At 44.5% G+C, this 142598-nt stretch overlaps 6 protein-coding genes and 2 pseudogenes across 9 annotated transcripts; 4 read left to right on the top strand and 4 right to left on the bottom strand.

The window, feature by feature from the left end:
- The first annotated feature begins 1757 nt into the window (after nt 1–1757).
- LOC100592144 lies at nt 1758–2766 on the top strand (annotated as a pseudogene).
- A 36901-nt stretch (nt 2767–39667) lies between these two features.
- APOBEC1 (apolipoprotein B mRNA editing enzyme catalytic subunit 1) lies at nt 39668–63374 on the bottom strand. 3 transcript variants are annotated; one of them, XM_012502332.2, is made up of 6 exons: nt 63357–63374; nt 50407–50428; nt 45876–45903; nt 42525–42922; nt 41626–41744; nt 39668–39960 (listed from the first exon to the last, which is right to left on the bottom strand). In XM_012502332.2, exons 2-6 carry the CDS (start codon nt 50420–50422, stop codon nt 39811–39813), a joined length of 711 nt encoding a protein of 236 aa, XP_012357786.2. In that variant the 5' UTR covers nt 50423–50428; nt 63357–63374; the 3' UTR covers nt 39668–39810. The 3 variants fall into 3 exon arrangements, with proteins under 3 accessions (XP_012357786.2, XP_003273842.3, XP_012357787.2); XM_003273794.2 differs by lacking the exon at nt 63357–63374 and having other exon boundaries at nt 50407–50458; XM_012502333.2 differs by lacking the exons at nt 45876–45903; nt 63357–63374 and having other exon boundaries at nt 50407–50458.
- On the bottom strand, nt 60858–67195 carry GDF3 (growth differentiation factor 3). The gene is made up of 2 exons (XM_003273795.2): nt 66863–67195; nt 60858–61769 (listed from the first exon to the last, which is right to left on the bottom strand). The coding sequence occupies exons 1-2, from the start codon at nt 67128–67130 to the stop codon at nt 60943–60945; spliced, it is 1095 nt and encodes a 364-aa protein (XP_003273843.2). The 5' UTR covers nt 67131–67195; the 3' UTR covers nt 60858–60942.
- Nucleotides 67196–79649: 12454 nt separating this feature from the next.
- On the top strand, nt 79650–83508 carry DPPA3 (developmental pluripotency associated 3). The gene is made up of 4 exons (XM_003273796.3): nt 79650–79872; nt 81147–81391; nt 82147–82188; nt 82923–83508. The coding sequence occupies exons 1-4, from the start codon at nt 79788–79790 to the stop codon at nt 83031–83033; spliced, it is 483 nt and encodes a 160-aa protein (XP_003273844.1). The 5' UTR covers nt 79650–79787; the 3' UTR covers nt 83034–83508.
- A 6241-nt stretch (nt 83509–89749) lies between these two features.
- CLEC4C (C-type lectin domain family 4 member C) lies at nt 89750–100006 on the bottom strand. The gene is made up of 4 exons (XM_030804336.1): nt 99975–100006; nt 94642–94752; nt 93225–93370; nt 89750–89773 (listed from the first exon to the last, which is right to left on the bottom strand). The coding sequence occupies exons 1-4, from the start codon at nt 100003–100005 to the stop codon at nt 89750–89752; spliced, it is 312 nt and encodes a 103-aa protein (XP_030660196.1). The 5' UTR covers nt 100006.
- Nucleotides 100007–101574: 1568 nt separating this feature from the next.
- NANOGNB (NANOG neighbor homeobox) lies at nt 101575–121437 on the top strand. Its single transcript, XM_030804335.1, is given in 6 exon segments — nt 101575–101630; nt 109500–109596; nt 117845–118180; nt 118304–118383; nt 121384–121390; nt 121393–121437. Coding segments are annotated over 6 exon segments (621 nt in total).
- Nucleotides 121438–135060: 13623 nt separating this feature from the next.
- NANOG (Nanog homeobox) lies at nt 135061–141999 on the top strand. Of its 2 annotated transcripts, none has more exons than XM_003273797.3 (4): nt 135061–135631; nt 139138–139400; nt 141205–141291; nt 141427–141999. In XM_003273797.3, exons 1-4 carry the CDS (start codon nt 135481–135483, stop codon nt 141841–141843), a joined length of 918 nt encoding a protein of 305 aa, XP_003273845.2. In that variant the 5' UTR covers nt 135061–135480; the 3' UTR covers nt 141844–141999. The 2 variants fall into 2 exon arrangements, with proteins under 2 accessions (XP_003273845.2, XP_003273846.1); XM_003273798.4 differs by having other exon boundaries at nt 135481–135631; nt 141475–141843.
- LOC115832887 lies at nt 138848–139057 on the bottom strand (annotated as a pseudogene).
- Nucleotides 142000–142598: the final 599 nt, after the last annotated feature.

The raw sequence follows: 142598 nt of genomic DNA, 5'->3' as shown, positions 1-142598 counted from the left end.
TTATGCAGCCCACAGACACATGAAAAAATACTCGTCATCACTGGCCATCAGAGAAATGCAAATCAAAACCACAATGAGATATCATCTCACACCAGTTAGAATGGCAATCATTAAAACATCAGGAAACAACAGGTGCTGGACAGGATGTGGAGAAATAGGAACACTTTTACACTGTTGGTGGGACTGTAAACTAGTTCAACCATTGTGGAAGACAGTGTGGCGATTCTTCAAGGATCCAGAACTAGAAATACCATTTGACCCAGCCATCCCATTACTGGGTATATACCCAAAGGATTATAAAGCATGCTGCTATAAAGACACATGTTCACGTATGTTTATTGTGGCACTATTCACAATAGCGAAGACTTGGAACCAACCCAAATGTCCATCAATGATAGACTGGATTAAGAAAATGTGGCACATACACACCATGGAATACTATGCAGCCATAAAATAGGATGAGTTCATGTCCTTTGTAGGGACATGGATGAAGCTGGAAGCTATCATTCTGAGCAAACTATCGCAAGGACAGAAAACCAAACACTGCATGTTCTCACTCATAGGTGGGAACTGAACAATGAGAACACTTGGACACAGAATGGGGAACATCACACACTGGGGCCTGTTGTGGGGTGGGAGCAGTGGGGAAGGATAGCATTAGGAGAAATACCTAATGTAAATGACAAGTTAATGGGTGCAGGACACCAACATGGCACATGTATACGTATATAACAAACATGCACGTTGTGCACATTTACCCTAGAACTTAAAGCATAATTTAAAAAAAAGAAAAAAGAAAGAAATATGTCTCCTTATTAAGAAAACATAACTTTTATCCAAGCTTATTCTTCTTGGTTAAAAAAAAGGAAACACAACTTTTGTTGGAATCAATTTAAAGAGAATATATGCATCGATGGTAGACTGGAAAAGAAAATGTGGTACATCTACACTATGGAATACTATGCAGCCATAAAAAGGAATGAGATCATGTCCTTTGCAGGAACATGGATGAAGCTGGAAACCATCATCCTCAGCAAACTAACACAGGAACACAAAACCAAATACCGCATGTTCTCACTCATAAGTGGAAGTTGAACAATGAGACCACATGGACATAGGGAGGGAAACAACACACACCAGGGCTTGTTGGGGGTTAGTGGGTGAGGGGAGGGAACCTAGTGGATGGGTCAATAGTGCAGAAAACCACCATGGCACACATATACGTAAGTAAAAAACCTGCACATTCTGCACATGTATCTGGGAACTGAAAGTAAAATAATTTTTTAAAAAGATTGGGGGAGGGGATATATGAGCTAATAATAGTAGTATATTAAGTTGGGCTCCTATCTCACGTGATAGCATTATAGCCCCAGCAAGCAATTTGTTTCCAGGTTAAAGACTTTACGTGTGTGTCAACAGTAGGTATGTTGTATCTCTGAACAGAATTATCACCGGCTTTTTAACAATTGTAATTGTAATATTAGCATTTTATACTTTCCTTATTTCATATTTAAGACTTATGCATGTTTTTTAGTTGTCTTAGCTGAGGGTATCTAGAAGGAACTGGAAAGAACAGGTATAAATACCTGACATCTTTGGTCTCAAGATATTAGGACTGTTTATACCACCTAAAGTGATAAGCATTTTCAGTGCAACCCCATCAAAATTCCAGTGACCTCTCTGCTTCTCCCATTTGACAAATATCCAATTTTCTTATGCAGCATCAGCCCTCTTCCTGAGACTCCAGAGTGAAAGTGAAGGCAGGAGTAAATGGATTTGGCCATATTAGGTGCCTGTTCATGAGGGCTGCTTTTAATCCTGGCAAAGTGGATACTGTTACCACCAATGGCCCTTTCGTTGACCTCAACTACATGGTCTGCATGTTCCATTATGATCCCAACCATGGCAAGTTCCATGGTACCATCAAGGCTGAGAATGGGAAGCTTGTCATCAATGGAAATCCTGTCACTATCTTTCAGGAGTGAGAGCTCACCAAAACCAAATGAGATAATGCTGGTGCTAATTATGTCATGGAGTCCACTGGCATCTTCACTACCTTGGCGAAGGCTGGGGCTCACCTGGAGAGGGGAGCCAAAAGGTTCATCATCTCCATCCCCTCTGCAGATGTCCCCATGTTTGTGATAGGCATGAACCAGAAGCATGAAAACAACCTCACAATCATCAGCAATGCCTCCTGTACCACCAACTGCTTAGATTCCCTGGCCAAGGTCATTCATGACAACTTTGGCATCAGGGAGGGACTCATGACCACAGTCCACAACATCATTGCCACCCAGAAGACTGTGGATGGCCCCTCCGGGAAACTCTGGCATGACAGCCATGGGGCTTTGCAGAACGCCATTCCTGCATCTACTGGTGTTGCCAAGTAAATGGGCAATGAGAGGGCAAGGTCATTCCTAAGCTTAATGCGAAGCTCACTCGCATGGTCTTCTGTGTTCCCAGCACCACTGTGTCAGTTGTGGAACTGACCTCCTGTCTGGAGAAACCTGCCAGACAGGTTTCTTCAGACATCAAAAAGGTGGTGAGGCAGGCACCCAAGGACCCCCTCAAGGGCATCCTGGGCTACACTGAGCACCAGGCTGTCTCTTTGGAATTTAAAAGCAATACCCACCTTCCACCTTTGATGCTGGGGCTGGCACTGCCATCAATGACCACTTTGTCAAGCTCATTTCCTGGTATGGCAATGAATTTGCCTACAGTAACAAGGTGATGGACCTCATGGTACACATGGCCTCTAAGGAGTAAAATCTCCCAATCACTAACCCCAAGGAGAGCACTGGAAGAAGAGAGGGACCCTCAGCTGCTGGGGATTCCCTGCTGCACTCAGTCCCCGACCACACAGAAGAAGGAGAGACCTAGGGAGCTGCACCATGTCACTTACCATTGATAAAGTCCCTTGTATTCAGCCAAAAAAAAAAAAAAAAAAAAAAAAAAAAAAAAAAAAAAAAAAAAAAAAAAAAAAAAAAAAGATATTTCATAGAAATAGAAAAAAACAATTCTAAAATTTGTGTGAAACCACAACATACTTCAAGTAATCAAAACAACGTTGAGGAAAACAAAGTCGAAGGCATCACACTTCTTAATCTCAAATTATATCACAAAAGAGGCATAATGAAGCAGTATGAAAATAGACATAAAAACAGACATATAGGCCGGGCACGATGGCTCATGCCAGTAATCCCAGCACTTTGGGGAGCCAAGGTAGGTGGATCACCTGAAGTCAGGAGTTCAAGACCAGCCTGGCCAGCATGGTGAAACCCCATCTCTATCTACTAAAAATACAAAAATTAGCTGGGCATGGTGGCGGGCGCCTGTAATCCCAGCTACTCTGGAGGCTGAGGCAGGAGAATCTCTTGAACCTGGGAGGCGGAGGTTGCAGTGAGCCGAGATTGTGCCACTGCCCTCCAGCCTGGGCAACAGAGTGAGACACCGTCTCAAAAAAACAAAACAAAACAAAACAAAAAAACAGAGATATAGACCAATGGAACAGAAGAGAGAGCCCATAAATAAATCTAAGCATGTACAGTCGATTAATTTTTGACAAAGCCACCAAGAAGACACAACGAGGAACAGATAGTCTCTTCAATACATGGTGTTTGGAAAACCCGATATCCACTTGCAAAAAGGATGAAACTGGACCCTTGTCTTATACTGCACACAAAAATAAACTAGAAGGATATTAAAGACCTGAAACCATTAAATTCCTAGAGGAAAACAGGAAAATCTCAATATTGGCCTTGACAAGGATTTTTTTGATATCTCACCAAAAAGAACAGGTAATAAGAATGAAAGAAACAGGTGGAATGATATCAAACTAAAACACTCTACACAGCAAAGAAAATGATCAAAATTGACAGCCAATGGATTGGGAGAAAATATCTATGAAGCATATACCAGAAAAAGGGTTGAGATCCAAAATATATAGGGAACTCAAACAATTCTACAGCAAAAGAAACAAATAATCCTATTAAAATGTAGGCAAATAATCTGACCAGATATTTCTCCAAAGAAGAAGTACCAACAGGTGTAGCAAAAGGTGCTCAACATCATGAAACATCAGGGAAATGGAAATAAAAACCACAATGAGTACCTCACATCTATTAGGATGGCTACTATCAAAAAGACAAGAGAGTAAACAATGTCGGTGAGGATGCGGAGAAAAGGGAACCCTTGCACACTGTTGGTGGAAATGCAGATTGGTGCAGCCATTATGGAAAAAAAATTGGAGGTTTCTAATGGAATTTTTTTAAAAAGCCACCATGTAACCTAGCAATCCCTCTTCCGGGCATATACTCAAGGGAAATGCAATCATGACCTTGTAAAGACACTGTGCTCTTGTGTTCATCCCAGCATTATTCACAACAGCCAAGAGGTAGAAACAACCTGTCTGTCGATGGAAGAAAGGATAAAAAACATTGTAGGACACACACACACACACACACACACACACACACACACACACACACACAGGAATGTTCTTCAGCTTTAAAAAAGATCCTGCCACTTGCAAGAAAATATAGGTGAACCCAGACGACATCGTGCTAAGTGAAAAAAGCCAAACACAGGAAAAATATACCATGTGAACTCACTTACATGTGGAAGATTATTTTTTAATTACAAAACTCAAATACATAGAAACAGAGAGTAGAAAGATGGTTACCAGGGGCACAGGTAATGGTGGGGAAAATGAGGAGATGGAAGTCAAAGGATACAATGTTTCGGTTATGTAGGATAAATAAACCTAGAGCTCTAGTGTGTGGCATGTAGACTGTAGTTAATAATTTGGTATTGAATACTGGAAATTTGCTAAGAGATTTTAGGTACTTTAGCCACAAAAAAGTGAAATATGAGATGATGGATATATTAATTTGCTTGACTGTACTAATCATTTCACTTGTATATGTATATCAATACTTCATGCTGTAATACTTTAAATATATACAATTTAAAAATTAGGACTGTCTAGATCTATCCAGTGTTTGAAATTGCATTTTCTGTCCCACAAGTTATCAGAAAACTACTAGAATAAAATAATATATCTAAGAACAAATGTCTTAGTTGTGTAAGGGTGACATAATCATTTTCCTCCCTTTTCTCTGAATAGTATTTCTGTGATTTTTCCTGGTAACTGGAGGTAACATTACCTGAGAATTTGCAGGAGATTTGAAAATTTTGGATAGTACACCAAAGGGTCAAGATCCACTGCTCAGACCTGTACTTCAGCTCAAATAATGTTAGCTGCCATTACCCAAAGTTTTGTTATGTGGACTCTAGCTAATTATGCATTGTAGTATTGGGTGGGTGAAATCATGTTTGACACAATAACAATCTTCTATTTTATGATTATGTTTATAATTGTCTCACTAATCTCTCATCCTTTTCCTACTCTCTATTTCTGCCTCAAGAATACAAAGTCTGTACCTATATTTACCTGAGAAAACTGGGAAGTCACCATTCTGTTTTCTCTGGTTTTGAAGGAAACCAGTATGACTGGTTTCCTGTTGAAAACTATGATACCAAAATTACTGATAGGTGGTAAAAAATGAATTGAAATGTGTCCACATCTTGTATGAATAATGGGAATGAGTTATAATTTTCAAAATATTCCATAAATTGAACATGTGAAGACCAGACAGTAAGCATTGAATGGCAATGTACTTAAGTCCAGCTGGGGTGAAGTAAAGTAATATCCTCCAGAAATTGGAACTGCATAGGAAGCAGTGCCGTCAAACTGTCCTCCCGCTGTAGATATGAGGAAGTAAACATGAGCAAAACTTATATGTACATATATAGTAAGACAAGGACTGTCAACATGAAGGGCAAGCAACATCTAAGGAAAGGAAGGAGGCAGAAAAATCGTTAGATGTTTTGACATTCTCAGTAGGTATACAAATGTTGTGACCTTTATGAGACATAAACAAACACACACGGGAAGAGAGCAAGATAATATAAACATAGTAAGAGTTGTAATGGGGGCTTGGTGAAGTTGAAAAGCCTTGTGGAACATTAAAAACGTAATACTATAATTAAAATCTGTATTAGAACAAGCAAAGATAATTGACAGTCCATAAAAATAAATTTATAAAAGGAAGATAAAACTGAGAAACTCCATTACACTATTGAGGAGTAAGACAAAAATAATCTATAGGGGGCAGATAAGAATAATACAACCAGAGGAATAGAGCTCTTCCCTAAGTATGAATCACAGTAAATGGGATAAAACAAATAATCAAGAATTTGATTGGAATAACAAAAGTTTTCTAAATGGAGAAAGATAAACACGTAGATTTAAAAGGATCATTGCATTTTGGGAAATAAATAATGAAAAGAGACTCATTCATATTATTTGGCAACATTTTAAGTACACAAGAAAAAATCTGAGGAAAAAATCATAAATTTTAAAAACAGGTAAACTATAATGTAAAGAAACAAAATTATTCTGGCCTGAGACTTATTTTCTGCAACAGGTGACAATGAATATAGAGTAATGGATTATTGTAAGAAAATGTTTATGACCCAATAGTTATCAACCAACCTGTCTGTCATGTGTGAGGATGGTAGGACATTTTAGATTTGTAATGTTTTAGAAAATGTGCACCTGCACACAGTGTCCAAAATTACTTCAGAAAGACAAAAACATAAGTGACTAAGAAAGATATGGGAAAGCAGAACAGGGAGGAAAGCAACAGGAGTGAAAGAAAATGTGTGTCAGCAGGACATACCAGGCAAGTCCCTTTGGAATCAGCAAAACAGTGTGAGAGGAAATGCTGAGTTTATTATTTAGGAGAATCTGAGGTTGCATTTTTTCCCTCTTGCCATGTTCTTCTTCCTTCCCCAGTCCTCCTTCCCTGGCTACTGTCTCTAGGGCTAGCAAGGGAAGGAGAAAGTAAGCATGAAGAGGAAGTAAGTTTAGAAGGAATGAAGAAATGTAGTCATTGTGAGGCCTATGACCTTTTCCTAAACAGTGCAAGGAAGTAAATTCTGAAGTACAGCAATGAAAATGAGGATTTCAGTGTGTTCAGTAAAGTTCATATGATTCAGAAGGCTATGACTTTGAGTAAAAGGACCATTAATTTTCTGTGTCAGTTTTTGTCTTTGTGACCATGATGCTTAATATTTGTTTGACCTTACTTGAATGCTAGTGATCCTTACACAGACATGGGGGATAAAAAAGAAATGGTAACTAGAGTTGTATGAGAGATAGATTAAAACTTTCACGGTCTTTCAAGCCCTGAACGCCTTATGGTGCTCTTCCACATAAGTAATTAAAAATAATTAAGCATTCCAATATGAATAAGGAAGTCCAACAAGATTCTAGATTTAAAATGTGGTACCTATACATAATGGAGTACTATATAGCCATAAAAAGGGAACAAGATCCTGTCATTTGCAATAACATGGATGAAACTGGAGATGATTGTGTTAAGCGAAATAAGTCAGGGACAGAAAGACAAACATCACACATTCTCACTTATTTGTGGGATCTAAAAATGAAAACGATCAAACCGATGAACATACACTGTAGAAGGATGGTTATCAGAAGCTGGGAAGGGTAGTGAGGGACTGGGGTGGAGATGGGGATGGTCAATGGGTAAAAAATAATACTTTGAATAAGACATACTATTTGATAGCAAAACAGGGTGACTATAGTCAATAATAACAATTGTACATTTTAAAATAACTAAAAGCATGGAATTGATTTGTTTGTAACACAAAGGATAAATGCTTGAGGGGGTGGATACCATATTTTCCATGGTGTACTTATTTCACATTGCATGCCTGTATCAAAACACCTCATGTAACCCATAAATATATACACCTACTATGTACCCATACAAATTAAAAATAAAAACATTTTAAAAGATTCTAGATTATGTCCCAACAATTACTCCTTCAATGGTTTATTGTTATTTAAAATATGAAAAGTTTCCCCAATTGCCTTTGAATGCCATAATTAGACATTCTTTGTCTTTCTATTAGATAAGCTTTCACTGATGTTGTAGCTTCTGGGTCTCATCTTGTCAAACACCTGTGTGTGTGTGTGTGTGTGTGTGTGTGTGTGTGTGTGTGTGTGTGTATGTGTGTGTGTGTGTATCCATGTGTCCATCTCTTCCTTGATTCTTACTGGTGTAGCTTCCTATTGGTGTAGCTCCCAACAACTATGCCTGCTTCATAACTTTCTTCTTTCTCCAGAATTTCCTTATTCTTTACCCACACTCTCTTATGTTTCCCAGTTGATGTATTCTGCCCTCTTTTGCACCTTTCACCTTCTTCACTTCTCAAACAGGTCATACTCCTGTTATTTTCTTGTGTATCTTGGATTTATTCTATACAGGCTTGTTTACCCCTTACTTTACTCTCTTAGACCTACAAAAATTTGACTTACCAGTGAAGGTAACTTGTTTTCTGCCTCCTTTTCCATATCTATGTCTAAATGAGAGAGATATTAATAAATTGACATTGTCCTATACTGGTGCTTCTCTGTATCATTCCTGCTTTATTGAAAGTCTCTTAAGATTAAATGAGGCAATATTTATAAAATGCTTACTACGTTCTCTAAGACATATTAGACAAGCATTAAACTGTAATCTTAATTACATTTTAAGAGTGATATTGGAGATATTGAGGAAAGTATAAGTGTTATATGCCATTGATACTCTCCTAGTTTTGTTTTATATACCCTTTATACACTGTATATAAAACAGGGTTTATGGTCAAACTATAAAAAAGAATAATGCTGAATTCACAGAGAAATGATTCAAAACTAACCTTTGCAACATCAATAATTAAAAAGTATATATCCTGAAAATTTAAGAAATTTACCTATTTTACTTCCTTTCTTACCTCCTCACCCTATTGCATTTTTGGTTTCTAAAATAAAGATCTCTGAATCACACTGTTATTATTATTGCTGTTATAATCACTAATTTTCTCTAGGTTTTCAATTTATTTTTTTAAGGATTAGTTATTACATTCATACTGTTTTGTAAGTGTGTTAGGTTAATTAATTTAGATTTAATGCCCATGCTTAACTGGTTTTATTGTGCACCTTCAAATCTTGGATAATTTTTTTCTAGATTTGTATGCTTCTTTTTTACTTTAGTATTTGGTTGACCCAAGTGTACCTTTCAGTTCAGTTTTTAATTATTCAGCTTTTACACAACAATACTTACACTTTATATAAAGTCATCAAGTTCTCTTACTCATATATCAAATATATTTTTATATATAAACCAATAATTGAAAGTATTTCATGATTATACATCCTATTAAGTACCACAGTCAATGCCACTAGTTTCAGATATATACCTTTGTTGGTACATTTATTTAAATATTTTTCAGCAATTTTCTTTTATTGCATTTATGAGTCCAAACAGAAAAAAATTGATGATAGTATCAATGTGTATAGGTCTCATAAAATTACAGTTAAGACCACACAGGCCGGGCACGGTGGCTCATGCCTGTAATCCCAGCACTCTGGGAGGCTGAGGCGGGCGGATCACAAGGTCAGGAGATTGAGACCATCCTGGCTAACACCGTGAAACCCTGTCTCTACTAAAAAAATACAAAAAATTAGCCAGGCGAGGTGGTGGGCCCCTGTGGTCCCAGCTATGCGGGAGGCTGAGGCAGGAGAATGGCGTGAACCCTGGGGGGCGGAGCCTGCAGTGAGCTGAGATCGCGCCACTGCACTCCAGCCTGGGTGAAAGAGTGAGACTCCGTCTCAAAAAAAAAAAAAAGACCACACATTAATTGTGCTGAAAATGATAAATCTGTAGCTTCAACTGGATATTCATTGCTATTAAACCACTTGGATCTGTGTTTAAGTGTGAAGGAAAATAATTAATATAAAGGTATTGCTTTACCCACTTCCCTTTTCCTTCTTTGGGATCTCTCCTTGACTACGAGCACTGGCAACCTTCTTGCAACCATGAGGATTTGGCAGAGACACAAGTAAAGTGCCATGACATCACTGAGTCACTACATAGTTCTTGATTTTCTCACTTCTAAAGTTCCTCCTGTTATATGTAAAAGTTAAATCTCCTCATTACTTTAAAAACAAAAAAAGATTGAGAGAGAGAGAGAGAGAGAGAGAGGGCCAGGTGCGGTGGCTCATACCTGTAATCTCAACATTTTGGGAGGCTGAGGCAGGCGGATCACAAGGTCAGGAGATTGAGACCATCCTGGCTAACACGGTGAAACCCCATCTCTACTAAAAATACAAAAATCAGCCGTGCATGGTGGCACGCACCTGTAGTCCCACCTACTCAGGAAGCTGAGGCAGGACAATCGCTTGAACCCGGGAGGCAGAGGTTGCAGTGAGCTGAGATCACACCATTGCACTCCAGCCTGGGCGACAGAGTGAAGGGCGAGACTCTGTCTTAAAAAAAAAAAAGAGAGAGAGAGAGAAAAAGAGAGAGAGAGACCATAACTATAGAGGATCCACAAAAATATAGACCACATTGTTTCCATTTCCTCATTATTATATCTTCAGTATCTAGCAATAGTAGGTAGCAAACAATTATAGAATGAATCATACAAAATGTTTAATGTAAGTTATAAAAACTGTGCCAAACAGGTAAGATATAATTATGAATTCTTTCATGACCTATAACGTGTAAATTGCACATCTGAATTTCATATTTATTTTTCAAAAATACGTTGTGTGAGACTTCTACTTTCTGGTCTAATATGTAAAAGGTTGAGAAATCATGACTCTGGTCCTCAGAACAAGAAAAAAATCTGACAAACATCTCTTCTTAGAGCCATCAGAGAATTGAGGTCACAGGAAAAATTGCTGCCCTAAAACTAGAGGCTGGAGGGCAAATACTGAGAATCACAACTTATCAGGAGCAGAAAAGTCCAGAGCAAAACTAGCAGCTGGAGCCAATATTGGTAGAAATACTTTAAACTGTAATTGATGAAATTCTGGAAGCTCAGTGTAGATTCACTTGACAGTTAAGACGTCTGAGGAAGTGAGTCTTGACGGTGGCAGTTGGGGGGATGAGTGGGGATTGGCAGGGGGTGGGGGAATGCTTTCTTGAGTTTTAGGTTCTCATGCTAAGGACCAGAGAAAAACCCTGTTATGCATCCAGTAGCGGGAGGAGAACAGTAAGGATTTTGAAATAGGCCCTGAGCTCTCTGTTCTCCTTAAGGTCTGCTCTTCAAGGGAAACAATTTTACCACACAACTCCAGCCCCATCTAGCCCTTGATGTGGGGGAAGAGAAATACCAACTCAAGCTCATTAAAAGACTAAGACAATCTATAAAATTATTTCCCTCCCCTGACACCTTACCATCACATCAATAGGGCTCCTCTATAAACATTGTGAATCACAGCTAAAAAATGCTACAAGGCTCACATCCTATTTAGAGTCTCTAAGAAAATCTAAAGAAAATAAGGAGTCAGTAATATGGCCATAAAGGGAAAAATCTTAGCTTCTGACACTACATTACAACACATAGTAAACAGGCTAATTCCTAGCCAGAAAAATGTGAACCTTCACATTTAAGGCCTATTTACTTCAGTTCCTTTTACTTGCTGCATTATGTCCAGCTTTCAACAGCAACAAGAAAAGTATAAGGCATGATGAAAGGCAAAAGCACTCTAAGAGACAAAGCAGGCATCAAACCAGACTTAGCTATGGCACAAATTTTGGAATTATTCGACTGAGAATTTAAAATAATGATAAATAATATGCTGAGGGCTATAAATAAAGTAAATAATATGCAAGAAAAGATGGGTAATGTAAGAATAGAGATGGAGACTTTAAGAAAAAATTTAAAAGAACAATTAAAATTCAAAAACACTGTAACAGAAATGAAGAATGCCTTTGATGAACTCATTGGTAGACTAGACATGGCCAAGGAAAGAATCATTGAGCTTGAAGATATGTCAGTAGAAACTTTGAAAACAGAAATGCAAAGAGATAAAATAATAAAAAGGATAAAACAAAAATCAATTATAAATTTAATCCAATCCCAAATGTCATCCTAGTAAGTTGTTTTGTAGATATTGACTAACTCACTGTAAAGTTTATATGAAAAGGCAGAAAAACCAGAGTAGCCAACACAATATCAAAGAAGAAGGACAAAGTTGGAGGACAGACACTACTCAACTTCCAGACCTATTACAAAGCTACAGTAAATAATACTATGTGATATTAATTATTTAGAGTGAATTTTTGAGTATGTAATATACAGAAGTGTAATATGCACAAAAATAATAAACCCCAAAATGGTGGAGACTGAACCTCTATAGGAGTAAATTGTCTGTATTTCACTGAAATTAAGTTAGGATAAATCAGAAGTGGATTTTGATAAATTAATAAACACATTGTAAGTCATAGAAAAATTATTTTTAAAATAACTCAAATTATTTTCAAAATATTAAGGGACTTATACTAGAAAATATCCAGTAATACAAAAAAACAGTAAAGAAGAAGCAAAGAAACAAAAAAATAGGATATATATGTAAAACAAAATACAAAAAGGCAGATGGAAATCTAACCACATTAATAATAACATTAAATGGGAATGAATTAAGCAATTTAATCAAAATGTAGAGATTGTTAGTTAAAATTTTAAAAAGCAAGACCCAAGTGTATGGTGTCTACAGGAGACCTACTTTAAATTCAAAGATGCAAAGAGATTGAAAATAAAAAGATAGAAAAGGAGATTCCAGGAAGACATCAACCATAAAAGAGCTCATATGTCTACAATGAGACAAAATAGATTTTCAAACAAAAAACAATTTTTACATAGAAAAATGTATATCTCATGGTGACACAAGACTCGTCTGATTAATATAACAATTCAAGCATGTATACACCTAACAACATTTCAAAATATAGCAAAACTTGACAAATACAAAGACAGAAATAAACATTCAATAATTTCATTATCCTGTATGCAATAATAAATAGAACAACTAAGTAGAAAAGTAAAGAAAAATGGAAGACTTAGCCAAGTGAATCAACTAGTCTTAACAGGTATCTATATAACACACCATTCAACAACAGCAAAATGCACATTCTGCTCAACAAAAACTTGTATGCATGTTCATAGTAGCATTATTCAGAAAATCAAAGTGAAAACAACCTATATTTCAATAACTAGTAAATGAATGAATAAAATGATGTATATATAATATTCAGCTAAATAAATGAAATATGGAAAATTGCTACATGCTATGATTGCATTTATATGAATGCACAGAGTTGGCAAGTCTATGGAGAATAAAAGTAAACTGGAGTTTTCATAGGGCTAGGGTAGAGGAGGTAATTCAAAATGATTGCAAAAGGAAATGGAATTTTTTAGAGAATGAAGAAAATTTCTAAAATTATTTTGAGGTTATCATTGAATGACTGTGAATATACTAAAAATATTGAATTGTACACTTTAAATGAGTAAATAAATTTAATATACCATTTGTCAAGTGACCTTCCGCCTCTTGCTTTTAAAGTTTTGTTACCCACCACCTCCAAAAGGCTTCTCTAATTCTCATTTTGAATAATTGTTTACTTCTTGTCTAGTACACCACATTGAATTTCGTATATCAAATTTTTAAGTTACTATACCTGGATGCTATGAGCCATAATCAAAGAGGAAATTTTCACATTTATTTTATATACTTTTTCAATGTAAATACTTTATGATACATTTTAATTATATTTGTAGAAATCTGACTGCTCAAAACGACAAAAGAGGATCAGACATAAAATAAATAATTGATGTCATCCACCAATAAAGAATAAGTAACACTGGGTCATGATGCATGTCCTTCTTAACATGCTGTTGGATTCGATTTTTCAGAATTTTTCAGTATAGTTTTTGCATTCATGTTCATCAGGAGTATTGAGTTGTAGTTCCCTTTTCTTGCAGTGTCTTTGGCTTTGGTATCAGGGTTAAATGGATACAGTTTGTGTTATATGAATTACATCTCAGTAAAACTGTTTAAAAACAAAATGAATAAAAAATGAAAATATGAAAGGGACCACCATCCTTTTATTTTTAAAACCTTTAATGCTCATACTAATATCTGCAGTTCTCCCCAGAAAGGTGAAATTACATCTGATTAGCTATCTCTGAGAGTGGGGTGCTGAGTGACAGATGTAGATAAATGGTTCTTACTTAACTTTTTCTCCCATAACTGCTCTTATTCCACAGGTCATTAAACCTATGTGAGAGTTCCACCAGCAGCTAAGTTCATTCAAAGAAATATTGGAAGAATATTTGCTACATATACTTATATTTTATTTTTTTAAAACTGTCAGAAATTTAGGACTACATGTGGTCTTTTATTACATGAATGAATTGTGTAGTGGTGAACTCTAGGATTTTAGTGAAGTCTAGGATTTTAGCGCACCAATCACCTGAGTAGTGTACATTGTTCCCAATCGGTAGTTTTTCACCCCTCACCCCCTTCCCAATGTGTTCCCTATCCTGTTCTGTGTCTCCAGTGTTTATTATGCCACTCTGTATGCCTTTGCATATCCATGGCTTAGCTCCCAAATGTAAGCAAGAAAACGTGGTATGTGGTTTTTGATTCCCAAATTACTTCAATTAGAGTAATGGTCTCCAGCTGCATCCAAATTGCTGCAAAATACATTATTTCATTCTTTTTTATGGCTGAGCAGTATTCCACTGTATTAGTTTGTTTTCACACTGCTGATAAAGACATACCTAAGACTGGATAATTTATAAAGAAAAAGAGGTTTAATGGACTCACAGTTTCACATGGCTGGGGAGGCCTCACAATCATGGCAGAAAGCAAAAGGCACATCTTACAAGGTGGCAAGCAAGAGAGAATAAGAGCCATGCAAAAGGGGAAACCCCTTATAAAATCATCAGGTCTTGTGAGACTTATTCACTACCATGAGAACAGTATGGGGAAACCACCCCCATGATTCAATTATCTCCCACCAGGTCCCCCCATAACACACAGGAAATATGGAAGCTACAATTCAAGATGAGAGTTGGGCGGGGACATAGCAAAACCATATTGTCTATAGCAGATGTATACCAGACTGTTTAATTTCTACATATTTGTACAGTTTTGAGGGTTTCTTCTAGAATTGATTTCTAGGTTTATTTTCCACCATGATCTGAGAAGATACTTAATATGACTTTGATTTTTAAAAATGTATTGAGACTTGTTTTATGGCCTATTACATGGTCTATCTTGGAGAATGTTCCATGTGCTGATGAGAATAATGTATATTCTGCAGTTGTTGAGTAGAATGTTCTGTAAATATCTGTTAGGCCCATTTGTTTAGGCCCATTTGTTCTAGAGTGCAGCTTAAATCCAGTGTTTCTTTGTAGACTTTCTGCCTTGATTATCTGTCTACTGCTGTCAGTGGAGTGTTGAATTCCCTCATTATTATTTTGTTGTTTTCTATCTCTTTTCTTAGTTCTAGTAGCAATTGCTTTATGAATCTTAAAGCTCTAGAGTTAGGTTCATATATATTTATAATTGTTATATATTTTTGTTGAATTAATCATTTTATCATTATATAATGTTGCGGGAAGTCAGGGACCCTGAATGGAGGGACCGGCTGGAGCTGAGGCAGAAGAACATAAATTGTGAAGATTTCATGGATATCTATCAGTTCCCAAAATTAATACTTTTATAATTTCTTATGCCTGTCTTTACTTCAATCTCTGAACATAAATTGTGAAGATTTCATGGACATTTATCACTTCCCTAATTATACTCTTACAATTTCTTATGCCTGTCTTTACTTTAATCTCTTAATCCTGTTATCTTCGTAAGCTGAGAATGTACATCACCTCAGGACCACTATTGTACAAATTAATTGTAAAACATGTGTGTTTGAACAATATGAAATCAGTGCACCCTGAAAAAGAACAGAATAACAGCTATTTTCAGGGAACAAGGGAAGATAACCATAAGGTCTGACTGCCTGTGGGGTCGGGCAGGATAGAGCCATATTTTTCTTCTCACAGAAAGCCTATAGACAGATGTGCAAGTATTGCTCATCTCTGGGATTGGGGCAAGAGTGGACTGCCAGGGGTGGTGGCTCACATTTGTAATCCCAGCACTTTGGGAGGCCAAGGCGGGCAGATTATGAGGTCAGGAGATTGAGACCATCCTGGCTAACACAGTGAAACCCCGTCTCTACTAAAAATACAAAAAATTAGCCAGGCACGGTGGCAGGTGCCTGTAGTACCAGCTACTCGGTAGGTGGAGGCAGGAGAATGGCATGAACCCAGGAGGCGGAGCTTGCAGTGAGCCGAGATCGTGCCACTGCACTCTGGCCTGGGTGGCAGAGCCAGACTCCGTCTCAAAAAAAAAAGAGTGGACTGCACGTCAAACATTCTAGCTTATCTAGGGGTTTTCCAAGGATTAGTTCCTATTTCACCTAAGAGCACAGACAGGAACAACAGCAGAGTTTGGAAGCTGCTGAACACAGGACAGTAACATTTTAGAACTGCAGTTCTATAAGCAGACACCAGGGTGAACAGGGATCAGAAAAGATTAGAGAGGTCCTAGAACCTCCAGCTGGGGTGATTGGTGAAAACTGTCCTTTGCAAAAATCTAGTACACAATGACTGAAAGAGATAGTTGTTTTTACAAATACCCAAATCCTAGGAAAAAAATGTGTAACACAAACGAGAGAAATATGGCCCTCTGATATCATAAAATATGTTTGGTCTTTGACCTTATTTCCTGACATACAATTTTTTAAATCCTTACAATTTCCAAAGTGATGTATTTTTGTGTGCTAATGATTGACTGATGGCTGGCAGCCCCTAGGTAGCTGCAGGATGGGACTGGTTATCAGAAAGATAAAGGCAGAATTACAAGGCTGTGTCTTTTAGTCCTACCCCCAACCTCTGGGGATAGGAGAAAGGCTGAAGGTTAGGTTCATCACTACTGGCCAAGGTTTAATCAGTCATGTTTACCTAATGAAGCCTCCATGGAAACCTCAAAAGACAGAGTTTGGAGAGCTTTCAAAAAGCTGAACATGTGGAGGCTTATAGGAAGGTGAACAAAAACTCATCCATGTGTCAGGAGGTAGAGCACTGCAATTCCACAGGGGCAGAAGCTCTTGCACTAAGGATCCTTCCAGACTTCACCCAATGTATCTTTTAATCTGGATGTTTATTCATCTCTTTAAAAATATCCTTTGTAAAAAAACTGGTAAATGTAAGTAAGTGTTTCCCCTGAGTTCTGTGAGCAGCTCTAGCAAATTAACTGAATTCAAGGGTTGGGTGGCGGTCTTGAGAACGTTAATTTATCACTGGTTGATCAGATGTTCTGGTGGCCCAAACTTGCAACTCATGTCTGAAATTGGAAGGAGCAGTCTTGGACACTTAGCCTTCAACATGTGGAATCTGACACTAGTTTTAGGTAGATAACATCAGAATTAAATTGGAGGACACCGAGTGGGTGTCTGCTACACAATCAATTGCTTGCTAGTTGGTGGGGAAAACCCCTCCCACATTTGGTTACAGAAGTCTGTGTTGATCACTGTGGTGTGAAAGCAGAAGAAAAACACAGTTTGAGGTTTTATTTTTATTTTTTGGTTTTTTTACACACAATTGGTGTGAGAAGTGGGAATTGCCAGAATGGCCCTGGCTCATGGAAAGAATGGGAGGGTAGAAGATGACTAAAGGTAAAAGTTACCAGTGGAATTTAGAGATGAATCCAACTCACAAAGAGTTGGTTCACTAGACACACAAAGAAATGCAAACTAATAAGAAAAAACAAAATATCCAATCATTTGGTTATTGTTATCTAAAAAAGCTAACATGAAATGAAATGAGTGTGCTGGGTTTGACCTTGATGCTACATCAAGCTTAGATTTCAGTGAGTTTGAGCTTCATCACTAGCCTCAAAGCTGCCCCATGCGGGCAAAATATTTCAGGCACAACACAATTTGAGACCTGTGGTTACTATAAAGGGTATCAATGTGGGAGAATAAAACAACCAAGAAACTATTAAAACTATTGGTCTTATCAGGTCCCTGAGGAACCTTTACTAAAATGCATTGAACAGATCTTTGGTGAGAAAACACCAAATGTGGATGGAGAAAAGAAACAGTTTCTGAATCTGAAGAGGGGGAAAGCTGGGAATCCCATGTGGAGTGCCCAAATGCTGTGGCTGGTTCCAGGCCCTAAACAGGACCTGTCAAAGGGGTGAGTGAGTAAAGGGGCTAGAGGACTGCTCACTCTTGCTGTGGACCTCTAGGATCCTACCTTCAGGGGACTTCACGCTACCATGGACATGGGAGCTGGCAGGAGAATCTCCCCAGAGATTACACAGAGAGAGAGATGAAGCAGGCACAGATCCTGGGAACTTTTACCATGCATCAGCTCCAAGAGAGCCTAGCCATAAGCACCCACCCCACAGGGCTGCCTGTCTCCCTCCCTTTGAGACGCCCTAGCCCCAGCTAACTGCTGGAGGAAAAGCTGGGACTGCTTCCCTGCGGAACTGGGGCACATCTATCCTGCAGGCCTACTTGTCCACTTGCCTGGCTGTGTCCTGTAGGAGTGTGTACACTGTGCAGCCCCTGCTGCCCAGCCTGAGTGCTTTGCTCCACCTAAGTGCATTCTTTCAGCCTAGGAGCCCTTCAGCTCCCACACCACAGCCAGAACCCAACCCCTAGCATCTGCAGGAGGGAGCACCATCAGGTCCTGGTATCCCAGAACAGCAGCCTGCAGCTCAGTAATGCCAAGCTGGGATCTGTGGTCAGCACCTAAACAGGGGAGAAGCCCACACTCTCAGAAAACTGTGAAGGCTGAGTTTAACAGGTTTGTGGGCTGGCATGGGACCTAGCTGTGCCTCCCTCCACAGGGCTGGTCTAGTAAAGGTGTGGCCTATTTCCTGATCAGACCTCTCCCCAAGAGAGCCCCATGGCCAGAACGACCTATAACTGTAGGATATAATCAATTCCTCTTCAAATGTTTTAGCCTGTCAATTGTTAAGTACAATTAGTTCTGAGATCCTCTCCAAAGAACCAATGTATCAGTATGTTCAGCTCCCCTGTTCTTTGATCTGCATTTTAAAGTTTAAGTTCCTCATTCTCTTCATCTCCTCGCCCCTAGTTTCAGTAAACAACACCCTCCTATCCTCTATCACCTGCTCCATCCTGAGTCACCTCTGGTCACCTGCTCCATCCTAAGTCACCCTTAGTCACCTACTCCATCCTGAGTCACCCCAGTCACCTGCTCTGACCTGAGTCATCCTGAGTCACCTGTTCTGTAAGCATCCTTCCTGCCAAACTACTCACCCTGCCACTCTGGCTCATATCCCTGCTCTCTTTAAAATAGCCATTCAGAATTAGCTTAGACTGTGCAGTCCAACCCTAGCCAACAGGGAACAACAAAGCAATAGGGGCTAAGGGATAAGAACCCCTTCCCCTCCCTTGTTCAATATGATCATCACCATGGGACCTAGTAAACAGATTCTCCAAGGTCAATGCAAAAAAAAATATCTTAAAGGCAGCTAGAGAAAAGGGCCAGGTTATGTACAGAGGAAGCTTCATCAGGCAGCAGCAGACTTTGCAGGAGAAACCTTACACATCAGAAGAGACTGGGGACATACTTTCAACATCATTGAAGAAAAGAAATTTGAACAAAAACTTTTATTGTGTAATTGCTTTATAGTGCCTGTGGGTTACGTGCTTAAGTGTGCTATTATGGTAGTAGGTGTTATTCTTTCAAATCTATGTTTAGCACTTTCTTAAGAACCTCCTCTAAGGCTGGTCCAGTTGAAATGTATTCCCTCAGCACTTACTTGTCTGAGAAGGATTTTATTTCTCGGATATAAACGAGAAATAAAATCCTTCTCAGACAAGTAAGTGCTGAGGGAATACATTTCAACTGGACCAGCCTTAGAGGAGGTTCTTAAGAAAGTGCTAAACATAGATTTGAAAGAATAACACCTACTACCATAATAGCACACTTAAGCACGTAACCCACAGGCACTATAAAGCAATTACACAATGAAGTCTGCATAACGACCAGCTAACAATATGATGACAGGATCAAAATCACACATTTCAATAGTAACTTTAAATATAAGTGGGGTAAATGACCCATTTAAAAGACCCAGAGTGGCAGACTGGATAAAAAGACATGACCCAATCATCTGTTGTCTTCAAGGGACCCATCTCACATGTAACAATACACAACAACCACAGAATGTACATTCCCCTTATCTGCAAACGGAACAAATTCTAAGATCAACCACACTTGACTGGTCATAAAGCAACCCTCAATACGTTTAAAAAAATTGAAATCATACCAAGCAAAATATCAGAAAACAGTGCAATAAAAGTAGAAATTAATACCAAGAAGATCTCTCAAAAATACACAAATGCATGGAAGTTAAACAACTTACACCTGAATAACTACTAGATAAAAAAAAAAAAAAAAAAAAAAAAAAAAAAAAAAAAAAAAAAAAAAAAAAAAATAATAAATAATATAAATAACTACTAAATTATAAATTAAGGAAGAAATTTTTTAAATTCTTTGAAATTATTGAAAATAGGGACAAAACTTACCAAAATCTCTGGGATGCAGCTAAAACAGTGTTAAGAGGAAAGGTTATGGACCTAAACGCCTTAATAAAGTAGCTAGAAATGTTTCAAAGTAACAATCTAACTTTGCACATAAAGTCCTGGGAAAAGAAGAACAAACCAACTCCAAACTAGAAGAAAAGAAATAACTAAAATTAAAGAAGAATTTAATGAAATTTAGACACAAAAATTTATACGAAAAGAATCAATGAAACCAAGAGCTGTTTCTTCAAAAAAATCAAATGAAATGCATATGAATATGATATGAAATGAATATGAAATTTCATTTAAATTTCATTTCATAAATTTTGCCCCCTAGCTGGATTAACAACAACAGCAACAAGAAAGAAGATCCAGTGGCCGGGTGCGGTGGCTCACACCTGTAATCCCAGCACCTTGGGAGGCCGAGGCAGGCAGATCACAAGGTCAGGAGATTGAGACTATCCTGGCTAACACAGCGAAACCCTGACTCTACTAAAAATACCAAAAATTAGCCGGGCATGGTGGCGGGCACCTGTAGTCCCAGCTACTCGGGAGCCTGAGGCAGGAGAATGGCGTGAACCTGGGAGGCAGAGGTTGCAGTGAGCTGAAATCACGCCACTGCACTCCAGCCTGGGCGACGGAGCAAGACCCTGTCTCAAAAAAAAAAAAAAAAAAAAGAAGATCCAGATAAGAACAATCAGAAACAAAAACAGTGATATTACCACTGATGCCACAAAAGATCCTCAAAGATTATTATGAACAACTCTGTGAAACAAATTACAAAATCTAGAGGAAATAAATTCCTGGAAGTGTACGATCTCCCAAGATAGAATCAAGAAGAGGCTAAAACCCTAAATAGACCAATATCAACTTCTAAAATTGAATTAGTAATAAATAACCTATTAACAACAGCAAAAAAGTCTTGAGCAGATGGATTCACAAATTCTACTAGACATACAAACAAGAACTGATACTTAACCTACTGAAACTATTCCAAAAAATTGAGGAGGAGGTGCTTCTCACTAACTCATTCTACGAAGCCAGCATTAGCCTGAAACCAAAGTCTAGCAGAGACGAAACAAAGACAGAAACTTCAGACCAATATCACTCATGAATATAGATGCAAAACTCTTCAACAAAAGACTAGCAAATTGAATCCAGAAGCACACCAAAAAGTTAATACACCACAATCAAGTAGGCTTTATACTTGGGATGCAAAGCTCATTTAACATATGCAAATCAATAAACACGTTTGATTCTCACATAAACAGAATCAAAAGCAAAAACCATATCATCATATTAATAAATGCAGAAAAATTCTCAATAAAATCCAACATCCCTTTATGACAAAACCCTCAACACACTAGGCATAGAAGAAACATACTCCCAAAATAATAAGAGCTATCTATGACAAGCCCACAGCCAACATTATGCTAATTGGGCAAAAGATTGAACCATTGCCCTTGAGAACTAGAACAAGACAAGGATGCCCATTCTTGCCACTCACATTAAACATAGTATTGGAAGTCTTAGCCAGAGCAATCAGACAAGAGAAAGAAATGAAAAGCCTTCCAAATAGGAAAGAAAAAAGTCAAACTATCTCTCTTCACTAGCAATATAATTCCATACTTGGAAAATCATAAAGATTCTGCCAAAAGGCTCCTAGAATTGATAGACAACTTCAATAAAGTTTCAGGATTAAAAAAAATCAGTGTAGAAAAATCAGGAGCATGTCTGTACACCAACAACATCCAGGCTGAGAATCCAATCAAGAATACAATCCTACTTAAAATAATCACAAAGAAAATTACATACCTAGGAATACAGCTAACCAAGGATGTGAAAGATCTCTCCAAGGACAACTACAAGACACTGCACAAAAAATCAGTGATGACACAAATAAATGGAAAAACATTCCATGCTCATGGATTGGAAGAATAAATACTGTAAACATGGCCATATTTGCCCAAAGCAATGTACAGATTCAAGATATTCCTATCAAGCTAACAACATCATTCTTCACAGAATTACAAAATACTAACCTAAAACTCATACTGAATCAAAAAAGATCCTGAATACCCAAAGCAATCCTAAGCAAAAGGAACAATGCCAGAGGCATTAAACTATCCAACTTCAAAATATACTATAGGCCAGGTGCAGTGGCTCACGCTTGTAATCCCAGCACTTTGGGAGGCCGAGGCGGGCGGATCACGAGGTCAGGAGATCGAGACCAACCTGGCTAACACGGTGAAACCCCATCTCTACTAAAAATACAAAAAATTAGCGGGGCGTGTTGGCGGGCGCCTGTAGTCCCAGCTACTCGGGAGGCTGAGGCAGGAGAATGACATGAACCCGGGAGGCGGAGCTTGCAGTGAGCCGAGATCGCACCACTGCACTCCAGCCTGGGGGACAGAGCAAGACTCTGTCTCAAAATAAATAAATAAATAAATAAATACATTTTCTTCTTCCTAGTGTTAGTGATGAGAAATTGGAAGTCAATATAATTGTATTTCCTTTCAGTATTATGTGTTTTTCCACTCCGAAGTTTAGATGAAGATTTATGTTTTAGCTAAATCCTGAAAATTTCTCATCTATTGTTGTTATAATTATTATTGATTGTACTCTACTCCATTTAATATTTCTATAACTTGGATGCATATTAAAATTTCTGTATATGTATCCTCCATATCTCTTTTACATTCTTTGTCATTATTCCCCTTTTACTGTATTTTGGGAGAATTACTTATTTAGGTCTCTCAGGTCAAAATTTTTCTGGCGTTATCCATTCTGTTCTTCACCTACTATCTTAAGGGTTTTCTTTCTATTTTCATAGGGCAAAGTTTTATTTTTATAATCTATGGCTTTTAAAATTAATAAAATATCGTTTTAATTTCTTTGAATATATTACTTATACTTATTTTCTATATCTTCTCTGTTTTTTAAAACATGTTTCCTTCAGTGTGAAGTATTTCATTTGTTGTTCTTATTGTTTTCAGGGTCTTGCAAACCAAAAATGAAGATTTCTTCCTTCTCAGGGGAATCAAGGAAGAAGCCTCTCACTCAATTAGGAGCCCCCAAAGCTGAAATTCTATTTAAGCCATTCCCTGCATTTTCTACATGAGAAAACAAATTATTTTCATGTGCCATATCACTAACAAAAATAAATATTAAATACAGTTCCATTATGCACGTGGTGTGTTAGTGCTTTTTAACATTTAATAATCTACTACTACTGTACATAATCATATGAATGCATATATGTAATTGTACGTGGAAGAATATACCCCATGCATGTCAAGTGCAAGTGCCTGGGCCAGGCAATTTCCAAAGCACCTCTTCAGGTAGTCAGTTTCCCTCCTGGGGCCCAAGTTCAATTTGCAGGGTTTTTTTGTTATGGTTTCGTTTTTGGGTTTTTTATGTTGCCGCTGTTTGTTTTGAGACAGGGTCTCACCATCCTGGCTGGAGTATAGTGGCGCGATTTGGTGTTGTTGTTGTTGTTGTTGTTGTTTTGTTGTTTTTAGATGGAGTCTCGCTCTGTCGCCCGGGCTGGAGTGCAGTGGCGCGATCTCTCCTCACTGCAACCTCCGCCCCCCAGGTTCAAACGATTCTCCTGCCTCAGCCTCTCGAGTAGCTGGGACTACAGGCGTGAGCCACCGCACACAGCCCCCATGTTCCTGCCTTGATTCTGCCTCTTACTAGCTGTGTGATCCTCAGCAAGTCACTCAGTCTCTCCGAACCTCGGTTTCCTCATCCGTCAGTCCCGCTTCCTCTTTGCTGCGCGCGCTCTCGTTGCCTGGCAACGGGAGGCGACGCCCGGATTGAGAGAGAGTAGGTGGGTGCATTGGGTGAGCGCCCACGACAGAGGCGGTTTTGACCGTTGGGCCCTGTCAGTTGCTTAGGACTCGCCTGGGTCTCCAGTCAGCGGCCGGAGGCGACTCCCGGATTAAGCGTAAGTGCGTGCGTTGGGTGCGCGCCCACCACAGAGGCGGTTTTGACCGTTGGGCCGTGTGAGTTGCTAGGACTCACCTGGGTCTCCAGTCAGTGCCGGGCTGCTGCCGCCGCCGCCGCCGCCGCTGCTGCCGCCGCCCCCGCCGCTGCTGCCGCCGCCCCCGCCGCTGCTGCTCCTCGCGCCCTCCTCCTCTGTGGAGAGCGCCGCGGGCACCTGCAAGACAGGGGGCGCCCCTTCCACAAACCCGAGTAGGAAAACCAACCAACCGAAGGGCTCCAGGTGGAGCGTTGCCAGATACAATGCAGTAACGCATGCGCAGTCAACTTTGAATTTCAGATAAACGAGTTACTTTTGAGTACAAAGATAGTATCATACAAAGTTATTCGTTGGTTATCTGAAATTCAGGGTTACGTGGGAGTGCTGTGTTTATTTGCTGAGTCTGGCACCCGGGCCCGGGCTGCCTCCCTGTCCACTCTGGCTGGGTCACCCTGGCGTGGGCAAGGAGCCTCCTTCTACCTCCTGTGGCAACTTCTTCAGGCTGGAGGCAGCTGTTTCTGTGGAAAGGGGCTTTCGTATGTTGAGCCAAGATGCCTATTGGTGTATGTGAAAAATAACACTACTAGGCCGGGCACGGTGGCTCACGCCTGTAATCCCAGAACTTTGGGAGGCCGAGGCGGGCAGATCACAAGGTCAAGAGATCGAGACCATCTTGGCCAACATGGTGAAACTCCGTCTCTACTAAAAATACAAAAATTAGCTGGGCGTAGTGGCGAGCACCTACAGTCCCAGCTACTTGGGAGACTGAGGCAGAAGACTCGCTTGAACCCGGGGGGCGGAGGTGGCAATGAACCGAGATCGTGCCATTGCACTCCAGCCTGGCGACAGAGCGAGATTCCGTCTCAAAAAAGAAGAAGAAGAAGAAGAAGAAAAAGAACCCTACTTAAAACAGGAAAGATGGGTTATTCTCGTCGTTCATGGACAGGAAACAAGTGCTCAGGGAGATGACAAGCCTTGCACACTTCCCACTGACATGCTCAGAATTCCCACACGGAACCTCGACTTGGCCCAACCCTTAGGCCGGAAGTTTTCCCGTTAGGGATAATGGTCCCCTTCTCATATTCATCTTTCCGGAGCAGCAGCAAAGCATATCTGTTCCCATTTTTATGTTATTTCACTTCAAGTGACATTGAGATGTCTATGCAGTGTTTTTGTCTTTGGAGTATATCAAACTGAAGAAATACAGTGAAGATACTGTGTTCCAAAGTCAGATGTAATAATACTTTCCTCTGTGTGGTTGAGACAGCAATGCCAACTCGATAGGGAATTAGGCTTATTTGTGCCACTTTGTTTTCAGTTTTAATGACTGTATTTACATATACATGCATGCACCTTCCTTTCTCTGCTGCTTTGTATTTCTTTCCGCAGTACAAAAGATGGCATACTGTGTGCAATTTCTGCACCTTGCTCTCTTCACTTCACCCTGTGTCCTTGAGTTCACACTCGAGAGCTTCCGCATTCGCTTGTATATCTGCATAATAATCCATTGTGTTGCTCTGCCTCATTAGTCCTGAATTTGATGAATATTCAGATGGGGCTCCGGTTTTACTATTGTAAATAATGGTGCAAATAACCATGTGCATCTGCCATTTCCTATTTTTGCAAGCATATCTTTGAGACAGGATCCAAGAAGTGAGATTGGTGGTCAAAGGATAAACGCGTGATTTTGTAGATTTTGCCAAATTCCCCTCCATAGGGGTTATATCATTTTGTTCTTTCACGGCCACCATATGACAGAAGAGCAGTACTGGAGCCTATGAACCTCAGGATGTCAATGTTTCTGAAATTTTATGCAAATATTAGGTACATTTGTCCAGGGATAGGTCTCGATGCGTTGGCATTCTGTCCTCTGTAATTGCCATGCTTATTCCTGTATCAGGGCCCTTCCTCATACCTGGAAGGCTCTTCTCTTCTTTGCCTTGTTAGTTTTCTGTTCTTTCAGTAAATTTAAACTGAGCTCAAATGTCACCCCTCAGAAAAGCTTTAATTCACTTCCCTGACTTGTTCAGATCTCCTTTTTTTGGTTTAATTTTAAACACAGGGGTTCATGTGCATGTTTGTTACATGGGTATACAGCTAATGAGGGGATGAGGCTTCTAGTGTACTCATCACCCAAATATTGAACATTGTAATCAATCGGCAATTTTTCAACCTCTACCCTCCCCACTTGAGGGTCCCCAGTGTCTTTATTTCTGTCTTTATGCCCACGTGTACCCATTGTCAAGCTCCCACTTTTTTTGTTTGTTTTTGTTTTTTGTTTTTTGGGTTTTTTTTGAGACAGAGTCTCGCTCTGTCGCCCAGGCTGGAGTTTAGTGGCGCGATCTCGGCTCACTGCAAGTTCCGCCCCCCGGGGTTCACGCCATTCTCCTGCCTCAGCCTCCCGAGTAGCTGGGACCACAGGCGCCTGCCATCACGCCCGGCTAATTTTTTGTCTCAAAAAAAAAAAAAAAAAATTACCAGTATCCTTGGCAAGTCCATCTAAAATAGGATTCACTGCTTCCAACACTCTCTAGCCTTTTACTTTGCTTTACTTTGCTTTTACTTTACTTTAGTTTTACTTTGCTTACTACAACAGTATCTATCATGAAAGTTGATATCAAATGATAATTTAGCTGATACAATTTTTGTTGAGCCTCCAACTCTAAATGAGAAAATAAAGCCTAAAGTTCACAGTGCAGCTAATGACCATTTGATATTTTCTCTGTGAAAGTTTGCTAATCAGCTGAATAATTTTTCTCCTATAGGAATAGCAATAATTATAGTGGCTCATGTAAAATATGCTCATGTATCAACATCCATTTCTACTGTAAATATATAATGAGCTTTGTGTTAGTCTGCTTGCATTGCTATAAAAGAATACCCGAGGCTGGGTAGTTTATAAAGAAAAGGGGTTAAGTTGACTTATACTTCTACAGGCTGTGCATGAAGCATAGTGCCAGCATCTGCTTCTGACGAGGGCTTCAGGAAGCTTACAATCATGGTGGAAGGCAAAGGGGAGACAGTGTGCCACATGGTGAGAGTGGGAGCAAGAGAGATGCCAGACTCTTAAACAATAAGCTCTTGTGTGAACTAACAGAGTGAGAACTCATTACTTCATGAGGGATCTACCCACATGACCCAAACACCTCCAAATAATACAGGAATTATTAAGAAATAATTTTTAGGCCGCTAGAAAGGGTAAAGGTTCTCAGTGGAAATTTTCCTGTAATAAGAAGCAACCCCCAAACCATTTTTTTCTAACAGAAAGGCAGCTTGAAAAACCAGGCCGGCAAGCTTTGATACGCAAATGCCGGCGATTAGAAACTAGGTCCACCCAACATGGCCAACAGGACAAGTGCCAGCCTCTCCTCCTGGTCACTACATGTGCCAAGTGTCATGATTGCCTCCAGATAACTCAGGATATCATGGTGACCTGTATTTACATATTAAAGGACTAAGGTAGGAATGCCAGGTTTTTCACGGGCTATGTGAATGACATGCCTGGTCAAACCAATCTCCTGGGCCCTATGCAAATTAGACACCTCCTCCTCCAGCCTCCTACTATAACAAACTACCCTGCCACACACGGGGTTTCCCTCTCGGAGCCCCCCTCCCTCTGTCTCTGTACTGGGAAGCCTCTTCCTTCTTTCTTGCTTATTAAACTCTCCACTCCTAAAACCACTCTACATGTGTCCATGTCGCTTTATTTAAAACGATGCTAGACCAAGGACCCTGCTGTTCCTCCATTCATCAGAGCAGTATCATTTTGGTTGCATTGACCGGGAATTTATTCATTGGAGTGGTGACTATGGAGCGAGCCCCAACCTCAAATCTCTCCTTCAATTTCAAGGCTCTGTTCTTACTATCCTGTTGCAAAACTTTCCTTATTTCTCTATCCGCGGTCTCTTACTCTCTCTCTCTCTGAAAAGTGCAGGGATTTTTACAGTTCAGTGAAACAGGTCTGCTAGGAAAGATGGCAAACACAGCAGGCAGTAACTTAACAAGCCCGCTCTCTCTGTGGGTGCGCTGGTGAGCATATAGTATTTCTAAGCTAACAGCGCCACCTAGTGGAAGTAGAAATCCTCTTCAGGAGGCACATTTTTTACGGTAACACTGAACTTCCTTTTGCACCGCTAGAAATCAGGCTCTAAGCTACTTCTGCGAACCGGAAAGTTCTGCCTTCAGCAGTTAGAGGTAATATGTCCTCGACCGGGCATAGTGGCTTACGCCTGTAATCCCAACACTGGGAGGCCAAAGCGGGTGGATCACGAGGTCAGGAGTTCGAGACCAGCCTGGCCAATATGGTGAAACCCCGTCTCTACTAAACACACAAAAATTAGCTGGGCGTGGTAGTGCACACCTGCGGTCCCAACTGCTCGGGAGGCTGAGGCTGTTCAATTGCTTGAAACGGGAAAGCAGAGGTTGCAGTGAGCTGACATCGCGTCACTGCACTCCAGCCTGGGTGACAGAGTGAGATTGTCTCAGAAAGAAGTAATATGTCTGCTGCCAAATTTTAGTCTCTATATTGCCCCATAAGCAGGAAAATGGCCATTCTGTCCCTACGTTCTTTTAAGACATCTAGTCTGTTTCCTGTTAAAATGGTATAATTAGTAGGGAGATTTTAAGTTCAGAAGTTAACCAGAACCATTTTTCTGAGGGTAAATGCTTTGGCATGGGCCATAATAGCAGGCAGTCTAGCACATTGCCTCTGCTGAAAGAGCCTTGCCCAGAAACAACACAGTCTCTCCAAAGATCAATTTTTCGGGGAGCCAGGTAGGTCACATAGGTTTAAGAAGTCAAACGGAATCACACAAGGCAGATAAGCTAAGGTTGCGTAGGTAAAGCGTGGTTAGTCCCATCACTTAGTTCATCTGGTCCCATGGCTTGGAGGACCATGCCTACAACCATGGGTGGCACATTTAACAGGGTGCCAGGACCCCGGAACCAGGGAAGGAAAACAGGAGGACGCTCCACTGTCTTATTTTCCATCGGGGGTCACAGGGAAACAAAGCAGATTAAAAGGACACTTTTATTCTTGCTTCTCTTTCTAGATGGGTAACAGATTATCTTCAGCTTGCACCCCTCTGGAGTGCACTGAGACACTGAAACTTCCTTAACCTCAGGACATTAAAGAAAAGAGCAACTCATTTTATTTTGCACAAGGGCATGGCATTTTTACTAAAACTTTGCAAGCATTGTAAGATCAACCCAGCTCTTTTAGCAATCATATCAGGCAGGCTCATGGAAAATAGTTCCCCAAAATTAGAAAAGCAACTTCCAGAGGACCCATCTGAAGATTCCCCTTGTTTGGGGGCCCCTTCAAGTTCCCTTCTCATTACAGCCCCTTAGGCCTGTAAATAAAGGGAGACTTAGGCCAATTTTCTCACAACCCTGGGATATAAAACCTTTCCAGGCCGGGCGCTCACGCCTGTAATCCTAACACTTTGGGAGGCCGGGGTGGGCAGATCACGAGGTCAAGAGATCGAGACCATTCTGGTCAACATGGTGAAACCCCGTCTCTACTAAAAATACAAAAATTAGCTGGGCGTTATGGCGTGTGCCTGTAATCCCAGCTACTTGGGAGGCTGAGGCAGGAGAATCGCTTGAACCCAGGATGTGGAGGCTGCAGTGAGCCAAGATCACAGCACTGAACTCCAGCCTGGCAATAGAGTGAGACTCCGTCTCAAAAAAAAGCTTTCCAAAATTTAACTCAGGTATTTCACCTCACATGGAAGGATGTTATGTCGCTCCTAAGTCAGACCCTCACTGCAGCTGAAAAGCAGGCAGCTCTGATTTCGGAGATTAGAAACATCTCCTACAATACACCAAAAGGGAAGAAAGCAGATAAGGAAACAGAATAGCCGAAATGCCATTCCCAAATGAGGGAAAGCAGTTTCCCTTGACGACCCTAATTGGGACCCCAATAACTCAGGAGATAAATGGAAAAGGAAGCTCTTTTTTAAGTGTGCATTAGAGGGCCTACGGAAAACCAGGGCCAAACCTCTCATTTACTGTAAACTGTCCATGATAAACAAAAAGCCAGATGAGAATCCTGTAGCCTTTATGGAAAGGCTGAGAGGCACTAATAAAACACTCCTCTATCCCGATTCAGTCAAAGCACAGCTAATTCTAAAGGACAAGTTTATTACACAGGCAGCTGCCAATATTAAAAGGAAACTACAAAAGCAACTTATAGCACCACATATCACCTTAGAGAACTTCCTGAAAGTGGCCACTTTGGTTTTTTCTAATAAGAACCCCGAGGAGGCCAAAAAGAAAATGGTCAGAAGAACAGAGACTCTAGCAGCAGCTTTGCAGGCTTGCAAAGTCCAGGAACCCAGAGGTGCATCGCTAGTGTGTCCGGAATCAGTGGCTTCTTGGTCTCACTGACTTCAAGAACGAAGCTGCAGACCCTCACAGTGAGTGTTACAGTTCTAAACACAGCGTGTTCAGAGTTTGTTCCTTCTGATAGTTCGGATGTGTTCAGTTTTTTCCTTCTGGTGGGTTTGTGGTCTTGCTGGCTCAGGAGTGAAGCTGCAGACCTTTGCAGTGAGTGTTACAACTCTCAAGGCGGCACATCTGGAGTTGTTTATTCCTCCCAGTGGGCTCGCGGTCTCGCTGGCTTCAGGAGTCAAACTGCAGACCCTCACGGTGTTACAGCTCATCAAAGCAGCGTGGATCCAAAGTGTGAGCAGTAACAACGTTTGTTGCAAAGAGCAAAATAACAAAGCTTTCACAGCGCTGAAAGACACCGGAACGGATTGCCACTGCTATCCCGGGCAGCCTGCTTTTATTCTCTTATCTGGCCCCACCCACGTCCTGCTGATTGGTAGAGCCGAGTGGTCTGTTTTGACAGGGCGCTGATTGGTGCATTTACCATCCCTGAGCTAGACATAAAAGTCCTCCACATCCCCATCATATCAGTGAGATACAGAGTATCCACACAAAGGTTCTGCAAGGCCCCACCTAGAGCAACCAGACACAGTGTCGATTGGTGCATCCACAAACCTCAAGCTAGACACGGGGTGCTGATTGGTGTGTTTACAATCCCTGAGCTAGACATAAAGGTTCTCCACATCTTCACCAGACTCAGGAACCCAGCTGGCTTCACCCAGTGGATCCCGCACCGGGGCCGCAGGTGGAACTGCTGGCCAGTCCCGCGCCGTGCGCTCGCGCTCCTCAGCCCTTGGGTGGTTGATGGGACTGGGCACTGTGGAGCAGGGGGTGGCGCTCGTCAGGGAGGCTTGGGCCGCACAGGAGCCCATGGAGGGGGTGGGAGGCGCAGGCATGGCGGGCTGCACGTCCTGAGCCCTGCCGCGCGGGAAGGCAGCTAAGGTCCGGTGAGAAATCCAGCGCAGTGTCGGTGGATCAGCACTGCTGGGGGACCCAGTACACCCTCTGCAGCCTCTGGCCTGGGTGCTAAGCCCCTCACTGCCCAAGGCCAGCAGGGCCGGCCGGCTGCTCCGAGTGGGGGGCCCGCCAAGCCCACGCCCACCCGGAACTCCAGCCGGCCCGCAAGCGCCGCGCCTCTCCCTCCACACCTCCCTGCAAGCTGAGGGAGCCGGTGCCAGCCCAGAAAGGGGCTCCCGGAGTGCACCGGTGGGCTGAAGGGCTCCTCAAGTGCCGCCAAAGTGGGAGCCCAGGCAGAGGAGGCGCCGAGGGCCGTGAGGACTGCCAGCACACTGTCACCTCTCACTAGTTGCTATCAGTGTGGCAGGCCAGGGCATGTTAAGAAAGAATGCCCATACAGCAAGCCAAAGCCACCTCAACCCTCCCAGCCTGTGGCAGAGACCACAGGAGATGGAACTGCCCCCAGACATGGAGGTCACTGGGTTCAGAACCAGTCTTACAGATGATCCAGCAGAACTGGATCCCGGGGCTCAAACTCCACCTTCAGCGGCTCAAGCTGCCATTACAGCACAGGAGCCCCGGGTGATTCTGGAAATTAAAAGAAGGAAAGTAGACCTCCTTCTAAACACTCAGCCAGTCTCTCTTTTTTCTCCTCTCTAATCCAGGCCTCCCCTCTTCCCATAGCACAACCAGAAGGGGCATCTTACGAAAAAATCCGATCCAGTATTTTTCTCAACCTTAGTTGACACATGCTTCCAAGCCATTATCACGACAGCTCGCTAATCAGAAAAGGCTCCAAGTTAACCCTAGGAAATAATTTAACTGCTTACACTCCACATAATGTGGCAGGATTACTGTCCTCTAGGGGGAGCTCTTAGCCAACAACAGCCAGTAAAGCAAGAAGTACATAAGGCAGGATAAGCAGTAGTCACTCTGAATAACGTCTCTTTCCCCAGGCACAGGCGCTCAATTAGCTGAGCTAACAGCTCTTACAAGCACACTTGGATTAAGCAAGGGAAAGGTAGCTAACATTTATACTAACTCCAAGTATGCTTCCTTGGTTCTCCATGCTCATGCTGCCATTTGAAAGAAAAGACATTTTCGGCCAGGCGGGGGCTCATTCCTGTAATCCCAACACTTTGGGAGGCCGAGGCGGGCGGATCACGAGGTCAGGGGATCGAGACCATCCTGGCTAACATGATGAAACCCCGTCTGTACTAAAAATACAAAAAATTAGCCAGGCGTGGTGGCAGGCGCCTGTAATCCCAGCTACCTGGGAGGCTGAGACACGAGAATGGCATGAACCCGGGAGGCGGAGCTTGCAGTGAGCCGAGATCGTGCCACTGCAGTCCAGCCTGGGCGACAGAGCGAGACTTCGTCTCAAAAAAAAAAAGAAAGAAAAGACATTTTCTTACCATTAATAGATCCCCTATAAAAATATCACTAGGAAATTAGCAGGTTATCTTCAGTTTTTCTTCCACAAGAAATAGCAGGAATGCATTGTAAGGAACATCAAAAGGGAACAAATGAGGTAGCCAAAAGAAATAGGTTAGCTGATCAGGCAGTTAAGTCAGAGGCAAGGAAGCCTCAAGCTGTTAACGCACTTAAGCCCCTTCTAATCTAAGAAGGCTCCAAAAGAAAAATTAAACCTCAGTACTCCCCTGCAGAAATAAAATGCGCCACTTCTCGAGGACATACTTCCCAGCCCTGAGGAAGGCTACAGTCTGGCAAACTCCATTTGCCAGCCTCCAGCCAATGTCCTTAAAATCCTTCACCAAGCTTTTCACTTGGGAAAGGATAAAACTTATCAGTGTGCTCAGAGATTGTTTTCAGGCAGGAAACCTCTAAATTGGTTAAGCATGTAACCTCTCTAGCTCACTTCCAAGAAGAAATAACACAACTAACAGAAGTCCAACCCCAGGAGACAGAACCACCTTTCTTTAACCCAGGAAATCTGGTGTTAGTGAAAACTCTCATCTCTGTCTCCCTCCCTAAGCCAAGCTGGGAAAGGCCCTACACTGTTCTTCTTTCAACCCCATTGGCAGTAAAATTTACAAGAATCAACTCCTGACTTCCACATTCAAGTCAAAGCCTGAACAGCTGAGGGAGCAACCCCTGACAGCCCAGAGGAATGTACTGCCAATATCAATGTGGAGAAATAGAAGATCTTAAACTGAAAATCATAAAAGATGGGTAACTGAGTGAGGGCTACTCCTACTCATCGGATACTTTTTATTATTTCTGCCTTTCCTCTCAAAATCTGCCACCAAATATTAAAACTCCTTTTAAGGCATATTTGCAGCGAGATTTCATTATACATGGGATTGCATTTATAACTTTGTAGATCCCCAAAGGGAAATGTTATATCTTGGCAAGTAAAGATTTAAACGAAAATTATTTACTATGCCATTCTTGTGAGAAATGTTATAGTTACACCACTATTTGCAATGGAACTATACACCATGGCACCCACAATGCGGAATTTTGGTTGTAAAATTCTAATTGTTGTAATATTTTGCCTGATTATCTTCCTTATCTTAGGATTAATAATTGCAGGAAAGATTTAGTCAAGGTTATTTTGCTTACAGCAGGAGTGATAGTTACGGATAAGAAGCAAGCATAAGGCTGGGCGCGATGGCTCATGCCTGTAATCTCAGCACTTTGGGAGGCCGAGGCGGGTGGATCACCTGAGGTCGGGAGTTCAAGACCAGCCTGACCAACATGGAGAAACCCCATCTCTATTAAAAAATACAAAATTAGACAGGTGTGGTGGCACATGCCTGTAATCCCAGCTATGCAGGAGGCTGAGGCAGGAGAATCGCTTGATCCTGGGAGGAGGAGGTTGTGGTGAGCCGAGATCGCGCCATTGCGCTCCAGCTTGGACAACAAGAGTGAAACTCCATATCAAAAAAAAAAAAAAAGCAAGCATGAAAGTATAAAAATTTTACTATCATTAAGTTTGATATGACTTTTTACTGAAATTGGTAATAGGATGCACTCTAAACTATTAAAAGAAGTTTATAAAGAAAGAGATTTTATATAAGGAAGGATTTTGTATGGCAAATTCTTGTCCTAAAAGGAAATGACTGGTTGTTTACAGGAAGGATGTTTAGGACAAGTCAGAGAGTTTGAGTATGTTGTAAGAGGGTCTGTGAAAGTCACGAAAGAATTTACTAATTAAAGGAAAGGAATTGCCAAGATTAATGCTAAAGTTATTTTAGCCACCCAATATCATACTTCTCCCAATCATATTGCAACTCATAAAAATGGCCTATGCCTAAAATTATTCTCTAATGGGAAGTCAAGGAGAAAATGTATGCTTTTCTCAAGGAAAACGTTACTTTTATATTGAAGTCTCTTGTATGTACAACGACATCTAGTGGAGGAAATCCGGTATTGCAATCGTTTGGTGTAACTAACAGATCTCAAACTCAGTTACGGTCTACAGGTTTCCCTCTAACGGTGGTCATCTTAATACTCATACTCTAACCCTCTATTTTAAACCTTCTTGTAAAATTTATCTCTTTTCACCTAGAAGCAATCAAACTCCAAACAATGCTGCGAGAACAGCCAACCATGGACACACCATTCTTCCTAGAACACGTAGATCAACCTCAGGAGGAGGACCACCTGCTGTCTCTCACATGACGGGCCTTTTCAACAGGAAGTAGCCAGAAAGAATTGTCGTCCAACACCCCTTAACAGCAGTTAGGTTTACTTCTCTTGAGGCAGGGAATAATACAGGAGTTATTAGGAAATAATTTTTAGGCCACTAGAAAGAGTAAAAGTTCTCAGTGGAAATTTTCCTGTAATGAGAAGCAACCAGCAAACCATTTCTTTTCTAACAGGCAGCTTGAAAAACCAGGCCGGTTGGCCGGGCGCGGTGGCTCACGCTTGTAATCCCAGCACTTTGGAAGGCCGAGGTGGGCGGATCACGAGGTCAGGAGATCGAGACCATGGTGAAACCCCGTCTCTACTAAAAATACAAAAAATTAGCCGGGCGTGGTGGCGGGCGCCTGTAGTCCCAGCTACTCGGAGAGGCTGAGGCAGGAGAATGGCGTGAACCCGGGAGGCGGAGCTTACAGTGAGCCGAGATTGCGCCGCTGCACTCCAGCCTGGGCGACAGAGCAAGACTCCGTCTCAAAAAAAAAAAGAAAAGAAAAAAAGAAAAACCAGGCCGGCAAGCTTTGATATGCAAATGCAAATGATTAGAAACTAGGTCCACCCAACATGGCCAGCATGGCAATTCCCTCCCTCTTCTCATTGTCACATGTGCCAAGTGTCATGGCCACCTCCGGATAACTCACACGTGCTCAGGACATCTTGGTGGCCTGCATTTGCATATTAAAGGACTAAGGTGGGAGAGCCAGGGATTTTTGTGGGCTACTTGAATGACTCACCTGGTCAAACCAATCTCCTGGGCCATATACAAATCAGACACCTCCTCCTCCGCCTCCTAATAGAAACAGCTACTTCTCTACCCCACACGAGGTTTCTCTCTTGGAGCCTCACTCCGTCTGTCTCTGTACAGGAGAGCTTCTTCCTTCTTTCCTGCCTATTAAACTCTCCACTCCTTAAAACCACTCCATGTGTCTCCGTGTTGTTTTATCTAAATTGGCAGGAGACCAAAGATCCTGGTGTTCCTCCATTCATCAGAGCCATATCACCATTAGGGCCCACCTCCAACACTGGGAATCACATTTCACCATGAGATTTGGAGGGAACAAATATCCAAACCGTCTCAGGCTTATACAGTGAATCTTAAGAAACCAATAGATATCATGGTTTAGACTATTCCTATTAACCAAATATGTTACATGTGAAACTCTTCTACATCTGAGAAAAATAACAATATTAACTTCTGTAAGAGAAAGAATCAGAATACAACATTGATATAAAATTGAGTCTCCTTGTGGGATAAAACAGCAGTATTAAGGTTATGTTTGTGAATAGCACAGGTATAGTAATATCAATGCTAAAACTGGAAGAGAAAGTAGCAAAAGCACAAATGTAATTAATGCAGATCAAATAAATGATGATTTTTGACATTGAGATATAGTTTGTGGTTGTATATTAATAATTGTTGTGATAAAATTAGTAGCACCTAACATTGATGAAATACCTGCTAAGTGTAATGAGAAAATGGTTTGATCTACAGAGGCTCCTCCCTGGGCTAAATTTCCAGCTAAAAGTGCTGTTTTAAAGCTTTAAAATGATTCTACTTCCATAGTTTGCTACATGAGTGATACATGTATTGCTGTGATAAGAACATAGTTGTAATTCCCCCTCCCTGCAAGAGTGTTATGTCACACCTCATCAGACCACATATGTGAGTAACTGACCTCAACTACTAGACTCCAAAATACATATAAACCCAAGATTTTGACAGACACTTTGACAGCTCAGACTGTGACCTTAGTTAGTTACACAGAAGGCATTTTTATGGTGGACCTTGCCCCCGATCTGTGCTTGCAGCTTGATCTTTCAAGCTGTTTCTTTGTTAGAAAGGAATTCTACCAAGAACGTGTCCTAGCTATCTGCCTAACTGGTTCTTTTCACTCTCTTCTCTCATTAGTAAATTTATTATTTATTTATTTATTTATGGTTTTTTTTGAGATGGAGTTTCACTCTTGTCCCACAGGCTGGAGTGCAATGGTGCAATCTCGGCTCACTGCAACCTCTGCCTCCCAGGTTCAAGCGATTCTCCTCTGCCTGAGCTTCCTGAGTAGCTGGATTACAGGCGTGCACCACCACGCCCAGCTAATTTTTGTATTTTTAGTAGAGACGGGGTTTCACCATGTTGGCCAGGCTGGTCTCCAACACCTGACCTCAAGCGATCCGCCCTCCTCGACCTCCCAAAGTGCTAGGATTACAGGCATGAGCCACTGCGCCCAGCCTCATTCGTAGATTTAATATTATTATAAAGGAGTTATAAATTAGAATTGCTGTTATTCAGCTTATATGAGTAATTGATGAGTAGACTAACAGTTTTTTGTAATTGTGTCTGATTTAGCCCTTCTCATCCTCCTAGCAGTGGTTAATATCATGTTCAGGTTTGAGAAAGAAAATGGGCCGGGCGCGGTGGCTCATGCTTGTAATCCCAGCACTTTGGGAGGCTGAGGCGGGCGGATCATGAGGTCAGGAGATCGAGACCACGGTGAAACCCCGTCTATTAAAAATACAAAAAAAAAAAAATTAGCCGGGCGTGGTGGCGGGCGCCTGTAGTCCCAGCTACTCGGGAGGCTGAGGCAGGAGAATGGCGTGAACCCGGGAGGCAGAGCTTGCAGTGAGCCGAGATTGTGCCACTGTACTCCAGCCTGGGCAACAGAGCAAGACTCCGTCTCAAAAAAAAAAAAAAAAAAAGAGAAAGAAAATGAACATTTTATCTGAGGAATGTGAGCTCCTTTAAATTATCAAGCCCAGAGGAAGATTTAAAATGTGACAGCAGGCCAGGGGCGGTGGATCACGCCTGTAATCCCAGCACATTGGGAGGCTGAGGCGGGCAGACCATGAGGTCAGGAGATCGAGATCATCCTGGCTAACACGGTGAAAACTCTCTCTACTAAAAATACAAAACATTAGTTGGGCATGGTGGCGGGCACCTGTAGTCCCAGTACTCTGGAGGCTGAGGCAGGAGAATCGCTTGGACCTGGAAGGCAGAGGTTGCAGTGAGCCCGAGATTGTGCCACTGCACTCCAGCCTGGGCGACAGAGTGAGACTCTGTCTCAAAAAAAAAAAAAACTTAAAAAAAAAATGTGACAGCAATCACATCTCACTCTCTGCTTGAGCTAATTACCTCTTAAAGCCCCTTGCAACATGGGCTCTATCTAGACTGACACCAAGCAGCCACCAAATGCCCTGTGCTGGACACCATGTGTAGCCAATCATTAACCAATATTATTTCTGTAAACCAATGAGAATTCCTATCAAACAACTTCCGCAGGCAAGTCGTGCAATGTCTCTGCAGGTCTCCGGAGCTCTCACAGAGAGGGTAGCTCCTCTCTGCATCTGGTCATCCAATCCTCTATAAATCACCTGTATATCTTACGATATTCTAATTAAGAAACAAATAAAAATAGATGCTACTACTTTGTCTTTTGTTTCCCTCTAGCTGTGTCTTCAGAAATTGGTTCCACGTAATTATTTTTCTGAAAACAGAGAAAGCCCCTACAGGGAAAATCCAAGATGGCTTCCAGTGATTTTCATGTCCGGAGTTTCAAATCCTTGTGTATAAGTCCCCTCTTACTCTGAATCATGGCTGGCCTGTGTGACGAATAGAATACTGCAGAAGAAATAGGGTGTGATTCCAAGGTGGAGTCATCAAAGTCATGGAAATTTCCAACGTGGTCTCTCTTAGATCACTTGCTCTGGGCCAGGTATGGTGGCTCACACTGGTAATCCCAGCACTTTGGGAGGCCGAGGCTGGTGGATCACTTCAGTCCAGGACTTTGAGACCAGCCTGGGCAACATGGCAAAACTCCATCTCTACAGGAAATTTTTCAAAAGGTAACTTAATCTGTAGGCAGCCAAATGCCATGTCCTGCGGTTATTTAAGCAACCCTGTGGAGAGGCCTATGTGGCAAGAAACTGAAACCTTCTACCAGCCACTAGCACAAACTTCCAGCCATCTGAGCCTGCCACCTGGGAAGCACATTCTCCAGCCTCAGTCAAGCCCTCAAATGACTGCAGCACTGGCTGCCATCTTGACTGCAACCTCATGGGGGACCTGAGACAGGAACACACAGAGAAGCTGCTTCTAAATTCCTTACCCACAGAAACTGTGAGAGGTAATACATATTTATTGTTGGTTTAAGCTACAGAGTTTTGGGGTACCTTGTGAACATTTCTAGATTCTAAATGGCATTCACTCTTTAGTGGGTCATCATTGCTTGTTCTTGAATCAGTACACACATGGAATCATTCCATTCATCTCCAAGTTACAGACGGATGTATCAGCCCTGTAGCTAAAAGGATGTGTGGTGGAATCGTTTGGTAATGGCAGTTTTGAAGATGAAGTCTGAAAAATGTAAGATGATTTTGCCATCTTCTTGAAATCTTTAAACAGGGTGGAAGACTCTGGAATAAAAAGGATTATATTTAATCCTTAGGATAAATATTTTAATTAATACTATTATCTCCACAAACATTTTAAAATGTCAATTGGAAGACGACTTAACTATTTCTTTTTTTTTTTTCCCCAGACAGGGTCTTGTTCTGGACTCACTGCATTCACCCAGGCTGGAGTGCAGTGGTGCAATCACAGCTCACTGCAGCCTCAACCTCCTAGGCTCAAACAATTCTCCCACCTCAGCCTCCCAAGTAGCTGGGACTACAGGCACACACTACCACACCCAGCTAATTTTTTTGTGTTTTTGTTGAGATGTGGTTTCGCCATGTTGCCCAGGCTGGTCTCCAACTTCTGGGCTCAAGCCATCCACTCCCCTCTGCCTCCCAAAATGCTGGGATTACAAGCATGAGCCACTGCACCCAGCCTGAACTACTTTCAAGAGAATCCAATGGAACACGTACATTCTCTTCAATAAGATTACACACGCTAATAAGGGAAAGGAGAATATCTGAAATACTGTAGAGCCAATATATGTTGTAGTAACAAGAACAATAATAATGATAAAGCTAGACATGATGACACATGCCTGTAGTTCTAGCTACCCAGGAGGCTGAGGTCAGGGGATTGCTTGAGGCTAGGAATTCGGAGTTTGAGGCTGTGGTGTGCTGCGATGGTGCCTATGAACAGCCACTACACCTCAGCCTAGGCAACACAGCGAGACCCTGTGGCTTGAAAGATAATAATAATAAAATAAGAATAAAAATGATAAAATGTAACTAATACGGGGACCACCCATATCTTAGATCGGTTTACCCAAATTCCCTTCTCCCACTTACCTCCCACAAACGTACTTCTTGTTCTTAGGCTTAGATGTTGTTTGTTTGCTTGTTTGTTAATTTGTCTGATACATAATTTTCTTTTTTTTCGAGAGGGGGTCTCACTACGTTGGCCAGGCTGGTCTCAGACTCCTGGTCTCAAGCAATCCTCTCAGTCTCAAGCAATCCTCCCATCTTGGCCTCCCAAAGTGCTTGTATTACAGGCATGAGCCACTGTACCCAGCTGTTTTTTGGAAATAGGGTCTTGTGTTTTTTGTTGTTGTTGTTGTTGTTTTTTGAGATGGAGTCTCTCTCTTTCGCCCAGGATGGAGTCCAGTGGCACGATCTTGGCTCACTGCAAGCTCTGCCTCCCGGGCTCACACCATTCTCCTGCCTCAGCCTCCCAAGTGGCTGGGACTACAGGTGCCTGCCACCACGCCCGGCTAATTTTTTGTGTATTTAGTAGAGACGGGGTTTCGCCGTGTTAGCCAGGATGGTCTTGATCTCCTGACCTCGTGATCCGCCTGCCTCGGCCTCCCAAAGTGCTGGATTACAGGCGTGAGCCACCGTGCCCGGCCGAAACAGGGTCTTGTTATACCACGCAGGCTGGAGCGTATTGGCGTGATCATAGCTCACTGCAGCTTGCAACTCCTAGACTCAAGCTTCCTGCGTAGCTGGGACTACAGGTGTGAACCACCATACCTGGCTCTGAGATTTTCTTAAGAGGAGATGGCTAGTTAAATAACTAAATTTCAATATAAATGTCAAAAAGAAGATGTGAGTCAAAATTCTCAGGAAAGAACTTTGAAGAAGGATGCTTCTTTTTGCATCAGCATGTGTGTCCCTAAAGTAACTTACTAGAATTATGCAGTGCAGCTCCAGTGCGTACAACATCATCCACAGAGGTGGGTATCGTGGCCAGTGAGCTTCATCCCCAGGTGGGTAGTTGACAAAATTCCTCCAGCAGTGATAATACTCTAAGGAAACACAAATCTTGGCTCATTCAACAAGCACAATGGTAAATTACTTAAGAAGATCCCCAACCTAGCTTCCCGTATAGAAAGCCTCTAGTCTCTGGTCTAGTTGCTGCTGGACATTAGACTCCCTAAAAAGAATAAAGCAGTTCATTTAAAGATGGCTGAGAGGCAAGACTAGAGAAAAGAGTTGTTGGCCGGGCGCGGTGGCTCACGCCTGTAATCCCAGCACTTTGGGAGGCCGAGGCGGGTGGATCACAGATCAGGAGATCAAGACCATCCTGACTAACACGGTGAAACCCTGTCTCTACTAAAAATACAAAATATTAGCCGGGCATGGTGGTGGGTGCCTGTAGTCCCAGCTACTTGGGAGGCTGAGGCAGGAGAATGGCGTGAACCCGGGCAGCGGAGCTTGCAGTGAGCCGAGATTGCGCCACTGCACTCCAGCCTGGGGGACAGAGCAAAATAAAGGACTAGGTCTGAAATTCATGACAAGGAAAGTTACAAAAATACAACTCCTGGCTACGCATGGTGGCTCATGCCTGTAATCCCAGAACTTTGGTAGGCCAAGGCAGGAGGATCACTTGAAGCCAGGAGTTCAAGATCAGCCTGGGCAACAAAGTGAGACCTCATCCCCCCAAAAAATTTAAAAATCAAAATGTAAAAATTTTGGACTTTTACTTCTGAGACTTCCAGCCTGGGCTAACCAATCTTCTGGCCTAAAAACAGCTACTATCACCAGTCTCTTGTAAACAATGAAGTTTCTTTGTTTACTGTTTTTACCTGATGCTCTCATAATCTGAATAGTTACTCCACTGTTAACGAGGTCCCTGAGACCTTGCCGATTTTGTTGATCCATGTGCCAAAAAAGCCGTGCTACATAGATCACTAGAGTGACACCAGGGTGCTGACTCAAAAACTCTCTAATAGCCTGGGAGCATTCCCAGCAGGGACTCCAGGACAAGAACCAAGTGATGGAGCAGCTGATGGATGAGTGAAAACGTCCTTCTGATGTAAATTTTTTTATAAAATTAACTTCCACGTGATTGGTGGTGTTTTTGCCTGAGCTTCGCCAGATCTTCTGGCTCATGCCCCACTTGATTTCGTAGAGCAGACAGGCCTCTTTACGAAGTTCTCTGGGGTCATAGAAGACGTCAAACTCCCAGGGTTCGATTCTTCTCCTGAAACACAAAAAGCAGCCCGCGCTGTCATGCCATATTTAGAGATCTTAGAAATCTTTTCCTGCTCCCCTCTTCTTTTTTTTTTCAAGATGGAGTCTCACACTGTTGCGCAGAGACTGGAGTGCAGTGGTGCAATCTCAGCTCACCACAACCTCTGCCTCCCAGGTTCAAGCAATTTTTCTGCCTCAGCTTCCCGAGTAGCTGGGATTACAAGCTCCTGCCACCATGTCCAGCCAATTTTTTGTATTTTTAGTAGAGACGGGGCTTCACCATGTTGGCCAGGCTGGTCTCGAACTGCTGACCTTGCGATTCGCCCACCTCAGCCTCCCAAAGTGCTATTACATGCGTGAGCCACCACGCCCAGCCTCTGCTCCCCTCTTCTATGAGGCTGATCTGAGACATAACCTCTCAGGAAACTTCTTTTTCTAGTATATGTCTCAAAGTTATCTGAAGGGGTCTGTTTGAATTATCAGATTTTTTATTTCTCACAAACATAGCGCATAGGTTTTTTCCCCCAGTCACATTATTTGGTGACCACTCTCTGATACCATTATTTTAGTCTTGAATTCAGGTATAAGTGTCTTTCTCTTTTAAAGTTTCCTTCATGATATTCTAACCCTTTTTTTGGGGGGGGGGGGGAACAGGGTCTCTCTAAGCTGGCCAGGCTGGTCTCCCCTCCTGGACTCAAGCTACTCTCCTGCCTCAGCCTCCTGCGTAGCTGAGACTACAGGTGTGTCTACATGCCTAACTATATTGTAATTTTTCTATTTCACACCTAGAAGTGCCATGTTCCAATCCTTATCTTTTCTATTCAATGGACTCTAGCCAGTTTCTGAAGTATTGAAGCCTCAAGTTGCCAACAAGATTGTATTGTCAAGAACAGACAAAAGAGCAATTTAGTCTCAAGATTCTCCCACATTAGGATTCTATATACTAACTTGTCTAAGAAATTCTAATTGCTCTCAGTGGTATCTTTAGATTTAACACTGTCACAAAAACCGTGAGTCAAAGGAAACTCAGAATTGAGCTGCAGACTCTTACTTGCAATATGGTTTAAGTAACAAGTTAATTACATCCTAATGTGTCCAGAATTGGTGGGTTCTTGGTTTCACTGACTTCAAGAATGAAGCTGCAGACCCTCACAGTGAGTTACAGCTCTTAAGGTGGCACGTATGGAGTTTGTTCCTTCCGACGTTCAGATGTGTTCGGATTTTTTCTTTCTGGTGGGCTCGTGGTTTTGCAGGCTCAGGAGTGAAGCTGCAGAGCTTCGTGGTGAGTGTTACAGCTCATAAAAGCAGTGTGAACCCAAAGAGTCAGCAGTAACAAAATTTATTGCAAACAGCAAAATAACAAAGCTTCCACTATGCAGAAAGAGACCCGAGCGGGTTACTACTGCCAGCTCAGGCAGCCTGCTTTTATTCTCTTATCTGGCCCCACCCACATCCTGCTGATTGGTAGAGCCGAGTGGTCTGTTCTGACAGGGCGCTGATTGGTGCGTTTACCATCCCTGCGCTAGACATAAAAGTTCTCCACATCCGCATCAAATCAGTTAGATACAGAGTATGGACACAAAGGCTCTGCAAGTCCCCACCAGAGCAGCTAGCTACAGAGTGTTGATTGGTGCACTCACGAACCTCAAGCTAGACACAGGGTGCTGATTGGTGTATTTACAATCCGTGAGCTAGACATAAAGGTTCTCCACATCTCCACCAGACTGGGGAGCCCAGCTGGCTTCACCCAGTGGATCCTGCACAGGGGCTGCAGGTGGAGCTGCCTGCCAGTCCCGCACCGTGCGCTGGCACTCTTCAGCCCTTGGGTGGTCAATAGGACTGGGCGCGGTGGAGCAGGGGGTGGAGCTCGTCCGGGAGGCTCGGACAGCACAGGAGCCCATGGAGGGGGTGGGAGGCTCAGGCATGGTGGGCTGCAGGTACCCAGCCCTACCCCGTGGGAAGGCAGCTAAGGCCCGGTGAGAAATCGAGCGCAGTGCCGGTGGGTCAGCACTGCTGGGGGACCCAGTACACCCTCCACAGCCGCTGGCCGGGGTGCTAAGTCCCTCATTGCCCGGGGCCCGCCAAGCCCACGCCCACCCGGAAGTCCAGCTTGCCCGCAAGCACTGCGCGCAGCCCCGGTTCCCGCTCGCGCCTCTCCCTCCACACCTCCCCGCAAGCCGAGGGAGCCGGCTCCCGCCTTGGCCAGCCCAGAAAGTGGCTCCCACAGTGCAGCGGTGGGCTGAAGGGCTCCCCAAGTGCCGCCAAAGTGGGAGCCCAGGCAGAGGAGGCGCCCAGAGCGAGGGCTGTGAGGACTGCCAGCATGCTGTCACCTCTCACTAATAGTTCCCACTCATCCCTAAAGTATCACATTCATTTATTACATAGATCAATCCACTTATCATGAGAATATATTCCTTGACGTTACTTCCGTGTCATATGTTTGGAAAATGAGCAGACAGTATAAAGTTAAAGTGACAAATGAGTTTCCCAGGTATTTCACTAATGGCTATAAAAGCATGTGATTTAAAAAAAGAAGAGAAATCGTAAGACAATAACAGATAAGCAAGCTGGAAAATCATTTATTTAAAGAGATCAAAAGATGTAAGAGCAAAGATATAAAAAACAATAACCATAGAAAATGAAATTGGAAAAGGCAAAAATGAAAGAAAGAATGGAAAATGGGAAAAGAGAAAAGGAACAATAAAGAAAGCTATATCCACAGTTCCTTTTTTTTTTTTTTTTTTTTTTGAGACAGGGTCTCAGTCTGTTATCCTGGCTGCAGTGCAGTGGTGCAATCATAGCTCACTGCAGCCTTGACCTCCTGGGCTCAAGCGATCCTCCCACTCCTGCCTCAGCCTCCTGAGTAGCTGGGACTATAGGCGCATGTGCCACCATGCACAGCTCTTAAATACCCATTGATTCTTGGTTGAATTAAATGGGCACTGTGATAGTGTTATTCTTACCTCAGAGTGGGGTCACCCGTTGAAGGACCTGTTGACCAAGATATGATTATGTCAAACAACACTCAAATATCAAATGAGTTGCTAAGAAAAAGTGCTCTATTATTCCAAACCTGCAAATCATCTCAGAAAATGGAATTTGAAGATTCTCTCATGGATTAATTGTATTGGACCAGCTCATTGTACCCAAGAAAAGCAAGATTTTTAACGGCTCTGCCAAAATCTCTTTTCCCAGATGCCCAATCCCAAACAAGGTTGTCTGCCTTAAGGCTTCAACAAAAATGATTAAGCACAATGGGAAAGTCACTTCTTAAAGGCTCTTAGAGGCCGGGCGCCATGGGTCACGCCTGTAATTCTAGCACTTTGGGAGGCCGAGGCAGGTGGATCACCTGAGGTCAAGAGTTCGAGACCAGCCTTCCCACCATGGCAAAACCCTGTCTCTACTAAAAATACAAAAATTAGCCAGGTGTGGTCGCAGGCACCCATAATCCCAGCTACTCGGGTGGCTGAGGCAGGAGAATCACTTGAACCCAAGGAGAGGAGGTTGCAGTGAGCCAAGATCTCACCATTGCATTCCAGCCTGGGCAAAAGAGCAAAACTCTGTCTCAAAAATAAAAATTAAAAATAGGCCGGGCGTGGTGGCTCACGCCTGTAATCCCAGCACTTTGGGAGGCCGAGGTGGGCAGATCATCTGAGGTCGGGAGTTCGAGACTAGCCTGACCAACATGGAGAAACCCCGTCTCTACTAAAAATACAAGGAAAAAAATTAGCTGGGCGTGGTGGCTCATGCCTGTAATCCCAGCTACTCGGGAGGCTGAGGCAGGAGAATGGCATGAACCCGGGAGGTGGAGCTTGCAGTGAGCCGAGATAGCGCCACTGCACTCCAGCCTGGGCAACAGAGCAAGACTCTGTCTCAAAAAAAGAAATAATTAAAAATAAAAATAAATTTAAATTTAAATAATAAAATAAAGGCTCTTAGGTGTGATTTCTATGTGACCTCATAGTATCCTGTACTTCCTTCATCATAGTCATTATCATTCTATATCATGATTGCCTGTTTACACACCTGTAGTAACACTGAATTGTAAATTATGTGAGATATGGATTTTGTACATTTTGTTCCAGACCCTATCACACTGCCTGAAACTTATTAGTTAGCAATAGATTTGAATAAATTACTGAATAAATGATTACATGAACTTCACTACTATCCACTACAAACATATTTTCCCCTTCCTTCTTTTTCTTCTTTCTTCTCTTTCTTTCGTTTTTGTTTCCTTCCTTCCTTCTTATTCTTTCTTTCTTTTTTCTTGTTTCCTTCCTTCCATCCTTCATTTATTCCTTCCTTCCTTATTTCTTTCTTTGTCTTTCTTTCTTTCTTTTTTTAAATAGAGATGGTGTCCCACTCTGTCCCCCAGGTGGGAGTGTGTGGTACAATCACGGCTCACTGTAGCCTTGAACTCCTGCCTCCAGTGATCCTCCCACCTTAGCTTCCAGAGTAGCTAGGACTGCAGGCACAACACCTTGCCTGGCTAATTTATTTTTATTTTTACTTTTATTTTTGTAGAGACAGGGGTCTCACTATGTTGCTCAGGCTAGTTGTGACCTCCTGGCCTCAAGAGATTCTCCCACCTTGGCTTCCCAGAGTGCTGGGATTACAGGTGTGAGTCACCAGGCCTCGTCTCCTTCTTTATTTTTTTTCCTTATTTAACCTTTCTCTTTTTTGCTTATGCCTTAGATCTTACGATGAAATCCAATAGCAGTAGCATCTTTATACACTTCAAAAAACATTTAACCATTAAAATATTTTTGTCAGCCAGGCACAGTGGTTCACGCCTGTAATCCCAGCACTTTGGGAGGCCGAGGCAGGTGGATCACCTGAGATCAGGAATTCGAGACCAGCCTGACCAACATGATGAAACCCCATCTCTACTAAAAATACAAAAATTAGCTGGGCGTGGTGGCAGACGCCTGTAATCCCAGCTACTTGGGAGGCTGAAGCAGGAGAATTGCTGGAAACCGGGAGGCAGAGATTGCAGTGAGCCAAGATCATGCCATTGCACTCCAACCTGGGTAACAATAGTGAAACTCCGTCTCAAAAAAAAAAAAAAGAAATAGTAGTTCTATCAACATATCTGATGGCTTTTTTTTCTTTTTTTGAGACAGTGTTTCACTCCCGTCACCCAGGCTGTAGTGCAATGGCGCGAACTTGGCTTACTGCAACCTCTGCCTCCCGATCTCAAGCCTCCCAGGTAGCTGGGACTACAGGCGCACGCCACTGCGCCCAGATAATTTTTGTAGAGATGGGGTTGCACCATGTTACCCAGGTTGGTCTTGAACTCCTGGGTTCAAGTGATCCCCACACCTCGGCCTCCCAAAGTGCTGCTATTACAGGCATGAGCCACCATGCCCAGCCTGATGCCAAAGTTCTTTTCACTGTACCAGATGGTCTCCTAGTAAAAGAGTAAGCCCTAGAGAATTAATTTTACCAAATCAACAATTTAAAATCCTGTTTTTTAAGGAGTTGAAGTATGAAGAACAAAGCTGACAGTAAACTAATATAGTATGTTCGACTTCAAGTATTTATGTATAAATAAGTAGAAAAATAATTTGAAGAAAAATTGGCTTGCATTAAAAAACAGAACTGGAGAAAAAAGACAAAGGATATCAGTTGAATACCACTTGTTGTCTATACACTAAATCAGAAAGTTAAGGTCGAGTACTTCATGTAATTTGGATCCCACAAGCATGAAACAGTTTGCATAGATGTGGAAGAACTAACTTTAACATTGGGTTTATCACTAGGAAAACATTGCAAGGTGCCAAGTAGCTCAGATGACCATTCAGTCTCTGTGGTATGAACTGGAAATACAGGGCTGGGCATGGTGGCTCAGGCCTGTAATCCCAGCACTGTGGGAGGCCAAGGCAGGTAGATCACAAGGTCAGGAGTTTAAGACCAGCCAACATGGTGAAACCCCGTCTCTACTAAAAATACAAAAATTAGCCGGGCGCGGTGGTGGGCACCTGTAATCCCAGCTACTTGGGGGGCTGAGGCAGGAGAATTGCTTGAATCCGGGAGGCGGAGGTTGCAGTGAGCCGAGATCACACCGCTGACCTCTAGCCTGGGTGACAGAGCAAGACTCCTTAAAAAAAAAAGAAAGAAAGAAATGGAAATACAGGAGATGTTATGACACGGTGGGTAGAGAAGCCTAATGTAGACACTGGAATGGACAGCTTTGAAGGGCCTCACAGGGAGTGGTGCAGACCTTGGGGGTGGAGTAGTTTGGAAAATAGAAAAGGAGGTAGCATTGGTGGGGCTTTGATTATATATATATATTGAGTGCAGTGGCTCACACCTATAATCCCAGCTTTTTGAGAGGCCAAGGCAGGAGGATTTCTTGAAGCCAGAAGTTTGAGACCAGCCTGGGCAACATAGTGAGACCCCATTCCTACAAAATGTAAAATTAGCAGGGTGTTAGCACACACCTGTGGCTACTTGAGTGGCTGAGGGGGGAGGATCACTGGAGCCCAGGAGGTCAAGACAGCAGTGAGCAGTGATCCCACCGCTGTACTCCAGCCTAGGCAACAGGGCGAGTCTTAAAAAAAAAAAAAATTTTAGTCAGGCATGGTGGCTCATGCCTGTATTCCTAGTACTTTGAGAGACCAAGGGTGGAGAATTGCTCGAGCCCAGGAGTTCCAGACCAGCCTGGGCAAAGTAGAGAACCCACCCCCTAGTCTCTAAAAATAAAATAAAATAAAAATTTTTTTAGGTCTACACTTCTCTTAGAATCCAGCTCAAATCCTACCTCAGCTGAAATTATTTCCTTCAGCCTGAAGTGTTCTTCCTCACCCATGCATTTTTCTAACACTTACTGTGCACTAATTTATCAATTAGTTATTGTCAATTCATTTATCAATTAGCACATTGTTCTCACGTCTGTTGTTACCTTAAACTGTTATTTAAACAGTTGTACTTCTACTTAACTTTTTCTTATTTATGTGAGACAGAGTCTTGCTCTGTTGCCCAGGCTGAAGTGCAATGGCACGATCTCAGCTCACTGCAACCTCCGCCTCTTGTGTTCAAGCGATCCTCCTGCCTCAGCCTCCCAAGTAGCTAGGACTACAGTCATGTGCCACCATGCCTGGCTAATTTTTGTATTTTTAGTACATATAGGGTTTCACCATGTTGGCCAAGCTGGTCTCGAACCCTGGGCCTCAAGTGATCCACCCTCCTTGGACTCCCAAAGTGCTGAGATTAGAGGTGTGAGCCACAGCCCCCAGCTACTTAATTTTTTACCATGGTGAAACAAACACTGATTTGGTTAAAGTCACTTGGAGATGTAAATATTTAATAATAGTAAATCATCTTATTTAAGACTAATATATTAATCAATAATGGGAAAGTTTGAAAACCCCCACAGATGCAAGAATCAGCAGGACACACACACACACACACACACACACACACACGCACAAACACACACCATTCTTGCATTGTTCAAGAATACTTGCCAGGCCCCCGGATCCATTTTACCTTTCTCAGAAGTCATGGTGCTCTGTCTCTGGACTTCTTCCTCTGGAGTCATAAGTTGTGCTGATTGTTCCTGGACTTTGTTTCTTCAGGTGTGCCCACTGCCACCTGCGGGATGACTCATTCCCGCATCTCAGACAGTTATGGGAATCTAGGCTGTCTGTACAAACGGGGCCGACTGAGACGGACATTATTGTGGGGATTTGCGTCTTTAGTGATGAGAAAGCCTATGATGCAAATGACATGAATTCTGTAGAGTGGATCACTGGGGTTACCAAATTCCAAAGTTCTTCTTCAATGACATGTGAATTTGGTAACCTTTCTCTTTCTTTAAATAAAGATTAAGGCAAGGTGGATCCATCATTCTTTATTTTTTTTTTGTTTTGTTTTATTTATTTATTTTTCATTATCTCCTACTCTGCATCAAGGATGCATCATTCTTTTTTTTTTTTTCTTTGAGACAGAGTTTTGCTCTTGTTGCCCAGGCTGGAGTGCAATGGCACGATCTTGGCTCACTGCAACCTCTGCCTCCCGGGTTCAAGCGATTCCCTCAGCCTCCTGAGTAGCTGGGATTACAGGCGCCCAACACCACACCCGGCTAACTTTTTGTATTTTTAGTAGAGACGGGGTTTCACCATGTTGGTCAGGCTGTTTTTGAACTCTTGACCTCAGGAGGTCCACCCGCCTTGTCCTCCCAAAGTGCTGGGATTACAGGCGTGAGCCACCGGGCCTAGCCTAGGATGCCTCATTCTTTAATGGGGAGATGAGAGGAAGAATAAAGTTAAGAGAGACTTAACCTGTAACTATAGCTTGACAATTTTTATGTTATCTGGTGAGCACACTGTGGTCTTGGCTTTCAGCTATTATTCACCTACTTCCAACTTCCTCTCATTTGCTCTTTGTCCCACATCCCTGTTGGAGAGGGGAGGGGAACTATTAGATACAAAATGAGAAGGACCTTTACCTCTGAGTCAGCTAATTTGTGTACAGGTCTTTGGTGCTCTCTTCATCCTTGAATCTAAGATTAAGTGTGTGGCCAAGTTCACTTCTGCCTTTTTTTTTTTTTTTTTTTTTTTTGAGATAGAGTTTCGCTCTTGTCACCCAGGCTGGAGTGCAATGGTGTGATCTCAGCTCACTGCAACCTCTGCCTCCCAGGTTCAAGTGATTCTCCTGCCTCAGCCTCCCGAGTAGCTGGGATTACAGGCACCCACCACCACGCCAGGCTAATTTTTATATTTTTAGTAAAGACGGGGTTTCTCCATGTTGGCCAGGCCTGTCTCAAACTCCTGACCTCAGTTGATCCACCCGCCTCAGCTTCCCAAAGTGCTGGGATCACAGGCTTGAGCCACCTCTCCCGGCCACTTCTGCTTTTTTATCCCCCTTGAAAAAGTAAATGCCATACTTCCCTATGCCATTGCTCTCTGTTGCCCGAACCCTGGGTCAAGTTCAAGCCAAAAATTCCTCCGAGTCTCAGCACCTACTCCTAGAATTGAGGTCACTTTCTCAAGGCCTAAGTCTCCCTCTAGTGTCTCAAATCTAGAACCCCTGAACTTTGAATCTCAAGGCCCCATGAACCTGAAACCTGAATCCTACATACAAGACTCTACTTAGTTGTGAAAGTCAACCTGGAGCCTCCATGAGATAAAGCAGGTGTTTGGACAGGGGCAGACCAGTGTTTTGAAGAAGGGGCAGAAATCCCGCATCATTAATAGAGGCCCTTCAGAGACCAAGTTTTTCTAAGTTAGGCAAGAGTAGAATCATTGTAGAATAAAAGTAGGTTAGGCCAGGCGCAGTGGCTCACGCCTGTAATCCCAGCACTATGAGAGGCAGAGATGGGAGGATCACCTGAGGTCAGGAGTTCGAGACCACCCTGGCCAACATGGCAAAACCCAGTCTCTTCTAAAAATATAAAAGTCAGCTGGGTGTGGCGGCAGGCACCTGTAATCCCAGCTACTCAGGAAGCTGGGGCATGAGAATTGCTCTAACCCAGGAGGCAGAGGTTGCAGTGAGCCGAGATCTCGCCATTGAACTGCAGCCTGGGCGACAGAGTGAGACTACATCTCAAAAAAAAAAAAAAAAAAAAGGTAGGATAAGAGCCCTCAGCGATATCCATGTCCTGATCCCTGGAATCTGTTAAACATATGAACTGAAATGCCAAAAGGGTCTTTGTCATTAATTTAAAATCTTGAGATGAGAAGACAATCCTGGATTATCCAGGTGGGCACAGTCTAATCACAGGGTCTTTTTAAGAGGGAGGTAGAGGAGTCAGAGTCAGGATGCGAAATGGAGATATGAGGATGAGAGCAGAATTCTGCTTGCTGGCTCAAAGGGAGCCACGATTCAAGGAATGAGGAAAGCCTGTAGAAGCTGGAAAAGGCAAGGAATGGATTCTCCCCCAGAGCATCCAGAAGAAATGCTACCCTGAGGACACTTTGATGTCAGCTCAGTGAGACCCGTTTTGCACTTCAGACCTCCAGAACTATAAGACAATGTGTGTCGTTTTATACCATTAAGTGTGTGGCAATTTCATGAAGCAGCAATAGGAAACTGATATGGTAGAACATGCTCCCAGGAAGTAAACCTGCAGCAGCCAAGAGGGTGCAAAACTTGGTTTGTTTTCTACTAGAATGCCTATTGAGCGCTTCATCCATGTTCTGTTTTGCTTAAGAAAACTTGGAACTATGACATACGATAGACTATCATGTGGTTAATTATTTGTAAGTGAGGTAAAAGATAATAAAATATGAAATGTAGCTATTCAGTTTAAGTCTGTCCTGCACCTGGAAATTTATGAATTTTCAAAAACATATATATACACTTTAACTACTTCAGTCAAGATATTTAAAATCCCCATCGCCCCAAAAGTTCCTTTGTTTTCTTTTTTTTTTTAGACAGGGTCTTCCTCTATCGCCCAGGCTAGACGGCAGTGCCTTGACCTTGGCTCATTGTAGCCTCAGCCCCCCGGGTTCAAGCCATTCTCATGTCTCAGTCTTGCAAGTAGCTGGGATTACAGAGATGCACCACCACGCCCAGCTAATTTTTGTACTTTTAGTAGAGATGAGGTTTCACCATGTTGGCCAGGCTGGTCTCGAACTCCTGACCTCAAGTGATCCACCCACCTTGGCCTCCCAAAGTGCTAGGATTACAGGCGTGAGCCACCATGCCTGGCCAGGCCCCCACAATTCTGTTATCCTCCTACTCCTAGTCCCAGGCAAATACTGCTCTTTTTGTCTCTATAGTTTAGTTTTGACTATTATAGTACTTCATGCAAATGGAATCGTGCATTGTGTACACTTTCGTGTGTTCTTTTGCTCAGCTTTTCCTTTTTTTTTTTTTGTTTTTTGTTTTTTGAGACAGGGTCTCACTATACAACTTTTTGTATTTTTAGTAGAGATGGGGTTTCACCATGTTGGCCAGGCTGTTCTTCAGCTTTTCTATAAAATCGGTCTACATGATTAGGTGTATTGGTGGTTAATTTTCATTGCTGAATAGTATTCCATTGCATAGGTATGCTACAATTTGTATATTCTTCTGTCGATGTGATGTACTTTGGGTTATTTCCAATTTTGGGCTTTCATGAATAAAGCTGCTGTGAACATTTGTATACAGGCCGGGCGTGGTGGCTCATGCCTGTAATCCTAGCACTTTGGGAGGCCGAGGCGGGCGCATCACGAGGTCAGGAGATCGAGACCATCCTGGCTAACACGGTGAAACCCCATCTCTACTGAAAGTACAAAAAATTAGCCGGGCGTGGTGGCGGGCGCCTGTACTCCCAGCTACTCGGGAGGCTGAGGCAGGAGAATGGCGTGAACCCAGGAGGCAGAGCTTGCAGTGAGCCAAGATCATGCCACTGCACTCCAGCCTGGGCAACGGTGCTAGACTGCATCTCAAAAAAAAAAAAAAAAAAAAAAGCCTGAACATTTGTATACAATTCTTTGTGTAAACATATGTCTCTTTTTCTTCCTCTTGGGTAAATACCCAAGAGTGAAATTGCTGGATCAAATAGGTAAATGCACATTTAACTCTTCCTTTAAAAATTGATTTTATTTTTTATAGGGACAGGGTCTCACTATATTGCCCAAGTTGGTCTTGAACTCCTGGGTTCGAGAAATCCTCCTGCCTTGGCCTCCCCAAAGTTCTGGGATTACAGGTGTGAGCCACTACACCCAGCTACATTTAATGGAAGAAAATGCCAAATTGTTGTTACCAGTTTACATTTTCATCAGGTGTATAAGAGAGCCCCAATTGCTATACAACCTCATCAGTACTTAGTAATGTCAGCCCTGTTAGTTACAGTCATACTTATGAGTGTGTGGTAGTATCTCATTGTGATTTTAATTTGCATTAAAAGTAAATGCAATGAACATCTTTTCATGTACTTATTAGTTATTTATATATCTTTTTTCTGAAACTTGTTCAAATTTTTTGTCTTCCCTCCCCACCTCGCCCACCTCCCATCCACCCTGGAGACAGAATTTTGCTCTTGTTGCCCAGGTTGGAGTACAATGGCCCCATCTTTGCTCACTGCAACCTCTGCCTCCTGGGTTCAGGTGATTCTCTTGCCTCAGTCTCCCAAGTAGCTGGGATTACAGGCGTGTGCCACCATGCCTGGCTGATTTTTGCATTTTTAGTAGAGACGGGGTTTCATCATGTTGGTCAGGCTGGTCTCAAACTCCTGACCTCAGGTGATCCACCTGCCCCAGCCTCCCAAAGTGCTGGGATTACAGGCGTGAGTCACCACACCTGGCCTTGTCCATTTTTTAATTGGGTTCTTTGTCTCATTACTGAGTTGTAAGAGTTTTTTACATATTGCAAATACAAGCTTTGTCATATCTGTATACAAATGCTCCTCAGTTTACAATGAAGTCATGTCTCCATAATCCCATAATTTCAAAATATTAAGTTGAAAATTCACTTAATACACCTAACCTGGCTGGGTGCAGCCACTGCACCTGGCCCCTTTTTTTTTTTTTTTTTTTTTTTTTTGAGATGGAGTCTCACTCTGTCGCCCAGGCTGGAGTGCAGTGGCACAATCTCGGCTCACTGCAAGCTCCGCCTCCCGGGTTCACGCCATTCTCCTGCCTCAGCCTCTCCGAGTAGCTGGGACTACAGGCGCCCGCCACCACGCCCAGCTAACTTTTTTTTGTACTTTTAGTAGAGACAGGGTTTCACCGTGGTCTCGATCTCCTGACCTCATGATCTGCCCGCCTCGGCCTCCGAAAGTGCTGGGATTACAAGCGTGAGCCACCGCGCCCGGCCACGCACCTGGCCACTCTTATTTCACTTAATATCCTCAAGGTTCATCCACGTTGTAGCATGTGACAGGATTTCTTTTTAAAGCCTGAATATTCATTATATGTGTATATCACATTTTGTTTTTTCATTAGTCAATGACATTTGTATTGCTTCTACCTGTTGGCTATTATGAATTGTGGCGCTATGAACATAGGTGTGCAAAGATCTCCCTGCAATCCCTGTAAGTTTTGTTTTCTTTTGTATTTATTTTTTAAATGGAGATAAGGTCTCTGTTGCCCAGGCTAGAGTGGAGTGACACAATCACAGCTCACTGCATCCTGAACTTTTGGGCTCAAGCAACCTGTCTGCCTCAGCCTCTCAAGTAGCTGTGAATACAGGTACTTGCCACCACGCTCAGCTAAATTTTTTTTATAGAAACTGCTCTATGTTGCCCAAGCAGGTCTCTAATTCCTAGGCTCAAGCAATCCTCCCTCCTCAGCCTCCCAAAATGTTGGAATTACAGGTACAAAAACTACTCAGCTTGCTCAGGGTAGCTCCAGCTACTAGTGTGTCCGGAATTGGTGGGTTCTTCTTTTCTCACTGACTTCAAGAATGAAGCCACGGACCCTTGCGGTGAGTGTTACAGCTCTTAAGCTGACGCGTCTGGAGTTGTTCATTCCTTCTGATGTTCGGATGTGTTCGGAGTTCTTCCTTCTGGTGGGTTCATGGTCTCACTGGCTCAGGAGTGAAGCTGCAGACCCTCACAGTGAGTGTTACAGCTCTTAAGGTAGCACATCTGGAGTCGTTCATTCCTCCTGGTGGGCTCGTGGTCTTACTGGCTTCAGGAGTGAAGCTGCAGAGCTTCACAGTGAGTGTTACAGCTCATAAATGCAGTGTGGATCCAAACAGTGAGCAATAGCAAGACTTATTGCAAAGAGCAAAAGAATAAAGCTTCCACAGCGTTGAAGAGGATCCGAGCAGGTTGCCACTGCCGGCTGGGGCAGCCTGCTTTTATTCTCTTATCTGGCCCCACCCACATCCTGCTGATTGGTAGAGCCGAGTGGTCTGTTTTGACAGGGTGCTGATTGGTGCGTTTACAATCCCTGAGCTAGACATAAAGGTTCTCCACGTCCCCATCAGATCAGTTAGATACAGAATATGGACACAAACGTTCTCCAAGGCCCCACCAGAGCAGCCAGATACAGAGTGTCGATTGGTGCACTCATGAACCTCAAGCCAGACACAGGGTGCTGATTGGTGTGTTCACAAACCTTGAGCTAGATACAGAGTGCCGATTGGTGTATTTACAATCCTTGAGCTAGACATAAAGGTTCTCCACATCTCCACCAGAGTAGCTAGATACAGAGTGTCCATTGGTGCATTCACAAACCTCGAGCTAGACACAGGGTGCTGATTGGTGTGTTTACAATCCCTGAGCTAGACATAAAGGTTCTCCACATCTCCACCAGACTCAGGAGCCCAGCTGGCTTCACCCAGTGGATCCTGCACAGGGGCTGCAGGTGGAGCTGCCTGCCAGTCCCGTGCCGTGCGCTCGCACTCCTCAGCCCTTGGGTGGATGATGGGACTGGGCACCCTGGAGCAGGGGGACTGGGCGCCCTGGAGTAGTCCCAGCTACTCCCAGAGGCTGAGGCCGGAGAATGGCGTGAACCCGGGAGGCGGAGCTTGCAGTGAGCCGAGATTGCGCCACTGCACTCCAGCCTGGGCGACTGAGCCAGACTCTGTCAAAAAAAAAAAAAAAAAAAAAAATATATATATATATATATATGTAGTAGGCCAGGGATGGTGGCTCACACCTGTAATCCCAGCACTTTGGGAGGCCAAGGCTGGTGGATCACCTCCTGAGATTGGGAGTTCGAGACCAGCCTGACCAACATGGAGAAACCCCATCTCTACTAAAAATACAAAATTTGCTGGGCACCGTGGTGCATGCCTGTAATCCCAGCTACTAGGGAGGCTGAGGCAGGAGAATCACTTGAACCCAGGAGGCAGAGGTTGTGCTGAGCCGATGTGGTGCCATTGCACTCCAGCCTGGGCAACATAATAGATTGCTATTCAGAGCGAAACTCCGTCTCAAATATATATATAATATGTATATATGTAGTAAAATTTTAAAGAAATAAACAGAAAAGATATGCAACAAATTCAGGTTTGTGGTTTCTTTGGAAGGATGAGAAAAAAGATTGAGGGGGTTATGCAGGGGTCTTCACATATATTTATAATATAGTAAAATTATAATCTACATTTTATTATTTTTTAAATTTTGTTTGTTTATTACTCTGTTGCCTAGGCTGGAGGGCAGTAGCACAATCACAGCTCACTGCAGCCTCAATCTCCTGGGTTCAAGCAATAACTCACCTCAGCCTCCTGAGTAGCTAGGACTATAGACAAGTGCCACCATACCCAGCTAATTTCTTAATTTTTTGTAGATATAGGATCTCACTATGTTGCCCAGGCTGATCTCAAACTCCTGGCCTCAAGTGATCCTCTCACTTTGGCCTCCCAAAGTGCTGGGATTACAGGCATCAGTCACCAAGCCCAGACTAGAGTTTTCTTATATCTATCAAATTTTGCATTTCACCCCAAAATTTATCCATATTTGTTTTAATATTGATTTTATGTTAATTATACACTAGTCAGCTTATGCTTTTGACTCTGCAATTCCATGTCTGAAAATTTTCTAAGGAGGTGGGGACTAAAAATGGACAATGATATGTGAACACAGAGTTACAACCCTATTCCATCATGAAAACTGCAAACTTCATAATGTCTAGTGATAAACATTCTCTGAAGTAAATTATGGTATATCTAAACAAGCACATACAGTTGCAGCCATTAAATTAACTAACTAGGGCAAGGTGCAGTGGCTTACACCTGCAATCCCAGCACTTTGGGAGGCCAAGGCTGGTGGATCGCCTGAGGTCAGGAGTTCAGGACCAGCCTGGCCAACATGGTGAAACCCGGTCTCTACTAAAAATACAAAAATTAGCCCGGCGCCGGGCGAGGTGGCTCATGCCTGTAATCCCAGAACTTTGGGAGGCCAAAGTGGGCAGATCACCTGAGGTCAGGAGTTCAAGACCAGCCTGACCAAAATGGAGAAACCTCATCTCTATTAAAAATACAAAATTAGCTGGGTGTGATGGCACATGCCTATAATCCCAGCTACTTGGGAGGCTGAGGCAGGAGAATTGCTTGAACCCGGGAGGCGGAGGTTGCTGTGAGCAGAGACAATGCCATTGCACTCCAGCCTGGGCGACAAGAGCAAAACTCCATCTCAAACAAACAAAAAAATTAGCCGGGCATGGTGGCCTGTGCCTATAATGCCAGCTACTCGGGAGGCTGAGGCAGGATAATCGACAGAACCCAGGGGGCGGAGGCTGCAGAGAGCTGAGGTTGTGCCACTACACACCAGCCTGGGTGACAGAGTGAAACCCTGTCTCAAAATATTTCTTTTCTTTTTTTTTTTTTTTTGAGACATAGTTTCACTCTTGTTGCCCAGGCTGGAGTGCAATGGCACAATCTTGGCTCTGCCTCCCGGGTTCAAGCAATTCTCCTGCCTCAACCTCCTGAGTGGCTGAGATTACAGGCCTGTGCCACCACTCCCGGCTAATTTTTTCTATTTTTAGTAGAGACAGGGCTTCACCGTGTTAGCCAGGATGGTCTCGATCTCCCGACCTCAGGTGATCTGCCCACCTCGGCCTCCCAAAGTGCTGGGATTACAGGTGTGAGCCACCACACCCAGCCCTCAAAATTAAATAAATAAAATAAAATAAAATTATATCTACAATGAGCCGGGCGCAGTGGCTCATACCTGTAATCCCAGCACTTTGGGAGGCCTAGGTGGGCGGATCACGAGGTCAGGAGATCGAGACCTTCCTGGCTAACACGGTGAAACCCCGTCTCTACTAAAAATACAAAAAATTAGCCGGGAGTGGTGGCAGGCGCCTATAGTCCCAGCTACTGGGGAGGCTGAGGCAAAAGAATGGCATGAACCCGGGAGGCGGAGCTTGCAGTGAGCTGAGATCGCACCACTGCACTCCAGCCTGGACGACAGAGCGAGACTCCACCTCAAAAAAAAAAAAAAAAAATTATATGTACAATGTGATCTGCACTATAGGAATCATATGGAACATCAATAAAAGACCAGAGCGGGGCTGGTCTAACTAGGGCCAGGCATAGTGGCTTATACCCTCAATCCCAGCACTTTGAGACGCCGAGGCTTCCTTTAAAAAAATTAATATTTTTTTTTTTTTTGAGATGGAGTCTTTTTTTTTTTTTTTTGAGACGGAGTCTCGCTCTGTCACCCAGGCTGGAGTGCAGTGGCGTGATCTCGGCTCACTGCAAGCTCTGCCTCCCGGGTTCACGCCATTCTCCTGCCTCAGCCTCTCCGAGTAGCTGGGACTACAGGCGCCCGCCACCACGCCCGGCTAATTTTTTTGTATTTTTAGTAGAGACGGGGTTTCACCGTGGTCTCGATCCCCTGACCTGGTGATCCGCCTGCCTCGGCCTCCCAAAGTGCTGGGATTACAAGCGTGAGCCACCACGCCTGGCCTGAGATGGAGTCTTGCTCTGTTGCCAGGCTGAAGTGCAATGGCACGATCTCAGCTCACTACAACCCGTCTCCTGGATTCAAGTGATTCCCCTGCCTCAGCCTCCCAAGTAGCTGGGATTACAGGCACACGCCACCACGCCCGGCTAATTTTTTGTATTTTAGTAGAGTCGGGGTTTCACCATGTTGGTCAATCTGGTCTCGATCTCCTGACCTCATGATCCGCCCGCCTCAGCCTCTCAAAGTGCTGGGATTACAGGCATGAGCCACCGCACCTGGCCTGAAATTTTTTTAATGTAACACTGTTAGCATATCAGATCTGCCAGGGAGAGCTGCTGACCTTTGGAAAATTTGTAAGCTTCTCTAAACCTCAGCTTCTTTGTCTATAAAGCATAAATAACAATGCTTCCCTCAAAGAACAGTGAAATGTTTGTAAACTAACACATAGGATAATGCCTGCCCGTAATCGGCCATCAGTAAATGCCAGTGTCCGTACTGTCATATGCATAATGAGTATGTTAGAACAGAAATTAACTACGATTATTAGGGCTCCAGGATGTGTGTGTGTGCACACGCATGCAAGTATGGGCATCGTTAATTTTGGTGGGTTTTTCAGGAAGACAAATTATAAACACAGGTATATTGACATTTCCGATCTAAGTGGTCATAAACCAGATAGGTAGTTTTATTAGAAGATTTACCCTAAGAACACTCCTTCTATTCCCATTTCTGACATCCTACCCACATCCACATTCATCAACTACCATGTCTTCATAATGTCGTAGAATGACATTGTCATCATTGTCCTGGTAGAGCATGGAAATGGGAGACAGCTTGGTGGGGATACACACAGCCTGGGGGATCTCTGAGTCAACTGCATGCATCAGGGCTTGCATGAAAGCATAATTGGAGCTGTTGAGAGAGATGGTCAGTGAGAAGGGACACTCTCCATGGCAGTAATTTGCCATGAACCCCTTGGGGGCAATGATCCACTTGTGCCAACCCAGGTCCCGGAAGTTAATGAATAGCTGGTGACGGTGGCAGACGTTCTTACAAGAAACCTTGGGGACAGGGATGGCTGCTCTCCTTTTCCGAGAAGGGTGGCACTGATCAGGGTTGAGGGTAACCACCAGCAGGGAAGTATGAAGGGAGCGTCTCAGTCTGGCACAGGTGTCTTCAGGCTGAAAATTCACCCCAGAGTCTCTATCTTCTTTGACCAGTATCTCCAGGAATAACCCGAAGTTTTTCTGGGGGTTGTCATTCCAATCCTTAGCTACATCCAGCAGGTTGAAGTGAATAGCACCTTGTGGCCATGGGACTGACCGCAACACAAATATTTTACCGGGCTTAGGGGTGGTCTGGCCCCACACATGAGGCTCCTGAACCAGGAACAGAGCCAGTTCCAGCTCTGGTCCCAGGTTATAGTAAGAATTGGGCCCCAAGTCCAGGCCCAGCTGGGCCAGTGTCAACTGTTCCCTTTCTTTGATGGCAGACAGGTTAAAGTAGAGGAGCTTTTGCAGGCAGGAGGAAGCTTGGGAAATTTTCTTTGGGTAAAGAAAGAAACCTAGATGGGAAAAGAGACATGTCAGAGTCATAATAATGTATTTTACTTCATATCCACCTATATGATAGAAATGTCAGATACCCACATATACAATATAAGGGCAGGGAAGGACCCAAGCCCTATCATTTGGGAGGGTTTGTTTCTCTATTCCTGAAAGCCAGAGGTTCACCAGGCGCAGTAGCTCACACCTGTAATCCCAGCACTTTGGGAGGCCGAGGTGGGCAGATCACTAGGTCAGGAGATCAAGACCATCCTGGCTAACATGGTGAAACCCCGTCTCTACTAAAAATACAAAAAATTAGCCGGGCGTGATGGCGGGTGCCTGTGGTCCCAGCCACTCGGGAGGCTGAAGCAGAAGAATGGCGTGAACCCGGGAGGCGGAGCTTGCAGTGAGCTGAGATCGCGCCGCTGCACTCCAGCCTGGGCGACAGAGCAAGACTCAGTCTCAAAAAAAAAAAAAAAAAAAAAGCCAGAGGTTCTTATCTTCACATCCACAGGTTCCCAGAGATTCCTGGATGAAATGTAGAGGGTGCACGAACTTGGATGGGAAAAATAATTACATCATTAATCCCACTAAACTCTAAATGAAATTTAGCATTTCCTTCATTATGAATATAGGTAACAAATCCCAGTAATATCATCAGGGCCTATGACATTGTTATCAATAATAATCATAGGTGTGTTCATACATTTAGTCGTTGCAAATAACTTAAAATATTTATGGAGGCCAGGCAAGGTGGCTCATGTCTGTAATCCCAGCACGTTGGGAGGCTGAGATGGGAGATTTCCTTGAGGCCAGGAGTTTGAGACCATCTTGGGCAACATAGTGAAACCCCATCTCTACAAAATAAATAAATAAATAAAAGAAAAGAAAAAGAAAAAAAAAAACACTTATGCTAACACTATGCCGAAATTTATGGTAGTTATAGGTATAGTCACCTCCCTAGATCTTGTTATGTATTACATTAATAAAGCGTTATATATATATTACTATATAGACATTTGTTTTTAAAATATTTTAAAAGCCAGGCGCGGTGGCTCACGCCTGTAATCCCAGCACTTTGGGAGGCCGAGGCGGGCGGATCACGAGGTCAGGAGATCGAGACCATCCTGGCTAACATGGTGAAACCCCGTCTCTACTAAAAATACAAAAAATTAGCCGGGCAAGGTGGAGGGCGCCTGTAGTCCCAGCCACTTGGGAGGCTGAGGCAGAAGAATGGCGTGAACCCGGGAGGCGGAGCTTGCAGTGAGCCAAGATCGTGCCACTGCACTCCAGCCTGGGCGACAGAGCAAGACTCCGCCTCAAAAAATAAGAAATAAATAAAAAATTAAAAAAGTTTAAAAAAATAATAAAATAAAATAAAATAAAAAAGTTTGAAAAAAAATAAAAAACAATATTTCAATATTTAATTGGTTTCTTTTGAAAACCTAAATATTTTACTTCAGGCACTTAAACCATTATTCTGAGAAAGAGTCAATAGACTGGGCCGGCACGGTGGCTCACACCAGTGATCCCAGCACTTTGGGAGGCCAAGGCGGTCAGATAACCTGAGGTCAGGAGACCAGACTGACCAACATGGAGAAAACCTGTCTCCACTAAAAATACAAAAAAATTAGCCGGGCAGGGTGGCACATGCCTGTAATCCCAGCTACTCGGGAGGCTGAGGCAGGAGAATCACTTGAATTTGGGAGGCGGAGGTTGTGGTGAGCCGATATCACACCATTGTACTCCAGCCTGGGCAACAACAGCAAAACTCCATCTCAGTTAAAAAAAAAAAAAAAAAAAAAAAAGGCCAGGTGCGGTGGCTCACGCCTGTGATCCCAGCACTTTGGGAGGCCGAGGCGGGCAGATCATGAGGTCAGGAGATCAAGACCATCCTGGCTAACACGGTGAAACCCCATTTCTACTAAAAATGTAAAAAAAAAATTGGCCGGGCATGGTGGCAGGCGCCTGTAGTCCCAGCTACTTGGGAGGCTGAGGCAGGAGAATGGTGTGAACCCGAGAGGTGGAGCTTGTAGTGAGCCGAGATCGCGCCACTGCACTCCAGCCTGGGCAACAGAGCAAGACTCCGTCTCAAAAAAAAAAAAAAAAAAGCAACCTAGACAGTCATGTGTTGTTGGCCAAAGTCCAATCATTCAGATTGGCTTTAATTTTTTTTTTTTCTGAAACGGAGTCTTGTTCTGTTGCCCAGGCTGGAGTGCAGTGGCTTGATCTCAGCTCACTGCAACCTCTGCCTCTTGGGTTCAAGCAATTCTCCTTCGTCAGCCTCTGGAGTAGCTAGGATTACAGGTGCACACCACGTCCAGCTAATTGTATTTTTAGTAGAGACAGGGTTTCACCATGTTGGCCAGGCTCGTCTCAAACTCCTGACCTCAGGTGATCCGCCCACCTTGGCCTCCCAAAGTGCTGGGATTACAGGCGTGAGCCACTGCGCCCAGCCAATTTTTTTTTTAAGTTTTTGTACAGATAGGGTCTCTCTATGTTGCCTAGGCTTATCGAGAACTCCTGAGCTCAAAGGATCCTCCCACCTCTCAAAGTGCTAGGATTACAGTCATGAACAACTGTGCCCAGCCTCTCCTCATATTGAAGTACAATGTGAGTCTTTGATTTTTGTCCATGGATGCCCTTCTTCTGAAGTTACAAATGTGCACTCCCTGTTTTCTAAGCTAACTTTCCTGCCTGAATTTTCAAATTTTACTTATTCCTCTAGGAAAAGACCCAATACAGCATACTTTTACTATTTTATTTTTTGCATCTTCAATTTCTCCCTTTCCACAAATAACTCATTTGGCCTAATGCCATCACGTTGTTTGGAAGGATGACTTCATGCTTAAGTAGGTATTTTCTCTCTTTTTTTCCCCCCAAGATGGAGTCTTGCTCTGTCACCCGGGCTGGAGTGCAGTGGTGCGATCTCGGCTCACTGCAACCTCTGCCTCTCAGGTGTTCAATCGATTTTCCTGCCTCAGCCTCCCCGAGTAGCTGGAATTACAGGCGCCTGCCACCACACCCGGCTAATTTTTATTTTTTTATTTTTTTTTATTTTTAGTAGAGACGGGGGTCGGGGGGAGCGGGGACGGGCCTTACTATGTTGGCTAGGCTGGTCTCGAACTCCTGGCCTCATGATCTGCCTGCCTCGGCCTCCCAAAGTGCTGGGATTACAGGTGTGAGCCACTGCGCCCGGCCTTAAGTAGGTATTTTCTGAGGTCATTCAGCGTAGGGAGAAATTACAACTCAAATCCAAACACTGTTAAGCACCCCACCACCACCACGCCTCTTCATTCTCAAGCGTCATTCTAAATGTAACAAAATTTGTCTGGGCATGGGGGCTCATGCCTGTAATCCTAGCACTTTGGGAGGTCAAGGCAGGCCATTGCCTGAGCCCAGAAGTTAGAGACCAGCCTCATGATGAGACCTCATCTCTATAAAAAAAAAATACAAAAATCAGCCTGGCGTGGTTGCGCGTACCTATAGCCTGTAGTTACAACTACTCTACTCAGCAGGCTGAGGTGGGAAGATCGCTTGAGCCCAGGAGGTGGAGGCTGCAGTGAGCCGAGGTTGTGCCACTGCACTCCAGCCTGGGTGACACAGCAAGACCTGTCCCAAGGGAAAAAAAAAGAGGAAGAAGAAGAGGAAGAAGAAGAAAAGCCTGAGGTACTTGACCAGGCAAATTCTGAGGGAGTACTTCAGGCAGCCTGGATACAGCACGTTTGAAGATGAGACAAGAATGCATGCTCTAGAAGGAATAGACTACTATGAGCTTGGAGTTAAGTGTGCAAGGAGAGGTTGTAAAAGGTGAGACTGGGGAAGTAAGCAGCAGGGTCAGAACCGGCAGGGCATGGTGGGTCAACTCCTGCAGAATTTTGCAGACGAGAATTTTACGTGGAGGAGCAGTATGACTCAATATGCATTTTTAAAAGGTAATTCTGGGCTGGGTGCGGTGGCTCAGGCCTGTAATCCCAGCACTTTGGGAGGCTGAGGCAGACGGATCAGCTGAAGTCAGGAGTTCAAGACCACCCTGGCCAACATATAGTGAAACCCTGTCTCTACTAAAAAATTTAAAAATTAGCTGGGCGTGGTGGCACACGCCTGTAATCCCAGCTACTTGGGAAGCTGAGGCAGAAGAATCACTTGAACCCAGGAAGCGGAGGTTGCAGTGAGCTGAGATAGTGCCACTGTACTCCAGCCTGGGAGACAGAGTGAGACTCTCAAAAAAAAAAAAAAAAGGCAAACTTTATCTTGTATTCTCAAGGCCATACACAGTTCCTGGCTCACCATAGGTATCCAATAAGTGCTTCTTGGACAAATAAATATTCAAATCTTCTCTCCAGTTGCTGTAAAACTAACCAAGGCTCTAAATTCTGCATCTGAAACACCCGGGAGGTTGTATAGACATGCAGATTCTCAACACCCATTTCAGACTTTGAATAAGAATTGGGTGGGGAGAACTAGGGGCAGGAATGGGGTTGGAGGATCTACTGTTAATGAAGACCTAAGTTATTTGGTGGGTGGTCAGTTTGGGAAATATTGGATCCCACTCACTGGGATCCTTTTAAAAGGATATGACAATTGTATATATTATTGCTCTCTATTCACAAATCTAGAATAACCTTTGCCACCCAACAAGAGTAGCCAGGAGGTACAAATAAGGGAAGCAGGACTCCTGGGCAAACCAACCTCGAAATTTTCATAAGCTGCTTGCCACACGGAAGACGGCAGGATGTGTATACATGGGCTGAAGAGTGGGAGACTGAGCTCTGATTCCTCCCTCACCTCTTTCATCTCAACTGAAGCACAAAGCAGTTGATTCAGAAAACAAAAACTTATTTCAAATCCTGACTTTGTTCTCACACACTAGCGGTGTGATCTTGAATAGATTACAGGTTACCTACTGTCTGAGCCTAATTTCCTTACTGTTAGAAACTTGATAAGAATATCTAACTTCCTCTCAGGATCGTGGGCTGGAATTAAATGAGATAAAATATGAAAAATACCAGCACAAGGCCATCAGTAATTGTCATTTCCTATTGTCCTTTCCTTTCTTCACACCACCCAGTTCCAGATGTTTTTCTGGATAACACTCCCATTTCCTTACCTTGGTCTGGGAGAAAGCGAAGTACATTCCCACGGACGCCCAGCTCCTTTACGTAGCATAAGTCTCGGGAGACCCCAGTGGTCGCTGCTGCCTCGCGATCCTGGAAAATTTTCTTCAAGATATAAGGCACAGGTTGGAACTTCTGGGGTGAAGGCGCCTTATTTAAGCCCAGAAATTGGAGAAAGACATATTCTTGAAATTGGACTGCATGGCCCAAAGCCAGAATTAACAGGAAGCTGAAAGCCAAATCTGGCAAGAAACGAAGCATGGCCTCTGGAGTGGCTGTCAGACCGGGGAGAGCTCCACTGCCAGACTGCCCAACAATTCAGGGGCTGCTAATTTATCTGATGTAAGATAATCAAGTGTGAATTGCTCTCTTCCCAGCTCCTCAAAGGCCATTGGATGTGAAGACGGAATTTTTTTTTTCTCTTCTCTTGCTCTACTCTTCCAGGAAAAAGTTCACAGAACAAAGATTACCAATGCATGGACATAAACAATGTGAGGTTGTCAGCAGTATACAGAGTGAAAAGGACACACGCATTTATTCATTTAACAAACAGTTATTAAGCATCTATTATGTGCAAGGTGCTGAAATAGGTGCTAGGAACAGAGTAGTGAATAATCCATAGACTTATAATTCATCATCTGCATAGACCAAGCTTGTCCAACCTGCGGCCCGAGGGTCGCATGAGGCGCATGATGGCTTTGAATACAGCCCCACACAAATTCATAAACTTGCGTAAAACATTATGAAACTTTCTTGTGAGTTTTTTTTAAGCTCATCAGCTATCATTAGTGTTAGTATATTTTATGTGTGGCCCAAGACAATTCTTCTTCCAATGTGACCCAGGGAAGCCAAAAGATTGGACACCCCTGGATTAGACAAATACCCAAGCAGATTTCATTATTTTATTTTGTTTTTATTTTTATTTATGTATTTATTTATTTTTGAGACAGAGTCTCACTCTATCGCCCAGGCTGGAGTGCAGTGGCCTGATCTTGGCTCACTGCAAGCCTCGACCCCCTGGGCTCAAGAGATCATCCCACCTCAGCCTCTAGAGTAGTTGAGACTACGGGCATAGGGCACCACTCCCAGCTAACTGTTTTATTTTTTACAGAGATGGGGCCTTGCCATGTTGTCCAGACTGGTCTTGAACTCCTGGTCTCAAGCAGTCTTCCCACCTGGGCCTCCCAAAGTGCTGGGATTATAGGTGAGGGCCACTGCGCCCGGCCCTCCATTACAGTTTTTGCAGTGCATTTTACTGTGTTTGCCTCCCTCCGTTTCAGACAACTCACACCTTGAGGATCAGAACTGTGTCTCTTTGCCTAAGTTACCTTCAGTGTGTCTTTTTCCCCAAAGTATCTCCATTGGTGAGGAAAGGGTCCAGCAGGTAGTAGACATTCGATAAATATCTGCGTAAAAAATAAATTAAGAGGGCCGGGCGCGGTGGCTCACGCTTGTAATCCCAGCACTTTGGGAGGCTGAGGCGGGCGGATCACGAGGTCAGGAGATGGACACCACAGTGAAACCCCGTCTCTACTAAAAATACAAAAAAAATTAGCCGGGCGTGGTGGCGGGCGCCTGTAGTCCCAGCTACTCGGAGAGGCTGAGGCAGGAGAATGGCGTGAACCCGGGAGGCGGAGCTTGCAGTGAGCAAGTGAGTGGCATGAGCAAGCCACTCAAGTGTAAAGTGGGAATAAAACATTCTTTGTTAGGGTGTTGAGGGCAACTCATAAAATAATGTATATATGACACCCAGGACAATGTCTGCCGAATGGAAAGCACTCAATAAAAGTTAGCGATTATTATTATCGTCATTATTATTAATTAAAGAGGAGGCTGATCAGGTGCAGTGGCTTGTGCCTGTAGTCCCAGCTGCTTGGAAGCCTGAGGTGGGAGGATCCCTCGAGCTCAGGAGTGCGACGCCAACCTGGGTACTATAGCAAGACCCAGTTCCTAAAGGAAAAAAAAAGGTTCAGCAGAGCACAAGCTAAGAGAAAAAGAAAAAAAAAAAAAAAAAGGCAGGGAGAGAGGTAGTTTGATCATGGAGGGAAAAAGAAGTAATAGAGAATGTGCAGTTGCCTAGCAGAAAAAGCACCAAATTGGCCAGGGGATCTGAGTTAAGCACAGCATCTCCAATTACGATGTAATCGTCGGCTGGGCGTGGTGGCTCACTCCTGTAATCCCAGCACTTTGGGAGGCCAAGGTGGGCAGATCACCTGAGGTCAGGAGTTTGAGACCAGCTGACCAACATGCTGAAACCCCGTCTCTACTAAAAATACAAAATTAGCCTGGAGTGGCGGCGCATGCCTGTAATCCCAGCTACTCAGGAGGCTAAGGCAGGATAATCGCTTGAACCCAGGAGGCGGAGGTTGCAGTGAGCTGAGATCGCACCATTGTACTCCAGCCTGGGCAACAAGAGTGAAATTCCATCTCAAAAATAAATAAATAAATAAACAAACAATGTAATCTTAGGCAATTCACTCAGTCTTTTATGATATATACTCAGGTATGGAAATTTTTGAAAGTGAAGAATTGGAATGGTCTGATATGTCATACAGGGCTAACCTATTTGGGACTCACTTTGCTTACCTAAGAAATCATAGGATTGAATTTTATTGTTTTTAAAGATTCTATAAGCAGACCAGGTGCAGTGGCTCACGCATGTAATCCCAGCACTTTGGGAGGCCGACATGGGTGGATCACCTGAGGTCAGGAGTTCAAGACCAGCCTGACCAACATGGTGAAATCCCATCTCTACTAAAAATACAAAATTTAGAGGGGCATGGTGGCAGACGCTTGTAATCCCAGCTACTCAGAAGACTGAGGCAGGAGAATCGCTTGAACCCAGGAGGCAGAGTTTGCATTGAGCCAAGATCACGCCACCACGCCACCGCACTCCAGCCTGGGCAACAGAGCGAGACGCTGTCTCAAAAAAAAAAAAAAAAAAAAAAAAGATTCTATAAGCAAAGCCTCGGCCTCCCAAAGTGCTGGGATTACAAGCGTGAGCCACCGCGCCCGGCCTAACGTAACTTATCTAGAAGAAAAATTTGTAATATACACTAAAAGTTTAAAAACTATTCCTGGCCAGGCACGGTGGCTCACGCCTGTAATCCTATCACTATGGGAGACCAAGGAGGGTGGATCACACGAGGCCAGGAGTTCAAGAGAAGCCTGGCCAATATGACAAAACCCTACCTCTATTTAAAAATTAAAAATAAAAATAAATTCGAAAACCCAGCTGGGCATGGTGGTTCATGCCTGTAATCCCAGTGCTTTGGTGGAACAGAGGCAGGAGGCTCCCTTGAGCCCAGGAGCTATGATTGCTCCGCTATGTGATTGTTCCGCTATGTAATTGCTCCACTCAGCCGGGCACGGTGGCTCACGCCTGTAATCCCAGCTCTCAGGGAGGCACAGGCGGGAGGATAGCTTCAGCCCAGGAGTTCAAGACCTGCCTGGGCAATATAGCAAGACCCCGTTCTCCACAAAAAGAAAGAAAAAAAAAAGACAAAAAAAAAATAAGTGTAATTGCTCCACTCTAGCCCGAGTAACAGAGCAAGAGCTTGTCTTGAAAACAAACAAACAAACAAAAAACACTCAGGAGGAGAACTTCAAACATAATGAAGCTTCTTCTTCAACCCTTATACTCTAACACCCTGCCATTGATAAATGAGCTCCTTCTCCTAATAGAAATGTCTCGTTGTTGTTGTTTGAAACTTTTTTTCTCAACCGAATTATGGACACATCTTCCATCCGTTCTAAAAATGCTATGATCATTAGTAGGGATATAAGAAAGTTGAGGCCAGGCACGGTGGCTCATGCCTGTAATCCTAGCACTTTGGGAGGCCGAAGCAGGCGGATCACTTGAGGTCAGGAGTTGAAGACCAGCTTGGTCAACATGATGAAACCCCATCTCTACTAAAAATACAAAAATTAGCTGGGCATGGTGGCACACACCTATAATCCCAGCTACTTGGGAGGCTGAGGCATGAGAATCCCTTGAACCCAGGAGGAGGAGGTGGCAGTGATCCGAGATCACGACACTGCACTCCAACCTGGGCAATAGAGCGAGACTCGGTCTCAAAAAAAAAAAAAAAGAAAGTTGAGAAGAATCTTCAGAAATTAAGGAAAACTCCTTTAGATGTCCTGTACTAATTACATGCCATGCCCTGGTGACCATTTCTACCTTTCTCACTAGTTTTCAAAGAAAGGAAATGAGCACAGGCAATGAGACATTATCGAAATAGGTTGAATAGAATTTGCCAAGGGTACATACAAAGCCAACATACCAAAACTAACTTTTGAAAAGAATCTCACGTCCAGGCACGGTGGCTCACGCCTGTAATCCTACCACTTTGGGAAGCGGAGGCGGGAAGATCACGAGGTCAAGAGATCCAGACCATCCTGACCAACATGGTGAAATCCCGACTCTACTAAAAATGCAAAAAATAAAATAAAATAAAATAAATCAGCCAGGCGTGGTGGCAGGCATCTGTAATCTCAGCTACTCGGGAGGCTGAGGCAGGAGAATTGCTTGAACCCTGGAGATGGAGGCTGCAGTGAGCAGAGATCGTGCCACTGCACTCCAGCCTGGTCGACAGTGCGAGACTCCATCTCAAAAAAAAAAAAAAAGATCTACATTTTATATTATCTTCTTCTTTTTGAGACGGAGTCTTGCTCTGTTGCCCAGGCTGGAGTGCAGTAGTGCGGTCTTGGCTCACCACAACCTCCACCTCCCGGGTGTTCAATCGATTATCCTACCTTAGCCTTAGCCTCCCGAGTAGCTGGGATTACAAGCGCCCGCCACCACACCCGGCTACTTTTTTGTATTTTTAGTAGATATGGGAATTCACCATGTTGGCCAAGCTGGTCTTGAACTCCTGACCTCGTGATCCGCCCTCCTTGGCCTCTTCGCTGGAATTATAGGCACGAGCCACCAAGCCCGGCCATATTATCTTCTTATTAAATTATGTCTAATTATCAATTCAGGATACATAAAGGGCCAGGCATGGTGGCTCACGCCTATAATCCCAACACTTTTAATTTATTTTATTTTATTTTTGAGATGGAGTCTTGCTCTGTTGCCCAGGCTGGAGTGCAGTGGTGCAACTTTGGCTTACTGCAACTTCCGCCTCCTGGGTTCAAGTGATTCTTGTGCCTCAGCCTACACCACCAGGCCTGGCTAATTTTTGTATTTTTAGTACAGACAGGGTTTCATTATGTTGGCCAGGTTGGTCTTGAAACCCTGACCTCAAGTGATCTGCCTGACTCGGCCTCCCAAAGTGGTGGGATTGTAGGCGTGTGAGCCACCACACCTGTCTCCATACTGTACACTTTTTTTTTTGTGGTTTATTTTTATTTTTATTTTTTATTTTTTTTTATTTTTTGAGACAGTCTCACTGTGTCGCCCAGGCTGGAGTGCAGTGGTGTGATCTTGGCTCACTGCAGCCTTCCCCTCCCACGTTCAAGCAATTCTCCTGCCTCGGCCTCCCAAGTAGCTGGGATTACAGGCATGCACCACCACGCCCGGCTAATTTTCGTATTTTTAGTAGAGATGGGGTTTCACCATGTTGGTCAGGCTGGTCTCGAACTCCTGACCTCGTGATCCACCCGCCTTGGCCTCCCAAAGTGCTAGGATTACAGGCATGAGCCACCACACCCAGCTATACTGTACACTTTGAAAGGAGTCACTATGTGCAGCTCACACCTAAGAAGTGGGTAGTTGGGTGTGCCCCCCCACCCCCACCTTGAGCATACATTGTTTGGAATTCTTCTGCAATTCTAAAGAGAGTTGGAATTCTTGTCCAAAACTTAAAAATTAGCCGACTGTTGGGTTCATGACTGTAATCCCAGCTATTCAGGAGTCTGAGGTGGGAGGATTGCATGAGCCCAAGAGTTCAAGGCTACAGTGAGGTATGATGATGCCACTGCACTCCAGCCTAGGAGACAGAGCGAGACTCTCAAACAAAAAACAGCCCAGAGAGAAAGTTGTCACTTCCTGTCCAATTATTAATTTGTCCTATCATTTATTTATATCAGAGTGACCTCATGAATATTTATTTTAAACTTTGGGTTATAATCCAATGCTACTTATTTATTTTGTGGCTCAAGTTGTTCCAGGTCTTTTAGTTGGTGCTCCTACCAATAGGTGTGTTGTTTTTGGTTCTTTTTTCTTTTGAGACAGAGTCTTGCTCAGTCACCCAAACTGGAGTGCAATGGTATGAACAAAGCTCACTATAGCCTTGATTTGCTGGGCTAGAGTGATCCTTCTGCCTCAGCCTTCTGAGTAGCTGGGACTACGGACGTGTGCCAACAAGCTCAGCTGATTTTTGTGTTATTAGTAGAGACGGGGTTTCACCATATTGGCCAGGCTGGTCTCGAACTCCTGAACTCGTGATCTGCCCGTCTCAGCCTCCCAAAGTGCTGGGATTACAGGCATGAGCCACCGCTCCCGGCCATGTTGTTTTATCTAATTCAAGGAGAGACAAGAGCCCTGGTGTTCCTTCACTCATCTGAGCGGTATCAAAGTGATCCACCTGCCTTGGCCTCCCAAGGTGCTGGGATTACAGGTGTGAGCTATCACGCCTTGTCTGACAATGCTCTTAATCTTACATATTTTCTTCCCAGTCCCAGAATTAGCCATTTCTCCAAGGAGCTCTCGTTTTTTTCATTGGAGAATGTTATTAGAAAGTAAGATCTCGCCGGGTGCAGTGGCTCACGCCTGTAATCCCAATATTTTGTAAGGCTGAGGCGGTGGATCACCTGGGGTCAAGATTTCCAGGCCAGCCTGGCCAACATGGCGAAACCCCCGTCTCTACTAAAAACACAAAAATTAGCCGGGCGTGGTGACACGTGCCTGTAATCCCAGCTACTTGGGAGTCTGAGGCACAAGAATCGCTTGAGTCCGGGAGGCAGAGGTTGCAGTGAGCCGAGATCACGCCACTGGACTCCAGCCTGGGCGACAGAGCCAGACTCTGTCTCAAAAAATAAAAAAAGAAAACGAAACAATGAAACACAAAGTTATTCTTAGGCAACATCCCACCAACATTCCTTCCTGTACATTCTGTGGAGCTCTATAAATACACAAAACAAGTCTTTCCTGAAATCTCATCCTTAAGCAAATCTGGGAATGCTAACAGTATTTACTACCCTCTTCTGAGAGGCCTAAGTGACCTTTAGTCAGGCTCCAGATAGCTTCACTCAAACAGCGAATTTTGGGAAATCTACCACCGATCTTCCCCTCTTTCTATTAGAGCCACCATTTCTTCCAGCAAGCTCTTTAGAGGGCTGTCATCGTATTAAGTCATCATTAAGTATTTTCCACTAAGCTATTAAATAATTGGCCCTGGGAGTATGAATTTCTCATTGTGGAATTCTAAAAACTAAGGAGGATTCCTGGAGAGGAAGGCAACTGAGGGCTGTGGGAGGTGAGGAGGAGGCGTGGACGCCGGGAGCTGTTTGCTCACACGCCCCGCGGCGTCCCGTCGAGGTGAACTCTGGACCCTCCCGCCCCACCCCAGCGGGGCTGCTCGGCTCCATCGTGCCCTTTGGGCTTCCACTACAGGAATGCAAGGCGGGTAACCTTCAAAGCCAGGTGGAAACGTCCGGTTTGAACCGCACATATGCTATGGTGGAGAGTGAGAGCGAATGCAAAGGGAGCCTAAGGTTGAGGTGGGGCTGCCGGGGCAAAGGGACAGGCCCTTGGGACGCCCGGGCCGCCACGGTCAGAAAGCATGGAAAGAGCGCAAGTAAAATAGCTGCGTGTCGGCAGGGCGCGGTGGTTTACGCCTGTAATCCCAGCACTTTGGGAGGCCGAGGCGGGCGGATCACCTGAGATCGGGAGTTCCAGACCAGTCTGACCAACATGGAGCAATCCCCCTCTCTACTAAAAATACAAAATTAGCCCGGCGTGGTGGCGCGTGCCTGTAATCCCAGCTACTGAGAAGGCTGAGGCAGGAGAATTGCTTGAACCCAGGAGACGGAGGTTGAAGTGAGCCGAGATGGCGCCATTGCACTCCAGCCTGGGCAACAAGATCGAAACTCCGTCCCAAAAAACAAACAACAAAAGAAAAATAGCGGGCCAGGCGCGGTGGCTCACGCCTATAATCCCAGCAGTTTGGGAGGCCGAGGCGGGCGGATTACCTGAGGTCGGGAGTTTGAGACCAGCCTGACCAACATGGAGAAACCCCGTCTCAACTAAAAATACAAAATTATCCGGGCGTGGTGGCGCATGCCTGTAATCCCAGCTACTCAGGAGGCTGAGGCAGGAGAATCGCTTGAACCTGGGAGGCGGAGGTTGCAGTGGGCCGAGATCGTGTCATGGCACTCCAGCCTGGGCAACAATAGCGAAACTCTGTCTCAAAAGAAAGAAAGAAAGAAAGAAAAATAGCTGCATGTCTGGTAGAGTTTTCCAAAATAGCAGCCCTCCTCTTCCCCTTACCAGGCTTTCCCTCTATGGAATACCATACACACACATACACGTGCACACACACACATATACATGTGTGTATGTATATATATATGAATTTGTTTTAAAATGGGAGGTCAGAAAATATATATTTTTGAGACAGGGTCTCTGTGGCCCAGGCTGGAGTGCAATGGTGCAATCATGGCTCACTGCAGCCTTCAACTCCTGGGCTCAAGCCATCCTCCTGCCTCAGTGACCCGTATTGGGTACCCATATCCGGGACCACAGGCCAGTGCCATCAGCCCCAGCTAATTCTTACATTTTTTTGTGGAGACCTTGCCTCGCTTTGTTGTTCAGGCTGACCTCAAACTCCTGGGCTCAAGAGATCCTCCCACTTCAGCCTCCCAAAGTGCTGGGATTACAGGCCTGAGCCGCCATGGTCAGTCCACTTAAAACATGTTTAAATAAATTTGTTATGCTTACCTCTTGTTAATCTGTCTTCTGTTATAGAAGTGTCAGGTATGAGGCTGGGCACGGTGGCTCACGCCTGTTATCCCAGCACGTTGGGAGGCCAAGGCTGGCGGATCACCTGAGGTCAGGAGTTCGAGACCAACCTGGCTAACATGGTGAAACCCCGTCTCTACTAAAAAAAATGCATAATTAGCCGGACATGGTGGCTCATGTCTGTAATCCTAGCTACTCGGGAGGCTAAGGCCGGAGACTCACTTGAAGCTGGGAGGCGGAAGTTCTGCTCCCACTTCAGCCTTCAGAGTAGCTGGGACTGCAGGCACAAGCCACCATGCCCAGCTAATTTTTGTATTTTTTGTAGAGACGGGGGTCTCGCTATGTTGCCAAGGCTGGTCTTGAACTCCTGGGCTCAAGTGATCCTCCAGCCTCTGCCTCCCAAAGTGCTGGAATTATAGGATTGAGCCACCAGGCCCAGCCCTGTTTCCTCTATACATGTAACAGATTTTCATAACTGAACTTATGAACTTTTAAAAATTATAACTCTTTACCATGTATCATTAAACACTTAAATAATTTTCATTACTCATCCAGACTCCTGCAATGCAATGTTCTTTTGGATTTCCCTACATTCATTCCTGCTCCCCTTTCCCTTTCTCTTATGTGTTTTACATATGATAATTGTTTTCTCCCCCATTTTTTTCTTTTTCTTACTCCCTCTTTCCTTCTCTTTTTTTTTTTTTTATACAGAGTGTTGCTCTGTTGCCCAGGCTGAAGTGCAGTGGCCCATCTAGGCTCATTGCAACCTCCCCCTCCCTGGTTCAAGGGATTCTCCCACATCGGCCTCCCAAGGAGCTGGGATTACAGGCACATGCCACCACGCCCCGCTGATTTTTGTATTTTTAATAGAGATGGGGTTTTGCAACATTGGCCAGGCTGGTCTCAAACTCCTGGCCTCGAGCGATCTGCCCCTACGTTGGCCTTCCAAAGTGCTAGGATTACAGGCATAAGCCACCGTGCCTGGCCCCTTTACCCCTTTCCCCCCCTTTTTTTAAATTCAAAAATTTGTATGTGCATATACTATAAAGTAGCAAATATTTCTAAGTTTCTTAAAACAGACACATGTCCCAACTGTGGTCCTATGCCGCATTCTTCATTTTCTTTTTCCTATAAGCACCCACTTTAAACTTTGGTTTGGATGGCTTTTGGGGGGGCATTTGTGTATTTCTTTTCTTTTTTTTGTTTTTGTTTTTGAGACAGAGCCTCTCACTCTGTCGCGCAGGCTGGAATGCAGTGGCGGGATCTTGGCTCACCGCAACCTCTGCTTCCCGGGTTCAAGCGATTCTCTCGCCTCAGCCTCCCCAGTAGCTGGGCCTACAGGCATCTGCCACCACACCAGGCTAATTTTTGTATTTTTAGCAGAGGTGGGGTTTCACCGTGTTCGCCAGGCTGGTCTCAAACTCCTGGTCTCAAGTGATCTGCCCACTTGGGCCTCCCAAAGTGCTAGATTACAGGCGGGAGCCACCATGCCCAGCCTTTGTGTATTTCTATAGAGCAAGTTTTTTTGTTGTTTTTTTGTTTTTGAGATGGAGTTTCATTCTTGTCACCCAGGCTGCAGTGCAATGGCACGATCTTGGCTTACTGCAACCTCTACCTCCTGGGTTCAAGCAATTCTTCTGCCTCAGCCTCCAGAATAGCTGGGACTACAGGCGTGCACCACCACGCCTGGCTAATTTTTGTACTTTTAGTAGACACAGGGTTTCACCATGTTGGCCAGGCTGGTCTTGAACTCCTGACCTCAGGTGATCCACCCGCTTTGGCCTCCCAAAGTGCTGGGAGTCCAGGCATAAGCCACCGTACCTGGTCTATAGAGCAAGTTTGTAATGATATGTCTTGATTTTTTCCATTTAGGCATTCTTTCTTGACTTCTAACGTGCAGATGTGGCTTTTTTCCTCTTCCTTATCACATATTAACACATTTCAAATTTGGTTCCTCATCCTTCTAATTTGCTTCTTTTTTATTTTTTTATTATTTATTTATTTATTTATTTATTTTGAGACAGAGTCTCGCTGTCACCCAGGCTGGAGTGCAGTGGCGCGATCTCGGCTCACTGCAAGCTCACGCCATTCTCCTGCCTCAGCCTCCCAAGTAGCTGGGATTACAGGCACCCGCCACCTCGCCCGGCTAATTTTTTGTATTTTTAGTAGAGACGGGGTTTCACTGTCTTAGCCAGGATGGTCTCGATCTCCTGAGCTCGTGATCCGCCCTCCTCGGCCTCCCAAAGTGCTGGGATTACCGGCGTGAGCCACTGTGCCTGGCCTAATTTTTGTATTTTTAGTGGAGACAGTGTTTCACCATGTTGGCCAGGTTAGTCCTGAACTGCTGGTTTCAAGTGATCCACCTGCCTCAACCTCCCAAAGTGCTGGGATTACAGGCGTGAGCCACTGTGCCCAGCCTAGGTTTTTTTAGAAATGAGAGTCTATTTCAGCCCTTTTTGTTATCTCACCTCCTAATCCTAAACCCCCTCCAATGGGATTTTTTTGTATTTATCTCTCCAATGAAATTCTTGGGGACTGATATCAGAGAGATTCCCAGGGCAAGAGGGAGATTAGCCAAGAGCTCAACAACAGAAGTAGAAAGTTCACAGTGCTGTAAAGCAGGGCTGCTTAACTTGAGCACCCATCAGAATCACCTGGGGATCAATTCTGGGTCTTCTGGCTAAGCGCAGAATTGCCTGGGAGGCTTGTTAAAGCATTACCACTAGGCCCCAGTCTTTGATTCAGTAGGGCTGGGTCGGAGCTCAGAATTTGTATATCTAAGTTAACTAGGTGCTTGTTGTAAACTGCACTTTTTTTTTTTTTCAAGAGGCAGGGTCCTGCCCTGTCTAGCAGGCTGGAGTGCAGTGGCATGATCATAGGTCACTGCAGCCTTTAACTGCTGGGTGATTAAGCGATCCTGGAGACCACCCTTTTGAGAATCACTTGCGTAAAGTGTTGGGACATGATCTATGTCTATGGCTGCCCATTCTCTATGAAAATATTTCTTAATCATAACTTCAATTTTTGCTTTTTACCAAACCCAAACAAGGTTGCCTTTGAGTATTTTCTCCTGGTTTCCACCTAGAGAGGGAATGGGGGAGGGTGCGTATTTGAATAAGCGGGAAAAAGATGAGAGGGGCAGCTGGGGACTTGTTCTTCCACCTCCTGCAGACAATCAGTGGTTAAATGCTGTTGTGCTTTGCTACAAATACACGCATTTTTTTGTGGGGAGGGAGTAGCAATTTGTAAGTTTAGTTAATTTCAGCTGCTCAGAAATGTTAGGTACTGTTTATAGTTTATAAAACTTTTGTTAAAAACAAATTAACAAATAAAAAATACATGTCCCTAAAATATCAAGCTATGAAAGTATTCATAACAGATACTTGTTCATTTTTCCTCTCTTCTTTCTTAGTAGCAGCAAAGGTTTAAGATGATTAAGGCAAGGAAAACTTAAAGGAAACTTTCTCAGTTAGCTTAATTGGGAGTTTATGGGCAGTGGTGGCGGTGGGGCGGGGGCGGTAAAAACTGCCATTCTCCTCTGCACTAGAACACTTAAGCCCAGTTCACAGAACAAGCCATCTCCAGGAGTACAGTTTGGGAAAAGAAAAAAACAACATGAAAAAAACAACTTATATGTAAGGCAACCTTAGAACCACAAAAGGAGAAGCTTTCAAAAAATTTTCTAGCAGATATGACATAGGACATATTATTTTAATGCAAAGCAGATGAAGAACTACCCTATTAGTCTAAACTACGCCCATTAACCTTTAATCATCTGGATCCCTTAATCCTCTAATCATTGGATCATTAACATTCAAATATCCTGGAAGATTGGCTTATCTGTATTTTAAGAGGAAGCCGGACCTATATTTTACGTCAGTTCCTCGACCATTCGTTGCACCTCCGGTTTTCAGCCTCTTTCCGGGCTACCTTGTAGCAATTTGAGGCTCCATCATCAGTTTCTGCTAGGTTTCGAAGATCCAAGAGAAGCTTAGTGTTGTGTCAAGACGCCGATGGACCCATCACAGAAGTTTAATCCAACCTACATCCCAGAGTCTCCACAAATGCTTACCGAAGAAAATTCCCGGGACGATTCAGGTAAGCCAGATAATGCCCTTCTTGACTATATGACTATAGGGGGGTTGGGAGGTCGAAAGGCTACCGTCTTTCTTTCTTTTTTTTTTTAATGTTGACTTCAGTCTTTGCAAGAGGAATGTATTTAGGTAAACCTCAAACCAGAGGGAGTCCAGCTTCCTCCGGTGAGAAAACACAGAGGTCAAAGACTTTATTAAAAGCGGTGATGGTGGTGGTGAGAATTGTATTTTATTCACTATGCTTGGGAGTACTTCAGATTTCTTTTTTTTTTTTTTTTTTTTTTTTTGAGACGGAGTGTCGCTCTGTCGCCCAGGCTGGAGTGCAGTGGCGCGATCTCGGCTCACTCCAAGTTCCGCCTCCCGGGTTCACGCCATTCTCCTGCCTCAGCCTCCCAAGTAGCTGGGACTACAGGCGCCCGCCACCACGCCCGGCTAATTTTTTTTGGTATTTTTAGTAAAGACGGGGTTTCACCGTGTTAGCCAGGATGGTCTCGATCTCCTGAGCTCGTGATCCGCTCGCCTCGGCCTCCCAAAGTGCTGGGATTATAGGCGTGAGCCACCGCGCCCGGCCAGTACTTAAGATTTCTAAGACCAGTTTCTGGGGAGAAATCATTGGAATCACAGAACGCGGCTCATAGCGTCGTTGCATCAGTATCTTCCCCAACAGCAATACATGTCAGGAACGGTAAAAAGGAACAAATACAGAGACCAAATAAACAAAAGATAGGAAAAAAAATGAAAGAACAAATATGAGAAACTTTAACTTCAGTTGAACCAAAGTTTTTCTTAATCTCTCGCCAACATTATTTTTATTTATATTTATTTTTTTGAGACGGAGTCTCGCTCTGTCGCCCAGGCTGGAGTGCAGTGGCGCAATCTCGGCTCACTGCAACCTCCACCTCCCGGATTCAGGCGATTCTCCTGCCTCAGCCTTCGTGAGTAGCTGGAATTCCAGGCATGTGTCACCACGTCAGGCCAATTTTGTATTTTTAATTGAGACGGGGTTTCTGTCTGGTCAGGCTGGTCTCCAACTCCCGACCTCAGATGATCCGCCCCCCTCGGCCTCCCAAAGTGCTGGGATTACAGGCGTGAGCTACCGCGCCGGGCTAACTTTCCGATTTTTAAGAAAAGACTAGAGGTTGTGCGTTGTTTACTGTGACCTTCCACCCTGAGGAATTTCCCACACAGCGCCCTGTTCCCCTGCTTAAGGGCAGACCTACTTGAAGTGTGAATGTTGAAGGTCCCCTTAATGTAATGGTTTTTAACCTTCTCTTTCAGGGGCCTCTCAAATCTGCCCTGAGGCGTTGATAAAGAACCTTAGTAACTTGACGATCAACGCTAGTAGCGAATCTGCTTCCCCTGTACGGGAAGCTTTACTCCGTCGACAGGCTGCAAAAGCAGTAGTCCTCAAGGAAATCGCAGATGAGTTGCTTTACAAGGGGAGAGGAGTAAGAACATTGCTGTCTGTGCAGAGAGAAAAGTTGGCAAGATTGAGATACATATTACTCGGCAGAGTTCGTACGGTATGTTGATGTGATGGGGCCGGGGCTGCCCAATTCCGGGGAGTGACACTCATAAATTAAAACCTAATTAAGACTCCCTAGCTCTAGGCCCGGTGCGGTGGCTGAGGCCTGTAATCTCAGCACTTTGGGAGGCTGAGGCAAGTGGATTATCTGAGGGCAGGAATTCGAAACCAGCCCGGCCAACATGGTGAAACCCTGTCTCTACTAAAAATACAAAAAGTTAGCTGGGCCTGGTGGCGGGCACCTGTAATCTCAGCTACTCGGGAGGTTGAGGATAGAGAATCGCTTGAACCCTGGAGGCAGAGGTTGCAGTGAGCCGAGATTGTGCCATTGCCCTCCGGCCTGGGCAAAAAGACTCCTAGCTCACGTCTGTAATCCCTGCACTTTGGAAGGCTGAGGTGGGGAGGATCACTTGAGCTCAAGGAGTTCCAGACCAGCCTAGGCAATATAAAAAATTAATAAAATCAGCCATCTCTACAAAAAATTAATTAGCTGGGTGTAGTGGTGCATGCCTGTAAGTCCCAGCTGCTGTGGGGTGGGTGGCTGAGGGCTGAGGCAGCTGGATCACTTGAGCCTGGGGGGTTAAGGCTGCAGTGAGCCATGATTGCTCCACTGCAATCCAGCCTGAGCAACAGAGAAAGACCCCGTCTCAATAACAAATTCCCCAGCTTCTCTCCCTTATATAGATGTGTAATATTAGTAATCTTTTTCTTGATAGAGTTTTCAATAAACATATTTTTTTTCTTCCCATGAAGGATGAAAGAATACCAACAAACAATGGGCTTAAGGGAGTTAAGGTAAGTCTAATTTTTTTCTTTTTATTTTCCTTTTTTTTTTTGGCTGTACATGTGGATGGGTATCTGGTTTGTTTCCTTTTGTCAGAATAGGGAATTACGGAATTTGCTTGGACTTTCTGAATCCCCAGGAACGATGGATAAGTCAATTCATGTTTGTAGTTTTAAAAAATATATTCTTTATTCTTTATTTTTCAGAGAAGTTTTATGTTCATAGCCCTTCCCCCACACCCCACACATGCCACCTCTACTGTCAACATCACACACCAGAATTGCACACTTTGCAGCTGATGAATTTACCCTGACAGGATTGTCATCCAGAGTTCATAGTTTACACTAGGGGTCACTCTTGGTGTTAGGTTGATACTTTCACGTGCTGTCACAAATATCTTCAGGGTAGCACTGTGTAGTAAGAGGACAAACACTTCAGCAGAGTGTCTAGCAGCAGAATGAGTTACATTTAAGGCATTCAGAAAACTGAGACTAGAATGTTTTATTGACAACCTGCACTTGTTACCATTACAAAATGACCCACAAGCTCTGCCATTCTGTGGTACCCATATTTTGATCCTCCCTCTTTTTTTCTCCTAAAATGTTTTGCTTTTGGCCCATATGCCCTTTTTGTGTGTGTTCCCCGTTCTAACACTTACCTAAATAAACAACATTATAGTTGAGGGTTTATTACATTTCTCTGGGGTACAATATTCCAATTAATCCATTTCATCATTTTTTTTCAGAAGGAACCAAGACCATTCAAATGTCCCTGCAGTTTCTGCGTGTCTAACGGATGGGATCCTTCTGAGAATGCTAAAATAGGGGATGATGACACCAAGCCACTTCAGCCATAAATCTTATTCTTGCACCTTTTTTTCTTGCTGGTAATTTTATATAGCAGGTTGAGAAAGCTACTCTATGCTAGTATAGACTATACACCAATAATTTTGATAACGAGTTCTAGGATGTATTTTTCTTGTATCTTTTTCTTCCTACTATGATACTAGTAATTCATAAGGGATCTGTGTAATCTGAATGTATTTGAATAACTTTAGCTCTACTGTTTGATTTGACCCAAAGAAGCCAAGACGATATAAGTATTCCCATGTGTCTTAGAAGCCCAAAGTCAGTGAGATGAAACCCAACATCAAGAAATTGAAGCAAAGTTACTTGTGGATAAAGAAAGCATTAGGTAGTTTGGCTATAGCATAATTAGAATTTCTGGCTTTCAAAAATTTGGATTGCAATCACAGCAAACTTTTTAGTTTTCAGTACAAAAAGGTGTTTATATAGAAACAATAAAGTTGACATTTGAGTACCTTTTAAAAATTGTTCTTGGTTTTATTCTTGTTCTTGCTAACAATTAGATGAACAATAGTTTTATTACATTCCTAGAATGTAAATTTCTGGCATTCTAATATTTTATGATATCTTCCCACTGGGAAGAAACTTCATTGTACATTTGGGTAAGATTGGAAAACAGGCACAGATACTTGCAAAATATCAACTTCCCATTAGAGATGTGAAAATCGGAAGGAGGTAGAACAGAAGTGGAGCTTACTACGTTGTTGATAGGAAATATGCAGGGGTCTTTACACCAAGCAAGCAATTCTTTTTTGTTTTGTTTTCTGAGACAGTTTGACTCTTGTAGCCCACGCTGGAGTGCAATGGCACTATCTCGGCTCACTGCAACCTCCGCCTCCTGAGTTCAAACGATTCTCTTGCCTCAGCCTCCTGAGTAGCTGGGATTACAAGCGCCTGCCACCACGCCTGGCTAATTTGTGTATTTTTAGTAGAGACAGGATTTCACCATACTGGCCAGGCTGGTCTGGAATCCTGACCAGATGATCTGCCCGCCTTGGCCTCCCAAAGTGCTGGGATTACAGGTGTAAGCCACGGCGCCTGGCCTCCAAGCAAGCAATTCTGCAGTAGATACCAGCTGGGTGTCATTCAATTCCAGCACTGTCGACCTGGAAATAGCTCTAGATCTTACAGGTTGAAGGCTCAGTCCCACAAGACTGCCTGTACTTCTAATGCCAATCAAAAGCTTCAGGTTGTCTTACCTGTGCTTTTGACTGACCAGCTACAAATCAGGGTTCCCTTGACCCCTTGCTTGAGTTTGATTAGTTTGCTCTAGTGGCTCATAGAACTCAGGGAAACACCTTACTTATTGTGAAGGATATTACAAAGGATACGGATGAACAACCAGATGGAAGAGATGCATAGGGCGAGGTATAGGAGAAAAGACAAGCAGGGTGAACCACCCTTAAGGAGTCTCCATGTGTGCAGCTATCCCGGAGCCCTCAGAACTCATTCCATTTGTGTTTTTAGGGAAGCTTCATTAGGTAGGCATGATTGATTACATCACTGGCCATTGGTTTATCAACTCAACCTTCAGCCCCTGTCCCTTCTGGAGGTCCCTGAATGGGAGTGAAACTTTCAACCCTCCAATCACTTGGTGGTTTCTCCTGGCAACCAGCCCACATCCTGAGGCTATCTTGGAGCCCCCAGCAAAGCAGTCACCATTAGCATACAAAAGTTATCATTCCAGAGATTTCGAAGATTTTAGGAGCTATGTGACAGGAAATGGTGACTAAGAAGAAATACATTTCATAATATCACAGGGAGAATTGGAAAGGATATCTGCATGATATATAATAACCCAAGAAGATGCTATCCAGCGATTTCTTTGTGGTTTTTGTTTTGTTTTTTGAGATGGGGTCTCACTTTGTTGCCCAGGCTGGAGTGCAGGACCACACTGCCAAGTTTGGTCATCAGAAGTTACCCCACTGAAGAACTAAATTTAACATGGTCTACCAGCAAGGACAAATGTGGGGCAGACTTGAGCATTGGTTATATTTCTTTTTTTTTTTTTTTTGAGATGGAGTTTCGCTCTTGTTGCCCAGGCTGGAGGGCAGTGGCGCAATATCAGCTCACTGCAACCTCTGCCTCCCATATTCAAGCGATTCTCCTGCCTCAGCTTCCTGAGTAGCTGGGATTATAGACATGTGCCACCACGCCCAGATAATTTTGTATTTTTTAGTAGAGATAGGGTCTAACCATGTTGGTTAGGCTGCTATCGAACTCCTGACCTCAGATGATCCACCCCCCTCAGCCTCCCAAAGTGCTGGGATTACAGGCATGAGCCACCGTGCCCGGCAGAGCATTTGTTATAACTTACAAATCGTTCCTAGTAGCAAAGCTAACTTTTATTATTTTTCTGTATGAGCTTGAAAATCACTTGACTAGTTGAAAAAGGCAACTTATTTTTATTGCAATCACGTTAAATTTATAAATTAATGAAAACATTAATACTACACGTCACATGTCCTTTAGAATTCTTTTGAGATGCAGTCTCACTCTGTCACCCAGGCTGAAGTGCAGTGGTGCCATCTCTGCTCACTGCAACCTCAACCTCCCAGGTTCAAGCGATTCTCCTGCCTCAGACTCCCAAGTAGCTGGGACTACAGGTGCGTGCTACCACGCCCAGCTGATTTTTGTATTTTTAGTAGAGACAGGGTTTCACCATGTTAGCCAGACTGGTCTCGAACTCCTGACCTCAGGCAATCTGCCTGCCTTGGCCTCCCAAAGTACTGGGATTATAGGCATGAGACACCGCGCCTGGCTAGTATTTAGGTATATTTTTAAACCTTTCTATAATAATACCTTCCTTTCATGTATTTCCTGCCGAGAGCATCAATTCAAGTTGCCGTGAATCTTTATGCTCCCACTTTACATTTACTGAGTGCTAGGCGTTATTCTAAGGACTTGACGTGCATTAGCTTATTTAAACCTCAAAACTTCTGAGATAGGTCACTTTTGGTGTCTTCATTTTACAGAAAAAAAAGCACAAAAGTAATGAACTTGCTCAAAGTTACATAGGAAGTGGCTTATCTGAGATGGAAATCAGCTAAGCCAAGTTCTTTTTTTTTTTTGAGATGGTGTTTTGCTCTTGTAGCCCAGGCTGTAATGCAATGGCATGATCTCGGCTCACTGCAACCTCCGCCTCTTGGGTTCAAGCAATTCTGCCTCAGCCTCTCAAATAGCTGGGATTACAGGTGCCTGCCACCATGCCCAGCTAATTTTTGCATTTTTAGTAGAGAAGGAGTTTCACCACATTGGCCAGGCTGGTCTCGAACTCCTGACCTCAGGTGATCTCCCCACGTCGGCTTCCCAAAGTGCTGGGATTACAGGCATAAGCCACTGTGCCTGGCCCAAGTTGTACTTTCTACAGATATCTTCCTCTTCAGATTATTTTATGGTGTGTTAAAATATTACCATTACATTTTCCAAATGGTTGTAATATATGAACTTTTTTTTTTTTCTATATTTACTTATTTGAGCCAGGGTCTCGCTCAGTTGCCCAGGCTGGGAGTGTAGTGAGGCTTGGCTCACTGCAAACTCCACCTCCTGGGCTGAAGCAATCCTCCCACCTCAGCCTTCTGAGTAGCTAGAACTACAGGCATGAGCCACAATGCCCGGCTAATTTTTTGTATTGTTTGAGGAGACAGAATTTCACTGTGTTGCCCAGGCTAATGCTGTTGATTTCTATATTTGCTCTTCACTCAACATTTTTTGTTTTACTTTAACCTTCTTTTAAAAAAAATTTCAAACTACATAAAGTTGCAAGCTTAAGCTCATAAACCCGTGTGTACATTTTACCTAGATACAATTGTTAGCATTAGCCGCATTTCATTTAACATTCTATATTTTCTCTTTTTAAACAGATATTTGAGAGTAAATTTCAGATATTATAACACTTCATCCCAAAATAGTTTGTGTTTTCTTAGAACAAGAATATTGACTTATATAACCACAGTAGAAGGATAAAATTCAAGAAATTTATGGCCAGATGTAGTGACTCATGCCTATAATCTCAGCACTTTTGGTGGCTGAGGCCAGAGGTTTGCTTGAGGCCAGGAGTTCGAGACTAGCCTGGGCAACATAGTGAGCTCCTAGTCTCTACAGACAATAAAAATTAAATTAGCCAGGTGTAGTGTTGGGGGCCCGGGGGGAAGAGGTGGAAGGGATAGGAAGGGAGGAAATGGGCCAGAGGAGCCTAGGGGTTCAAAAGGCAATTTATTAATTTATTAATTTATTTTGAGGCAGAGTTTCACTCTTGTAGCCCAGGCTGGAGTGCAATGGTGCAATCTCGGCTCATTGCAACCTCCACCTCCTGGGTTCAAGTGATTCTGCTGCCTCAGCCTCCCAAGTAGCTGGGATTACAGGCGCCTGCCACCTCGCCTAGCTAATTTTTGTATTTTTAGTAGAGAAGGGGTTTCACCACATTGGGCAAGGCTGATCTGGAACTCCTGACCTCAGGCAATCCGCCCGCCTCCGCCTCCCAAAGTGCTGGGATTACAGGCATAATCCCAGCGCGGGCACCACACCCGGCCCAGAGTTTATTTTTGTATTTCTACTGGGCCCACGCGCTCCAGCCCAAAGGGCCTATGGCCCAAGGCCCCACAATCAGGCCCCAGTGGTCACCAGCTCTGGTCTTGGGCCAGCCCTTGGTGCCCACCTGTACCCCCACCTCATCCATTTGGTCACATGCACTGGTTGTCACTTTACTACAGCTGATTCCTTTCCAATAAAAGTTTCTGTGACTTAAAAAATATATATATTTTTTCTATACGATGTTAGATAGGGGTCCTACTTAATTCTTTTGCATATGGTTATCTAGCTGTCCAAGCAACATGTGTTGAAAAGACCACTCTTTCCCTATTGAGTTGTTAATAATCAATTGACTATTAATGTGAATGTTTATTTTTGAATTTGCTTATTATATTGATCTATATGTTTGTTTGTTTATTTATTTATTTATTGAGATGAAGTCTTGCTCTGTTGCCCAGGCTGGAGTGCCATGGTGCAATCTTGGCTCACTGCAACCTCCGTCTCCTGGGTTCAAGCGATCTCCTGCCTCAGCCTCCCGAGTAGCTGGGACCACAGGTGTGTGCTACCACGCTGGGCTAATTTTTGTATTTTTAGTAGAGACTGGGTTTCACCATGTTGGCCAGGCTAGTCTTGATCTCCTCATTTCAGGCCATCCGCTCACCTTGGCATCCCAAAGTGCTGGGATTACAGGTGTGATCCACCTCACCCAGCCTGATCTATATGTTTGTTTTTATGCCAGTGTCACACTGTCTTGGTTACTCTTGCTCTGTGGTACATTTTGAAATCAGGAAGTGTGAGTCCTCCAACTTTGTTCTTCTTTTTCAAGTTTTTGAGACTTTATTAATTTAAAATATTATTAGGCCGGGCAAGGTGACATAAACCTGTAGTCCCAGCTACTCCTGAGCTGAGGAGGGAGGATCATTTGAGGCCAGGAGTTCGAGGCTGTAGTGCCCTATGATCACACTGTGAATAGCTGCTGCACTGCAGCCTGGGCAACATAGTGAGGCCCCTTCTCTAAAAATAAATTAAAAATAGGCTGGCACAGTGTCTTACATCTGTGGTCCCAGCACTTTGGGAGGCTGAGGCGAGAGGATCACTTGAGCCCAGGAGTTTAAGGCCAGCCTGGGCAACGTAGCTAGACCTCATCTTTACAAATAATAAAAAAATTAGCTGGGTGTGGTGGTGTGCACCTGTGGTCCCAGGTACTCGAGAGGCTGAGATCACAGCCCTGCTTGGGCAATAGAGTGAGACCTTGTCTCAAAAAATAAAAAATTGTTAATAATGATACCTTGGTTTGATCACTTATCAAATTTGTGCTGTGCCATAATGAGATTTCTCATATGCTTGTGGGCTTTTCTCTATTCTTTTGAATTCCTTATGAGATTGAAGCCAGGCACAGTGGCTCACGCCTGTAATTCCACCATTTTGGGATGGCCGAGGTGGGTGGATTACCAGAGGTCAGGAGTTCAAGACCAGCCTGGCCAACATTGTGAAACCTCATCTCTACTAAAAATACAAAAATTAGCCGGGCATGGTGGCGGACGCCTGTAATCCCAGCTATTCAGGAGGCTGAGGCAGGAGAATCGCTCGAACCTGGGAGGCAGAGATTGCAGTGAGCTGAGATCGTGCCACTGCACTCCAGCCTGGGCGACGGAGCAAGACTCCGTCTCAGAAGAAAAAAAAAAAAAAGAGAGATTGAAAATTAAGTTTATCTTAAGATCCATTATTTTTCAAAATAGAGTCTTGGCCAGGCGCAGCGGCTCACGCCTGTTATCCCAACACTTTGAGAGGCGGAGGCAAGGCAGGTGGATCACCTGAGGTCAGGAGTTCGAGACCAGCCTGGCCAACATGGTGAAACCCCGTCTCTACTAATAATACAAAAATTAGCTGGGCATGGTGGTGCGTGCCTGTAATCCCAGCTACTCGGGAGTGGGACGCAGGAGAATCACTTGAACCTGGGAGACGAGGTTGTAGTGAGCCGAGATCACGCCATTGCACTCCAGCCTGGGCAACAAGAGTGAAACTCCATCTCAAAAAAAAAAGTGAGAATCTAGTAATAAATATCAGGAAGAAATGGTGTGTATAACTTGCTAAATGAGAGGTGGTAGATGAGATCTTTCCTATTTCCTGGTTACCAGGACCCATAGTCACATTTTAGTTTCAGAGTAACTCCAGCTCAGTTTCCTTCCTTCAGGGTTTGCTAAGGGACACCGTTTTGTAAGATCAGACACAAGAACATCTTTCACTATCAAAAGTAGGCTAGTGATAGGACAAGAGAGTACATTTGGGAGAATGCCGACCTTATGTTACTGATTCCTATCTGCTTTATCTTTTTTTGGGAAAAGGGCAGGGCATTTTATATGTACTCCCTCCTCCTTGCAGGATCAGATGTGACCAAAGTATCTTTGCCCACAAATAAAACTGGAGCTGGTGATTACATCTAATCTAATTGCTGAGCCATTGAACCAGCAGAGAGCCTGATAGCCAGGCCTGATGCTGCCGGTTGGTGAGAAAGGAGTGCAGGATGATGCTAGGCAGTGTCTGCAGACAGCTGGCATTCCCACCATTTGGTGAAGCAAGTACAGTTCAGAAAGTGGCTGGAACACAAACCATCTTGTAAGCAACCACCCATGACCTTCCCCCAGCAAGGCACTGCTGGATGAGAATTTCCCGAAAGCAAAAGGTTGTGGGGATGGGAGTAAAAGTTTGAGCCTCAGCTCCATCTTTATGACAAAGGACCGGGCAGAGACCAACACCCATAGAGCTCTCTAAAATCCAATCAATGCAACCCCATGAAACAGCCAAGTTTTAGGCCATTGCCACAGAGAGGAAACTGATGGCTGGTCAGTGTTGAGAATCTAAAACCACCCCTGACTATCACTGGAATGGGAGAGCTTCGAATCAAGTATAATTCAAATGTTTAAAGTGAACATTTACATGTCAAGTATATATTTTATTACAAATTACTTTTTCATTATAGAGTATTATATTTCTAAATTCTAAACTTAATAACTGAAAGGTTTTTTTAATTTATTTTCTTTTTATTCATCATATCCAACCCCAAGAAAGTGGTTTTTTAAACTTTTTTTTTTTTTTTTTTTGAGACGGAGTCTTGCTCTGTTGCCCAGGCTGGAGTGCAGTGGTGAGATCTCAGCTCACTGCAAGCTCCACCTCCTGGGTTCACGCCATTCTCCTGCCTCAGCCTCCCGAGTAGCTGGAACTACAGGCTCCCGCCACCATGCCCAGCTAATTTTTTGCATTTTTAGTAGAGACAGGGTTTCATCATGTTAGCCAGGATGGTCTCAATCTCCTGACCTTGTGATTCACCCGCCTCAGCCTCCCAAAGTGCTGGGATTACAGGCGTGAGCCACCGTGCCTGGCCCCCAGGCTGGTCTTGAACTCCTGGCCTCAAGTGATCTGCCCACCTTGGCCTCCCAACATGCTGAGATTACAGGCATGAGCCACTGCACCCAGCCGTCATATATTTTGTTTTACTTGTTTCTTTTTGAGATGGAGTCTTGCTCTCTCACCCAGGCTGGAGTACAGTGGCATGATCTCGGCTCACTGCAACCTCTGCCTCCCAGATTCAAGCAATTCTCCTGCCTCAGCCACCCAAGCATCTGGGACTACAGGCATGAAACACCTCGCCAGGCCTCAAATAATGTTGTACAAACAAGGAAAGATATTTTGACATAGGTTTTCAGATTATTTTGAATGTACATGAACATATATGAGACATTGTTAATGGTTTGTGTGCTTCCCTCCTTCTCCACCACATCAATTTATCTATTCATTCATTCATTGAACATTCAAGTAGTCTATTGTCTGCTCAGACTCTGTGCTAAGTGTATCATAGGAAGTCAAAACAAATAAAAGTTTACAACATGGCTGGGGAGACAGGATGAACAGCACTTTTGAAAACTGTACGGTTAGGCAAAAATTAGAGTCCAGAGCCAAGAAAGAGGTAAGGGTAAATAGGCAGTAAATCAGATCTCATATGGATTATGATCTGGCTTTGAATCATTTGGATATTGTAGAAATTTCAAGCCTTGAAATTGCCGTAATGTACTGTAGGACTTGTGCCAAGGCATGTGGCAAAAGCAAATGAAAATACTCTTTGGAAGAGAATAATATCTTAGGCCTCCAAATTTATTTTTATTTTTATTTATTTATTTTTTTTGAGACAGAGTTTTGCTTTTACGCCCAGACTGGAATGAAGTGGCCTGATCTCGGCTCACTGCAACCTCTGCCCCCTGGGTTCAAGCGATTCTCCTGCCTCAGCCTCCCGAGTAACCGTGATTATAGGCGTGTGCCACCATGCCAAGCTAATTTTTGTATTTTTAGTAGAGAAGGGGTTTCGCCAGGTTGGCCAGGCTGGTCTCAAACTCCTGACCTGAGGTGATCCACCCGCCTCAGCCTCCCAAAATGCTAGGATTACAAGCATGAGCCACCGTGCCTGGCCTCCAGTTATTTTTATAAATCATTTTTCAAGTACAACATCCATCACACAAGGATAATTTGAAACATTCTACAGGCCAGGCATGGTGTCTCAGGCCTATAATCCCAGCACTTTGGGAGACCGAGGCAGGCGGATCACTTGAGGCCAGGAGTTTGAGACTAGCCTGGACAACATGGTGCAACCCTGTCTCTACTAAAAATACAAAAATTAGCCAGGAGTGGTGGCATGCACCTGTAATTGCAGCTGGTCAGGAGGCTGAGTCAGAAGAATCACTTGACCCCAGAAGTGAGAGGTTGCAGTGAGCCGAGATCACACCACTGCACTCCAACGTGGGGTGACAGAGGGAGACTCTGTCTCAAAAAACTAAAAAAAGAAGATCCGGGCACAGTGGTTCACGCCTGTAATCCCAGCACATTGGGAGGCTGAGGCAGGTGGATCATGAGGTCAGGAGATCGAGACCATCCTGGCTAACACGGTGAAACCCCGTCTCTACTAAAAATACAAAAAAATTAGCCCGGCATGGTGGCAGGCGCCTGTAATCCCAGCTACTTGGGAAGCTGAGGCAGGAGAATGGCATGAACGCAGGAGGTGGAGGTTACAGTGAGCCGAGATTGTGCCACTGCATTCCAGCCTGGGCGACAGAGCAAGACTCCATCTCAAAATAAATAAATAAATAAAAATAAAAAATAAAGTTATTGTTGGCCAGGCATGGTGGCTCACGCCTGTAATCCCAACACTCTGGGAGGCCGAGGCAGGTGGATCATTTGAGGTCAGGAGTTCAAGACCAGCCTGACTAACATGGTGAAACCGCATCTCTTCTAAAAATACAAAAATTAGCCAGGCATGGTGGTGCATGCCTGTCCTCCCAGCTACTTGGGAGGCTGAGGCAGGAGAATCACCTGAATCCAGGAGGTGGAGGCTGCAGGGAGCTGAGATCATGCCATTACACTCAAGCCTGGGCAACAAAAGGAGATTGTCTCAAAAAATAATAATAATAATAAAAATAAAAGTCACTTTTGAGTGTTCCAGATTAAGGAGATTTTCCTGTGTTTTTTGTTTTTTTGGTTTTTTTTTACCCAGAAGTTTTGTTTTTTTTTTCCTTTCTTTGAACTTTCAGGGCAATAAAAAAAAGACTCTTTATCAGTTAAGAAAGGAAACAGATTAGCTGACCACCTTGCCTGTTAGAACATACCTGCTCTTCCTTGGTGTTGATCACCAGCAGATCAGCCCCCATCACAGAACAGTTCTTTTGACTCTCAGTCCAAGATTGCATCACGGTAGAAATAAAGTAGCAACTAGACTGAAATGAAGTCCAAGGGGTTGGGCAGCAGCTCCAATCTTCCCAAATGAGTATAGAAGAAGAAAAAATATTAACAGAGAATTCTCTTCACATCAAGTTATAAGCTTAGCTCGCTAAGGTTTAATTAGTTTTCGCCTATGGATCTCCATGGATTTTCCAAAGCTGAACTCGTTTACTGGTGTATTTACTAATCCCTAGATCATTTCACTCTATACAGGGACCAGCAAACTTCCTGCAAAAGGCCAGATAGTAAGTATCTTAGGCTTTTTGGGCCATACGGTCTCTGTTGCAACTACTCAACTCTGCTACTGCAGTACGAAAGCAACCACTGGCAATATGTTACCAAAAAAAATGAGTATGGCAATAAAATGTCATTTACAAAAGTAGGCAGCTTGTTGAGTTTGGCCCATGCCTTAGTTTTCCAGGCCCTGCTTTAAACCCGCAAAAATTATTTGAAAGACAAATACTTTAACTTCAGGTTCTCATCATTCATTGGTGGTCATATATGAACCATGTCCACATCTTTAGCAAAAATAAGCTTGACAATGTTATATTTGTCACTAATAATTATAGATATAAATATCATTTAGAGTTTAGCATCCCATTATAAAGAATGAGTCTAGAGTCAGACAGATCTGGGTTGCAACCTCATTTTCTGTGCTGTAATTTTGGGAAAATTATAAAACCACTCTAAGCCTTAAATATTTTTCTTTTCATTTGTTTTTTTTTTTTTTTTTTTTAGATGGAGTCTCGCTCTGTCACCCAGGCACCCAGGCTGGAGTGCAGTGGCGCGATCTCAGCTCACTGCAAGCTCCGCCTCCCGGGTTCACGCCATTCTCCTGCCTCAGCCTCTCCGAGTAGCTGGGACTACAGGTGCCTGCCACCACGCCCGGCTAATTTTTTTGTATTTTTAGTAGAGACAGGGTTTCACCTTGGTCTCGATCTCCTGACCTCGTGATCCGCCCGCCTCGGCCTCCCAAAGTGCTAGGATTACAGGCCTGAGCCACCGCGCCTGGCCTTTTTTTTGCATTTTTAGTAGAGATGCGGTTTCTCCATGTTGGTCAGGCTGGTCTCGAACTCCCGACCCTCAGGTAATCCACCCACCTCGGCCTCCCAAAGTGCTGGGATTACAGGTGTGAGCCATTGGGCTGGCCTGAGGTGTCTATTTAAGATACCAAGTAGATAATTAAAGAATGCAGTAGGAAAAACCAGGCTGCAGTTGATAATTTTAGTGCTGAAGATATAAACCATCAGACTAGGAATTTGCTCAATAGCAAGGGAAGTCTTGTTACTCATTGCAGAGTTGTACCTTCTATGTCCTTTCCTTCCATGATGCAGGTCAGGCTTGGATGATACTGTTGATACTCTCGTAACTTGGACAGCCTCTTGACAGTTTTGCTATACATAAAATTGTGAGTCACTGGGAAAGAGAAATCAGAGTTAGTTCTCATCCTCTTAAGTGGATCTATGTTGTACTATACAACCTTATGCTGTGGACAGGCGCAGTGACTCACGCCTGTAAATCTCAGCACTTTAGGAGGCTGAGGTGGGAGGATCATTTGAGGTCGGGAGTTAGAGACCAGCCTGGCCAACATGGTGAAACCCCGCCTCCAACAAAAATATAAAAACTAGCTGGGCGTGGTGGCGGGCACCTATAATCCGAGCTACTTGAGAGGCTAAGGCAGGAGAATTGCTTGAACCCAGGAGGCAGAGGTTGCAGTGAGCCAAGATTGCACCATTGCATTGCACTCCAGCCTGGACGACAGAGCAAGACTCTGTCTCAAAAAAAACAATTAGCCAAGGGTGGTGGCAGGTGCCTGTAATCCCAGTTACTCAAGAGGCTGAGGCAAGAAAATCACTTGAACTTAGAAGACAGAGATTGCAGTGAGCCGAGATCGTGCCATTGCACTCCAGCCTGTGTGACAAGAGTGCAACTCCATCTCAAAAAATAAATAAATAAATAAATAAAAATAAAGAAACTTACAACTTTACGGCTGGGCATGGTGGCTCACACATATAATCCCAGTACTTTGGGAGGACAAGGCGGGTGGATCACCTGAGGTCAGGAGTTCAAGACCAGCCCAGCCAACATGGTGAAAATCTGTCTCTACTAAAAATACAAAAATTAGGTGGGCATGGTGGCACATGCCTGTAATCCCAGCTACAGGAGGCTGAGGCAGGAGAATCACTTGAACCTGGGAGGTAGAGGTTGCAGTGAGCGGAGACTGTGCTATTGCACTCTAGCCTGGGCAATAGAGCCAGACTTTGTCTCAAAAAAAAAAAAAAAAGGCTGGGCACAGTGGCTCATGATTGTAATCCCCAGCACTTTGGGAGGCTGAGGTGGGCGGATCATGAGGTCAGAAGTTTGAGACCAGCCTGATCGACATGGTGAAACCCTGACTCTACTAAAAATACAAAAATTAGCCAGGTGTGGTGGCACGTATCTATTAATCCCAGCTACTCAGGAGGCTGAGGCAGGAGAATCACTTGAACCTGGGAGGCGAAGGTTGCAGTGAGCCGAGATTACACCACTGCACTCCAGCCTGGCAACAGAACGAGACTCCATCTCAAAAATAAATAAATAAAAGAACCTTATGCTCTACAAAGTCTGCAACATCTCTCTCTTGCCCATCCTATTTCAGGCCGTACTGTTTTTTTCTCATGTTTCTTTCTGTGCAGGTCCAGTAAAAAATATGTTCTTAACCCTTTCTTATATTCATTTATCTTGTTTGTTTATAAGTTTACATGTGTATATATCTTGATCTCCCCCTACAATAACATACAGTCTAGTGAAGGAATTTCATTGTATTCACGCTATATACCCAGCACCTAGAAAAGTGGCCTGCTCATAGTAGGTGTTCAGTAAGCATTTGTTGATTTACTAGGTAACAGCATCTAATTCTATTAATCCTAAAATACCACAGGTCTTTTGGTTTTTCTATAGTTTTCTGATGGCTGTAACTGTAAGAAAACCATTTGGGTCAAATTAAATATAAGGTAAAACCTAACCCTTTGGAGACATTTAGACATGTTTCGCTAAAAATGGTCTCTTTTGTTCACTGGCATGCACATAGAGCAAGATCTGACTTTTCACTTATCCTCGCTTAATTCTTTATTCATGTATTTCGTCATTCTGATTTTGAAACTAAACCTAGTCAAACTCTTCTATTTTCTCTTAATTTATGTCTCTAAGTTCTTGCATGTCTTCTTTCCTCTCAGATAATTAAATAACCATCTTGTATTAGTCCGTTTTTGCATTGCTATAATTGCATGTTTGCATTGCTATAATTGCATGCTATAATTGCTAATTGCTATAAAGGAATACCTGAGACTTGGTATTTATAAAGAAAAGACATTTTACTGTCTCACAGTTCTGCAGACTGTACAGTAAGCATGGTGCCAGCATCTGCTCACCTTCTGGTGAGGCCTCAAGAAGCTTTCAGTTGGCCGGGCGCGGTGGCTCACGCTTGTAATCTCAGCACTTTGGGAGGCCGAGGCGAGCGGATCACGAGGTCAGGAGATCGAGACCGCGGTGAAACCCCGTCTCTACCAAAAATACAAAAAAATTAGCCGGGCGTGGTGGCGGGCGCCTGTAGTCCCAGCTACTCGGAGAGGCTGAGGCAGGAGAATGGTGTGAACCCGGGAGGCGGAGCTTGCAGTGAGCCGAGATTGCGCCACTGCACTCCAGCCTGGGCGACAGAGCGAGACTCCGTCTCAAAAAAAAAAAAAAAAAAAAAGAAGCTTTCAGTCATAGTGGAAGGCAACGTGGGAGCCGGCATATCACATGGCAAGAGAGGGTGCAAGACAGAGTGAGGCGGAGGGGCTGATCTCACCCGAACTCAGAGCAAGAACTCACTCATTCCTTCGAGGAGGGCACCAAGCCATTTATGAGGGATCCACCTGCATCATTCAAAACCTCCTGCCACGCCCCACATCCAACATTGGGGATTTCAAATTTCAAGTGATAAGCTTCCAAATTTCAAATTTTCAACATGAGACTTGAAAGGGACAACTATCCCAACCATATCACATCTTTAAGGCCTTTTGTCTCTTGCCCTTTGTTATAAAAAGCAAAGCAAAGTTTAACTTTAGTAATAATTCTGCCTCTTAGGGTTACATTGAAAACTGTGAGACGTATTTACAACTAGAAAGAAACTGAAGACTGTACCATCAACACATTTTTACTTGACATAGGAAGTCATCGTATTCAGTAACTTCCTCACAGATGTTTCATTTCTGTTTCTAATCATAATATTAGATAATAGAGCACATTTTGACACCCAAATAGTAAACAAGAGAGTTGGGAAATTTCTCAGGTGTCACAAAAATATAAAACTTGGCAAAGGGAGTAGCAATTAAATAATAGTTTACTTCGTTTATTCTTCCATTGTATCACTGTATAAACATTTTTTTTTTTTTTTGAGACAGGGTCTCTGTCACCCAGGCTGGATTGCAGTGGTACAATTATGGCTAACTGCAGCCTCAACTTCCTGGGCTCAAGCGATCCTCCTGCCTCAACCTCCTGAGTAGCTGGGACCACAGGCACATACCACTAAGCCAAGTTATATTTTTCATTTTTTATAGAGACAGGGTTTCTCTATGTTGCCCAGGCTGGTCTTGAACTACTGTCCTCAAGCGATCCTCCCACCTGAGCCTCCCAAAGTGCTGGGATTACAGGTGTGAGCCATTACCTGGCCATATGAACAATTTTTCCTGTCATATTGGGAAGAATCTCACATAAAGATTAAAACCCCACAGTAATACAATTACAGCATCATAGAAAGAATAATAGTTATGTTCCCAATAGAGGTATTTTTAAAACAAAGGAGCAGATCAACTAGATGGTACCTACCATCAATACACCCATCAACATAGAGTTATTGTTATAGAATGAATTGCGTCCTCCCCAAGTTCATATGTGGAAGCCCTAAGTTCCAATTTGTGTTATTTGAAGATAGAGCCTTTGGGAGGAAGTCAGGTTTAGATGAGGTTGTGAGGGAGTCTCTCATGATGAGATGAGTGCTGTTATAAGAAGAAACCGTGAAGAGCTAGCACTCCCTCCATCATGTGAGGACACAGCAAGAGGGCATCACCTGTAAGTCAGGAAGAGGGACCTCACCATACCCAACCATCCTGACGTCCTCATGTCAGACTTCCAGCCTCCAGAACCAACAGAAAATAAATTTCTGTTTTTTAACTCACTCAGTCTATGTTTTTGTTTTGTTTTGTTTCTTTGAGACAGAGTCTCACTCTGTCACCCAGGCTGGAGTGCAGTGGCGTGATCTCGGCTCACTGCAACCTCTGCCTCCAGGGTTCAACTGAGTCTCCTGCCTCAGCCTCCCAAGTAGCTGGGATTACAGGCATGAGCCACTGCTCCCAGCTAATTTTTGTATTTTTAGTAGAGACGGGGTTTCACCATATGGTCCAGGCTGGTCTTGAACTCCTGACTTCAGGTGATCTGCCAGCCTTGGCCTCCCGAAGTGCTGGGATTACAAGCATGAGCTACCACACCTGGCCCAGTCTATGGTATTTTGTTATGGCAGCCCAAGCTGACCAAGACAGTTATGATCACGTTTGAAAAAATGCAACTAAAACCAGGCAAAGAAACCTGGAAGTACACACAATTATCCAGAATAATTAATAATAGTAATAACTCATTTTATTAGAAACATAGCCTTCTCAGTTAGGGTTGCCATTTTATGTCAAGAAAGGGGAACGTGGCTGGGCACGGTGGCTCACGCCTGTAATCCCAACACTTTGGGAGGCCGAGGCGGGCAGATCACGAGGTCAGAAGATGGAGACCATCCTGGCTAACATGGTGAAACCCCGTCTCTACTAAAAATACAAAAAATTAGCCAGGCGTGGTGGCAGGCGCCTGTAGTCCCAGCTACTTGGGAGACTGAGGCAGGAGAATGGCGCGATCGCGGCTCACTGCAACCTCCCCCTCCCGGGTTTAAGTGATTCTCCTGCCTCAGCCTCCCAAGTAGCTGGGATTACAAGCATGTGCCGCCACGTCAGGCTAATTTTCTTTTTTTTTTTTTTTTTTTAGACGGAGTCTCGCTCTGTCACCCAGGCTGGAGTGCAGTGGCGCAATCTCGGCTCACTGCAAGCTCCGCCTCCCGGGTTCACGCCATTCTCCTGCCTCAGCCTCTCCGAGTAGCTAGGACTACAAGCGCCCGCCACCACGCCCGGCTAATTTTTTGTATTTTTAGTAGAGATGGGGTTTCACCACGGTCTCGATCTCCTGACCTCGTGATCCGCCCGCCTCGGCCTCCCAAAGTGCTGGGATTACAAGCGTGAGCCACCGCGCCCAGCCCTAATTTTCTATTTTTAGTAGAGACAGGGTTTCTCCATGTTGGTCAGGCTGGTCTCGAACTCCCAACCTCAGGTGATCTGCCCACCTCGGCCTCCCAAAGTGCTGGATTACAGATGTGAGCCACCGCGCCCAGCCTTTCTTTTTTTCTTTCATCTTTCCCTGATCCAAGTATCTTGGGTCCATACCTATTTCCATACTGAAATTATTATTATTTATGAAAAGTTGTCTACTTCTTCTTCCAAAGTCATCCCTATCACCTCAATGCCTGTTTCCCACTCTATCCTGCTCCGACTACCTTCCCTAGAACTGAGCAGATGAGTGCTCACCTCGGTCTTGAGGCTCTTCTTCAGGCACCATTGTGTGTGCACACACCCTTTGGACTTCCTCTATCAGGGGGTGCAGAAGCTCTTCTATCACTTTCCCTAAAGACGTTACTTTGGGGATCTGGTTCTTTCAAACAAGCCAAGCCCTTAAGTCCTTCTTCGCCTACTCTTGGCAAAGGAAGAGATGTGACTTAGGAGACTTTCTGCAGTGAGCTAAAGCTTTCAATTTAAAACATACATCATGTTCAGAAATAAGGAAACACAAACAAGGAAATGGAGAAATACATGAAAAACAGTTCATGGTTGCAGGTCTGATCAAAATTTTTTTTTTTTTTTCTAGACAGGGTCTCACTCTGCCACGCAGGCTGGAGTACAGTGGTGCAATCTCAGCTCACTGCTACCTCTGGCTCCTGGGTTCAAGCGATTCTCCTGCGTCAGCCTCCTGAGCAGCTGGGACTACAGGCATGTGCCACCATGCCCAGCTAATTTTTGTATTTTTAGTAGCAACAGGGTTTCACCATATTGGCCAGGCTGGTCTCGGACTCTTGACCTCCTGCCGTTGCACTCCAGCCTGGGCAACAAGAGCAAAACTCCATCTCAAAAAAAAAAAAAAAGGCTCTTTCTTTTGTAAATTGCCCAGTCTCAGGTATGTCTTTATCAACAGTGTGAAAATGGACTAATACAGACTCCCAAAGTCCTGGGGTTACCGTTGTGAGCCACCACGTGCCCGGCCACTGCTGAGTAATCTTAAATAGAGAAAATCCATTATAGCCTATGCTACTCAAATGGAGATGTTTGATTGAAGGATGGTTACAACTACTGGTGAAATAGACACTGAGAAATAAATAACCTAGGTATTCCAGAATCTTCCCAGAGTTCAACTGAGACTTAATTGTAGAGTAGTGAGAAAAAGGTTTTGAGCCGGGCGCGGTGGCTCATGCCTGTAATCCCAGCACTTTGGGAGGCTGAGGCGGGCAGATCACGAGGTCAAGAGATCGAGACCATCCTGGCCAACATGGTGAAACCCCATCTCTACTAAAAATACAAAAATTAGCCAGGCGTGGTGGCACATGCCTGTAGTCCCAGCTACTCAGGACACTGAGGCAGGAAAATTGCTTGAACCCGGGAGGCGAAGCTTACAGTGAGCCGAGTTCGTGCCACTGCACTCCACCCTGAGTGACAGAGCAAGACTCAGTCTCAAAAAAAAAAAAAAAAAAAAGTTTTGCGTTAGCAGCCATCCATTGAGATATTTTAGGACCCAGACCGATGAGATCCTTTCTAAGCTGTATACCTGCTGAAACAACTTAAAGTCCTGTTTGGTCTCTTGTCTACCTCCCATTTACAGTTCCCCAAACCTCCCTCTGCCCCTGCCTCAGGGGTTCTCCCTGTTGCATTCCTCTATCTTGGATTAAAATGTAGAGTATGAGGGTATTCCTTTGAGTATACAATGCTGAGAAGAAAGGAGCAAAGGCAAAAATGAGAAAAATAATTTAAAATAGAACAAATTATAAAAGCAGAAAGAATGACAAATTATTTTCTCAGAATAAAAGCAGAATCGCATGTAGGCCCAGGTCAGGTGACATCCCAGCAGAATGCTTTGAGTATGACCAGAGTATTGCAAAAGCTACAGCTGAAGAGGACAAATCTAGATAAGAATTGGTAGATGGTTTGCTCACTTCCTCTTCTCCCGGTTTGTGAGGGAGGGAGTCCCAACCCAGGGTTATGGGGTGGCTGGACACACAACACCTGACACTGGACAGATAAGACTGACAGCAGTTCAGCTGCATGTACTTACGGCCTGAGGCAGGAGGGCACCACACACCATGCAGGGTCAGACAGAGGTTGCACTTGGGAGCAGGGTGACTGTGGGAGGCAGGATCTGCTGTAACAAGAGAGTGAGGTGGCCCCTTGGCTCCTGAGGGAGGATGGGATTGGCTTCTTCAAAGAATTTTGTGGCCAGGCGTAGTGGCTCGTGCCTATAATCTCAGCACTTTGGGAGGCTGAGGTGGGTGGATTGCTTCAGGCCAGGAGTTCAAGACCAGCCTGGCCAACATAGTGAAACCCCATCTCTACTAAAAATCCAAAAAATTAGCCAAGCATGGTGGCACACGTCTGTAATTTCAGCTACTTAGGGGGCTGAGGCACGAGAATCACTGGAATCTGGGAGGCAGAGATTGCAGTGAGCCGTGATTGTACCACTGCACTCCAGCCTGGGTGACAGAGTAAGACTGTCTCAACGAAAAAAAGAAAGAAAGAAAGACTTTGTGGGCCTTCAGGGAAGTGAAATCTATTAGCTTGAGGACCAGGTGGAGTGCAGCTGGCCCAGCTGAGCTGGAAACTGGCTGAGTGGGAAACAGAAACACTTTTTTTTTTGGGGGGGGGGATGGAGTCTCGCTCTGATAACCTAGGCTGGAGTGAGTGCAGTGGCAAAATCTTGGCTCACTGCAACCTCCACCTCCCGGGTTCAAGCAATTCTCCTGCCTCAGCATCCGGAGTAGCTAGGATTACAGGCATGCGCCACCACAACTGTCTAATTTTGTATTTTTAGTAGAGACGGGGTTCCTCCATGTTGGTCAGACTGGTCTTGAACTCCCAACCTCAGGTGATCCACTCACCTCAGCCTCCCAAAGTGCTGGGATTACAGGCGTGAGCCACCATGCCCAGCCATTTTGTTTTGTTTTGTTTTTGTTTTTGAGACAGGGTATCAGTCTGTTGCTCAGGCTGAAGTACAGTGGCATGACCTTCACTCACTGTAGCCTTGACCTCCTGGGATCAAGTGATCCTCCCACCTCAGCCTCCCGAGTAACTGGGACTATAGGTACACGTCATTACACCTGGGTATCTTAAATTTTTTGTAGAGACAGGGTCTCGCCATGTTATTTCCCAGGCTGATCTCAAACACCTGGGCTCAGGTGATCCTCCCGCCTTGGTCTCCCAAAGTGCTGGGATTACAGATGTAAACCAGTGTGCCTGGCCAGTGATACTCTTTTAACATGAGTACCCAGTGTTTGGAATCAGGACATGGCATCAGTTAGGTTTTGCTGCATAATCAATTAACTTAAAACTTAAAATACACAGCTATTCAATTAGTTCATAGTTCCCGAGAGTCAGCAATTTGGGCTGAACGCCACTGGGTGATTCTGGCTTGGACAGGATCGGTTCCATCTCAGCTGAGCTCACTCTGCAGTAAGCTGGTGGGCTGGCTGGGGCTGGCTAATTCACGTCTCTCTTTGGTCATCCTCTAGTGGATTAGCCTGGATTTATGTACATTGTGGCAGGAGGATTCCAATAGTAGCAAGAAAACAAGCCCTATTGTGTACATGCTTTTAAAAAACCTGTGTGCCAGGAAATTACCAAATCACTCCAATTATAACATTAAAAGACAACCATTCTCTTCCACTTAAAACTTATTATTGGCCGGGCATAGTGCCTCACGCCTGTAATCCCAGCACTTTGTGGGGCAAAGGCAGGAGGATTACTTGAGGCCTGGGCAACATAGTGAGACCTTGTCTCTACAAAAAAACACAAAAGTTAGCCAGGCATGGTAGCGTGCACCTGTAGTCCCAACTACTTGAGGGGCTGAGGTGGGAGGATCACCTGAGCCTGGGAGGTCAGGGCTGCAGTGAGCTAAGATCAAGCCACTGTGCTCCAGCCTGAGTGACAGAGTGAGACCCTATCTCTAAAATAAAATAAAAACCAAAATGTAAAAGGAAAAGAAACCTTCCAAATATGCGGATTAGTATTTATGCCTTCGGAAAAACAGATTTCTATGTGAATATTGTTATAATTGCAACATATTATCAAGCAAAGAAACCAATGAGAGGCCGGGTGCATGGCTCACACCTGTAATCCCAGCACTTTGGAAGGCTGAGGCAGGTGGATCACCTGAGGTCAGGAGTTTAAGACCAGGCTGCCCAACAAGGTGAAACCCCATCTCTACTAAAAATACAAAAATTAGCTTAGCGTGGTGGCACGAGCCTGAAATCTCAGCTACTCAGGAGGCTGAAGCAGGAGAATCACTTGAACCCAGAAGGCAGAGGTTGCAATGAGCCGAGATTGTACCACTGCACAGCAGCCTGGGTGACAGAGGGAGACTCCGTCTCAAAAGAAAGAAAGAAACCAATGAGAAAAGCAGTCCTTAGGGTTTAAGATTCTATTTTATAGCTAGCCAGGTGGAGGTATTGGGCTTGTGTAAGAGGAAGTCAAGGCCGGGAGCAGTGGCTCACGCTTGTAATCCCAGCACTTTGGGAGGCCAAGGCGGGCAGATCACGAGGTCAGGAGATCGAGACCACGGTGAAACCCCGTCTCTGCTAAAAATACAAAAAATTAGCCTGGCGTGGTGGCGGGCACCTGTAGTCCCAGCTACTCGGAGAGGCTGAGGCAGGAGAATGGCATGAACCCGGGAGGCGGAGCTTGCAGTGAGCCGAGATCACGCCACTGCACTCCAGCCTGGGTGACAGAGTGAGACTCCGTCTCAAAAAAAAAAAAAAAAAAAAGAGGAAGTTAGTGGTCAGACCATGCGGGGTGAAGTTAGAGTTTAACTTATCCAATAGCAGAAAGAGCCATTAAAGGCACTAAAGCAATGTGGTGAAAGGATCAGATTATATTTTTTTTATTTATTTATTTTTTGAGACAGAGTCGACAGAGGAAGACTCCGTCTCAAAAAATAAAAAAAAAAAAAGTCCAACTTTGAATGTATTGTTTGCAGAGGATGAAGTGGCAAAAGAGACAAAGAAGGATATCCAGAGAAATAGGAGGAAAAGTGAGTGTCTTAGTCCATTCAGGCTATTATTATGATTTTTTTTTTTTTTCTGAGATGGAGTCTCGTTCTGTCGCCCAGGCTGAAGTGCAGTGGCAGGTCTTGGCTCACTGCAACCTCCACCTACCGGGTTCAAGTGATTCTCCCTCCTCAGCCTCCCCAGTAGCTGGGACTAAAGGCACATGCCTCCACGCCCAGCTAATTTTTGTATCTTTAGTAGAGATCAGGTTTCGCCACGTTGGCCAGGCTTGGTCTCGAACTCCTGACCTCAGGTGATCCACTCATCTTGGCCTCCCACAGTGCTGGGATTACAGGCGTGAGCCACCACGCCCGGCCCATTCAGGCCATTATAAGAAAATACTATAAACTGGGTGGCCAATAGCAGCTGCAATTTATTTCTCACAGTTTTGGAGGCTGGAAAGTTCAAGATCAAGGCACCGGCAGATTTGGTGTCCGGCGAAGGCCCACTTTCTGGTTTATATATGGCTCCTTCTTGTTGTGTCCTCACTTGGTGGAAGGGATGAGCCAGCTTTCTGGGGTCTTTCATTATAAGGGCACTAATTTCACTCATTTTGTTGAACCCTCATGACCTAATCACCTTCCAAAGTCCCCACCTCCAATACTATCACCTTGGAGGTTAGGATTTCAACATACGAATTTTAGGGAGACACAAACATTCAGACCATAACACCAAGTGTCAAGAAAGCCAAGGGGGCCGGGCGCGGTGGCTCACGCCTGTAATCCCAGCACTCTGGGAGGCCAAGGCAGGCGGATCACAAGGTCAGGAGATCGAGACCATCCTGGCTAACACAGTGAAACCCCGTCTCTACTAAAAATACAAAAAAAATTAGCCGGGCGTGGTGGCGGGCGCCTGTAGTCCCAGCTACTCGGAGAGGCTGAGGCAGGAGAATGGCGTGAACCCGGGAGGTGGAGCTTGCAGTGAGCCGAGATCGTGCCACTGCACTCCAGCCTGGGCGACAGAGCGAGACTCCGTCTCAACAACAACAACAACAAAAAAACAAAAAAAAAAATACAAAAATTAGCTGGGCGTGGTGGCGGGCACCTGTAGTCCCAGCTAATCGGGAGGCTGGGGCAGGAGAATGGCATGAACCCGGAAGATTACAGGCATGAACCCGGAAGATTACAGGCATGAGCCACCGTGCCTGGCAGTTCTTTATCACTTTTAGCATCTATTTCATTTTTAAAATCTGATTGATTTTTAAAATGCTACTACTAAATTTTGGCTTTCCCTAAAAACAAGCACCAGGGCTCATGGACAGCATATAATATATTTTTTAGAATTTTTAAATCAATGAGGAAATGAAAGCCAACCTCAAAAATGAGAAGCAGAAACTTCCAGTTTGGATTGTGGCTTAAACAGCTTGTGGCAGACCAATTGTTTGCTGAGACCAACCAGGAAAGCCGGATCAACACAAAAAAACTATTAGAAAGCATCAGAGAGGCTTCCACAGAACAAGGAATTTCAGGAGCCAAGACCCTAGAGAGAGAGAAAGCTGGACATGGCATCTGCTGGCTCTTCAGCAGTGACTGAAGGACTGAGTGTCTGTGCAGATGATGACAACCGGGAGGCTGGTAACTAAATAATAAAACTTTAGACAAGCACTCCTTTATGAATAATGAAGAGCTGAGAATGGACTTTTTTTTTTTTTTTGGAGGAAGGGTCTCATTCTATTGCCCAGTCTGCAGTGCAGTGGCCCAAGCTTGGCTCACTGCAACCTCCACCTACTGGGCTCAAGCCATCCTCCCACCTCAACCTCCCACGTAGCTGGCACTACAGGCACACACCACCATGCCCAGTTAAGTTTTGCATTTTTGGTAGAGACGGGGTTTCGCCAGGTTGCCCAAGGTGGTTTCGAACTCCTGGGTTCAAGCGATCCGCCCACCTTGTCCTCCTAAAATGCTGAGATTACAGACATGTGGCGCTGTGCCTGGCCTAAGAACAGACTATTAATTCATAAAGAATGAAATCCAGTTTGTTATATTTTTATGTATTTATTTATTTTTTTAGGACAGAGTCTTCCTCTGTTGCCCAGGTTAGAGTGCAGTGACCTGATCTCAGCTCATTGAAACCTCTGCCTCCCAGGTTCAAGCGATTCTCCTCCATCAGCCTTCTGAGTAGCTGGGACTATAGGTGCGCGCCACCACTCCTGGCCAATTTTTGTATTTTCAGTAGAGACGAGGTTTTACCATGTTGGCCAGGCTGGTCTCAAACTCCTGACCTCATGTGATCTGCTGGCCTCAGCCTCCCAAAGTGCTGGGATTACAGGCATGAGCCATGACGCCTGGCTATTTTTTTTTTTTGAGATGAAGTCTTGTCTGGCTCTGTCACCCAGACTGGAGTGCAGTGGTGCATTTTAACTGATTGCAGCCTCCACCTCCCAGGTTCAAGCAATTCTCGTGCCTCAGCCTCCCAAGTAGCTGGGATTACAGGCATGAGCCACTGCCCAGCTAATTTTTGTATTTTTAGTAGAGACAGAATTTTACTATGTTGCCCAGACTGGTCTCAAACTCCTGGACTCTAGGTATCTGCCCGCCTCGGCCTTCCAAAGTGCTGGGATTGCAGGCATTAGCCGCTGAGCCTGGCCTAAAATTTTGAAATTAGTTTTGAGCAAACTCAATGCCTGATTGAATCAAGGTAAAATCTACTTTAACTCTGTCTGCCAAAGCAAAAGTAAATTGTCGGCTGGTCGCAGTGGTTCACACCTGTAATTTTAGCACTTTGGGAGGCAGAGGCAGGCAGATCACCTGCAGTCAGGAGTTTGAGACCAGCCTAGCCAACATGGTGAAACCTTGTCTCTACTAAAAATACAAAAATTAGCCAGGTATGGTGGTGTGTGCCTGTAGACTCAGCTGCTCAGGGAGGCTAAGGCAGGAGAATCGCTTGAATCCGGGAGGCGGAGGTTGCAGTGAGCCGAGATCGTGCCACTGCACTCCAGCCTAGGCAACAGCGAGACTCCATATCAAAAAAAAAAAAAAAAAGTAAATTGTCTCTGGAAAAAAAGAAGATTGGCCAGGCGCAGTGGCTCACACCTATAATCCCAGCACTTTGGGAGGCCAAGGCAGGCGGATCACCTGAGGTCAGGAGTTCTAGCCGGAGTATGAGCTTTCAAATTAAAAGAAAGTCTGAGTGTGGTGGCTCATCCCTATAAACTCCGCACTTTGGGAGGCTGAGATGGGAGGGTCGCTTGAGGCCAGGAGTTCAAGATCAGCCTGGGCACCAAAGTGAGAGCCCCATCTTTACAAAAAATCTTTTAAAAACAGCAAGGTGAGGCCAGGTGTGGTGGCTCACACCTGTATTCCCAGCACTTTGGGAGGCCGAGGCAGGCGGATCACCTGAGGTCAGGAGTTCAAGGCCAACCTCACCAACATGGCAAAACCCTATCTCTACTAAAAATACAAAAATTAGCCAGGTGTGGTGGCGCATGTCTGTAATCCCAGCTATTCGGGAGATTGAGGCAGGAGAATCACCTGAACCCAGGAGGCAGAGGTTATGGTGAGCCGAAATCGCACCATTGCACTCCAGCGGGGGCAACAAAAGCGAAACTCCACCTAAAAAAACAAAAAACAAAACAAAACAAAAAACAGGTGAGATGGCATGCACCTGCAGTCCCAGCTACTGGAGAATCGGGGACGAGAGAATTGCTTGAGCCCAGGAGTTCGAGGCTGTAGTGAGGTACGATGGTGTCACTGCACTCCAGCCTGGGCAATAGAGCAAGACTCCATCTCTAAAATAAATAAATAAAATGAAACAATATTTTCTCTTAACTTTAGAAACATTACATTTTAACCATGGAGAATGTAAATAATACAAAAAGTGAAAAGAAAAAATGAAAAACCACCTGCAATTCAATTACTTAGAAAGAGCCATCCTGAACATCTTGTTTTTCCTTTTAGTCTTCTTAGCTGTAAACATGATATAATGTTTATATTACCATATACCTTTTTATAGGCACCAAGGGAGGCATGGAATTAAAAATGAGACTGCCCCAGGCACACCTGTAGGAGTAGAGTCTTGACCTGAGCATTCCATTTGTGGTTGAGACAGAAACTGAAGATTCAGTGCTGCCCCAGCAGGTGAGTCTCAGGGTCTAAAGGAGTGCCTTTCGACAGAGGACTTTTATCAAGGAACAATTCGCAATTCCAGCACAGGCATATTTTTTGAAAGCCTATCTCTCTCTCTTCCTTCCTTCCTTTCTATATTTCTTTTTTTTTTTTTTTTTTTTTTTTTTTGGTTAGTTTCAGACATTAGGTTACTCTCTATGGGGAAGTTTACATCTTTATTAAAAACAATATTTTAAAATTCTTTTATATAAAAATACTGGGAGGCCGGGCGCGGTGGCTCACACCTGTAATCTCAGCATTTTGGGAGGCCAAGGCGGGCAGATTGCCTGAGGTCAGGAGTTCCAGACCAGCCTGACCAACATGGTGAAACCCCATCTCTACTAAAAATACAAAAATTAGCCAGCATGGTGGCGGGCGCCTGTAATCTCAGCTACTTGGGAGGCTGAGACAGGAGAATTGCTTGAACCCGGGAGGCGGAGGCTGCAGTGAGCGGAGACCGTGCCACTGCGCTCCAGCCTGGGCAACAAGAGCAAAACTCTGTCTCAAAAAAAAAAAAAAAAGAAAAAAAAACTGGGAATGCCTCTCTGCAAAATGGATCTCCGGAAATGTATATTTCATATTTAGAAACTGCCAGCACCTGGAACACCAGGACATTTTCTCAAGTGCATGTGAAAATACATTGTCAGCCGGGCTCGGTGGCTCACCCCTGTAATCCCAGCCCTTTGGGAGGGCGAGGTGGGCGGATCACGAGGTCAGGAGTTCGAGACCAGCTTGTCCAACATGGTGAAACCCCATCTCTACTAAAAATACAAAAATTAGCCGGGCATGGTGGCGTGTCCCTGTAATCCCAGCTACTAGGGAGGCTGAGGCAGGAGAATGGCTTGAACCAGGAGGCAGAGGTTGCAATGAGCCAAGATCGCGCCACTGCACTCCAGCCTGGGTGACAAGAGTGAGACTCCGTCTCAAAAAAAAAAAAAAAATCAGGCTTTGCTGGGTTTCCCCACTCAGTCTATTACCATTAGGTCGTTCCCTTTTTGTCCAGTCACATTTCTACACAGCTGTCCATTCAGAGAAGCTAAGCATAAAAATAGACACTTTTTTCCTCAGTCTTTCATCTTCATCTCTGAAGGTCCTTTGTCAAGTAAAACTTTGATTAGATAAATTTGTTATGCTTTTCTCTTGTTAATCTGCCTTTTGTTATTGGAGTGTCCTCCTGACTCTTACTATCAGGAGGAAAGGGATCACACCCTCTCCGCCCCTACACAGACATGCAAATTTTTGAGCCCCGCGTGTGAATTACTGAATCAGAAATTCTGGGGTGGGACCCAGGAACCTCATTTCAACAAGCCTTCCTGGGGTTTATTATGCATGCTGAAGTCTGAGAGCCACTGGCAGGGAGGGGGAAGGGGAAAGGCGGACAGAATGCTTTCCAGAGGATATAGGGTTTTGACCTTTCAATAATTCCTATGGTTGTTCCTCTCTAATAGTATAGCTATAAGGAGCTTCCTAAGAAGAAAAATGTATTAGAAAGTCACTGTGACACCTCCTTTTTGTGTCTACCCCTTCATCAGGTCATTGTTAAGCAGATTTGTCAAATTATTCAAAGCAGGTTTGAATAAATGTGTTGTACAGAGACTTCAGGGGGCTTATTTATCTGCGTTTTGGCAGGATTTCCCCTGTGGCTGGAAAGATTCAGATGCTCCTGCTTTCTTTTCTTTCTTTCTCTCTCTCTCTCTCTCTCTCTCTCTCTCTCTGTCTCCCAGACTGGAGTGCAGTGGCGCAATCTTGGCTCACTGCAACCTCCACCTCCTGTGTTCAAGCAATTCTCCTGGCCCAGCTTCCCTAGTAGCTGGGATTACAAGTGCACGCCACGACACACAATGCTCGGCTAATTTTTGTATTTTTAGTAGAGACAGGGTTTCACCATGTTGGCCAGGCTGGTCTCGAACTCCTGACCTCAGGTGATCCGCCCACCTCGACCTCCCAAAGTGCTGGGATTACAGGCAGGAGCCACCGCGCCCGGCCCCCAGATGCGCCTTCTTTCATCGCTTACCTGTACTGTTGTTCTTTTTCACTTTGGAAATGTAAAACCTTCTATTAAGTACAGATGGTTATTATCCTCAAACAGCTAGGTAGATCAGAACAGAAATACCACACACAATTCTCAAATCCTCCAGGACAATCCTTCTCATTTCCCTGGATGACATCTTTCTTACTTTGAGATTTGTAATCAGACAGCCTTTCTTCCTCTCCAGGCTCTGCCACTTAACTAAGCTGTGATCTACAAGTTACTGCCCTGCTCTAAACTTCAGCTTCGAAGTTGGTTCCACAGCTCAGGGGTTAGAGCACTGGTCTCATAAACTTCAGCTTCCTCATTTATAAAATGAGGACTAGAATAATTTCTATCTCATAGGATTAGTTTAAGCATTAGATAATATTTATTTATTTATTTATTTATTTATTTTGAGACAGAGTTTCGCTCCTATTGCCCAGGCTGAAGTGCAATGGTGTGATCCTGGCTCACTGCAACCTCCACCTCCTGGGTTCAAGTGATTCTCCTGCCTCCCACTCCTGAGTAGCTGAGATTATAGGCGTGCGCCACCATGCCCAGTATTTTTAGTAGAGATGGGGTTTAGTAGAGATGGGGTTTCACCATGTTCGTCAGGCTGGCCTCGAACTCCTGACCTCAGATGATCTGCCCACCTGGGCCTCCCAAAGTGCTGGGATTACAGGCGTGAGGCACCGTGACCGGCCGACAGGGTCTGATTTCTAGAAAATCCAAATCCTGAAAACACACTGACACCCACCCCCCACATCACACACACACACAAACTAAGGTCCCTTGCAATCTCAATCACTATCCCTGCAAAATTCAAACTCGCAAGAATGAAAGCCACACTCCGTTTTCTCCATTTGTTTGTAAGGTTGGTTCTGCACAGACAGATGAAACTACTTCACCCTGCAGAACTCTCTATTTTCAGTGCATTTTATTTACCTGGATCCGAAGGACTACCGTCTTCACCGGATTAGTCACCTCTGGGTCAGGTCCTTCTTCCATTTGAGATTTGAAACCAAACAGCTTTGTTCCTTTTTACTTTGTGCCACTTTCTAAGCTGTGTACCTAAGACATGTCACTTACCCTCTCAAAGTGTCAGCTGGTTTATACATAAAACGGGGGAATATGTGATGTAGCTATCATAGGCCTGAAATGTCCATTTCAGTTCTTACTAGTCTAAGCCTTCTCTAGCCTCTGCTCCATATTCTCTGCTAAGGGTTAAATCTCTATTTTTTTTTTTTTTTTGAGACAGAGTCTCGCCCTGTTGCCCAGGCTGGAGTGCAGTGGCGCAATCTCGGCTCACTGCAAGCTCTGCCTCCCAGGTTTATGCCATTCTCCTGCCTCAGCCTCCCAAGTAGCTGGGACTACAGATGCCCACCACCACACTCGGCTAATTTTTTGTATTTTTAGTGGAGACGGGGTTTCACCATGTTAGCCAGGAAGGTCTCAAACTCCTGACCTCGTGATCCGCGCATCTCGGCCTCCCAAAGTGCTGGGATTACAGGCGTGAGCCACCATGCCCGACCAAATCTCTATTTTCATAAGATGCATCTGCAAGGGAATAAAATAGTCATCAGAGCCTAACTGCTTTTGGATAAGGTGGACTTGGAAGGGTTAGAACAGGAGCAGATTATTCTCTGTCGACAACTGTCCCTTTAACCTGTTCTGTTGACTTGCTTTGCCCTGACCCCAGAGGAAATCTCAAGCAGATCCCAGAGCCTTTCCAGTCTCTCTTGCTTACTAACAAATAATTACCTTTTATTTAGGTATTTAAAAATCCATTCTCGGCCGGGCACAGCGGCTCATGCCTGTATTCCCAGCACTTTGGGAGGCCGAGGCAGGAGGTTCTCTCTCTCTCTTGTTTTGGGGGACGGGGGGCGGGAATGGAGCTTCCCTCTTGTTGCCCAGGCTGGAGTGCAGTGGCGCGATCTCAGCTCACTGCAACCTCTGCCTCCCAGGTTCAAGCCATTCTCCTGCCTCAGTCTTCCAAGTAGCTGGGATTACAGGCGTGAGCCACCAAGCCCGGCCTACATTTTTTTCTTTTTTCTTTGGAGACAGAGTCTCACTGTCACCCAAGCTGGAGTGCAGTGACATAATGTTAGCTCACAGCTCACTGCAACCTCTGCCCCCAGGTTCAAGTGATTCTCATACCTCAGCCTCCCAAGGAGCTGGGACCACAGGCTCACACCACCACACCCAGCTAATTTCTGTATTTTTAGTAGAGATGGGGTTTCACCATGTTGGTCAGGCTGGTCTCAAACTTCTGACCTCAGGTGATCTGCCCGCCTCAGACTCCCAAAGTGCTTGGATTACAGGCATGAGCCGCCACTCCAGGCCCCCCCACTTTTTTTTTTTTAAGATGGAGTTTTGCTGTTGTCACCCAGGCTGGAGTGCAGTGGCCTGATCTCAGGTCACTGCAACCTTCTCCTCCTGGGTTCCAGAGATTCTCCTGCCTCAGCCTCCTGAGTAGCTGGGATTACAGGCACGGGCCACCACACCCACCTAATTTTTGTATTTACGGTAGAGACAGGGTTTCACCATGTTGGCCAGGCTGTTCTCAAACTCCTGACCTCAGGTGATCCACCCGCCTCAGCCTCCCAAAGTACTGGGATTACAGGCATGAGCCACCACACCTGGCATTTTTTTTTTTTTTTCAATGCAGTCTCATTCTGTCACCCAGGCTGGAGTACAGTGGCATGATCTCGGCTCACTACAGCCTCCACCTCCCAGTTTCGAGGGATTATCCTGCCTCAGCCTCCCTAGTAGCTGGGATTACAGGCGTTTGCCACCACGCCCAGCTAACTTTTGTATTTGTAGTAAAGACGAGGTTTCACCATGTTGGCCAGGTTGGTCTCAAACTTCTTGTTTGTTTGTTTTGGTTTTTTTTGAGGCGGAGTCTTGCTCTGTTTCCCAGGCTGGAGTGCAATGGCGCTATCTCGGCTCACTGCAAGCTCCGCCTCCTGGGTTCACGCCATTCTCCTGCCTCAGCCTGCCGAGTAGCTGGGACTACAGGCACCCGCCGCTGTGCCCGGCTAATTTTTTTTGTATTTTTAGTAGAGAGGGGGTTTCACCGTGTTAGCCAGGATGGTCTCCTCTCCTGACCTCGTGATCCACCCATCTCAGCCTCCCAAAGTGCTGGGATTACAGGCGTGAGCCACCGTGCCCGGCTGGCTGATCTCAAACTTCTGACCTCCTGTGATCCACCCGCCTCGGCCTCCCAAAGTTTGAGGATTACAGGTGTGAGCCACCATGCCTAGCCCTGATTTACATTTTTAAAAGATCACTCTTTCTGCTATGTTGGAAATAGATTTTGGGGTGGGATGGACAAAGGCAGAAGCAGACTGAGTTATGAGATAAACTGTATCAGTTGAGAGATGATGATGGTAAGAAGTGGCAGTTGTCTGGATATATTTTAAAGAAAGAAAAGCAAGACTTTCTGACAGATTGAGTTGAGCTATGAGAAAGGGAAGAAGTGAAAGACAGCACCAAGGTTTTTGACTCAAACCACTGGGCAGGTGGAGTTGGCTTTACTAAGATAGAGAGGCCTGAGAGTGGGTCAGCGTTCAGTGAAGGGAGCCATAAACTGAGTTTGGGAATTTTAAGTTCAATTCACATAACTTATTAGACATCCAAGCAGAGATATTGAATTGGGAGTTTGACATACAAGCCTGGAAATAAAAATTTGAAAGTAATCTCCCTTTTGGGCAGTATTAAAAACCATGAGATTAGATGACCTGGATTAGAGCTACATGTAAAGGAGATAAGTGGTGAAGGGATTTAACCTTGAGTGTGATTGAAAAAGCACAGGGACAGAAAGCAGTGTGGGAAAGAGGAGCAACAAAGAAAGCTTTGAAAGAGCAGCCATTGACTTTGAGGAAGGCCCAGGAAAGGATGGTGTTCAGGAAGGGGGAGAATAAGCTTTTTCAATGTGGAGGGAGATCCCGATACTTCAGAAGCCCCTGACCATTCAAGTAAGTAAGATGGGGACAGGCCGGGCACAGTGGCTCACACCTCAAATCCCAGCACTTCGGGAGGCCAAGGGGGGCAGATCCCTTGAGCTCAGGAGTTGAAGACCATCCTGGCCAAGATGATGAAACCCCCCATCTCCACCAAAAATACAACAATTAGCCGGGCTTGGTAAGGCACACCTGTAATCCCAGCACTTTGGAATGCCAAGGCGGACAGATCACTTAAGCTGACGATTTCGAGACCAACAACAGCACGGTTAACTGCCATCCTACCTCACCCACTGCCTCTCTTTTCTTTTATTTTTTTTAAAGAAAATTTATACCAATTAGCAGACACTCTGAATTTTATCCTACCCTAATCTCTGACAATCACTAATTTACTTTCTGTCTTTATAGATTTGCCTATGCTGGACATTTTATATAAACAGACTCATACAATATATGACTTTTTGTATTTCAACTTTCACTTAACTTGCTTTCCTTTTTCCTCTTTTTTTTTTTTCCCCGGTGTGGCAGGGTCTTGCTCTGTCACCCAGGTGGGAGTGCAGTGTCATGATCAGGACTCACTGCAGCCTCGACCTCCTGGACTCAAGTGATCCTCTCACCTCATTTTTTAATTTTTTGTGGGGAGGAGACCTCACTATGTTGCCCAGGCTGGTTTCCAACTCCTGGGCTCAAGCAATCCTCTTGCCTCGGCCTCCCAAAGTGCTGGAATTACAGGCGTGAGTCACCACACCTGGCCCCCGCTTAACTTGTTTTCAATATTCATCCATGTTGAGCATGAATCAGTATTTTATTTCCTTTTGTGGCTAAATAATAGTCTATTGTATAGATATAATACATTTTGTTTAAAGGGGCAATTGCTGGGTCATATGGTAACTTTAAATTTTAGAGAAACAGTCTTTTTCTGCCTCTATTGAGATGATTGCATATTTTTTTCCTTTATTCTATTCATATGATGTATTACATTGATTTTCCTGTTTTGAACTAATCATATATTTCTAGAATAAATCCTACTTGATTATGGTGCATAATCCTTTTACTATGTTGCTGGATTTTGGATTGCTAGCATTTTGTTGAAGTTTTTGCCTCCATATTCATAATGGACATTAATCTATAGTTTTTTGTTTCTGTTTTTTTTTTGAGACGGAGTCTCGCTCTGTCACCCAGGCTGGAGTGCAGTGGCACGATCTCGGCTCACTGCAAGCCCCGCCCCCCGGGTTCACACCATTCTCCTGCCTCAACCTCTCCGAGTAGCTGGGACTACAGGCGCCCGCCACCACGCCCGGCTAATTTTTTGTATTTTTAGTAGAGACGGGGTTTCAACCCTGGTCTCGATCTCCTGACCTCATGATCCGCCCGCCTCGGCCTCCCAAAGTGCTGGGATTACAAGCGTGAGCCACCGCGCCCAGCCTAATCTATAGTTTTTTAGGGGGGATATCTGTCTGGTTTGAGTATCAGTGTGATAGTCTTTAATGTGGCAACTTGGGTAGGGTATAGACCCCAGTTATTCAATCAAACACTAGGTGCTACTGGCATATTTGTTTCTTTTCTTTTTTTTTTTTTTTTTTTTGAGAGGGAGTCTCGCTCTGTCACCCAGGCTGGATTCCAGTGGCACAATGTCGGCTCACTGCAAGCTCCGCCTCCCGGGTTCTTGCCATTCTCCTGCCTCAGCCTCCAGAGTAGCTGGGACTACAGGCGCCCGCCGCCACGCCCGGCTAATTTTTTGTATTTTTAGTAGAGACGGGGTTTCACTGTGTTAGCCAGGATGGTCTTGATCTCCTGACCTCGTGATCCACCCGCCTCGGCCTCCCAAAGTACTGGGATTACAGGCGTGAGCCACCACGCCCAGCCAGCATATTTCTTTTCTTTTGAGACAGAGTCTTGCTCTGTTGCCCAGGCTGGAGTGCAGTGGCTGGGCTGGGATTATAGGCATGAGCCACCACGCCGGGCCTTGCTACTGACATCTTTAGATGTAATTAAAATCCGTATTAATTGTCTTCAAGTAAAAGGGATTATAATCTGAGAAAGCCTAATTCAATCAGTTAAGGCTTTAACAGGAAATTCTGCCTAGGGAGAGCTGCTCCATCTCACACTGAAGGGTTCCAGCCATCCTTTCGGACTTGCCAAGACAGTTCCAAGATTGCGTAAGCCAATTCCCTGCAATGAATTTCTTCTTACTTTTATTTTTATTTTTTTTGAGACAGAGTCTGGCTCTGTTGCCCAGGCTGGAGTGCAATGGCACGATCTCGGCTCACTGCAACCTCCACCCACAGGGTTCAAGCAATTCTCCTGCCTCAGCCTCCCAAGTAGCTGGGATTATATGTGCCTGCCACCACGCCGGGCTAATTTTTTTTTTTTTCTTTGAGATGCAGTCTCATTCTGTCGCCAGGCTGGAGTGCAGTGGCGCAACCTCAGCTCACTGCAACCTCTGCCTCCTGGGTTCAAGCAATTCTCCTGCCTCAGCCTCCCAAGTAGCTGGGACTACAGGTGCACGCTACCATGCCCAGCTAATTTTTGTATTTTTAGTAGAGATGGGGTTTCACCATATTGGACAGGCTGGTCTCGATCTCCTGACGTCAGGTGATCCACCCGCCTCGGCCTCCCAAAGTGCTGGGATTACAGGAGTGAGTCACAGCCTCCCGGGTTAAAGCGATTGGCCTGCCTCAGCCTCCCGAGTAGCTTGGGACTACAGGCGCGTGCCACCGTGCCCGGCTAATTTTTGTATTTTTAGTAGAGATGGGGTTTCACCATGTTAGCCAAGATGGTTTCAATCTCCCGACCTCATGATCTGCCCGCCTCAGCCTCCCAAAGTGCTGGGATTACAGGAGTCAGCCACCGTGCCCGGCCTCAAGTTCACTTTTTCTTTGCTCTATGTTTTCCACCAATGTACAACATTGCTAACTTAGGAAAATCAAATATATTGTCACAGGGAAGATTGTTGACTGTGCTCTGAAAGTCAAATTTAGCTGCAGCTTGATTTTATTCCACGGATCTTTTTATACAGAAGCAACCAGCTATGCCTTGGGATCAAAATCCAGAACAATCAACTGGAAATTACAGTGAAGATGAACAAAACAGAAAGCAGAAATGGAGAGAAGGAGGAGGAGAAGCAGGCGGAAAGACAGAACGAGAAAAAGAAGACAAAAATGAAAAGGAGCTGCAAGATGAACAGGAAAAAAAAAGGAAAAGGGAAAATGAGAAACAGAAACAGTATCCCGAGAAAAGATTAGTCAGCAAATCCCTCATGGACACTCTCTGGGCAAAGTTTAAGTTAAACAGGTGCCCCACTATACAAGAGAGTCTATCACTCTCATTTGAATTTGACATGACACATAAACAGGTATGACAACATTAATAGACATTTCTTCACTGATAGACAAAGTCGCTTGTATAGTACTATTACTCATATAGACCAATATTTTTATTCCTGTATTAATCACCTCCCACACCTCATTTTTTGCAGATAAGTCAATGGTTTTGTAAAAGGAGGAAGAAATATAATAAAGAAATGTCCAAGAGAAAGCATAAGAGAAAACATATGAGGTAAGAAAGTGTCTCTTGTAAAATAAAAGGAAGTAGAAGGAATATATTGACTTCCGGAGATGGTTTGTGTTTCCATCATTATCGTGTATGCCCATAAACTTTTTTTTTTTTTTTTTTTGAGACAGAGTTTCCCTCTGTCGCTCAGCCTGGAGTGCAGTGGAGCTATCTCGGCTCACTGCAAGCCCCGCCTCCCGGGTTCATGCCATTCTCCTGAGTCAGCCTCCCGAGTAGTTGGGACTACGGCGCCCGCCGCCACGCCCGGCTAATTTTTGTATTTTTAGTAGAGACGGGGTTTCACTGTGTTAGCCAGGATGGTCTCGATCTCCTGACCTCGTGATCCACCCACCTCGGCCTCCCAAAGTGCTAGGATTACAGGCGTGAGCCACGGCACCCGGCCTGATCATTGATTTTTGTTTTGTTTTTTGAGACAGAGTCTCACTCTGTCACCCAGGCTGGAGTGCAGTGGAGCGATTTCTGCTCACTGCAACCTCTACCTCCTGGATTCAAGAGATTCTCCTGCCTCAGCCCCCCCAGTAGCTGGGGTTACAGGCACGCGCCACTATGCCCAGCTAATTTTTGTATTTTTAGTAAAGACCGGATTTCACCATGTTGGCCAGGATGGTCTCAAACTCCTAATCGCAGATGGTCCACCCACCTCGGCATCCCAAACTGCTGGGATTCCAGGTGTGAGCCACCACGCATGGCCTCACTTGATCATTAAGCCAAATATGGTACACCCGGTTATCAATCCCAGGCGAGCAGAACACTGAACTCTGGTTACCAACACCAAGGAAATGACTCCAACCACATGGAGCATTGCAAAGATCATCACTGTGCCAACCGACAAGAATAGAACTCCAAATGTCTCCACTCAATGCACCTTGTATCAGAGTTGCACAAAACAATGCAGTCAAGTCATGAGTGGAGCCATGCTTTACTTACAGAGCAAGATCAGCTTCCTGGCAGCCAGTACAGGGAAATTGGCTATGTGTACCCCTCTCGTGTGCTGAGTTTGCCACAGGGAAAGATAGTCTCACAGAGGCAATAAACCAGTACAGGTCACGTGGGCTTTTTTTTTTTTTGAGACGGAGTCTCACTCTGTCGCCCAGGCTGGAGTGCAGTGGCATGATCTCGGCTCACTGCAAGCTCTGTCTCCCAGGTTCACGCGATTCTTCTGCCCCAGCCTCCTGAGTAGCTGGGACTACAGGTGCCCGCCACCACTCCCGGCTAATTTTTTGTATTTTTATTTTTTTTTGTATTTTTATTTTTATTTTTATTTATTTTTTTTTTTTGAGACGGAGTCTCGCTCTGTCGCCCAGGCTGGAGTGCAGTGGCGCGATCTCGGCTCACTGCAAGCTCCGCCTCCCGGGTTCACACCATTCTCCTGCCTCAGCCTCTCCAAGTAGCTGGGACTACAGGCACCCGCCACCACGCCCGGCTAATTTTTTTGTATTTTTAGTAGAGACGGGGTTTCACCGTGGTCTCGATCTCCTGACCTCGTGATCCGCCCGCCTCGGCCTCCCAAAGTGCTGGGATTACAAGCGTGAGCCACCGCGCCCGGCCTGTATTTTTAGTAGAGACGGGGTTTCACCGTTTTAGCCAGGATGGTCTCGATCTCCTGACCTCTGGATCTGCCTACCTCGGCCTCCCAAAGTGCTGAGATGACAGGCGTGAGCCACCGCGCCTGGCCTTTTTTTTTTTTTTTTAATTCGAGACAGAGTCTTGCTCTGTTGCCCAGGCTGGAGTAGAGTGGCCCAATCTTGGCTCACTGCAACGTCCACCTCCCAGGTTCAAGCAGTTTTCGTGCATTAGCCTCCCTAGTAGCTGGGACTACAGATATGTACCACCACAGCCAGCTAATTTTTGTATTTTTAGTATACATTAAGTTTCACTATGTTGGCCAGACTGGTCTCAAACTCCTGGCCTCAAGTGATCTGCTTGCCTCCCAGAGTGCTGGGATTACAAGCATGAGCCACTGCACCCGTCAGGGCTCTTTTACCTCTTGATAAGGAAGTATTCCAGGCCCAGGATCTATTCTTATGCGGTCAAGTGGGGATTAAAAGAGTTACAGGCATAAGACTGCATTTCCCAGCAGTCATTACTCTACATTATAAATGAGGAAGCTGAATTGCTGGGAAATAACGTGATTTCATCAATAAATAACAGTTCTTGACTGTCTGTGCCTGAATTTGTACTCTCATCTCTTAGTTTCATAAGCTATGTATCTTCAGTTATAACTTGAGACATAGTCTAGGCGCTATCAATTTGTTTCATATACAGTGTTTGTATACTCTTAGTGTCCTCTGTTAAAATCCAACTGTGATAGTTTTTTTTTTTTTTTAAGAGATGGGGGTCTCTTTATGCTGCCCACGCTGGTCTCAAACTCCCAGGTTACAGAGATCCTCCCACCTCAGCCTCCCGAGTGGCTGGGATTGCACGTGTACATTACCATGCCCAGCTGGTGTGATGGTGTTTCTCATGTTCTTGCACCATTTCTGCCTCCATAACTTTCTTACCACTTTGAAATTTTACAATGTATTTTAGAAAGATTACTTTGCCCTTCAATGAAAATTGTTTTCCAGATTTAACATATTTTGATGTATATATTAAATATATAGACTGTGGCTGGGTGCGTGGCTCATGCCTGTAATCCCAGCACTTTGGGAGGCCAAGGCAGGTGGATCACCTGAGGTCAGGAGTTTGAGACCAGCCTGACTAACATGGTGAAACTCCGTCTCTACTAAAAAGACAAAAAAAAAAAAAAAAAAAGCCAGGCTTGGTGGCAGGCGCCTGTAATCCCATGTAATCCCAGCTACTCGGGAGGCTGAGGCAGGAGAATTGCTTGACCTGGGAGGTGGAGGTTGCAGTGAGCCAAGATCATGCCATTGCACTCCAGCTTGGGTGACAAGAGTGAAACTCCATCTCAAAAAATAAAAAATAAAATAAATATAGACTGTGTTGTGAAACTCTTTTTTTTTTTTTTTTTTTTTTTTTTAACAGATGGAGGTCTCTCTGTGTTGCCAAGGCTGGTCTCGAACTCCTGCCCTCAAGTGATCTTCCCATTTTGGCCTCCAGAAATATCCAGAAATGCTGTGATTACAAGCATGAGCCATCACACTGGCTAAGACATTTTACATGACACCATTCTCACCAATAAATGGAGTTCTGAAAGGATAAACAAGAAAATATTAACAGTCGTTGATTCTGTGGAGTAGAACTAAATGAGGGGAATGCAAAGGAGTTTTTATGTGTTTTATTTTTACCCTACTGTAGATTTAAAGTTTTCATAATGGATGTTAATTGATTTTATTTAAGAAAAAAATCGAGTCAAGGCCGGGCACAGTGGAGCACGCCTGTAATCCTAGCACTTTGGGAGGCCAAGATGGGTGGATTACCGGAGGTCAGGAGTTCAAGACCAGCCTGACTAACATGATGAAACCCTGTCTCTACTAAATACAAAAAAATTAGCCAGGTGTGGTGGTGTATGCCTGTAATCCGAGCTACTTAGGAGGCTGAGACAGGAAAGTCGCGTGTACCTGGGAAGTGGAGGTTGTAGTGAGCCAAGGTCGCACAATTGCATTCCAGTCTGGGCAACATGAGCGAAACAATGTCTCAAAAAAAAAAAAAAGAGGCCGGGCGCGGTGGCTCAAGCCTGTAATCCCAGCACTTTGGGAGGCCGAGGCGGGCGGATCACGAGGTCAGGAGATTGAGACCATCCTGGCTAACACGGTGAAACCCCGTCTCTACCAAAAATACAAAAAATTAGCCGGGCGTGTTGGTGGGCGCCTGTAGTCCCAGCTACTCAGGAGGCTGAGGCAGGAGAATGGTGTGAACCCAGGAGGCGGAGCTTGCAGTGAGCCGAGATCGTGCCACTGCACTCCAGCCTGGGGGACAGAGAAAGACTCCGTCTCAAAAAAAAAAAAAAGAAAAAGAAAAAGAAAATAAAAAAATCAATGAAGAAATTACCAACTGGTGGAAATGTTTTGAGACTGAAAGGGAAATCCATTATAGAAGCTAACGGGTTCAGTGCCTTCTGCAATTTGTCAATATATCTCTAAACATCCCCTCCAAACATGACTTTTCTCTACAAATGTGATTACACTCCTGGAAGGGCGATTTGTTGTTGTTGTTGTTGTTGTTTCTGTGATAGGATCTTGCTCTGTTGCCCAGTGCAGTGGTGCGGTCTCGGCTCACGCAACCTCCACCTGGGTTAAAGTGATTCTCCTGCCTCAATCTCCCAAGTAGCTGGAATTATAGGCGTGAGCTACAGTGCCCAGCCAAGGGTGACTGTTTTCTGGTGTGTGACTTGAGTCAGAGGACTAAGGTCATTTAGTTTTTTTTTCTTTTCTTTTCTTTCTTTTCTTTTTTTTCTTTTTTTTTTTTTTGAAATGGAGTTTCAATCTTGTTGCACAGGCTGGAGTATAATGGTGCGATCTTGGCTCACCACAGCCTCCACCTCCTGGGTTCAAGCGATTCTCCTGCCTCAGCCTCTGGAGTAGCTGGGATTACAGGCATGCGCCACCACGCCTGGCTACTTTTGTATTTTTAGTAGAGACAGGGTTTCTCCATGTTGGTCAGGCTGGTCTCGAACTCCCGATCTCAGGTGATCCACACATCTTGGCCTCCCAAAGCGCTGGGATTGCAGGCGTGAGCCACCGCGCCCGGCCCATTTAGTTTTTTTCAAGAGCAATTTGATAAATGGGACAAAGAGGGAAGTGAAGACAAGAAGATGACACCAATGGACATGAGAATGACAGACATAATAAGTTAGAGGTCAAATAAGAGTATGGAAAATGATTGATAAAGGAACTTCAGATCATAATTATCTGCCACTACCCTGGTCACTCCCCAGATTTCATCAAAGGTTTTGATACTGAAATGGCTTTTATAATTCATATGAGTAAACCATCTGACACCCACCCAAGTCTTAGAGTTCTTGAACTTTGTGAGGCGCACTGACCTTCACCCCTTTACAGCCAACATCTAGACCTTGTTATCTGGTATATTTCCCACCAGAAATCTCAAACTCCAAAATTCCCTTCCCTAACTTTTCTCTGTTCTTTTGGCTATTTCATACTTCAGTGACACCTTACAGACAGTTTAGGCTTTGATGCCACCGTTTGTTCTGATCTAGTAGGACCCTTCTGGCCTCATTCTGTTCTGTAAAGTCTGGACTAGGTGGTTAATAACCTGAATCACTATCTCACCAACACCCTCAGTTCCCTCCATTCTCTTGCCCATTTGTCCTTTTGCACACCTGGCAACAATGTTAGCCTTTCGTGAGTATCCAAAAGCTCCTATACCAGTGTGGTTGGTAAACTTCAGTTTTTTAAAAATCAGAGGCCACGCACAGTGGCTCCTGCCTGTAATCCCAGCATGTTGGGAGGCCGAGGCATGAGGCCAGGAGTTCAAGGCCAGCCTGGCTAACACGATGAAACCCTGTCTCTACTGAAAATACAAAAATTAGCCAGGTGTAGTGGCTCACGCCTGTAGTCCTAGCTACTCGGGAGGCTGAGGCAGGAGAATCACTTGAACCCAGAGGCGGAGGTTGCAGTGAGCTGAGATCGCACCACTGCACTCTAGCCTGGGCAACAGAGTGAGACCCAGTCTCAAAAAAAAAAAAAAAAAAAAAAAAAAGGCCAGGCATGGTGGCTCAGGCCTGTAATCCCAGTACTTTGGGAGGCCAAGGGGGACGGATCATGAGGTCAAGAGATCCAGACCATCCTGGCCGATATGGTGAAACCCCATCTCTACTAAAAAAATACAAAAATTAGCTGGGTATGGTGGCGCGTGCCTGTAGCCCCAGCTACTTGAGAGGCTGATGCAGGAGAATCGCTTGAATCTAGAGGTGGAGGTTGCAGTGAATCAAGATCATGCTGCTGCACTCCAGCCTGGGTGATACAGTGAGATTCCATTTCGAAATAAAATAAGTTAAATAAAAATCAGAAAAGAAAGACAAAATAAGTTTGTTTTTTTTTTTCTTTTGAGATAGGGTCTCACTCTGTACCCCAGGCTGGAGTGCAGTGGCACAATCATGGCTCACTGCAGCCTTGACCTCCTGGCTCAAACAATCCTCCCACCTCAGCGTCCTGAGTAGCTGGGAATACAGGCATGTGCCACCTCATCTGGGGAACTTTTGTATTTTTTGGAGAGATGCGGTTTTGCCATATTGCCCAGACTGGTCTCAAACTCCTGGGTTCAAATTGTCTACTCGCTTTGGCCTCACAAAGCACTAGGATTACATGTGTGAGCCACCATGCCCAGCCTCAAATCGAGTTTTCTTGTTGACTATGTTGATGCCTCAGGGATGAGATGGAGTCAAAGATGAGGTCGGGGTTTCTGTTATACATATTTGATAATTCAAAATAGTAGTTTTGTATTAAAGACTCTATTAGGCCAGGTACAGTGGCTCATGCCTTTAATCCCAATATTTTGGGAGGCCAAGGCAGGAGGATTGCTTGAGGCCAGGAGTTTGAGACCAGCCTGGGCAACTAGTGAGACCCAGTCTCTACAAAAATAAATAATCCAGCCATGGTGACACATGCCTGTGGTCCCCAGTACTCAGGAGGCTGAGGTGGGAGGATCACTTGAGCCTGAGAGGTGGAGGCTACAGTGAGCCGTGATTTCACCACAACTGCATTCTAGCCTGGGTGACAGAGCAAGACCCTGTCTCAAAAATACGTACATAAACAGGCCGGGTGCAGTGGCTGACGCCTGTAATCTCAGCACTTTGGGAGGCTAAGGTGGGCGAATCACAAGGTCAGGAGTTCAAGACCAGCCTGGCCAACATGGTGAAACGCCGTCTCTACTAAAAATACAAATAATTAGCTGGGCGTAGTGGTGGGAGCCTGTAATCCCAGCTACTCGGGAGGCTGAGGCAGGAGAATCACTTGAACCCGGGAGGCGGAGGTTGCAGTGAGTCGAGATCGTGCCACTGCACTCTAGCCTGGGTGACAGTGCAAGACTCTATCTAAAAAAAAATAAAAATAAAAATACATACATAAATAAATAAAATCCCTAGATGTGTAATTAGAGTTAAAGCATATAATTTTTAAAAATAATTTTCCGGCCAGGTGCGGTGGCTCACGCTTGTAATACCAGCACTTTGGGAGGCCGAGGCGGGCGGATCACGAGGTCAGGAGATTGAGGCCATCCTAGCTAACGTGGTGAAACCCCGTCTCTACTAAAAAATACAAACAATTAGCCGGGCGTGGTGGCGGGCGCCTGTAGTCCCAGCTACTTGGGCGGCTGAGGCAGGAGAATGGCGTGAACCCGGGAGGCGGAGCTTGCAGTGAGCCGAGATTGCGCCACTGCACTCCAGCCTGGGCGACAGAGCGAGACTCCATCTCAAAAAAAAAATAATAATAATAATAATTTTCCATGTGGCACTGTAAAATGGATTTCGCAACTTATTCTCTCACTAGTAATATGTGAAATTGTTTTTTACTGTATCATAATTCTAATAATCATTGACTATATCAGCTAAGGTTCATGAAAGAAGATCTTTTGTCTACCACATGTCCCCAACAAGTAGACAATAGGTTTGGCTATATCAAAATCACCTGAGACGTTTAAACAAACAAACAAACAATAACAACAAAAAACTTCCTCTCACCCATAGGTGGGAACTGAACAATGAGAACACTTGGACACAGGGTGGGGAACATCACACACTGGGGCCTGTCTCGGGGTTGGGGGTTGGGGGACGGTTAGCATTAGGAGATATACCTAATGTAAATGACGAGTTAATGGGTGCAGCACACCAACATGGCACATATATACATATGTAACAAACCTGCACATTGTGCACATGTACCCTAGAACTTAAAGTATAATTTAAAAAAAGACTTCCTCAATTGATGATGATGTGTAACCAAGGCGGAAACCACAAGTTTGGGAGCCTCCGCCTCCCAAAGTGCTGAAATTACAGGCATGAACCACCGCTCCTAGGCCTGATTTTAAAAAATTGTAATGCCTGTAATCCCAGCTACTCAGGAGGCCAAGACAGGAGAATCGTTTGAACCTGGGAGGCAGAGGTTGCAGTGAGCTGAGATCACTCCACTGTACTCCAGCCTGGGCAACAGAGTGAGACTCCACCTCAAAAAAAAAAAAAAAAAAGAATTTGCAAACTGTATGGTCTGTGACAACGACTAAACTTCTGCTGTTGTAGCACAAAAGAAGCCATAGAGAATACATAAATGAATATATGTGGCAGTGTTCCAATAAAACTTTATTGAAAGCTACTGAGCTGGGCACAGTGGCTCACACCTGTAATCCCAGCTGCCCAGGAGGCTGATGCAAGAGGATCACTTGAGGCCAGGAGTTTGACAGCATCCTAGGCAACATAGTGAGACCCCATCTGTACAAAACAATTTTTTTTTTTTTGAGACGGAGTTTCGATCTTGTTGCCCAGCCGAGAGTGCAACGGCACGATCTCGGCTCACTGCAACCTCTGCCTCCTGGGTTCAAGCAACTCTACTGCCTCAGCCTCCCAAGTAGCTGGGATTACAGGCATGTGCCACCACACCTGGCTAATTCTGTATTTTTAGTAGAGATGGGGTTTCACCATATTGGCCAGGCTGGTCTCCTGACCTCAGGTGATCCGCCTACCTCAGCCTCCCAAAGTGCTGGGATTACAGGAAATGAGCCACCAAGCCTGGCCCAAAACAATTTTTTTTTTTTTTTTTTTGAGATGCAGTCTCACTCTGTTACCCAGGCTGGAGTGCAGTGACACAATCTCGGCTCACCACAACCTCCACCTCCCGGGTTCCAGGGATTCTCCTGCCTCAGCCTCCTGCGTAGCTGGGATTACAGGCATTACAATTTAAAAAAAAATTTTGCCCATTTGTCCTTTTGCACATCTGGCAACAATGTTGCCTTTCGTGAGTATCCAAATGCTCCTAGGAGTATCCACCGCGCCTAGGAGCGGTGGTTCATGCCTGTAATTTCAGCACTTTGGGAGGCGGAGGCAGGAGGATCGCTTGAGCCCAGAAGATCCTCAGAATTGCCTGAGGACCACAGAGCCTAGGCAACGTAGCAAGACCCCATTTCTACAAAATATTTTAAAATTAGTTCAGTGTCGTGGTGCAGACCTATAGTCTCAGCTACTCAGGGGGTTGATATGGGAGGTTTGCTTGAGGTTGGGAGGTTTGCTTGAGCTTAGGAGGTTGAGGCTGCAGGAGAGCCATGATTTTGCCATGCACTCCAGCCTAAGCAACAGAGTGACACCTTATCTCTCAAAAAAGACAAATCAAATACAAACAAAATTAGCTGGGAATGGTGGCATATGTCTGCTCTTCTAACTACTCAGAAGGCTAAGGCAGGAGGATCGCTTGAGTCCAAGGTAACATAGTGAGACCCATTCTCTACAAGTGTTTTTGTTTTTTTTTTTTTTTAATTAGCCAGGGGTGGTGGCACACACCTGTAGCCCTAGGGACTAGGGAGGCTGAGGCAGGAGAATTGCTTCAGACCAGGAGTTTGAGACTGCAGTGACTTATGACAGCATCACTGCACTCCAGCCTGGGTGACAGAGCAAAGCCCTGTTTTTTTTTTTTTTTTTTTTTGAGACAGAGTCTCGCTCTGTCGCCCAGGCCAGAGTGCAGTGGCACCATCTTGGCTCACTGCATCATCCGCCTCCCTGGTTCAGAGATTCTCATGCCTCAGCCTCTAGAGCAGGTGGGATTATAGGTGTAGGCCACCATGCCCAGCTAATTTTTGTATTTTTTAGTAGAGATAGAGTTTCACCATGTTGGCCAGGCTGGTCTTGAACTCCTGACCTCAGGTGATCCTCCAGCCTCAGCCTCCCAAATTGCTGGGATTACAGGCAGGAGACACCTTGCCTGGCCAAAACCCTGCTTCCTTAAAAGAAAAGAAAAGAAAACAAAAAAGACACAGAAATTTGAATTTCATATACTTTTCACAAGTTATAAAATATTATTTTGATTTTTCCCCACTCATTTAAAGATGTGAAAATCATCCTTAGTTGGCTGGCTGTGGTAGCTCACGCCTATAATCCCAACACTTTGGGAGGCCGAGGCAGGTGGATCACCTGAGGTCAGGAGTTCAAGATCAGCCTGACCAACATGGAGAAACCCCATCACTACTAAAAATACAAAATTAGCCGGGGTGGTGGCACATGCCTGTAATCCCAGCTACTCGGGAGGCTGAAGCAGGAGAATCGCTTGAACCTGGGAGACGGAGGTTGCGGTGAGCCGAGATCAGGCCACTGCACTCCAGCCTGGGCGACAGATCGAGACTCTGTCTCAAAAAAGAAAGAATGAAAGAGAGAGAGAGAGAAAATGTGGTACTTAAATTCACCCTTAAAAGATGAGCAGAGGCCGGGCTCGGTGGCTCACAGGCCCGGCCTTTCCTTCCTTCCTTCTCTCTCTCTCTCTCTCCCTCTCTCTCCTTCCTTCCTTCCTTCCTTCCTTCCTTCCTTCCTTTCTTTCTTTCTTTCTTTCTTTCTTTCTTTCTTTCTTTCTTTCTTTCTTTCTTTCTTTTTTTCTTTCTCTTCCTTTCCTTTCCTTTCCTTTCCTTTCCTTTCCTTTCCTTTCCTTTCCTTTCCTTTCCTTTCCTTTCCTTTCCTTTCCTTTCCTTTCCTTTCCTTTCCTTTCCTTTCCTTTCCTTTCCTTTCCTTTCCTTTCCTTCCTTTCCTTTCCTTTCCTTTCCTTTCCTTTCCTTTCCTTTCCTTTCCTTTCCTTTCCTTTCCTTTCCTTTCCTTTCCTTTCCTTTCCTTTCCTTTCCTTTCCTTTCCTTTCTTTCGATGGAGTCCCGCTTTGTCACACAGGCTATAGTGCAGTGCTGCGATCTCAGCTCACCACAACCTCTGCCTCCTAGTTTCAAGTGATTCTCCTGCCTTAGCCTCCCAAGTAGCTGAACTACAGGTGCCACCATGCCCAGCTAATTATTGTATTTTTGGTAGAGACGGGGTTCCACCATGCTGTCCAGGCTGGTTTCAAACTCCTGACCTCTCGATCCTCCCGCCTCCGCCTCCCAAAGTACTGGGATTACATGTGTGAGTCACTGTACCCGGCCGGTGATATAATTAATTTTTTTCTTAGCTGAATAGCAATCTCTGCTCACTGCAACCTCTGCCTCACGGGTTTCAAGCGATTCTCCTGCCTCGGCCTCCTGAGTAGCTGGGATTACAGGCAAGCGCCACCATGCCTGGCCAATTTTTGTATTTTTTTTTTTTTAGCAGAGACGGGGTTTCACCATGTTGATCAGGCTAGACCCGAACTCCTAACTTCGTGATCCACCCACCTTGGCCTCCCAACGTGCTGGGATTACAGGCAGGAGCCACTGCGCCTGGCTGAACTCTTTCTTTTACATAATTAAACTTACTTGTTTCTGGTGGCAGGGACCTCTTGCCCCTTCTTCCTCCAACCCCTTTACAATAACTGAAATACTCTGATGTCCTGCAATGTTCTTACTATTTATTTTTTGTAAAAAGCTTTTATTTTATTTATTTTTTATTTTATTTTATTTTTTTTTTTTGAGACGGAGTCTCGCTCTGTCACCCAGGCTGGAGTGCAGTGGCGCGATCTCGGCTCACTGCAAGCTCCGCCTCCCGGGTTCACGCCATTCTCCTGCCTCAGCCTCTCCGAGTAGCTGGGACTACAGGCGCCCGCCACCACGCCCAGCTAATTTTTTGTATTTTTAGTAGAGACGGGGTTTCACCGTGGTCTCGATCTCCTGACCTCGCGATCTGCCTGCCTCGGCCTCCCAAAGTGCTGGGATTACAAGCGTGAGCCACCGCGCCCGGCCAGTAAAAAGCTTTTAATACTACTCAATTGCAGTAGTGAGAAGGGGGGAGAAAAGTAGAACAAGGAGTTTGATCTGTAACTGACCCTGAACAGTCAGTTGGGATAACTCACTACCTAGATAATTCACCATTTAGATGCTGTATTATTAGGGTCAACAGCTTTATTTTATCCCACATCAGCTAACTGGAGCAACAGCTAAGGTCAAGATAAGAGAATTGTCATAGGTGCTGGACTTTTCTCTCCTCAACAACATCATCATCACTTCACCTTCTTCAACTCCGCCCACACGCTCTTCTTCCTCCTTCTCTAACACCTACTGAGAAATTGAGAAGGCGATTCTCTTCTGGCCAATAATATTATACTATTCCAGAGCAAGGTTCTATATGCTAAACTTTGGAAGGCATTCTTAGATATTCCTCCTCTCCCTGAGGGCTAGACTTACTAGGAGTTAAAAAGAAATCCCTTTTTACATTGGGCCAAAGGTCCCCTGAGGGTAGGGTGGGAAAGAGGAAGTCATAAATACCCTGGCAACAATAGTGTTGGTCAAGGTCAGGACTATTTTTTTTTTTTCCTCCTATTTTTCAGGAACCAAAAACCGGTCAGGACTATTTTGGACAATTCGGTTTGATGGTTTAGTCTTCTGAACTCTCCAGTAGACCTTAGAACTTGGTATACATAGTAATTCAGTCCTTGAATATTAGAAGCCTTTAGTTAGAGTAAGATCTGACAAATTCAAAGCTGAGCCATGAGTCAGAAATTTTTTTTCAGCACCATAGGAAAAAAAATTATAATAAAAAATTAAAAAATTACAAGAAGAAATTTGTTGTTTTGCTTTGGGTTTTTTTTTTGAGATGGAATTTTGCTCTTGTTGCCCAGGCTGGAGTGCAATGGCGTGATCTTGGCTCACCGCAACCTCTGCCTCCTGGGTTCAAGCGATTCTCCTGCCTCAGCCTCCTGAGTAGCTGGAATTACAAACACATGCCAACATCCCCGGCTAATTTTTGTATTTTTAGTAGAGACGGGATTTTACCATGTTGGTCAGGCTGTTCTCGAACTCCTGACCTCGTGATCCGCCCACCTTGGCCTACCAAAGTGCTGGGATTACAGGCGTGAGCCACTGCACCTAGCTGCTTGTGTTTTTATAGGTATAACGGGCAAAATAAGTGAAGAATATGCTATATAATTCCATCTGTAATCTCCAAACTAGCAGTTTCAGTGGCTGTGGTGTTCATCTTTCCATCGTTGGTAATTGGAGAGTAACTCTACCTCCCAGAGGAAGGATGACTGTTGTAAATTAAAGGCTCATTGTTCAAGCCTCATTGAATTGTCAGCATAGGGGACCTGAGGCAAAGAGCATTGTTGTTTTCAATAGTTATTTTGTATATCACATTGATGTGCAGTTCAATATTTAAATGTAAGGAAATGACTCCTATCCTCTATTTGTTTACAAAACCCTAGTTCTCATTTATGCCCCCCTTCCTTCATCAACAAATAATGATTTTCTACTTTTTGCCTGGTTCTCTCTAGAAAAGTAGTTCTTAAACAATAACATTCAGAAAAATCACCTGGTTTCAATGGTAGGCTGTCGTGAAAAAAAAAAAAAAAAAAATCACAGAGAGAACTTTAAAGCACAGATTCCTGGTCCCAACCACCAAAGATTCCTATTCAGTGGTAAAGCCCATCATTCAGCATCTCTAACAAGCTTCCAAGTGGTGCTGAGGATGCTGGTGAATGAACCATTCATACTCTTCTAGGGCTGTAGATAAGACAATAAATTAAACAGGCAAAAATAAAAAGAGGCCGGCGCAGTGGCTTACACCCATAATCCCAGCACTTTGGGAGGCCAAGGTGGGTGGACTACCTGAGGTCAGGAGTTCTAGACCAGCCTGGTCAACATGGCGAACCCTGTCTCTGCTAAAAATACAAAAAAATTAGCCAAGCATGGTGGTGTGTACCTGTAATCCCAGCTACTCTGGAGGCTGAGGCAGGAGAATCGCTTGAACCCAGAAGGCGGAGGTTGCGGTGAGCCAAGATTGTGCCATTGCACTCTAGCCTGGGCAACAAGAGGGAAACTCCATCTCCAAAAAAAAAAAATTGCCCTCACAGAGCTTACATTCTAGTGATAGTAGGGGGATAAATCAGATAGGTAGGTAGGTAGGTAGATAGATAGATAGATAGATAGATAGATAGATAGATAGACAGACAGACAGACAGACAGACAGACAGACAGATAGTATGTTTGTTACCTGTGTCGCCTGGCCAAAGGGTAGGTTCACATTAGGCATGTGTGTCAATTCAAGCTGCACTTGACCTTTTCTAATCATCTCCAACACTACCTATTGCCCTATCCAAATCCTATCACTTGAATTATTCAAAAAGTCTCCCATTTTCGTTTTGGTGGGATTTGGTCAGCTCCTTTACTGCAACCTGTTTTACCAGGAAGGTCTTTATGACCTGTACTTTGTGCTGACCTCCTATCTCATCCTGTGACTTAGAACAGCTTAACCATCTGGGAATGCAGCCCAGTAGGTTTCAGCCTCATTTTACCCAGCTCCTTTTTAAGATGGAGTCGTTCTGGTTCACATGGCTCTGATAGCAATCTGCTCCCTAAGTGTTAGTTGCCGTGTTCTCTCCCACAACTCCCTCCTGTTGCACCCCTGCCTTTGAGTCCTGCCAAACAGCAGTATTGGAACCCATCATTTTCTCTCATGTCTTTACCCAAACTGTTAGTTTTCTGGAATTCCCTTCTCTCCACATTTTTCCTTCTCAGATCACTGAAGATCATCCAGTCTTCCCTGCCCATCCCTCCTCGATCCCATCCTCCATTATTTGTACTCTTAGCATCCAGTGCATTTTTTTCCTTACTTATTACACAGCATTACAATTATAATCAACATTATAATTGTCTTTTTGATCTATTTGATCTACTCTACTAAGTCTTCTTTTTTCTCTTTTGAGACAGGGTCTCACTGTGCCTCCCAGGCTGGAGTGCAGTGGCGTGATCTTGGCTCACTGCAACCTCCGTCTCTGAGGTTCAAGTGATTCTCCTGTCTCAGCCTCCCTAGTAAATGGGATTACAGGCATGCACCACCATGCCCAGCTAATTTTTGTATTTTTAGTACAGACAGGGTTTCACCGTGTTGGCCAGGCTGGTCTTGAACTCCTGATCTCAGATGATCCACCTGGCTCGGCCTCGCAAAGTGCTGGGATTACAGGCGTGAGCCACCGTGCCCAGCCGTTAGCTCATTTTAACACATCCTTAGTCCAGCGTGTTCCAAAAAATCTAAAGTCAGATAGCTTCCTAAACCTCAACTTTATTCCAATTGCTTTCCTTGGCGAAGAATGTAATAAGTCAGCCTTCCAGCCACCAGCCCCCTTCCCTTTGGTCTTTCACTCCGGAGGCTCTTACCCTAGACACAATGGGACAGGGAGAGGGGGATGGGGGAATTCAGCTCAGGCTTTTATGCAAAGACCCCCTTCTGCAAAGAACAAAGCTTCTGGTAGCTGCCCTTTGGAGAGTTGTGGGCAAACTCAGCCTCGGTGAGTCTTGGTGGCCTTGACAGCCCCCACTTAACAAACTGTGCTGATTAAGAGAGACAGGAGGGCAAAATTTTCCCTTTTTTTAAAGAAATCATCCTATTTCCTACAAGACACAGACTATCTGCCTGAAGCATGATGTACCTAGCTCCACTCACCAGCTCCCTGATGCCCCTATGCTTAATCTTCTCCCAAATGGTGGTCTGAGAAGAAAAAAGATTACACCCAATTTCATTTCCTTGTTTCACACCCAGCAATACTTTTGGAGTCTTTGCATTGTGAACAAAAGTCAGCTTGTGTGGGAGCAAAGCCAGCTGCTCTGGGTGCAGACCCAGGAGCAGAGTGAAGAGGAGAATAAGTCAAAGAGTTGTGTCTTCAAAAATTACATAACTGGGATTTGCTAAGAGTTTACTTTTCGGTATGGAAGATTGGAAAAGAGAAAGAAATCTTAGGTTTCATGAATGTTGGGTTTGGGAATAGGAAGGAAAATCGAAAACTGTAGACTTTGTCCATAAATGTTAGTGCTGGAACCCAACTCTAAAAACTTTGTTCCTTTAGAAAACACCTCCCTTCCCCCAGAAACACACACACACACACACACACACACACACACACACAAGATGGGCACGGAGTAGTCTTGAAAGACATGACAAATCACCAGACCTGAGAAGAAGCTAAAGAGCCAGAGGGAAAAAGCCAGAAGTCGACTACCTGGGAGGAGGGATAGACAAGAGAGCAAACTAAAGGAAACTAAGGTAGGTGCTGAAAACAAGCACCATTTTCAACATTAACTGATGCCTTGGCTTCATGCTATAATGCCATGTTGTGTTTTACTATGACAGAGTGAATGAAAGAGGAAAACGGAGCTAGTTGAAATTTCTGCCTAAACTAGCCAGATTTTGAGACACTAAGTTATCTCAAATCAAGAAATCACCCTAATGAGAATTTCAATAACCTCGGGAATTTAAGGTGCATGCATCCCCGCCCCCGCTTTTTTTTTTTTTTTTGAGACATAGTCCCGCTCTGTCACCCAGGCTGGAGTATAGTGGCGTGATATCACCTCACCACAACCTCTGCCTCCCAGGTTGGAGGGATTCTCCCGCCTCAGCTTCCAGAGTAGCTGGGACTACAGACGCCTACCACCACGCCTGGCTAATTTTTGTATTTTTAGTAAAGAGGGGGTTTCGCCATGTTGGCCAGGCTGGTTTCAAACTCCTGACTTCAGGTGATCCGCCTGCCACGGCCTCTTAAATTGCTGGGATTACAGGGGTGAGCCACCATGCCCGGCCTTTTTCCTTATTTTAAAAAATATTAAAGTTTTATCCCATTCCTGTTGAACCCTATTCCTGATTTAAAAGTTGGAAACGTAGTGAACCTAGAAGTATTTGTGCTGGGTTTGTCTTCAGGTTCTGTTGCCCGGTTTTCTAGTTCCCCACCTAGTCTGGGTTACTCTGTAGCCACTTTTGCATTACAATGGCCTTGGTGAGACTGGCAGACGGGATTAACTGAGAATTCACAAGGGTGGGTCGGTGGGGGGTGTGCCCGCCAGGAGGGGTGGGTCTAAGGTGATAGAGCCTTCATTATAAATCTAGTGACTCCAGGATTTTTACGTTTTGCTGGACTGAGCTGGTTGCCTCCTGTTATTGTGCAGGCGACTCACTTTATCCCAACTTCTTGATACTTTTGCTTCTGGAGGTCCTATTTCTCTAACATCTTCCAGAAAAGTCTTAAAGCTGCCTTAACCTTTGTTCCAGTCCACCTCTTAAATTTTTTCCTCCTTTTCCTCAATACTAACATGAGTGTGGATCCAGCTTGTCCCCAAAGCTTACCTTGCTTTGAAGCATCCGACTGTAAAGAATCTTCACCTATGCCTGTGATTTGTGGGCCTGAAGAAAACTATCCATCCTTGCAAATGTCTTCTGCTGAGATGCCTCACACGGAGACTGGTAAGAAAAAAATTTATCCTTGAAAGGCCAAGTTCCTTAAGGGAAAAGAGAGAAGGAGAGAGGGTTAAGGGATCATTTCCCTCTTGAGCAATGATAGACCATTACTATAAGCAAGTGTTATTATCATCTAATCCTCTGGAAACCCCGTTTTTCAATTGTAACTTGGTGGCACCTGCCCTTTGAACTATGTCCCAGGTCTCAGGAGTGTGCATTGAGTTGAAGGACACAGAATTCGGCAGTTGAACAGTGTGCAGTAAATTTGAGAACCTATGGGCTTACGCCTGGTGGAAACAAAAATGTATCATTATAGTTAAACGAAGGTGATGTGTACATCTTCACATAGCACTGGACACACAGCTATAGCAGATTTATTGCTAATTAGCCAGAAGACCTAACATCATAGCTCAGGGATGAGCATGATGCTTTTGTTTTGCCAAAAATGGCATGACAAATCACAGTGAGATTTCTGTAATTAATATATAATTTGGGTAATTCTTTCTATGTCAGTAACGGCTGTCTCTTCTCCATTCTCTGGGTTTGTGGATGTTACTGGGCAGCTCTGAGACTGAGAGGATCTCCCATGTCTACTTCTCCTAAGTCCTGGGAAGTTTTGACCCAACTTTATGGTAAAGATAATTCCAGAAAGTTTAATCTACTGACAGTCAAACAGAACGTAGCTAGAAGTCCAGTTTGGCTTCAAAACCTGTGCTAGTACTTGTGCTTCTGACTGGTAGCTGCAAGGGGTGGGGGATACTCGGGATACTCATAAAGCCGCTACTACTTTTTGAAAATCAGTTTTTCAGTAGTTTTCAAAAACTCGAGAATGAACCAACTTTACCAAGAATGCCATTGGTAACACTGAACGCTGTAAAATAGCTTAAAAAGCGCATTGACATTATGACTGCAGTTGTAAAGAGTAGGTTGTGGAAAAGGAATAAGTAAACATGATTGCTATATTTGAGCCTTACATTTGTATGTCACCCTGCTTTTCTCTTTTAGAATCAGGGACTCACTCTGTCACATAGGCTGGAGTACAACGATGTGATCATGGATCACCGCAGCCTCAACCCTGAGCTCAAGTGATCTTCTTGCCTCAGCCTCCCAACTACTAGGACAAGAGGCGTGTGTCACTATGCCCAGCTAATTAAAAAATTCTTTACTTTGTACAGACAGGGTCTGGTCTCACTTTGCAGCTCGGGCTGGTCTTGAACTCTTGACCTCAAGTGATCCTCCCCCCTCAGCTTCCCAAATCGCTGGGATTACAGGTGCTGACCCACTCTGCACGGCTATTCACCCAGTTTTTCTAAACTTTGCATTAAGGTTCTCGCCTTTATAATTTTTCTTTCTTTTTTTTTGTTTTTTTTTTTTTTTGAGACAGGGTCTTATTCTGTTTTCCAGGCTGGAGTGCAGTGGCGTGGCTCACTGCAACCTCCGCCTCCCAGGTTGAGGTGATTTCTCCTGGCTCAGTCTCTCGAGTAGCAGGTATTACAGGTGCATGCCACCACACCTGGCTAATTTTTGTATTTTTTAGTAGAGAAGGGGTTTCGCTATGTTGGCCAGGCTGGTCTCAAACTCCTGACCTCAAGTGATTCACCTGCCTTGGCTGGAATTACAGGCATGAGCCACCGCTCCTGGCCACCTTTATAATTTCAAATGTTAAAAACACATTGCTGAGTTTGGGAATGAGCAAGTGGGGATGTTTCCTTTAGCACACATCAAGTGACAGTTTATACAGCTAGCTAATATTTAGAATTTTCCCCAGTTCTAATCATTAGTTGAAAGGCTTCCTCTGCTTTTCAGATCTACTTGCAAGAGAGAAGAGATTGTGAATTTTTGCTGTTTTAGAGCTTGTCCATTTGTTCTGTGACTGCAGGGGTAGAATTGAGAGTTGAACACTGGGAAAACCGCACAGCAATTAGGTATTTAAGTGATGACTAAATCTAGATACTCATTTCTAGTTACAAAATAAGTATATGCCAGGCCCTATGCTAGAGAATTTCAGTTGGTTACCTCATTTTAATTAACAAAAATTTTGGATATGAGGTCAGAGCTAGTAAAGGGAAGGCCTGGATTGAAACAGAAGCTTATCCAAATTCACATATCCTGCTGGTCCTAGCATTGAGAACTGGGCAGTCAGTTGCTGGTTTTGTTTTTTATTTTTTTGAGGCACAGTCTTACTCTGTCGCCCAGGCTGGAGTGCAGTGGCACTCTCGGCTTACTGCAATCACCGCCTCCTGGGTTCAAGCGATTCTCCTGCCTCAGTCTCCCCAGTAGCTGGGATTACAGGCATGCGCCACCACTCCTGGCTAATTTTTGTAATTTTTAGTAGAGATGGGGTTTCACCATGTTGGCATGCTGGTCTTGAACTCTTGACCTCAAGTGATCTGCCCACCTCGGCCTCCCAAAGTGTTGGGATTACAGGCGTGAGCCACCCCACCTGGCCGAGGTGCTGGTTTTATAGAATCCCCAGAATCATGTCATTTAAGCAATCATGTAGGTGTTGATGAAGATCATAAACAAAGTGATTTAGGGTGAGATGCAATAGGTGAAAATTGGTGGATCTCTATTCTGACTTATTAACACCCAGTGTGGGGGCTTTTCAGCGTCAGTTTAAAGCAAAACATGGTAGCGCTGGCCTGGTGCGGTGGCTCACGCCTGTAATCTCAGCATTTTGGGAGGCCGAAGCAGGCGGATCCACAAGGTCAGGAGTTCGAGACCAGGCTGACCAACATTGAGAAACCCTGTCTCTACTAAAAATACAAAAACCGGGTGTGATGGTGCATACCTGTAATCCCAGCTACTTGGGAGGCTGAGGCAGGAGAATCGCTTGAACCCGGGAGGTGAAGGTTGCAGTGAGCCAAGATTGCGCCATCGCACTTCAGCCTGGGCAACAAGAGTGAAACTCCATCGTAAAAAAAAAAGGGGTAGTGCCACTCAGCAATGCATTGGCCACTATTATAGATCTCTCCCAACGCAGTCTATTATATACAAAATGGAGATACTGATAAAACTTCTTGGATTAATACTGTAAAAAGCTTGCCAAAGTGCCAGGGCTGGTTAAGAAGTTGCTCCTCATTACTTAGATCTGGGGTTCTGGGAATTACCAAAGTACTTTGAAAACAATTTAACAGGATACTTTAATATTTGAAAAATTTTAGCCGGGCGCGGTGGCTCAAGCCTGTAATCCCAGCACTTTGGGAGGCCGAGGCGGGCGGATCACGAGGTCAGGAGATCCAGACCATCCTGGCTAACACGGTGAAACCCCGTCTCTACTAAAAATAAAAAAATTAGCCGGGCGTGTTGGCGGGCGCCTGTAGTCCCAGCTACTCAGGAGGCTGAGGCAGGAGAATGGGGTGAACCCGGGAGGCGGAGCTTGCAGTGAGCCGAGATCGCGCCACTGCACTCCAGCCTGGGGGACAGAGCAAGACTCCGTCTCAAAAAAAAAAAAAAAAAACCAAAAAAAGAAAAATTTTAGACAAAAGTGTCCTTTTATTTGTTCCCAACAGTCTCTCCTCTTCCTTCCTCCATGGATCTGCTTATTCAGGACAGCCCTGATTCTTCCACCAGTCCCAAAGGCAAACAGCCCACTTCTGCAGAGAATAGTGCCACAAAAAAGGAAGACAAGGTCCCGGTCAAGAAACAGAAGACCAGAACTGTGTTCTCTTCCACCCAGCTGTGTGTACTCAATGATAGATTTCAGAGACAGAAATACCTCAGCCTCCAGCAGATGCAAGAACTCTCCAACATCCTGAACCTCAGCTACAAACAGGTAGGCTTGTTTCGTTGTTGCAATAAGGTGAACAAAAATTAGACTAATTTGCATGGCTAAGATCTCTGGATGCATGTAGATGTACTATGTGTCAGTACCTCGCCTCTTGCAAGTAATTTAACTATGAAGATGAAATGCTTTTGTAACTTTCTTCACCTCTTTCCTTAAATATTCTATTATGTGAATGTGTCATAATTAACCACTTTCTTGCACAGACCAATATTGTGAAAATCTTTCCAACGTTTCCTTAATAAAAAAGTATGTAGGGCCGGGCGCGGTGGCTCACGCCTGTAATCCCAGCACTTAGGGAGGCCGATGCGGGCGGATCACGAGGTCAGGAGATCGAGACCATCCTGGCTAACACAGTGAAACCCCCTCTCTACTAAAAATACAAAAAATTAGCTGGGCGAGATGGCGGGCGCCTGTAGTCCCAGCTACTCGGGAGGCTGAGGCAGGAGAATGGCGGCTGAGGCAGGAGAATGGCGGCTGAGGCAGGAGAATGGCGGCTGAGGCAGGAGAATGGCGGCTGAGGCGGGAGGCTGAGGCAGGAGAATGGCGGCTGAGGCGGGAGGCTGAGGCAGGAGAATGGCGGCTGAGGCGGGAGGCTGAGGCAGGAGAATGGCGGCTGAGGCAGGAGAATGGCGGCTGAGGCGGGAGGCTGAGGCAGGAGAATGGCGGCTGAGGCGGGAGGCTGAGGCAGGACAATGGCGGCTGAGGCAGGAGAATGGCGTGAACCCCGGGGGGCGGAGCCTGCAGTGAGCCGAAATCACGTCACTGCACTCCAGCCTGGGCGACAGCGAGACTCTGTCTCAAAAAAAAAAAAAAAAAAAAAAAAAAAGAAGTATGTAACTCCACTTTCCAGGTTAGGAGAATCCCTAACTCACACTGGTTCTCATTAAAATAAAAACTTTTTTCTTTTTTTCTTTCTGCCAGCAACCTCCAGCTTGTTTTGTTTTTGTCTGTGTGCATTTGCTTACTAATAAGTCCAATCATTGTTTATTACTTATTGGCCATTTTCTTTCATTAATTGTCTTATCCTCTTCTAGGCTTTATTTCCTTCTTTTCTTTTGTTTATTTTTGAGACAGAGTCTCACTCTGTCTCCCAGGCTGGAGTGCAGTGGCCTCATAATGAGACATCATAATGACATTAGCATTACTTTGGCTGGTTTAGGTACAAATGAATGAAACCTCCACCTCCTGGGTTCAAGGGATTCTCCTGCCTCAGCCTCCCAAGTAGCTTGGGATAACAGGCGCCCGCCACTACACCTGGCTAATTTTATTATATTTTTTAGTAGAGATATGGGGCTTTACCATGTTGGCTGGTTTTCAACTCCTGACCTCAAGTGATCCACCTGCCTCGGCCTCCTAAAGTGCTAGGATTATAGGTGTGAACCACCACACATGGCCCTTGCCTTTATTTTCTATCCAAAATGTTTATTTCTCTCATTTTTTCTGAGACAGTCTGGTTCTGTTGTCACCCAGCTGGAGTGCAGTGGTGCAATCTCGGCTCACTGCAGCCTTCACTTCCAAGGTGCAAGCGATCCTCCCGCCTCAGCCTCCTGAGAAGCTGGGACCACAGACGTGCAGCATTACGCCCGGCTAATTTTTTGTATTTTTGTAGAGATGGTGTTTCCTCATGTTGGCTAGCCTGTAGCAAACTCCTGCCTGCCTTGGCCTTCCGAAGTGTTGGGATTACGGGCGTGAGACATGGTGCCTGGCCAGGAATAAAAGTTAGCAATATACTTTGATTCAAAGTACCTCTGTATTACTAATATTTTACAATTTCTGTCATTTTTTCCTACAGGTGAAGACCTGGTTCCAGAACCAGAGAATGAAATCTAAGAGGTGGCAGAAAAACAACTGGCTGAAGAATAGCAATGGTGTGACTCAGGTAACAGGAAACTTCATTCTGTTCTTTCCTTTTAGTGATCTTTCAATCTTGTCCATCCCTGAAACACACAACTCCAGTCACAGACAGTTCTGGTTGTCCTTGTACCCTTTCTGTTAATCCTTCCTTCTCTTTCAGAAAGCCTCAGCACCTACCTACCCCAGCCTCTACTCTTCCTACCACCAGGGATGCCTGGTGAACGCGACTGGGAACCTTCCAATGTGGAGCAACCAGACCTGGAGCAATTCAACCTGGAGCAACCAGACCCAGAACATCCAGTCCTGGAGCAACCACTCCTGGAACACTCAGACCTGGTGCACCCAATCCTGGAACAATCAGGCCTGGAACAGTCCCTTCTATAACTGTGGAGAGGAATCTCTGCAGTCCTGCATGCAGTTCCAGCCAAATTCTCCTGCCAGTGACTTGGAGGCTGCCTTGGAAGCTGCTGGGGAAGGCCTTCATGTAATACAGCAGACCGCTAGGTATTTTAGTACTCCACAAACCATGGATTTATTCCTAAACTACTCCACGAACATGCAACCTGAAGATGTGTGAAGATGAGTGAAATTGATATTACTCAATTTCAGTCTGGACACTGGCTGAATCCTTCCTCTCCCCTCCTCCCATCCCTCATAAGATTTTACTTGTTTGGAAACCACGTGTTCTGGTTTCCATTATGCCTATCCAGTCAATCTCATGGAGGGTGGAGTATGGTTGGAGCCTAATCAGTGAGGTTTCTTTCTTTTTTCCTATTGGATCTTCCTGGAGAAAAGACATTTTAATAACCTTGGCTGCTAAGGACAACACTGATAGAAGCTGTCTCTGGCTATACATAAGTAGATCTAATACTAGTTTGGATATCTTTAGGGTTTAGAATCTAACCTCAAGAATAAGAAATACAAGTACAAATTGGTGTGATGAAGATACATTCCTATTGTTTGGGATTGGGAGGCTTTGCTTATTTTTTAAAAACTATTGAGGTAAAGGGTTAAACTGTAAACATACTTAATTGATTTCCTTACCGTTTTTGGCTCTGTTTTACGATATCCCCTAATTTGTTGGTTACGCTAATCTTTGTAGAAAGAGGTCTTGTATTTGCTGCATCATAATGACATTAGTACTACTTTAGTTGGTTTAAGTTCAAATGAATGAAACAACCATTTTTCCTTTAGTTGATTTTACCCTGATTTCACCTAGTGTTTCAATGAGTAAATATACAGCTTAAACATAAATCTTTGTTACATTTTTGGTTGGGGTGGAGAAGGAAATTAGCTGAGGAGACTGCCATCTTAGAAATACATAGAAATAGC

This window comes from Nomascus leucogenys, chromosome 23 (assembly GCF_006542625.1).
Source record: "Nomascus leucogenys isolate Asia chromosome 23, Asia_NLE_v1, whole genome shotgun sequence".
In the NCBI taxonomy this organism is placed as follows: Eukaryota; Metazoa; Chordata; class Mammalia; order Primates; family Hylobatidae; genus Nomascus; species Nomascus leucogenys.
Note: the sequence above shows the minus strand (reverse complement) of the source record. Positions and strands in the feature narration are given on the sequence as shown.

Coding starts and splice junctions, on each gene's coding strand:
- APOBEC1 (XM_003273794.2), bottom strand. CDS start 50,458: ATGACTCCAGAGGAAGAAGTCCAGAGACAGAGCACCATGACTTCTGAG. Junction 42,923..45,875: donor ACGGGTGACCCCACTCTGAG/GTAAGAATAACA, acceptor TTTGTGTTTCAG/GAGAAGAATCGAACCCTGGG. Junction 39,961..41,625: donor AGCTGCACTGCATAATTCTA/GTAAGTTACTTT, acceptor TTTTTATTCCAG/AGTCTTCCACCCTGTTTAAA.
- GDF3 (XM_003273795.2), bottom strand. CDS start 67,130: ATGCTTCGTTTCTTGCCAGATTTGGCTTTCAGCTTCCTGTTAATTCTG. Junction 61,770..66,862: donor TCGCTTTCTCCCAGACCAAG/GTAAGGAAATGG, acceptor TTTCCCATCTAG/GTTTCTTTCTTTACCCAAAG.
- DPPA3 (XM_003273796.3), top strand. CDS start 79,788: ATGGACCCATCACAGAAGTTTAATCCAACCTACATCCCAGAGTCTCCA. Junction 79,873..81,146: donor AAATTCCCGGGACGATTCAG/GTAAGCCAGATA, acceptor CTTCTCTTTCAG/GGGCCTCTCAAATCTGCCCT. Junction 81,392..82,146: donor TACTCGGCAGAGTTCGTACG/GTATGTTGATGT, acceptor CTTCCCATGAAG/GATGAAAGAATACCAACAAA.
- CLEC4C (XM_030804336.1), bottom strand. CDS start 100,005: ATGGTGCCTGAAGAAGAGCCTCAAGACCGAG. Junction 93,371..94,641: donor GGAAGGAAAGGACATAGAAG/GTACAACTCTGC, acceptor TCATTTGGGAAG/ATTGGAGCTGCTGCCCAACC. Junction 89,774..93,224: donor TCAACACCAAGGAAGAGCAG/GTATGTTCTAAC, acceptor GGTGTCCCTTAG/CAAACCCTGAAGGAAGGAAA.
- NANOG (XM_003273797.3), top strand. CDS start 135,481: ATGAGTGTGGATCCAGCTTGTCCCCAAAGCTTACCTTGCTTTGAAGCA. Junction 135,632..139,137: donor GATGCCTCACACGGAGACTG/GTAAGAAAAAAA, acceptor TGTTCCCAACAG/TCTCTCCTCTTCCTTCCTCC. Junction 139,401..141,204: donor TGAACCTCAGCTACAAACAG/GTAGGCTTGTTT, acceptor TTTTTCCTACAG/GTGAAGACCTGGTTCCAGAA.